Consider the following 144,179-nt stretch of genomic DNA (forward strand, 5'->3'; position numbering starts at 1 on the left):
CTTCGCCGCATCGTCTGATCCTTCGCCCCGATCGGCCGATCGGGCGTTGGCTTTCATCTTCTCTTCCCGCACATTGCTCATAAAATTCGTTAATCGTTAGCTTCCATTGCTGTTGCGGTCCCTGGCCTCCGCGACTCATAACCGTGTCCCAACAGTTCTCCCCTTGAGGGCTTGGTCTGATGCTGGCGGGCCTTGCCCTCAAAACATTGTCCTTAGGTTCTGAGGCGCTGAGGCTTTTGCGCACGTGGAGGCTTTTTCCTCTTTCCCCCCTGGGACGCCTGGATCAGACCGTTGCATTAGTGACGTGTCGTTATTTGATTCGCCGCGGTGGCTGCAGAACTGATGTGTTTTGAACGGATGTGACCGTTGGCCCCGGAAGTTGAAGCGACGCGGCGGGGGCTATATAAGGGTCGGTAGGTAAAGGCTCCCCCATCCCGATTTTAGCCATCGCTTTCGCTGCTGCTGCTGCTTCCTGTACTGTCCCTTTACGCCTAGCTTTCACTTAGTTGGTTTTTGCCTTCGCTCCCCTTTTGGGCTCTCGCTGAGTTTTAGAAGTGGCTACGCCTGTCAGTCATCCTCCGCACCGGGCTTCCTTCTTTGGGTCGTATCGTCGCCTTCTTGGTGTTAGGTCTAGTGGGTGGTCCACGCGGTTTGAGGAGTGCATGATTGCTAGTGCAGAGGCATTAGGGCTTGAAGAGGATTGTTCTGGAGTCAAGGCCTCCGTCGCAGACTTAATCACCGCTGAAGAGGCAGAAGACATGGCCGCCGCATCCAAGACGTTGGATTTCGGGCCTTCGCTCATGACTAAGGACATCATTGAGGAGTTGCGGCAGTTGGGCTGCTTTGGGGATGCTAAGGTGAAGCCTCCAGAGAAGGAGACAATTCCTAAGGCAAAGGCTGCTGATGCGTGGTTTTTAAGGATTTCTTTCTCTGCGGCCTTCGCTTTCCGGCGGCACAATTCCTTTGCCAGGTGCTGGAGGCATTTGAGGTACAACTTCACCATCTCACGCCCAATGGAATAGTTACCTTGAGTAAGTTTTGTTGGGCCTGCTTGTCTTATGGCGCGGAGCCCAACGTTGGTACTTTCTGTGAGTACTACGAGCTCCAACGGCAGCCTAAGCGAGTTGGTGAAGATCAGCTGGTGGCACGGTATGGGAGTTGCGCTTTTATGCCGTGGAGGGCCCAAAAGGGCGAGAAGTTGGAGATCTCCTTCGCCCAGAAGAATAAGTGGTCGAAGGATTGGATGCAGTATTGGTTCTACGTGAGGACTGGAGGCATAACATCTACCAGCTCAGACGGGAAGAAGAATACTTGCTATCCGCTAGCCTCGGTGATGACTCCAATGAGGCCTTTAACTTAGGGAACCCTAGGTCCGGGGACTGAGGAGGGTCGCAAAGCATGCGACAGGGCCTTCGCTTTGGCCTGCCGGTACTCCAGAGGTCGCGATTTGGTCGAGAGATGGTGTTGGCTAACTGCTGGCCCCTTGGTAGGAACATGCCTACCATGACCATTGAGATGGTTAGTCTGCCTGTGTGTGGCGAAGGTGTCGGGGTTTCTTTCCCGCGCTTTGGATTTGAGAAGAAGGAGGGTGTCATCTTTTATGGGTTGTTCGTGTTGATCTTAATCTCCCCCATGGTCATCTAACTCCAGCGACTAAAGTGACCACATAAAGAAGATTTGAAGGCATGTTGATCTCAAAACCACAAGCCATAGATCACGCTTCCCTTAAAGTGTGCATGAATTGATTGAGTCATTTGAATAGGATGCCAATTCAAACATTGATACCATTTGAAAATCATGCACCTTGATTGTAAGTTTGTAACATCATTTTGGGAGCAAGACCTATAACTTAGCCAAACCGTGTGTGTGTGTGTTCAAGGTACTAAGAGCATCTCCACCATATCCCCTTTCCTCGGCCCTTTTCCCTAAAATCTACTATAGGGGATTGAGAAAACACAATTGTGAGCTATAGGTGAGGATTGTTACAACAGATTAATAGAAATCTCATCCCTTTTATTAAATGGATCCACTTGTCAATTAGTAAGAGTCTCCTTTTTTCTCCCTTATCTTTCCCTCTCTCTCTCTCTCTCTCTATCTCGTGCTCGCTCTGGTTGCGTGGAGCGCCGTTGCTCACCCACGTGCTCCGTAGGCGCTTCTCTCTCCTCTCTTCGGTGAGACGGTAGTGTGGTAGGGCCCACCGATGCTTCTCTCTCCTCTCTCTCTCCCTAGCGCGAGCAGCAGCGTGGCCCCGTGCGGCACCCCGACGCGGCGGTGCCCGCCCATGGCCCTGTGCAGTGCCTGGTCCGTGCAGCCATCCGACCTCTACCAACGGAGGCATGCTGGCCGTGGATGGCAATAATCCAACAATGCTCATGAACGATGGAAGAAAGGGATTGAGAAAAATCTGAGCTTCTTCCCCATTCTTCGAGGGATTAAGGAATTGAGAAAATATTTAGGGAAAGGGGATTTGAAAAGAGGATCCGCTGGTCGTTGGAGCTAGTTTTTCTACCAAATCCTCTTTATCATTGGTTATAGGGAAAGGGGTTTGAGTTTTCTCAATCTGATGAAGATGCTCTAAGTCTAAGCTTTCTAAACAACATCATGCATGTGCTATGTCGAATAGATCAACGGTACTGCTAGCGCGCCTGGACGTCCGAATAGACGCCCGTGGCTGCAGTCCGTTTCCACGCCACATTTTGCGCGTCACACACGGGGCTTGCGCTGCCTGGACATCCCCCGCCCGCGCGGGCCGGGAGGACCGCTCGCGCCCCCTCTCACTCCCCACGTACATCCCATGTGCAACACGCGATCTATTTTTGAAACATCCAGATGCAACACTCGCTAAATACAAAAGAGGATAGATGAAACACTTAAAACATGTGTGTGAAACACTTACAAAGACGCCTAAAAACACTTAAAAACCATTGCAAAACATGTCCAACATGTAGATAAAACACTTGCAACATATGTATGAAACATATGCAACTTCCAGTTAAACACACTTGCAACTTACGTCTGAAAAAAGATAAAACATTAAGAACAGACTCTTGTAATATATGTGTACAACCATTATAACATACGTAACATTCCAACTCATTTTTGCAACGTCCCTACAAAACATTGCAACTACACCCATCGTCACCCAAAAGCGATCAAGTTTGTGGCTGATGCTCCCCGGTCACCCAAAGCACGAACAAAGCTGGGAAGGTGTAGAAAAGTATAGGTTGCTAGTACGCCCCACGGGCACCCGAAATTAGTGGCCCAACATCAGTTTCAGCTGATGTTTGAGCCCACCAAGCAGCAGCCCAATGCACGCTGGAACCCTAGGTATTTAAAAGCCAAGCCACTCAGCCCCCGCAGCTCAGTACTCCCGCAGCCACACGCCCTCAGACACCACGGGTGCGGCGGCGCACACTGCACAGCCAGCGCTCTTCCCCGTCCCCCCAACCGCACGACCCTCCCCGTCGGCGCGTCCCCGCTCGGCGCTCGCGGCACGCCCGCTGGGACGCACGCCGCACGGCCCCGGGCCCCATCCCTAGCGGGCGGCGACGAGCACCCTCAAGGTATGCCCACCCCTTCTTTTCCGTCTCTGTGATGTGCGAAACAGGCCTCCCAAACCCTGAACCTGGGCTATTCAGCCATTTGTAGTGTACATGCTTTTTTCCATCAACGGGTGCCCTTTTCTGGCAATGCTAGTTTAATTTGAGTCGTTGAATACCTGCAATTAGAATTTGTTGTGGGAAGCAAAACAACGATGAATAAGCTGCGAATAGTCTTTATTACTACTAGTCCACTAGGTCGCTTTGTAGCTGTTGCTGTTTTCCCAGTAATTTCAGCTATAATTCCAGGTGTCAACATTCGAGGCATCAAGGAACGCAAACCTCCACAGATTTCGTTGCCTCGAGGGGAAGATACATGAATAGAAGCGTTTGCCACCACCTCCTTGCCCAGTGCAAAAAGCTAAGAGAGCTCCAGAGGATCCACGCCCTGGCCGTTACCCATGGTCTCCACCCCAACCACCAGTCTGTTTCCTGCAAAATCTTCCGCTGCTACGCTGATTTCGGCCGCGTAGCTGATGCCCGCAAGCTGTTCGATGAGATCCCCCACCCTGACCTTATCTCCTTCACTAGCCTCATGTCCCTCCATCTCCAGTTGGACCACCAACGTGAAGCTATATCCTTGTTTGCTCGTGTTGTTGCCGCTGGCCACCGCCCTGATGGCTTTGCTGTTGTTGGTGCCCTGTCGGCCTCTAGTGGTGCTGGTGATCAAGTGGTTGGTAGGGCGGTGCATGGCCTCATTTTCCGGCTTGGATTGGATCATGAGGTGGTCATGGGCAATGCATTGATCGATATGTATAGCCAGTGTGGGAAGTTTGAGTCTGCGGTGAAGGTGTTCAATAGAATGTCTCTGAAAGATGAGGTCACCTGGGGTAGCATGCTGCATGGTTATATCAAGTGTGCTGGTGTGGATTCAGCATTGTCGTTCTTTGATCAGGTTCCTGTGAGGAGCGTAGTTGCTTGGACAGCACTGATCACTGGTCATGTACAGGGCAGGCAGCCTGTACGGGCTCTAGAGCTTTTTGGTAGGATGGTACTGGAGGGCCATCGCCCTACTAGTCATGTCACAATTGTAGGTGTACTCTCAGCTTGTGCTGACATTGGTGCTCTGGATCTAGGACGTGTCATTCATGGATATGGAAGCAAATGTAATGCCAACTCGAATATAATTGTTAGCAATGCTCTGATGGATATGTATGCAAAGAGTGGATGCATTGAGATGGCATTTTCTGTGTTCCAAGAAGTTCAATCAAAGGATTCTTTTACATGGACAACTATGATCTCATGTTGTACAGTCCAGGGCGATGGGAAGAAAGCTCTTGAGCTCTTTCGGAATATGCTTAGAGCTGGGGTAGTTCCAAACAGTGTAACCTTTGTTTCTGTTTTGTCAGCATGCAGCCATGCTGGCTTGATAGAAGAAGGCAGAGAGTTGTTCGACAGAATGCGTCAAGTATACAAAATTGATCCCCTGCTTGAGCACTATGGTTGCATGATTGATCTGTTAGGACGGGGAGGACTACTAGAGGAAGCAGAAGCTCTAATAGCTGATATGAATGTGGAGCCTGATATTGTTATATGGAGGTCACTTCTTAGTGCATGTCTAGTTCGTGGCAATTATAGACTAGCTGAGATTGCTGGAAAGGAAATTATAAAGAGAGAACCTGGGGATGATGGGGTTTATGTGCTTCTTTGGAACATGTATGCGTCATCAAATAAATGGAGAGAAGCTCGAGAGATGAGGCAGCAAATGTTGACTCATAAGATCTTCAAAAAACCAGGGTGTAGTTGGATAGAAATTGATGGTGTTGTCCATGAATTCTTGGTAGAGGACACGTCACATGATGCTCGAAGGGAAATTTATGAAACCTTGGAATACATGACTAGGCAGCTCAAGACACATCTCAGATCATCCTCATGGGAACAACATGGTTCACCAATCTTTGTTGATGAAGAAATCATAGAATCATATACTGCTGATTTGTTGCATGATTGATTCGCATTAGTCTTTCCAAGAAATAGCCTTTTAGTGCCTAAATCAAATTTGATGACCTCATTGTAATTTATGTCTTATTGGTCTTCTTTTATCTCCCAGTGTCTCTAGATCAAGATTATAGTGTAGAAATTCACTGCTGTAAGTTGGTGGCAAGAAATTATTAGATATATGTTGAGGTTGGTTTTACTTTCACCAGTCAGGAAGTTATAGAAACTTACTAAAGGTTTTAAAATCCAAATGCTGGATTACAGAGAAATTTCTTCTAAATAGCAAGATTTTTTATCATACTTTTTTATCTATTTTATTGCATTGTATTTTAATTTCTGGAAATGGTCCGTCCCTACAGTATGATACATGATTATCCATGAAAAAAATTAACTGTGATTTGCTCATTGTCAGATGTGTTCTGAAGTTGATGTTGACAGAGATGCAAGTGTTGGACAGAAGGGTTGTAAGGATATAAGGCGTTACAAATGTGAATTTTGCACTGTTGTCAGGTCAAAGAAATGCCTAATTGAAGCTCACATGGTTGCACATCATAAGGTATAAACATTCTGTGATGTATAGTTGCATTAGTCAATATATATCTTGTTTGATTACTTGGCTATGAGCTGTCTTTGTATTATTGTTGTTTTGGAGTAATACATAGCATCTCTAATGTTTTCCCAAAATTTATCTGCAGGATGAACTGGATAAATCAGAAATATACAACTCAAATGGGGAAAATATTGTTCACGAGGAGGAACATAGGTGCCAAGAGTGTGGCTCTTGTTTCCAGAAACCAGCTCATCTGAAGCAGCACATGCAAAGTCACTCACATGAGGTTGGGATTCATCATCTCGAATTTAGCATGAGCTGGCTCTTTTTATTTTATTGGCACTGGCCACCTAGATGTGTTACATTTCAGTTGTAAAGTATACAGACATGATTTTAACATATGGTTTGCATTCATGACTTATGAGGCTGGCTGTAATATTGATTTTCCCCCCTATATGATTTGCTAAATACAATTGTTTTGCAGGGCATAGATAGTTAACAGCGTGAAGCATTGGATCCCATTTAAAGAACTCCAAAATGCGACGAGGCATTTTTTTACTCTTGTCTGAACTAGTAACAGGTTGGGATGACCTCCTGTGAAGCTTCAACAAGATAGCCTCAGTCACGCTTACTGAGTAGGTTTGTCCTTGTTCAAAGTTCCCTATTTTATCATGATGTTCATAGTCTAAATTCTGCATTTCATGATATACATGATTGTTTTCAGTGCTAATTTGTATTTTACCTGGTCAATTCAGTTAATTTTGGAGTTTTCTGTTCTCTATTTATTTCTTTGGGTTTCTGACTTTGGGGCCTTTTGTGTCAATCTGGTGATCAAACATCAAAATATTTCAGAAAGCTTGGGCTTCAGTTTATAAGTTCCTTTAAGTGATGAAGCGAAGTGCTGAACTTGTTATAATGCTGTAAGGATTTTATGGGTTATGGATCTTTTGGAGATAAGGGTGGAAATATCCTCCCTCCATTCTGCCATGTCATCGCAGACTTCCTTATGTGAGGTTTCAGAAGATGCTTTAGGATCCAATATCAAAATGTCATCTCAGAAAGCCATGGCCATTCTTCATTGGTTTTTAGCTCGCTATGGTGACAATAGTCCTGTATCCTGTCATTGTGCAATAACAGATGTACTGAATAGAAGTGCTGAACTCGTTATAGTTTGTTGTAAAGCTTTGACATTTAGTTTTTCTTTCCTTTGTTATAGTTTCATAGTTCAAAAGTGTATGCTTTTCCCTTTTTATTTAAGCAGCTTTTCTTCAATTATGTGTCATAACATTTGTCCTAAAACTCACTTTTAACAAATGCCACATTTGATTAATTATTACACAAAAATGATCTCCTTTGTAGGTCCTTCTGAGCATGATCCAGTACAGTGTTTATAATTCTTAGTTCTGATAATCGATTGGTTATTTATTTGAAGCATCTAGCACAATGTTAAACAAACATCATTATAAATATTTTGGTCTTAACACTTTCTTGTTCGACTGTAGAGACTCTTTATTTGCCCACTTGAAGACTGCCCCTTCAGCTATAAAAGGAAAGATCATTTGAACCGGCACATGCTTAAGCATGAGGGCAAATTGTTTAGTTGCACTGTGGATGGTTGTGATAGGAGGTTCAGTATGAAGGCAAATATGCAACGGCATGTTAAGGAAATCCATGAGGATGAAAATGTTTGTAAGAGCAACCAGCAGTTTATTTGCAAGGAGGAGGGCTGCAACAAGGTTTTCAAGTATTCATCAAAGCTGAAGAAACATGAGGAATCCCATGGTAGGTCAGAGTTACCAGATAATTAGGAAATTAATAAATGCACTATTTATTGTTATTTGCATCATGTTCATGTAACGTGTTTTCCCTTCTCCAGCGTATGGGATCTCAAAATTTGAGTTTTTTTTCTTGCAGTTAAATTGGACAATGTGGAGGTATTGTGCGGTGAACCAGGCTGCATGAAGATGTTTACAAATGTTGAATATCTGAGGACTCAACCAATCTTGCCATCGGTATGTTCAGTGTGAGATATGTGGAGAAAAGTACCTGAAGAAGAACATCAAGCGGCACCTGCAATCCCATGACAAGGTGCCCTCTGGTGAAAGGATGAAATGCACTTTTGAGGGTTGTGAACACTCCTTTTCCAATGTAAGCAAGACTGATAGATTTCCAAATGCGCCTAGCGATATTTTCAAATGAGTTCTTTAACCAAGCATAGTCCTGTTTTCTGTTGCAGAAATCAAATTTGACCAAGCATGTCAAGGCATGCCATGACCAGCTTAAACCTTTCAAGTGCCAAATTGCCGGGTGTGGCAAGGCGTTCACCTACAAGCATGTCAGGGACAACCATGAGAAATCCGGTGCTCATGTATACATTGAAGTGAGTTCTGCTACCTGACCTATATTAATCCCAAGTTTGTGTTTTTGGCGTATTAGATCAAATTATCAGCTCCTGATTTGTGTGTATCTTTGATTGAAGCATATGTTCGCTTTTGTTTTGTGATCAAACCATGTGAACTTGTGAATAACAAGTTGCTTCATGCAGGGAGACTTTGAGGAGATGGATGAGCAGTTGCGTGCCCGGCCAAGAGGTGGACGAAAGAGGAAAGCGTTGACAGTGGAAACATTGACACGCAAGAGGGTGACTATCCCCGGCGAGGCTTCATCGTTGGATGATGGAGTGGAGTATCTACGCTGGTTGCTGTATAGTGGCGATAATTCAAGTGAAACTAGGTAGCTGGGGACTTTTTTTTTCCTGTTTTGGGAAGGTGTCATGCTGCTTTGTGCATGGGTTATTATGTTATGTAAGTTGTAGTTTGATAAGAATGGTGTAAGTAGCGCTGATGATGTAATGGCAGTATGGTAGTGCAGGGGTTTTTTATAGGTAGCTTGCCATCCTTGTACCTGTAACTCACGTGAGTCCGGATAATTGTGTTGAGGGAATTATTACCAAATGAGTTTATCCACATACTCCTTTTGATTCATGGCTTCTCCATCAGAGAAGCAATGGTTGCGAAGGCATACTCCGGATGTGGTTACATTTGGAGCATTTTCATGGCCTTTGTTGCTGGGCAGGTCAGTAAGGCCTTGAATTTCTGGGAGAAGATACGGGTGATGTCTGATGCTGGCGTAGAATTAGTGGTTAATTAATGTACAGACTAATAGAACTTCGATTGGAAAAAAAAGCATACAAGTGTTTAGTGTACTGGTTATAGGATTTGTCGATTGGAGAAAAGAAGAATTATAGTCAATCACTCATTTCATTGCATGTGTAAGCCATGTTGGTTTCATACAACGACCAATCCCTGTCGACTACTGGGTTAGGTGACCACGTGTCTACTCGGGGTGTTCCCTAACTGAGGCACCAGGACCTAGCATCCCCAGCTTAGAGTCAGCATGTTTCGTCCGAGTGCCCAGCTAGTCGGGAATGTGCCTGACTAGGTGCTGGGGCGCAGGCCCTGAGTCTAGAGTCTGTGGCGGCGTCCGTCTATCAATCTTGGATGCCCCCTCCTTTTTTTTTTTTGACTTAAGACTTGCCTTTCATTATCAGCCATTTGGTCGACTCGAGAGCACCATTGACTTTGACTTGACTTGACTTGCCTTTCATCAACGATCTCCATGAGTTGTCTGCCCGCGTTCTGAAGGATCCGATCCAGACGCACTCCAACACCAAACTGGCACTCGGAGGCTCCGAACTCCCGACGTGCCCCAACCCCAACCAAGTGCTCACGGGCTCCGACCCGGGCACCTTCATGGCAACGTCGCCCGCCGACGGCACCGTGATGGCGCTCGATCCGGTCGACTGGAGAGCACCATTGCTCACCTACCTCTTCGAGGAGGTTCTTCCACCGGAAAGGACTGAAGCGCGACGAATTGCTCGATGCGCCAAGACGTTCGTCGCCATTGGGGACGAACTTTTACAAATGGAGCCCGTCGGGAGTACTCATGAAGTGCATCCCGACCGATCAAGAGAAACAACTTCTCCTCGAAGTCCATGCCAAAATCTACGGACACCACGCGGCCCCGAGGTCGCTGGTCGGAAAAGCCTTTCGTCAAGGTTTTCTACTGGCCCACTGCACTTCAAGATGCAGAGGAGATTGTCCGCAGGTGTAAAGGATGCTAGATCTATGCTCGGCAAACTCATTTGCCGGCACAGGAGCTTCAGACCATCCCCATCACCTGGCCATTCGCGGTATGGGGCCTTGACATGGTCGGACCCCTCAAAAAAGCCCGGGCGGCTTCACTCACCTGCTCGTAGCAATGGACAAGTTCACCAAGTGGATAGAGGCGAAGCCTATCACCAATATCCGCTCGGAAGAGGCGGTCAAGTTCTTCCTCGACATCATCTATCGGTTTGGCATTCCAAACTGTATCATCACCGACCACGGAACAAACTTTACCGGGAAGAAGTTCATGGACTTCTATGATGGATACGGCATCAGGATCGATTGGGCCTCGGTCAGACACCTGCATACCAACGGTCAGGTCGAGCGGGCCAATGGCATGGTCCTCCAAGGACTCAAGCCCCGCATCTTCGACCGACTCAATAAGTATGCCGGACGATGGATTGCAGAAGTCCCAGCGATCCTCTGGAGTCCAAGAACGATCCTAAACCGATCCACAGGGTTCACACATTTCTTCCTGGCCTACGGAGCTGAAGCAGTGTCGCCCTCCGACCTCGATCACGACGCCCCAAGAGTGAAGGCCTTCGACCGATACCGAGCCACGGAGGCTCAGCAGGACGCGGTCGACCTACTCGAAGAGGCTCGTCAGACGACCGCCATCCGCTCCGCTCGTTACCAGCAAACTCTCTGCAGGTACCATGAAAGAAAAATTAGGAGGAGGATCCTCGAGGTCGGTGATCTCGTACTCAGGATGACCCAGTCCACCAAGGACAAACATAAGCTCTCTCCACCATGGGAAGGACCCTACACGGTGACCGAGGTGATCCGACCAGGCACCTACCGGCTGAATGACGACAACGACAACGTTCTCACCAACACTTGAACATCGAACAGTTACGTCGTTTCTTCCCCTAAAGCTCGGTTCTTTCCATTCAACGTTTGCTCCTACAACACCCCAGCCCGAGCACTTTCACCCTGGGTCACTCGGGGGCTCCACGGGGGTGCGATACCACCCTTCCTTTTTACTATCATATAGTAATACTTTTCGCCTAAATGAAAGAGCATCGCCCAAACGAAAGGGCATTCCGTTTCTTTTGATTACTCTATGTAACTTGTGTTTTAAACTCCCGACCGATCACACCCCGCCACGACCTACGGTTACGAGCAGCTGAGCCTAGCGGGCCACGCCCAGGTTCTTAAGGTTGTAGCCTATGTGTCAACGGGCAGGTGTGAAAAAGAAAGGACAAAAAACTAAGCTACGCTAGGATAAAAACAAGGACGGATGGGACAAGCTTCCCCTCACAAGTGATTTCATCACAAAATGAACTTAAAACATTCACGAATGTAAACTGTTCACACAGGGCTTCCCCACGAATTCATTTCTTACATGAACTAACTATTTCTATTCGAACCCTATTATGGCCCCCCAGCGGCATCGGCTGACGGGACGGTTGGGACGACGTTCGGCTCTATTGCGGGCGGGACGACGCTCGCCTCCAAACCGGGCTCCACTACCTCCGCAGGCTGGACGACATCTTCCCGGTGCACGTCTTCAGCCACGCTCGAACGGCGAGCTTCCATCACCCACTGCGTGGTGACCTGCTCGGTGACCATCTGTGCATACGGCACCAAACTCTCCCCCAGCGCATGGATTCCGTCTACGCTCCACCCGTCAGCGTACCCTCTGTAGATGGCCACGAAGTCTAGATCGGGGTGATGGGTCACCACTGAGGTCAGCACCCCCGACGTCCTATAGAACATGCCGTCGGAGATGAGTGCCCGAACTTCATTCGGGACCTCCGCCAGCTGGACGGCAAGCGTACTGGTGCTCGGTCCTGACCCGAACACTTTAGAGATGAACACCTACGCGATGTTGTGAATCTGGTCGAGCTCTCCCTCGAGAGCGTGTCGCTCCTCAAGGGACTGGGCTAGCGCCTTCGCGCCCTGACCGACCACCTCTTTGGCCGTCTCCAGCTCTTGCTCCAAAGAGCCAACTTTTCCACCCAGTTCTAGAAAAAGGCGACAAATTCAGAAGCAAAGGAAAGAAGAAATCAAGGCATCAATAGAGGTAACTCTACCAAAACCCGTCACTCGAGCCATCGAGGTAACTCTACCAAAACCACTTTTTTACTTTTCCGATACATAATCATTCATTCATTCATGCATGCATGCATTCATACATTCATCCATACATTCATCGCATACATCCAAGCATTGCATATGCAATTGCTGCATCACAACGCTTCGCGTTGCGTCACGAAGCAGTATTCGCCTCATTCGACATGAGCGACGACCGACCGGGGTTCGAAGGCTGGCTCACGAAGGGCTTGAGGCCGCCTCACGTCAAACAGAGCCAGGGGAGAAAACGCAGATGGGCCCCAGTGGCCCTCGCCCAATCCACTCCGAAGCGGACAGGGTCATGCCCACAGAATCTTGACCTTCTCGTTTGATCCTGACCTCGAGCCATGCCCACAGAATCTCCATCGAGGGGAGGCCAGCGGGCCACTTGAGTCGGTCTTTGGAATGGCTCAGGCATCTATCGGGAGGCGGGTTAAGGAGCAGTGGAATGCCATATGAGGGCTATGCCGACACCGTTACGAACGACGAACCTGGATTTCACTCGAACGTACTCGTTATTGAGCTCACCGAGCGCGTCACTCGAGCCATCGAGGCAAGCGACGTTAGCTCAACCCCTCTGATTATGAAAACCACGGATGGGGTAATGCATGAAACTAGCCTGATGCCTGGGTTGGTGCCCCGACATCTTGGAAAGGCGTCGCCTCGCCCGATCCCTCGGCCGCACCCGACGCCTAGGTTGGCGCACCGACACCTTAGGTTGGCGCTCCGCCACGCCCGACGCTTGGGTTGGCGACTCCGCCTCGCCCGACCCCTCAGCCACGCCCGATGCCTGGGTTGGCGCCCCGACACCTTGGGTTGGCGCTCCACCTCGCCCAGCCCCTCGGCGCGTGCCCGACGCTTGGGTTGGCGACTCCGCCTCACCCGACCCCTCGGCCATGCCCGATGCCTGGGTTGGCACCCAGACACCTCGGGTTGGCGCTCCGCCTCGCCCGACCCCTCGGCCGCGCCCGACGCTTGGGTTGGCGCTCCGCCGCGCCTGACCCCTCGGCCGTGCCCGACGCTTGGGTTGGCACTCCGCCTCGCCCGACCCCTTGGCCGTGCCCGACGCTTGGGTTGGCGCTCCGCCTCACCCCACCCCTCGGCCGCGCCCGACGCTTGGGTTGGCGACTCTGCCTCGCCCGACCCCTCAGCCGCGTGCCGATGCTTGGGTTCGCGCTCCGTCTCGTCCGACGGCGACCCACAATCTCACACCCACCGCGTGCGCTCGTAAAACGAGTATAAACAGCCCCTTTACGACTTCACAGAAGTCCCAAAAGGGCTCGGGGGATCTTGTCGGGTTCATAAACCTGGGGTCCCCAATGGACCCGCTTCCTGCAAAAAAAGCTTGGCCCAGCAGACGGCGTGGTGACAACGCGCACCTCTCGGGCCGGCCCAGATACATAATGATAGGCTGGGGCAACGATCCGGTCTCTGACCGGAAGGCCTGGCCAAGGTGGGGACACAGTCCGACTCCGACCTCATTTTCCGACCGGGGATACGCCAGACCTCTGCTCGTGATTCTTCCCCGACCGACACGGTCGTGACCGACTAGGAACGACCGACCGGGGACGCCCGCTCGGTGAGGGCCCGGGGATCAGGCAGAGCAGATAAGGTAAGGCGCTCAAGTCAAACACAATACCGAGGACCGTACCCTGCTATACCCTGCATACCTGCAGGACGGTGCCACCTGACCATGCTATACGGGCACTATGCAACCTTCCAGGCGTGTCAGAGCACAAACAATATTATAGGCGCCGACGTTTGCCGTACCAGGCGGACACGGTAGAGCCTGCCACATGCATCTGACATGAACAGTATTATGGGCGCCGACGACCGTCTCGTACCCGACAACGTGGGCAACAAGACTAGGTAGCACACGTATCAATTCTCTCTTTCTCTAACTTGTAAGGCCATCCCCTTCAAACTATAAAAAGGGATGCGCTCTCTCCTCTCCAGAGGATGTTTTCTCTCGGCTCCCGAAAGAAAAGAGGCAGGACGTTCTCTCGGACTCTATACAATCTGAGCACTCGAACAGCTCAACGGTTCTAGAACCCAACAGCTACACAAAGCATATGCTCCAATACTTAGCGCACGTCAAAGCACCCGTCACTCTTGCCGCTTCGGTTCAGAGTCCGACTGGCCCTTTAGCACCCCCTTTTCATTCCTACTCGTTTGTGACCCCACAATAAACTTTGAGCACCTGGGCTCAGGAATAAAGTCTCCAACCGACTGAAACTGGACGTAGGGCACGTTGTCTGAACCAGTATAAATCCTGTGTCATTGAGTGCTAGGCTATATCTGATCACAACGCGCGGCAAAACTATAAATATTTACTTGTTGGTCACTTTTCGCACCGACAGGGATGTTGTTGGCATGAACTTCTATGATACGAGAATAGGAACCCCTTATCTGGCATGGGCTGACATTTCGACAGTTCTAAGTTGGTTCGATACAAAAAGGTATTCAAGTGTACATCACATATGTTGTTTTTCTGTAACATTTAAAGAAACTTGCTGAAGCAGGTCGAGTGAAGCATAATCTTTTTATTGGTATGTTTATTTGACAGTAAACCTGGTGAAGTTGGCAATTATAGACATCCCTCTGGAGCACCTTTGTTAGAAGTAGTTGGAGATGAGAAAGTTGTGTTAAACAGGTAGGTATTCACATGCATGTTGAAAATATATTAAGATGGGGTTAAGTTCTGGACATATGAACTGTTTTATTCAATTGAACTACAGGTGGCCTGTGCCTATGCCACACTGGCGCCATCCTGACTTTGTGGACGAGGAAAAATCTGATGATGAATCTGATGATGAGTTCATCTCTGAACCCAAATCTCGCCGCAGGAGGGAATACACGTACACATTGGGAGTTAAAGAAATACTTTATTAGTCGTATCATTGCTAGTTTGAGATGGCTGAAGTAACCTGTACTACGCGGTTTGCCGAGGTCATGTGATATGTGCTGCGTTTGTAGCTTGAATTATCAGGTTCCATTTTGACTTGTTGAGTAGCAGCATGCACTGGTAGTTTAAGTTATTACACTACCGTACATACTCGTTAAGAACGACTAATTAGCTGCCTGGGGTGTTATCTTTTGAATACTGTTTTAGGCGCAGATCAATGTTCCGTGTTATATTTCTGCCTTGCTACATGGTTCCTGTCATGTTTTATGCCCTGTGATAATGATATGATTCAAAGTACTAGTGGACATTCCTCCTCGTCGGCGTCGGCATCGGACAATGGCATCAGCTCGGTCAATGATCTGTCGGAATCAGCCTGCCGTAAGAATTTTTGGGTCACATGCTCAGTATTCAGTCTATTTTCTCGAGCTAGCTTGTTAGGATTTCCTCTTCGTTCATCGCTTCGATCCATGGATTTTTATTTAGTTGTGATAACCACGCACAGGCCGAGACAGCTACACGCCTCTCATCATTGTCCTGGTTGAAAAGCAATCTGGATCTCATAACAGAGTGCTAGCAAGCAGCAGCTATGGTCCAAGTAAGCTCAGTTCCATGGCAGGAGCAGCACTTCCATAAACTAAATAACTAATCCGAACCGAATGTGAAGAGGTTCTTATAGCTACTCTTAAAGGACAGGATATACACGAAAGGAATGCTTCGACGAAGAAGCTTGCTCCTTGATTCTTACACGTGAAATGTGTGTGTGGCAGAGGGAAGAAACGGTTTGTCATTTGTGTATGCCATCTAGAGTTGAGGTTTTGCTCGCTTGCCATCTGGAAATTGCTAACTGTGTGTGTCCGTGCGTGCGCCTCTGGAATTTGTGTGTGTGCCAGTGCCACTAACCTCTATGTTTCAGTGGCGCATACACATAAATTCTAATGGCATACACACAAACTGCGAGTTTTGTCAAAACAAAAAACCAAAAAAAAAAAAAAAACTGCTGAGTTGGCACTCAAGCACAATTCACAACACCAAACTCTGATAGGCACACAGACAGAATTTTCCTTTCAGCACAATGAAATAAAACTTGCACGATTCGCAAAAAAAGAAGAAATAAAACTTATGCATAGCTTTTTCCAGTTCACTGTGCACGGCTGATAAAGACATTAAGCATATGACTTTCATTGCTGAATATACATACCAGGGATGTTGATTATTTGGAGAACGGGGGCAAATGACAATTCTAGCTGTTTAATGACACCCCTTTTGACAGCAGATCCTTCCAAAAGGTTGATCAATTGTCCTGACAAACGTGGAAACATTTTTTGCTTTGTTAACGGCATTAATAACCACACACAGTAAGTGTTTACTTTTCCATTGTATGTTCATTTACAACTGGAGTATTCTGCTGCGATGCATTGCACAATCTAGTTAATTAACGGAATATTTAATAGTTCCAGTAAGGTTCTGTTGCTATGGATACAATAAAGATGCTTTCAGCTACGCTGCATTTATCTATATGTCGGAGCAGTACCTTCTTCAGTAGAATATTTGGGCCTGTTTAGTTCCCTCCTAAAACATCAAATTTTTCAAGATTTCCCGTCACATCGAATACGAAAACGCATGCATGAAGCATTAAATATAAATAAAAAATAAAAGTAATTACACAGTTTAGACGAAATCCACGAGATGAATCTTTTAAGCCTAATTAGACTATGATTGGACACTAATTGCTAAATAACAACGAAAACGCTACAGTGTCATTTTGCCAAATTTTTCGCAATATAAACTGGGCCTTAATGTATTCTGAGTTCAAAACTGTTAGATTCTTGCAGGGATGGCAAGAAGAAGCAGAATGTTAAGTGTGTACGGTACAACATTGACGGGGAGGGCCATGTCTTGTTGGTGGCCTGCCATGATATACTTGTGAGGGTGTTGCAGACGCTTTCATTGGCAAGCAATACACCAGTAAGAAGAAGGGGGCAGCGTCCACTAGTGGCTAAGGCTGATTATCATTTTGTTGGGGGGGGGTTTGTTAGCATGTTGGTAGTAAGTCAGCATCTTATGAGTGAAGTTAGAGAGTTTGTTAGTACTTCTGCTAGCCATTAGGACATATAACTAATGGCCGGCTAAGAATTAGGGGATTAAGGAGTTAAGTTATTATGATCAGAACCTCCTAGGGAGGGCGATTAGGCTCATTTCCATGCCACCATTGCTAGTTTAGCCAGATCAACAAAGCCAACACCCCAGCCATATCATATTTGGTATCAGACTAGTGATCCTTCGACCGCCTGATCATGGGCAACTCCATCCCCCCCAACCGATCTCAGGGCCACCGTGGACACCATCCTCGGCGACCTCTCGTCCATCAAGAACGAGGTGACGATGTTGACAGGTGACCAAAGCCGCCTCTCTGTAGCTGTCAATTGGCTGCAATCCAAGAAGCTCGGGTCCGGCGGCTCCTACAACAGCAAAGACACAGAGAAGCCTGTGCCTAAGACGCTGTTTCCACCTCCCCACCAACAACCCACCTACAAGCTTCACTTCCCGCGCTACGACGGCGCCATCGATCCGGTGGTCTAGCTCCACAAGGCAAAGCAGTTCCTCCGCACCCTTCACACGCTGGAAAAGGAGAAGGTCTGGATTGCCTCCTTCTACTAGAGCCACTCTGTGTCGCTTCTAGCCCGCTGCAAGAACGTCACCGAGCAAAGCAGCAGATCGACATCTTCACGGTGGGCCTCCAGAATCCGCTCTAGATTGGCGTCGAACTGCAGGCCCCCAAGACGCTTGATGATTCCATGGGCCTGGCACAGGCCTTTGAGCGCCACCTCCAGTTGGATGATGACGAGCCGAACCTAGGCGTGGCTCGGGTGCCTCCGTGTGTGACCCTCGCAGTCCACATGGCGCCGATTGTGGCTTCTGCCACGTCGTGCACACCTGTTGTGGGGATCACCCCAAAACAGCCGCTCCTGATGCCGCGGACCCCGCTAAGGGCTCATTTGGATGAAGGGTGCCCAAAACCACGTGTGTTTAAGCCCCCAAGGGGTTTTCTCCACTGCACTTGCCACCCCTATCCTCCTAGGAATGGAGGTGGGATGGAGGTGGGTGCCGCTCCCACGGGCCTCGCGCTACCCGTGGATGAGGCGGGGATACCGACGGTATTGAGGCATCCAAAGGAGCCCTAAAGGTGCCCCGACACCGGGGACACGTTTCAAGAGGCTGACGCCCTAGGAGATGGCTCAGCGGTGTGCCCACAGGCTCCGCTTCAACTGTCCAAAGGAGGACCATCTCCAGAAGTGTATCATGAAGGGCCTGTACTTAATGGAATTGACTGACAAGTGACAACACCCCCATTAACAGCACACAGCCTATTCGGCAGCCTGTATTTGGCTTATAAGCCTTGGCTTATCAGCCAACGAACAGTATTTTTCTCTCACACCAAACCAGCTAGCAGTACTTTCAGCCATGGCTTATAAGCTAATCCAGCCGAAACGAATAGACTGACAGTTGAAGAGGATGTGGCCTCTGACAACGACATCAAGATCTCCCTCCACGCCTTTACCATGATTAAGACGACCGACACCATGCGCCTCGTCACCATCATCACCGACCCTTCACTCTGGGCCCTGGTGGATTCTGGATCCACCTACTCCTTCATCGCCGCGGGCACTGCCTGTCGCCTTAGCCTCAACCCGAAGCCACGACCAAGCATCATCGTGGGGGTTCCCTATGACGATCGAGTGCCCTCATTTGGGGGCTGCACCGACGTTCCAGTCTACATCGGCATTAAGGAGTTCTTCATCGACATGTTTGTGCTTCCCCTTGATGACTACAAGCTTGTATTGGAATGGCACTGGCTCTAGACCCTAGTTAGGTCCCATCCTATGGGATTTCGAGCACCAGTTAATGGCATTCTAAATTCTAGCGCCATGACCACCGCATCAAGTGGACTGGCGCCAATGCTCTACACTATCATCACCTTCACGCCATGAGCCACCCGGACCTGGTGCAGTTGCTTCTCGCTGAAAGGTCTTAAATGGCTAGAAGAGGTAAATAGCCTAATTAAAATTCTACAAAATACTAGAGCAAATGATTAGACAACAATAAGGCTATAATTGCAATTTTGCTCTAGCTCTACTAAGTGTGTTGGAAGCTACCTATCCAATTCTATTTGCTATGATCTTAATATCACACAAACTAGCTAGGTTGCAACTATTAAAACTAGTAAGTTAGCAAGAAATAGTTACAACTAAGAACAACTATGCTACTCAATTAGAAAAGCAAGCAACTACACAAGATATGTAACAAAGTAAATACAAGGGGATGTAGATATGTATACCGAACCGGGCAAGAGATAAATCAATCACAAGAATACTGATGAGAGACAATGATTTATCTCGTGGTTCGGTTGCTTGCGGGCAACTTAGTCCATGTTGTGACAACGCACTCACTTGGTGGCTCACGCGCTAATAGGCATCACATGCCTAGCCCAACACTTCGTCGTAGTAAGAACCAACACAAGGTGAGGGTACACAAGTCATGAGCAATCCACTAGAGTACCTTTTTATGATCTCCCACGGGGCTAAAGTCAAGAACCCCTCACAATCACCACGAACAGAGCCAGAGACAATCACCATCCTCCACTCAACGATCCCGCTGCTCCAAGCCATCTAGATGGCAGCAACCACCAAGAGTAACAAAAAATTCGTAGCTCACATGATCACTAGTGCCACTAGATACTTAAACTCTAAGCAAATGCAACTAGGATCGCTCCCAATCTCACTTGGATGATGAATCAATGAAGGACATGAGTGGGAGGTATTTGGCTTAGCTCACAAGGATGTATCACTGATGAAAATGTCTAAGAGAGTGAGCCCAAGCCTACCAACATCTATTTATAGACCCCCTCCAAAGCTCAACTAGTCATTACCCCTTCATTGGGCTAAAAACAGGGGCATCGGACGATGCACTATTCACACTAGACGATAACCTTCAGCATCTGGTGTATCACCCGTTAACACGTGTCCCGACTGTTTGATTTTGACTGTTGGCATCCAACGGCTCTCTCCCATGCGCATCATTTGATGTAGGGTCGAATCAACACCGAGAGCTCCCAGTGGCAAACTCAGCATCCGATGGTCGACATCGGACTCTAATTATCGTCCGATGCATCTTTGACTATTGAGCCAGCGAGTCAACCAAGTTCATCGGACCCTCTCCAGTCACATCGGATGATAAATTTTATCGTCTGATGCTTGCGTCAAGAATGCTGGAGGTGGTCCAGGTGATGAGGATCTGAGGCCTCCACCTCGCCTGTCTGCTGAGGTGAAAGGCAAGGCAAAGAAGCTTACGACAAAGAAGCGCAAGTATGCAGATGCTGATACTGAGAGAGCAGCAGCAGTTGCAGCCATCGTAGAGCGTGTAGAGAGAGGAGGGGCTCGAAGTGGTGTCTGCATAGTAGACCAGCTTTCACCAGCTCAGAGGGTCATCGTCGAGCAGGTTGAGCATCGTCATGGTAGTCCAGCTAGGACTGTCATGCTTGAAGGACGGTGGGTTTCTTTAGAGGAGAGTCAACCTTAGGGGGAGCCACAGCAGCAGACATAGCCAACAGAGCAGTCAGAGGGCACCCAGTAGACAGACAAACTTAGGAGGTAGAGCAGGCTAAGGAGACAGAGCAGCCACCTCAGCCATAGTTATGACGCTTTAGTCGTACTCATGCTCAGGTGACACCAAGGCCAGAGTCATAGAAGAGGGGTTCTCGTTCGCCTCCTAGACCATAGGGTCTACCTCCCGTGACTCACCTGGACTTGAGGGCAGCCATAGCCTAGTAGGTGCAGCAGCTCAGGTTTATACAATTCGAGGACTGGTTCCCGTCGAGGAGGGATGAGCGTGCTTCAGAGGGATTCTATACACCACTATAGGAGGACTTCTACAATGCATATCTTAACAGTGGGGTGGCCTTCAGATCTCAATGAGTTTGCTCCATTGAGTCAGTTATTGTAGTTATAGGAGAGCAGATCTGCCCTCATCTATCTTATCTACCAGGGCTGACAAACTTACTTGGATAGACTGGCAGATATGTTTCATCATGGGTCTGTGAGTTCTATGCTTCACTTTGGATTGACCCAGACCATAGATTCATTCACTTTGCATTCAGAGGCTGTGGCTACAAGCTAATGAGCTATAGGGTTAGAGAGATCCTTAGGATTCTAGAGGCACCCATTCACCTACATGAGGTGTGCTATGGTCAGACAGAGCCTCCCAGACGCCCTCACGGTGGTCTTGTGCCTCCCACAGACTTGGTCCGACCCTGCTTCACAAAGCCTTTTGGCGAGGGGTCAAGCAGGACACCGAGAGATCTTACTCCTATAGCGAGGCTACTTAATGCTATCATGAGGAGGACTTTGCTCCTGAGGATGGGTTATCATAAGGGATTGACTCGCATTCAGCTATGGTTGGTGAACTCTCTGATACAGTAGACAATGTTTGACATTTGGGATGTTATTCTATCAGAGATGGAGGACACTCTTGCAGAGGGGTTCAGAGGCCATCGTTAGCTACCTTATGCTCACTAGATTACATTCTTGATTCGCAAGGCAGTTACTCTAAAGTCCCCAGAGACTATGGCTGAGTACACATGAGCTACTATAGAGTTTCCACCACATAACCTGACTTAGATGCTCTACCACAGTGCAGCAAGGACACCTAGCCAGCTACGCCATCGCCTAGAGGTGCCAGAGACTGTAGCCTAGTAAGATAAGATCATCAGGGGCATTGCAGCGATAGAGAAGGAGCAGCTAGATGCTCAGCAGGAGGGTATGGTCGAGAGTGACCCCAGTGATAGTTCAGACGATGACTACCAGGCTATCCCTCAGATGCCTCCTTGATGACATAACAGTGAGGCCGGTGGCTCTAGCTTAGCTCCACCACAACCACCATAGACAAACCCTACTCTCCTTGCTATTCTTGAGCGGATAAGGCAGGATTAGGCTCGCTAGGCCTAGGAGACCACAACTGCCCTTGCACAGGTTTAGGCCAGATAGGACGAGTTCTAGCAATAGCAGTAGGCCATACAGCAGCAGCAGCAGCAGGCCATGCAGCAGCAGCAGCTCCTTATCCAACAGCAGTTACTCAAGTTCATGCAGCATGTCATTACTGCTATTGGGTCTACACCGCCATAGCTTACACCTCAGCTCGGCCAGCCTATCACCACTACAGTTACTCCATCTATACAGCCTAGTGGGCTTTAGAGTCAGGAATAGCCAGCTACATAGTTTGCTTCATCTACAGAGCAGGTGTCCTAGTGGTTTGCTTTGCCACTGATAGCCCCACACTTCACACCTATTGTTATGGGCTTCACACCGGCATAGAGCTCCTTAGTGCTTGTGACTGACACCCTAATTTCTAGGAGCCTTGGTGCTACTTTCAGTGAGTTGATATGGCAGCCTACACCACTAGAGCTACGTGTCCCTAGACCTTCCACAGTCGCTCTAGTTACTAGGACTATAGAGATGCTCCCTTCATCTGTTGCATCATTAGAGCCAGTTGATATAGTGATACTTGCAGAGTCATAGGCCACACTAGTCCCATAGCAAACCCAAACTGCTTTAGCTTCACTTCCAGCGATAGAGGGTCAAACAGCTCAAAGCTTAGGATCAGAGGATGATGCTACACAGTTTTAGATCGCTCACCGCACCTCAGCATCTGACTCGTCTGCTCCAGCCCCGCCGACTGACCCTTATGTTTTGGTGCTTGACGCCAAAGGGGGAGAGGGATCGAGTATGATTAGGGGGAGCGTTATATCTAGGGGCATATTTATTATATTTGGCTTTTTATATGTGTGATACATTACTATGCATTCATGTTTACTTTCATGCATTGAACTACATAAGTGTGATTGTGATATTTTATGTGATATGTGTGATATTTATGTGATATGTGACATGTGTGCTCTCTACTTTGATCTTTATATATGTCATGTCACTTCATTATGCTCATTTGGTTTGCTTTCGTATTTTACTCCGATTCAAATGAGCTTTATTTCTTGTACTCATGCTTATTTCATATCTATTGAGTACATCAAGTTGGCTTGGATCATATAAGCATGCCTAACTCTTTTATTCTTATTGCCAGAAGCTTATATGAACCAAGCATGTTGAAAACCTCATCTTTTTTATATACTCGAGGTTGTATTGTCATCAATCACCAAAAAAGGAGAGATTTAAAGCATCTAGGCCCCTAGTTGGGTTTCGGTGATTAATGACAATACATGATTACTATGACTAACGTGTCTTTTGTAGAGGCAATTAATTAAGTTAGGTCATGGTAATGGCAATTGATTGGGCAATCATGGTTGTCATGCCCCTATGATGGAAACCGTTTCAATTTTCAAACGATGGACGACAAGGTTAAGGATGGAGTAGTTCTAAGTGTCGTTTGGTGTTGAAGAGACACTTAGAGTAGTTTAGGACTTTATTTTTCCTTTGCCCATACTATTAAGAGGGGTATGAACTAGTAGCTTGACCTAGGTGAGTCTAGTGGGTTAGGTGTGGTGCACACTTATCAAATCTAGCACTAGGTAGCTCCGAAGTAGCCCTAAGATCAATTGGAGCAAACTTCATTCACATATGATTTCGAGTTGAAAGTGAATGGAGGGTTAAATGCTGACCGGACGCTGATCCGGTTGGGACCGGACGCTGGTAGTAGAGTCCAGTCAGTTCATTTGATCAAGAAGAAGTTGTCTGGTTGCGACCAGACACTGAGTGAAAAGTGACCGGACGCTAGGTGCCAGAGTCCGATCAACTCCAGTAAGGTTCCAGAGAGGGAGAATCCTAATCGGACGTGTTCGGTCAGTGCTGACCGGACACTGGTCAGGTTTCGGTTACTAACCGGATGCTGAATAGCAAAGTGATTGGACTCTAGGTGCCAGTGTCTAGTCAACATCAGTAAGGGTCCAGAGAGTAGTTTTCATGACCAGACGCATCCGGTCAGTGCTGATTGGACATAGGTTAGAGTTCGGTCACAACTTAACGGCTCTATGATGGGGATAATTGATCGTAGCGTCCGGTCACCCCATAGAACGCTGACGCAACCTTCTAACGGTTTATTTTGAATGAGGGGTATAAATACTTTCTCTATTCATCCAAGGGAGGCCTCTTGCCCATTTGATCAGCTGAGAAACACCCTTGAGAGTGCTTTGGAGAGCAAGAGCCTAGTGAGGTGATTGAGATTTGAGAATCCAAGATTAAGGCCTCATTAGTGCAAGGAGAGTAGCAAGTGTGCATCCACCCTTCTCATTAGGCTTGTTGTGGTCAAGTGAGAGTTTGTGCATCTTGATCCTTTCATAGTCATCACCACCAGGTTAATGCATGACCCAATGTTGATCAATTGCTCATTACTGATGGATTGCACCGCTGACCGGTGGTGACCAAATGTTCATCACCACCAGAATGTAACTCTGACTGTTCATCACCGTTTGTCACATCCAGTTTTGAAAACAAAGCCGAATGCACATCACATGTATGCTAGGATCTATTTATTAATACATGTGACGACAAAAATGATACAAAACCAGTGTTTATTAAAAAAGCGGTTACATATGACAAAATGACCAGAGGGTCTAAACAAAAATTACATCAGAGTTCCAGCAGAGCAGGGTCTCCATCCCTTCAGGCAGTTGACCGAGGGTACACCAGCCTAACAATGACATCGTCTTTGGGAAACACCATCTTCCAAAAACTATTTCTTCTAGTCCAAACAACTAGGTGGGGTAGCAAGGGGGACAAAGAGAAGGGTGAGTACATCAAAATGTACTCCACAAGTATAGGAAAGTATGACATGAGGGCCAACACAAGGAAAGGCTTACCAGGTTTGACACAAGCACTTAAGCGACAATCCTTTTTTCCTTAAATCCTTAGCACCTATTTACTAAGTGAGACCCCTGCCTCTCCTTATATACTCTGGAGGGTTAGGGTTACAAGGAAAGTATCCTATTTGGTACTATACAATATCTTACGGTGCACGTCAACCAGTGCCATGCACGCCTTGATCTTATGGGCTGGGCCACCTCTAATGGTGTGGCCCATGTCTTGTCTTATGGATGCCGGGGGTCATATCCCCCATAGCTAGTCCCCAAGCACCTTGTATTCTTTGAGCAACGCTGTCTTGAACAAATCCGAGCACTTTGACGTGAAGCCAATCAGTTTAACCGATGATCCGAGTAGTGGAAGTCGAAACTAACCAGTTTAACTGGTGACCTGGGCGATGAAATTCAATACCGACCAGTTTAACTGGTTAGGAGACCTCAGACTTAACCAAGTAAGGCTTGCTAGAAGGATGTAAGGGGCTCAAGATAAAATTTGAAAATTCTTCCATTTAGGAGAAGTGTAGCCACTTAGATTTCGTCAATAAGGAGGGTAAATCACGAAATAAGCACTACATTCACCGCTAGGTGAAGTGTAGCCACTTAGTCCCTGAGCCTACTAGAAGATGAAGAATGAATCTTGTAGTAGGGTCAAAGAAAAGAAGTCTGAAAGCTTACGGACGTCATCTAACATGCACGTATCAAGACCCCAGACGTGATGCCCAAGATCAGCACCCTGATCTGAACAGCATGGAGCAGCTTGATAGCACACTGATGAGACGTAGCAAGATCCGAGCACCAAGGAAGTCCTCAGCTTAGTTGGTGATGCTTGCACGAAGAATTCGAACATTGAGGAGTCCTCAGCGTAGCTGGCGATGCTTGCATGAAGAATCCGAACACTAAGGAGTCCCTGGTGTAGCTAGCGATGTCCGAGCACCGAGGAGTCCCCGGTGTAGCTGGCGATGTCCGAGTACCGAGGAGTCCCCGGCGTAGCTAGCGATGTCGGAGCGTCAAGGAGTCCCCAGCATTATCTGGTTGGCATTGATGAAATTTGCTCGGCCCTCGAGCTTTCTGAACTATCGTTATGGCGGCGGTCGCGGTCGTCATGGCGTAGTTCTATGCGGCGATCATCATTGCGACACGGCAGGTGGTTGGAGTAAGTAGTCCAAGCAGCTTGCTTAGAGGTTTGCTTGGCAGCCAACTGTAGTCAGACGAGGTTGATCTCATGTTTGAGTCGAAACAACGGCTCTTGGGAGAGCCAGAGTTGAACTTGGTCAGAGACGAGTTGGAGCCAAATTTGATCAAGGCGGACTATCGACCGATCTACTGGAATTCCAATCCATAATGCACGCATATATGCATAGAAGCCTGACTCTCGCATGTCTTGCAGATGCGTTTGTCCCTTGCTTGTTTACTCAATCAGTCTGGACGTCACGATTTGCGTGCACAGCAAATTGATTTTGAGAGGGCAACTGCAAACGAGTTGGAGATTGGAGCTGCACGATGATGATCTCAGCTCAACCTGTTGTACAGCCATGAGATGTTTTGGGACACTGAGCCCGAGATCATCGGTAATGGAAGGATATCTCGATTCAAGATGTCAAGAGACGCTAAGTCGCCACCGATGTTGTTGGTCTTGAGGTTGGCTATCTGGTTCACCAGGGATCAGCATGCACATGCCCCATGGTGGGCGCCAACTGTCGACAAAAGATGCTTGGTAGTCCTCCGAGGGGTATCCCATGAAGGTAGATTGATCGGTGGAGGTGCACGTGATAGGAACCAGATCGGTGGAGGTGCACAGCGATTTAGACAGGTTCGGGCCGTCTGATCGATGTAATACCCTACGTCCTGTGTCTTTGATGTATTGTATTGAATATGGGATGATGTAGATGTCAACTAGGGGACCCCTACCTCTCCTTATATACTCTAGAGGGGTAGGGTTATAAGGAAAGTATCCTATTTGGTACTATATAATATCTTGCGGTGCATGTCGATTAGTGTCGTGCACGCCTTGATCTTGTGGGTTGGGTCACCTCTGATGGTGCGGCCCATGTCTTGTCTTATGAATATAGGAGGTCATATCCCCCATAGCGCTTCTTCCTATTTGGGGTCGAGATGTGCCCTGATATGGGCTATCTTGCTCCTATCACCGATGACGAGCTCTACCTCCATTGTATCCTTAGACATAGTCAAGGACCGAGGTGGCTCCTGAGTCAAGATCTCCTGCTTCTCCACTAGCACCTTCTTGGAGTTGGTGAGGTAGTCCTACATTCGGGTAGAGAGGTCGAGCGCTTCGGCTATGGCAAGGCCTTCCTTCTCACAATCATAGGCGGTGGAGATGTTGGCACGTAGGGTGAGAACACCCTGCTCTGTTGGCATCTTCAACACTAGATAGACATAATGTGGCATAGCCATAAACTTGGTGAGGGCTGGTCGATCAAGTATGGCATGGTAGGCATTATCAAAGTCTGCCATGAAGAAACTGATGTACTCAGTATAGAAATGCTCAATGGTGCCGAAACAGGACTAGTAGTGTGATATGTCCCAATGGTTGGGATGCTTTGCCAGGTATAATCCCCCAGAAAGGAGAATCAATAGGAACAAGATTGTCCTTGGAGAGACCCAACTCAGTTAGGGCTCCAACGAAGAGGATATTGAGAGCACTACCGCTGTCGATGAGGACCTTCTTGAATCGCACATTATGTATGGGATATCTGCCCACTAGTCAGCCCTACTGAAGGTGATAGGGTACTTCGACCAGTCTAGATATTTGGGATCGGCAACGGTGTTGTAGTTGGTGATCAACATGATCTGTCGAGCGGTGAGCTTCTGCTGCCGTCTATTCTTGGAGGCGGCGTACCCTCCGAAGATTGTGGCGATGGTCTTGTTTGCATCTTAGAAGGTGGGTTTTTGCATCCTTAGGATGCTCTTCTCCCTTACCGTCATTTGACTCATCATCTTTGCGCGGCTACCTCTTCCAATCTTCATCGCGGAAAGCCTTGGCCATGCATAAGCACTGTCGCATGGTGTGCTTGCTGTTCTTATGTATCAGGCATGGGCCATCAAGGAGCTTCTTGTAGTCAGCGTTATAATTGTGCTTAGTGCATGGCTGTTCTACGTTGTTGACAAATTTGTCTAGTCAGCAACGCTGTAGCTATGGAGCCCTCGATCCCTCTGACCTATCATCATGACGATGTTCGCGATTGTTGTAGCGCTTGTCGCGGTCTCCATGGTGCTGTTCTTTGCAGCGATCATCGTTGCGACGTGGGTGGTGATCAGAGCGGGAAGCATGAGCAATGTCATCCTTGTATTGCCGATCAGCTTCTTTGGAGTTGGCATATGAGTTTGCTATCTTTAGCAGGTCACCGATGGTCTGGGGCCTCTTGCGATAGAGCTTGGAGCGTAACTCCTGGTGATGATGGAGTCCTCTAGTGAAAGCAGCGATGGCCTCATTATCGCTGATGTTGGGGATGCAATTCCTCATTTCTGAGAAATGCCAAATGTAGCTTTGCAGAGGTTCCTCAGATGTCTAGTGAAGTTTCTCCATATCATATTTTATGCCAGGCTATTGACATGTTGCCATATAGTTCTCAATGAAGACTTTCTTAAGATTATCCCAAGATTCGATGGAATCCGGCCTCAGGCTCATGAGCTAGTTGTTTACTGATTGGGTGATCATGATGGGCAAATAATTTGCCATCACATCGCTGCTTCCTCTGCGGCACGTATAGCTATCTAGTAGAGTTGTAGCCACTGCTCGGGATTGGCCTTACTGTCATAAGGATCGACCCTAAAAATCTTGAAGCTTGTAGGCCACTGTATGGCTCACAGCCTTGCCGTAAATGGGCGAGGTCCCATGGGCTTAATGGTAGGGAGAGCCAGGATGCTAGTGGGGGCGCCGCCGTGATTGTTGTCGTACTCTTGTCAGCGCTGGAGTTCTACCTGATGCTACTAGGCGTGACTGTTCTCAGTGTGGTCACAGGCGTTGAGATTGGCGTTGATGAGGCCGTGAACATAACCACGAAGGGGTTGATTAACCTCCTGATTGGCGTCGTGATTATTAGGGTGAACTGGTCGGCCATACCGGTCCCTAGGTGCTTGCAATCTAGGGTTGATGGCGATATTGCCTCTAGATCCCCTCTGGATGTACTAGCCATCTCCCTAGTTGCAGTAAAGTTTGGAGTTGTGGTAACGACTTCTCCCATCTTAGCGACAGCCATGGGGGTGGCGTCTGCATGCTGACATAGTCGAAAAAGAAGGAGCTAGGTTCTGAATGTCGTTAACTTGGACTTGGGCCGCTTTAAGCAGCACTTGGATCTTAGCTACCTCCGGTGTTTGTGGGAGCCTGCCCAACTCATTGGTGGCCATGGCTAAATTGACGCTCGACGTTTGCTCCACTAGTTGATTGTCCACCATGAGGAACTCGTGCTGGAGATTGTGGGCGAGAGGCGGAGGACTGCCTCCGGCGGGCTAGATAGCATTGGTGGCTTCCTCATCATGGCGCTGTTGGTGATCAATATTCCTGGCTTCACGCTCACAGCGCTAGACACTGGTGTCTCCATTGATAGCAACACTGTCATTGCTTACCATGAAGAGCTCTCCCCCAAAGCCTAGCGGGAAGGGGGGTAGCTATTGGTGGAACCCTCAGAGTACGGCTCGGGGCTCTCCTCTAGGATGGTGTTGAGTGATTCATCCAGGAGCTGGCGGATTTGCACCATGTTCACCGCTAGGGTAGGTTGATCGGCCTTAGGCAGATCAATCTAATAAAGGTCATTGCCATAGCCACGCTTGGCGTGGTCAGTGAAAAGATGGTGCATGGCAGCATGTTCTCCATCGAGGCCTCGTAATCGACGAAAAGTAGGCCTATGGCATGGAGTGGTTGGCGATGGACCATGCACCCTTCTAGAGTTGCCATGATCACTAGATTTGAATCTTGCCACCTCGGACGGTGCGCACGAGCAGGGCGCCCGGTGCTAGCAGCACGGTGACCTTAGAGTGCAGGAGTTTTGACACCCTCGGTAGACCGATCTAAGACCAACTTTGTGAGAGATAGGCATTCGACTAAGCCATTGGTGACCCGATCGATAGATACGATCAGATCATCTTGATCGATAGATCTCCTAGCCCGGCAAAGAGCCAAGATCAGAGTTGTAGGTGCTGGTGTTAGCATGGCTGATGCCAACATGTTCGGGGTAGGATTACCCTACACTGTCTCCATGATCTCCTCATTGCTATTAGTGTTGATGACCCATGTCATGGATCCAATCATGAACGACTGGTCTGGCTCAACAAAGTTCATGGAGCTCGAGAATTTGACCATCTAGTTGACCATGGAATCAGCACGCACACCCCCTACCTAGCGCACCACTGTCGATGAAATATGGTTGACAGTCTACCAAGAGATATGCCCATGGCAGTAGATTGATCGGTGGAGGTGCGCGAGATAGGAACTAGATGGTGACACAGCCACAGATACAACGATTTAGATAGGTTCAGACCGTCAGGTCGACATAAGACCCTACATCCTATGTTTTTGATGGATTGTATTGACTATGAGTTGAGTTCGAGGAGGGTCCCTACCCACCTTATATAGCATAGGGGTAGGGTTACAAGTCGGTTAGATCTATCTCTGGTCGGTTACATGATAAGTATTTACAAGGAATACAATATCTAGCATATCCGATTAGATCTTCCTTCATCACCAAGATGTCTTCTTGTTGCCTTACGGTGCACGCCGAGCAGAACCGAGCACCGTGGGCCTTGATCTTGTGGGCTAGACCACCCCTAGTGGCATGGCCCATGTGTCGCCCTGTGGGTATCTAGGGTTGTACCCCCCATAGCTAGGAGGGTGTGACCTGAGCATCCTCTATGTGAGGTACTTGTGGTGGGTACATGTGAGATGAGTAGATTTTGGTGAGGAGACTCTTCGTAGGGTGAATCCTTGGAAGGAAGGTGTCATCGAGTCACGGGGTGACAGTTATCCCCACTTGAGAAGATGTCTTGTCTGGACCTCCTAAGGACTGGTATGCCAAGAGAATTGGCTCATAGGACCCTTCGTACACACCACTCATCCCTAACTAGATGGGGGACGGCTTGCTGACTAGCTAGGGCGATGCCACTATTGCTAGGTAGTAAGTTGATAGTGTAGGGAGGTAAGGGAGTATGGCTCACATCCACCTAAGACAATGTGGTGACCTTGGTGGCCCGGTGCTGTGTCTCACAGTCTCAGCATGCCAGTGGACTCCGAGGTGACTCAAGGTTGAGTGGCAGGGTGATATCGTACCAATGAGAAGGCAACCCGGTATTAGCCTAGACAGGGCCTCCGTCGATGATCGTGATCTTGTGGTTCCAGGTGTATATGCTCTGCAGAGTTGATCGATCTATATGTATAGCCATGTCCATAGTCATGGACATTTCTATGTTCTATACTTCCCTTGATTAGTGAGAGGTGTTCTTTTTTCTCTCCCCCGGGGTTGGTACAGGTTCTGGCCTTTGGCCATTGAGGCAAGGCATGAGAGAGAGTTGTCCTTGCCACCTAGAGAGTGAGAGTGTGGTGAGATGTGTGGTTGTGTGTGGATGGGATGGATGGTTGAAAATGAGTTAAAACTTTAGAACAATTATAAAATATTGATGAACTTGTATTGGAAAATTACAGCCATAAATAGGTCTTTTGCTCTACCCTTACATACCACTTTCCACAAAGCAAAAGCAAAACATAGGGTGGGAGCCAATGGCCAGTACAAATCGTACTGAAAATTGTTTAGCGGGTTTGGAGCCACCTACGCCAACAACAATGACGATTGGAGGATTAGATGGTCTTGTTCTACGCTCAACATGCCTGAGGATTATGGAGTCTTCAACCCGCTGTCGTGCTACGCTCTACTCTGATGCTGTTCTGTGTGTGTTTCCACCAACAGGGTGTTGATCTAAGAGTATTAGTAAGCATTGTAATACCTCGTAAACCTGTAATCGAGTTGTATGGACTGTGGTACCAACTGAATAATGTTAATGTGATAGCTTGGTCTTCCTAGGACTATCACATTATGTTGTAATCTGTGGATTTCCCTTCGTGGAAATCGTGGATCGTTTCAAGTGCAAACTATTATAGGGTGAGTTTGTCAGAGGCCAATGCATAAGAAGCAGTTATGGGTCAACTGGACCCACCTTGAGAAATTCCCAAAGGTGTTACCGCTGATCGAGATGTTCAACGCCATGGGATGGAGGAAAGCTATTGTTGATGCAAAAGTGGATCTGCAAACACAAAGGGCTAATACCCGAATCGATATCCAAAGCATGCCAGTCGATTTGACCTGTTAATCGACAAGGATGAAGATACGAGCACTTTGGTCCTGACAACAGCGATACGCCCGAAAGTCACGGCCAAGAGGTACTCACGCGGAACTCGAGAATCGCCGAAGGTTGCACTGCGATGCAACTCGCCGAATCAATGAGAACTCGTAAAAAGAAAAATGTGCAAATTGACGAAGTCGCCGAAAAGTAAGTAGATGCAAATAGGAGTAAAAATTGGTTTTGATATTGATTGATATATCTTTTACATTGCCCTTCAATCTATATTTATACCCTGATCTAAAGAGACATAACCAAACATAACTAGGACACCAAATCCATACCTAAGGAAATATGTGACTCTTACATGAATCATATTCTAATAAATACAGAAAAGGAAATCAACTCCTATCTATTTCCCTGTCCGCCTCAATTACGATGGAAATCTCACCGACCTCCTTTCCATCGGCATACTTCCTGTTTCATCGGCAGTAGTCTTCAAGCCTTCCTTCATCGGCATCGACAATAACACCTCCAACCTCATCGGCAACGCCCGAGTCTAAATCAACCTTTCCATCGACCACCACCAGTCATCGGCAACCATCTTTATAAGCTGACTTTCATCGGCTGTCAGCGTATACAGTAACTTTCCTCCTGCCGATTAACCCACTCCGATCATTTTGACACGTGCAAAAAACGGTGTCAACACATGCCCCCCAATTTCGGAGTATAAAACCATTAATGCTCTGAAATTTACTCCATATAACGTTTGCCTTCGCCCGATTACCGTAACTCATCCTCCAAGCCAAAACCTGATCTGTTATCAAATCTAATCCTAATTCACGTACCTCAGTAAATATCGCACAATCACCAACCACTCTTGCCTTGATTATGGTTAAGATACCAAAACAATAATCCATCGGCAAGATCCTAACATAATAATGCGGCCATTTTCAGAATTAAAATATCCTGTACCGATATCTCTTCCAAGTTATGATTACTTGCCATCAACTCATATGTACAATCCCTTAATTATCGTGCGAACAGTTACCATATCCATCTGAACCACCTCGACCTACATGCGCGCGGTATAGAGATAAGTCCAAAATACCCCTACTCCAAGCGGCTTATAAATAGATTCCTCTAGAACGCTCGTCTTCTACCCTCAGACTCCAATCTTTGACATTTTCTCTTTCCGGTGGCGACTCCGATGAACAACTGTGCGACCTCAACCAACAAGAACTCTTCTCTAGCGTTAACCTCAAGTCTCCGGCTCGTGCCCCCATCTTCCTCAAGATAATGGCAATCAACTTCGACGTCCCTGCGGTTCGTTCCACTTCCATTACCTTTTACCTCGATTCCCCTAGTTTTTGCAAATTCATATAGTTGGTGATTTTTCTTTTCTTTTGTTCTCCGGATCCTTTAAACTTAGGAACTGCGCAATAAATTAGTTATTCCAACCGATCAGCCGCATGTCCAATGCCTAGGACCAATGGGCAACCTAGATCCAACTGATCTGATTAATGCAGAGGTTAACAGAATCCCCTTTAGAGCCTAAAATTTCTCTCTGAATTTATGGAAAGACACATTCTGATCTTGGCCCAAAACCATCAAAGGGTGGGAAGATTGGTACTTGAGGGTTAATAGATCGATGCAAGTATACTGGGCAGAACGGAAGCTAGACCAATGCATTAGGCTATCTATTGCCGATATGCAGAAGAATGAATCAATGATGATTGTAGCTGCTTACTTCTGGTCAGACACAACAAACACTTTTATGTTTGGACATGGCCCAGCTACTCCCACACTTGCCGATGTATACATGCTCACTGGTTTGGATATTTCAACTGCCGATGAAGGCTCTATTTATGGTAGAAAATCTAAATATAGGGTGAATACCTGCAACATCAGCGGTTGGACAGGATACATCTAAGAATGCCAGAAGACTGGGACAGTTAATCAGAGGGAACATGCCACATTCTTGAATATGTGGTTAGAAAAATTTATCTTCTGTGGTTGATCAGTAGGACCAACTAATGCTTTCCTCCCCGCTGCTGAACTCCTGGCCAATGGTGTAAGATTCCCTCTTGGCCGATACCTTCTGAGCTCCACTTATCATCTTCTTCATCAAGTGTCTCAGAAACTTCTGCTTGGCGAACCCATCGGCAACTTAGGAGGCCCGTGGTGGTTCATCAACATGTGGCTGAATACCCATATGCACAAACGGTTGCAATGGGACTTCTTTGCCCAACAATTCCCACAAGAAATTGCTGAAGACCATGTGCTTGGGGACGAGGAATCGGCAACACGCTCACCTCTCAATTTTGGTGAAGCCATAATTGTCCTCCCTGGAACAGAAGCCAATGAAGACCAGATCGGCAGATTCTTTCAAAGCTTCTACAATGGTCTTTCTCGTGATCATAGGGCCTGGGTGCCTTATATTGACGAAGAAAACAGATTTCCCCTTCTTTTCAACTTTGCCGATGACACTCTGAATCAAGATAACGAGCTCATGATGGCTATCATTACTCCCAGGGCAATTCCAGTAAACACATTCAGTAGCGGGAAAAACACCAATATCACATATGAGTTTTACAACCCATCGGCAGTATCCCGTCAATTGGCTTTTGGGCAACTGCCAATCAAACTTTGTTTTACCAATGTGATCAAACCCAGAGAAACAATCACCTACGAAATAGATTGGAACAGGGTAGTGCAACTCTCCCCCGATGCCGATACTACAAATGTCGATATATCCGTCTAGACGCCAGTATCTTTCATCATCGAATCATATAAGCAATGGTGGCGAGAGTGGAGGGAACAACTATTTGCAACATCTGTTCACACATATCGGCACATGATCGACCCTAAATACGCCATTCCCGATGACGCAGTAAGTTCCTTTTAGCTCCCTTCCGCTTTTTCCTTTCATATATCGGTAACTAACTTTCTCGTGATAGGTTAACAACCCAGCACCAACTATGAGCAAAAGTGGGAAACCCTTCAATCTTCGGCCTGTTTCCCCGATATCACCGATCGGCTACAACGCCCCCACCTTAGCCGCTTTGACTCACCAGAAGATCCGTACCAAGACCATCACCTCCAAGTCCAAATTGGCTATAGCTAGGGCCACTCCATCGGCTGCTGCTACAACCTTAGTCAAGGCATTCAAGGTAACAACCTTGTTTATTTCTACTTATGCCGATCACAAACTATATTAACATTAATCATCAGGGGGTAAGAGCCGCTGCTGGATCATCATCAGCAATTCCCTCGATATCAAGCACCACTTCTTCTGATAAACCTTCAGAGGTATCCCCTTGATTTCACATTTTATCTGTTAAATATCATACCTTACACTTGTTTTACAACAACAAATGGGTACATCGACAAGCGTACCAGATGTCCAAGCTTCACAACCAACAAGTGCCGATGCCCCCTAGCCAACCATTGCCGATGCCCAAGCAAAGCGCAAAGCCTTGATAGATGTCGAGGCACAGCCAAAACGACAGAAGTCCATGCCGACCCCCATATCTGCCCCAATGTCATCAGTCATCATACCCCAAGAGCCAACCACCGATGAGGTTGCAGAGGATATCCCATCGGCAAGCTCAGCCGATCCCCCACACGGCATACTCCAGGTTGCTTCCTCCAGTCAAGCACAGGAAATTGCCTTGAAACAGGTAAATCGATTAACCTAGCTGATTTACAATACTCATACTTATCCTTAACTGACCTCCTTTTCTTTTCCTCAGGAACAAGACTCCCCAAACAGCCTATTCTCCTTTGCTATTGACGTCTCTGATGATGATGGAGAGGAAACAAGTTCTTCCCTTGCACTGGGAATAATATCGGTAGAAACTAAGTCCAAGTTGGAAGCTCTCCTGAGCTTGTTACAGCAGGATACCACCCAACTGGTAGATGACTCGGACCCTGCAAAGGCAATTTTCAAAACAATCCGTGGCCAGGTCCCTGCCGACGTTGAAGAAGTACTCTTCCCAGCAGCCCATTTAGAAAGCCGCCAACTGCAATATCAACGGGCTGCTCAACGTATTGCCGATAGAGCAGCTCAGGTTCAACTCAAAGAGGAGATGCTACAACTAAAACAAATTGCCGATGAGAAGCACAAGGGCATCGGCAACTTGCAGACTTCGGGCGCTGAACATAAGCAGAAAATCTTAGATTTATTGGCAAAGAAGATGGCTCTATTGGCTGAATTGAAAGAAGTCGAGGCAGCCTTAACTCATGCTCAACAAGAAGAAAGCCAGCTACCCAATGCTATCAAGGCCCTTCAGCAAGAAAGAGACACCCAGGCTCGCAAAGCCTTGGCCATGAAGAAAAAACTCAAGCCTGTGGAAGGTGCTGCCGATGAAGACATCAAAGAAATGAAGGAAGCTGACCAAATTCGCCTGCGTGCGATATTAGCTATCCAATCCTTGTTAAATTTGTAAATCTTGTCTATTGCATCGGCACTTTACGAGACATTGACATCCTTGTATAATTCTAGCCGATAGGACTGTTATCGGCACTTATACTTTTATGTATCCATCCAGATACTAGGATAATATTTCTTTAAATATTTTCCATTTAATGCTCTGGGAAACACGACCCCTTCGAGGGTTTCTAGAATATATGCGTTACCAGAAACAGACCGATTTATCCGATATGGACCTTCCCAATTAGGAGACCACTTTCCAAACTTTGAACTTTTAGTCCCAATCGGTAAAATTAATTTCCAGACCAGATCTCCATCGGCAAACTCTTTTACCTTTACCTTCTTGTCATACCATCTGGCTACTCTTTTCTTATTTTCTTCAATGCTAACTAAAGCCCTTAACCGATGACCCGCCACATCTTCCATCTCATCCTTCATAAGAGTATCATAATCATCGGCTGTCAGCTGATTTTGAGAACGTATTCGTCTAGAGCCAATTTTAATTTCCCAAGGCAATACTGTGTCATGTCCATATACTAACTGATAAGGCGTTACTTTGGTTGCACCATGACATGACATCCGATATGACCACAAAGCTTCATTTAATATTGTATGCCACCTCCTAGGATTTTCTTCAATTTTACGCTTAATGAGTTTGATGATCCCTTTGTTAGAAGCCTCAGCCTGACCATTAGCTTGAGCATAATATGGAGAAGAATTTAAAACTTTAATTCCCATACCCACAGCAAACTTATCAAATTCTCCCGATGTAAACATAGTACCCTGATCGGTAGTGATAGTTTGAGGAATACCAAATCGGTAAACAATATGCTCTTTCACAAAATCGATTATATTAGCCGATGTCACCTTTTTTAAAGGAATTGCCTCAACCCATTTTGTGAAATAATCGGTAGCAACCAGAATAAATTTATGTCCTTTACTTGATGACGGATAAATCTGGCCGATGAGATCAATAGCCCACCCCCGGAACGGCCAAGGTTTAATTATAGGGTTCATAGCCGATGCAGGCGCTCTTTGAATATTACCAAACTTTTGACACCCCTGACATCCTTTAAAATATTTAAAACAATCTTCAAGAATAGTTGGCCAATAGTATCCATTCCTTCTGTTCATCCACTTCATCTTGAAAGCCGATTGATGCGCTCCACACACTCCTTCATGAATTTCACCCATCAAACTTTTCGATTCATCACTGCTAACACATCTGAGTAAAACTCCATCTATAGTTCGATAATATAATTCATCATCGAGGAGCACATACTTGGTAGCTTGGAACCTTATACGTCTTTCAACCTTTTTATATGGACCCTTTAAATAATCGACAATCTCCTTCCTCCAGTCATCGGTATCAACTGCCGATGTTAGCACTTCCTGAATAGGCTGATACCCTAAAGCATGATGAGCTAGTCGATTAGCCTCCTCATTATGCAGTCGAGGAATGTGTTCAAGACGAAAATCTCTAAACCCTTTCAACAATTGCAAACATCTTTCATAATACAAAATTAAAACTTCACTTTGGCATTTATAAATCCCAGCCAATTGATTTATAACTAGCATAGAATCACCAAAGATTTCAACAGCATCGGCACGTATTTCCTTTAGCAATTCTAACCCTTTTATCAAGGCTTGGTATTCAGCCTGATTGTTTGTCGATGTAGCAACAATCGGCGATGAAAACTCATACTTCCTTCCTTGAGGTGAAATCAACACAATGCCGATACCTGCTCCTTCACCACATGTGGACCCATCGAAGAAAAGTGTCCAAGGAGCAACCTCCAGAGAGTCCACTACATTACAATGCTGAGTGACAAAATCAGCCATAACCTACCCTTTAACTGCCTTAGTTGATTCGTAACGTAGTTCAAATTCTGATAATGCTAAAATCCACTTGCCGATTCTACCACTTAATATCGGCAGATAACAAATAATGTCTTAATTTGACACAAGAAAAGTATAAGCACAGACATAATTTTTCGATGGCCGAATACCTTGTTTCAGCATCCACTAATCTTCTGCTCAAATAATAAATAACACGTTCTTTCCCTTCAAATTCTTGAATAAGAGCTGAACCGATAACGGTATCATCAGTTGACAAATACAACCTGAAAGGTTTCCCGTGTTGAGGTGGAACTAGCACCGGAGGATTTGTTAAATATTTCTTAATTTCATCCAGGGCTAACTGCTGCTCAGCTTCCCATACAAATTCCTGATTGGCTTTCAATTTAAGTAATGGACTGAAAGCCTTGATCTTACCCGACAAATTAGATATGAATCTTCTAATAAAATTAATCTTACCAATCAAAGATTGCAATTCAGTTTTATTGGTAGGAGCAACCACCTTGTTAATTACATCAATAGACCTCCTACTGATTTCGATGCCCCGCTGATGCATCATAAAACCCAAGAATTGTCCTGCCGATACACCAAATGCACATTTATTAGGATTCATCTTCAATCCATGCTTCCTTGTGCACTCCAATATCTTTCGTAGATCGGCTAGATGTTTTGTGATATCTCCAGACTTAATCACTATGTCATCAATGTAGATCTCCACTAATGTGTCGATGTATTCATGAAAAATAAAGTTCATAGCTCTTTGATAAGTAGCACCGGCATTTTTCAAACCAAACGTCATGACTATCCACTCAAATAGCCCTACATGACCTGGACATCTAAAAGCAGTCTTAGCAATATCTTCTTCAGCCATGAATATTTGATTGTAACCTACATTACCATCCATGAAGCTGATAATTTGATGTCCGGCTGCAGCATCAATCAACAAATCAGCAATCGGCATTGGATAGTCATCCATTGGTGTGGCTTTGTTAAGATTCCTGAAATCAATACAAACACGAAGTTTTCCATTTTTCTTATAAACAGAAACCACATTAGAGATCCACTCCGCATATCGACACTACCGAATAAACTTCGCCTCAATTAATTTAGTTATTTCGGCCTTAATGTCAGGAAGTATATTAGGGTTGCATCGGCGTGCTGGCTGCTGATGTGGCCGAAATCTAGATTTGATAGGTAACCGATGTTCAACTATCGATCGATCTAATCCAGGCATCTCAGTATAATCCCAAGCAAAATAATCTTTATACTCTTTTAACAAATCAGTCATTTGCTGCTTACACTTGGAATCTAACTTAGCACTAATAAAAGTAGGTCTTGGCCTATCGCCATCACCAATATCTACTTCTACTAAATCATTTGCTGATGTGAACCCTTGACCTAATTTTCCATCATCGGCAAACCTATCCATTAAAATCCTTCTTCAGAACCGACTGCTTGGATCGGTGGAATTTCATAGTCAGTAACTCTAAGGAACTCTCTTTCCCAAATTTCTTCTGATATGCATCTGGTTCGCTCATAAGTATCTGATTCTATCGATGCGATGATATAAGAAGAATCACTAGGAACAACCTCAATCTTATCTCCAATCCACTGTACGAGGCATTGATGCATTGTAGAAGGAACATAACAATTAGCATGAATCCAATCCCTCCCAAGAAGCAGATTATATGCACCTTTGTCATTAATAACAAAGACCGTCGTCGGCAAGGTTTTGCTGCCAATGGTCAATTCAACGCATACTGCCCCTTTAGCCGGTGACATATTGCCTTCAAAATCCTTCAGCATCATATCGGTTTTGGTCAAGTCTTGATCTCCCTTGCCAAGTTTCCGATACATCACATAAGACATAATATTAATCGCAGTCCCTCCATCAATAAGTATCTTAGATACAGGCTGCCCATCAACTCTGCCTTTCACAAACAAAGCTTTAAGATATTGTCTCTCGTCATTGGTAGGTTTCTCAAAAACAATCATCATTGGATCTAGTGTCAACTGAGCTATTTGATCGGAGAGAACAACTTCTTCCTCATTATCAGATAGTGCCAAAAACTCTATCGGCAACATGAATACCATATTAACATCTACCGATGGACCCTTATTTTTGTGTTTTACCTGCCACTGCTGATGACCAGACCTCTCATTGGAGGAATTTTCCTCTTGGTATAAATCCTCCTGATGCTCACGTTGCATCCTCCTTCTCTGTGTCTTTGTCAGACCCTCCGGGCACCATCGAGGAAACTTGGTTTTCCAAACCGGCTGATAACATGTCCTAGTTGATTCTACACGGCGTATATTAGGGTCCCTGTAGAATATTTCCTCATTGGGAACTCTTGCATTTGCCATCTTCTCAAGCTCCTCTTGATTCCTTGGAAAATATCCAGCGCGTTTACCAAGCCTCTCATGTACACTTAGTCTGCCCTCCAGCCGATCATGCACTGATGTTCTGCCTCTGATCGGCTCATTGATAGATAAACCTTGATTACCAGGTTGAAACCTCCTTTCTGACCGATTGACCCCATAATAACCATTGCACTCAGGGCAATTTTCAACAGTTGGCAATTTAATACCTTCTTCCCAGCAATGGATGAAAAATGGGCACCTCCAATGATCTTTATGCCGATGCCATTCTTCCCGACGTCTCTCTTCTTGCTGTTGTCGATATCAATCATTTCGCTGGCGCCAATTCTCCTGCTGCCTTCGATGAGTAATCACAATGCCAGGTCGAGGAGGATTTTTGGAATTACTGCTTTCTCCCAGCAAACCCTTACTTTTTGCATCATCGGTAGTTATCCGATGTTGGGGATCCACTGATGCGTTTTTCTCAGCAGCCTCTGACGTCAATACCTTGGTCTTCCCTTTGGCCTCCAACATATTTACTGGAAACGGGTGTTGATCAATTTTCATCGGCTTCTAGGCCTTGGAAATACCAAACTTAATTCTCCCAGATTCAATAGCCGATTGTAACTGTTGCCTGAACACCTTGCACTCATTTGTACTGTGTGAAGTTGCATTGTGCCATTTGCAGTATAAGATCTTCTTCAACTCTTCTGCCGATGGGATCACATGATTAGGTGACAGCTTAATTTGGCCCTCTTGAAGCAGAAGATCAAATATTTTGTCGGCTTTGGTGATATCAAAGGTAAACTTTTCTGGCTCTTTTTGACCAAAGGGACAAGATATCGACTTTTTATTCTTAACCCACTCAGCTAAGCCGATAACTGGTTCTTCATTAGAATCAGAATCTCCTACTTCTTCAACAAATGATACCTTTTTACTCCAATTCTTTTTAGGTTCAAAAACCCTAGTATCTTGATCAGAGATCTTTTGCACGAGATGACTGAGGCTTTTAAATTCCTGAGAAGCATACCTGTCTTTGAGATGTGGCAATAACCCTTGGAAAGCCAAATCGGCAAGCTGCCGATCATCCAGCACCAGGCTGTAGCACTTATTTTTTACATCTCGTAGCCTTTGCACAAAACTTTCTACCAATTCATCATTACGCTGTCTCAATTTTATTAAATCGGTGAGCTTCTTTTCATGGATTCCAGCAAAGAAATACTTATGAAATTATTTTTCTAGATCAACCCAAGTAATAATAGAATTCGGTAGTAATGAAATGAACCATGTAAATGCCGATCCAGACAAAGATAATGAAAATAATCGAACTCTTAATTCATCTCTGCTAGCTGCCTCTCCACATTGAATAATAAAGTGATTGACGTGTTCCATTGTTGATGTATCATCTTGCCCGGAGAATTTAGTGAAATCTGGTACCTTGTATCAATTTGGGAGAGAAATTAAATCATATGCAGGAGGATATGGAGTCCGATAAGAATAAGTATTGACCTTGGGCTTTATCCCAAACTGATCCTTCATAATTTCTGCTATCCTATCGGCCCAAAAAGCATCAGCCTCCTGATGACGAACTGGCTGAATTTCTACAGGAGGTGCCTACTGATATTCCTCCACATATCTTTGTGGCCCACGATCTCCAGCCATCGACATATTTGCCGTTACTTGTGGTCCATTAACCTGTTGGAAAGGATTTATCGGTTGTGCTGCCGATGCTTGATTCTGGATACCAGCTTGCATATGACCTTGTTGAATCCCTGCAACCTGTTGATTTTGCTGAACTGTATGTTGAACAGGTAACTGTCCTGACCAACCATTACTAGAACTCATCGGTATAAAACTTACCGATGGCTGGTAATTTGCTGACATTGTTGGATAATTATAACCAGCTTGAGGCATGAACTGAACCCCAGTTTGACTCATAACATGGGCTTTCTGTTGCATCGGCAGTAAGCTTGCCGATGGATTTGAACTGGGTGTTTGAACCAAAGGCATCTGGAAACCTCCTGGAGTTGGTTGCACAGTAGTTGCTGTGGCATATTGAGGCACTTGGGCCATCGGCGAAACAGCCGATGGTATAGGAGCTTTTCCTACTGCGTCAAATACTTAAGGTAACCCAGGATTGAAAGCAGATGACTCCGGAGGCATACCATATCCCCACCAATTAGCAGGAATCTGGCTATTCTGAGACACAGGGCCTGACATAGCTGATGCCGCTAGATCTGTATTAAGCTGAACTCGTCCTACCGGATCTGATCGTATCGGTGTAGATTGAATATTAGGTAAGCCTGTCGATACTGGAGGAGAAGTAACTTCTGTACCCACAATGGCCGAGAGAGCCGATGGAGTATTAACAGATACCGACTCTGGTTGGTGATAGGCAGGGCCAACGTAATGCGGTGACGCTTGTCCTTCTTTGAGAGTTCGAACCACAGCATTATGAACAGTATTGGACAGTACATTGGAATGATTAATCAAAGCATGATTTACTACAGAATTAACCATCTCTTGAAGTTTACCAGGATTGGAGTCAAAGGTAACCTGCCGAGGCAATGGCAAATCTTGCTTCTGGATGACTTGTCCACTCTTATTCAGGCTAAACGATTTCAGACAAAGCTGTCTGTATTCTTCTACAGCTTTTTCCATAGCTTGCCTCTACTCTTCCTTAAGATCTTCTTCTGATACCGCGATAATGTTCTCTGAATTGATCTCGGAATTGAACATATTGATCGGATTGATTGGTCCCACCGGACGTGCCAAAAGATGTGTTGATGCAAAAATGGATCTGCAAACACAAAGGGCTAATACCCGAATCGATATCCAAAGCGTGCCAGTCGATTTGACCTGTTAATCGACAAGGATGAAGATACGAGCACTTTGGTCCTGACAACAGCGATACGCCCGGAAGTCACGGCCAAGAGGTACTCATGCGGAACTCGAGAATCGCCGAAGGTTGCACTGCGATGCAACTCGCCGAATCAATGAGAACTAGTAAAAAGAAAAATGTGCAAATTGACGAAGTCGCCGAAAAGTAAGTAGATGCAAATAGGAGTAAAAATTGGTTTTGATATTGATTGATATATCTTTTACATTGCCCTTCAATCTATATTTATACCCTGATCTAAAGAGACATAACCAAACATAACTAGGACACCAAATCCATACCTAAGGAAATACGTGACTCTTACATGAATCATATTCTAATAAATATAGAAAAGGAAATCAACTCCTATCTATTTCCCTGTCTGCCTCAATTACGATGAAAATCTCACCGACCTCCTTTCCATCGGCATACTTCCTGTTTCATCGGCAGTAGTCTTCAAGCCTTCCTTCATCGGCATCGACAATAACACCTCCAACCTCATCGGCAATGCCCGAGTCTAAATCAACCTTTCCATCGACCACCACCAGTCATCGGCAACCATCTTTATAAGCTGACTTTCATCGGCTGTCAGCGTATACAGTAACTTTCCTCCTACCGATTAGCCCACTCCGATCATTTTGACACATGCAAAAAACGGTGTCAACAGCTATGGCCTTTAGACATAACTTGAACGAGTCGATGATCTGGCAGTACTATGCCACCTTGCAGGTTAACATGGATAGGGAGATGTTTGTTTGGATGACTGGCAAAAGGTGACTCAGGGCGTCTTTCAAGGAGCTTGCAGTTGCTAGCGGGCTCAACTACAATGGGATGAAGACGGGGAAGATTGTGATATAGACCCTAGCTATGCAGTCGGAGGGGACTCATATTTACTATTCGATGAATGAGCATCACCATGGGGCTAGCAGTGGGCTAAGGAGGTTCCCAGCGGTCATGAATGAGATGATCAGGCGCATGCTTATGCCAAAGGCGGGGAACTCGGATAAGGTTTGCCACCCCTATTATGAGATCATAAGAGCGGTGATGACTGGTGTCACAAGTTCGTAACCACGACAAGCATCGTGGTTGTTCATCGAAAGTCGATTTGTGGGTCTCCAGTGGCTCGGGCACTAAAAACACAAGGAGGACACGACGATCTATCCTGGTTCGGGCTTCTGAACCCTACGTCCAGCAGTGTAGTGTTCTTCATGTTCAGGTGCACCCAAATCGGTGGTTCCAACGATGGAGACCGAGAGTTTGACAGGAGATCGCTCGGTGCTATCCTACGGCTCGTCAGAGGTGTGTTCTTCTACAGTGAGTAAGGAACCGACCTTCTCTAGCTAGGTTGTCGAGTTCATCTTATTTCTTGGGATCGACTACTATTTGATCCTCCCCCTTTATGGGAGCCGACCCTCCCCTTATATTCCGAGGAGGGGTCGAGGATAGGTTGGTTTGGGTTCAAGTCTTTGGTCCATGTGCACCGGGGTGCACGAGTACCTTGCCACGCGTGGATGGACCTCACCTTATCACATAGGGAGGAGTCAATGGAGCTGCAGCAACCGCCTGACGCTGCTGCCATCGCCTGGCTCTTGACCGTCAGGGGCTGTCTACTGCGGCGCAGCCTCCCCGGGTGAACCTTTTCGAAGCTTCCTTGACCGTGAAGGAGCCCCGTTTGGAGGGGCTGACTAGTGGGCCCTAGAGCCCCCCGCCCCTAGAGTTGGTGAAGTCATTTGTCCTGTTGTGTCATGCTAGTTGTGTGACCCTGCTGAAGGAGTGGCTGACAGAGCCTCGCGCTCGTTGAATGGGCAGACGACGTGGAACCTCCGTACTCGTCAGGCCTCAAATGCCTGGCAGGTTGCCCACGACTCAGGGCGTCGATTCATCATCCGAGCGCTAGCTCGGGCCTACACTGGGTTGGAGTCAGGCTCGGGCTACCGTCGCTCGGTAGCCCGGGGCCTTGGCAAGCCCCCGAACCTTGAGCAGTGGTCGCAGGCGTGCTCGAGCTCCCCCTAACTCCTTCCAGAGGGTACGCGCGAGCGTACCCAATGGGTATAGCCTCCGAGCCCCCCGGGTGATCTGTGAGATTGGTCGGGGGTTCGCCTGTCAGTACCTTCTTACCCGGGGACTCAGCGTACCCCTATGTTTAAAGCATCCAACACAAAATAGGGACTTAGCAGAAGGCCTTAGGAGCTGAGGCATCCAAGTAGCACAGAGTGTAGTCTGCCCAGGCGTCCACCCTTCTCAACATCGATCACAAGACAAAGTAGTAATAAAATCAAAGATTCTCTTAACTCTTTCAATTTTCATTAATCTAAGCATCCAATTTGGTTTCAGTTTTTTGGTTCTTGGTTGTTTGTCCTTGCCCAGATTCTAGGGTTAGGTCGTTGATAGTTTAATTATTATTATTTATAAGATATTTCATAATTTGAAATAATTTGAAAAGGACGTAGATTTGATCAATAAGGAGTAAGCATCTATTTTTCCTTTTTCATCAATGAATTATTATATAGAATTTTTAAAATAAAAATAAATGGTTTATTCTTTTTTAGGTCGGTGAGGACCTTGTGGTTGAGGATTACATTTTGCCAATGATAACAATCTTTTGTTTCTATTGTGGCATTCTCTAACCGTATTTTGGTAAATGGTAGCATAATTACTGCTAGTTCATTGTTGATGTACATCAATGCTTGTTTTCAACTTTTAATGCTAAATCCGCCCTAGGGTCGCTTTCATCGTGTCTGATCTCACCTCCCGATCAGTTAGCACTTCGCCACCGACTTGGGATCCTTCACCACCCCTTTTGATCCGATGTTGTTGCCAATTCGGATCCCCTTCTTCTCAACCTCCGTCGACTTCAGGCTTTCCATCAATCCAGCCACATGATCCATGATCACCCAGCAAGGATGGCGACTGAACTGTATCGTGTGATCCCGACCGGAGAAATGGCTAGCACAATTAGGGTTCGGCTCCAACCCGGAGAATATGATTTGGACACAAACGCAAGACTAGGATGTGGACAGGGATCCCTTTGCAAGCAGCGAAGAAGGGTCGGGCGAGAGGAAGAAAGATGTGAGACCAGAAGAAATGGGATTGTCGCCGCGAGACCTAACTCGAGTCGCCTAGGGAGCCTTAGGCGCCGAGACCGGTGTTCCCATAATTGGGGTTTATTCAATTTGAGACTTAGAACCAGCACAGGAATGAACTAAAAAAAATTGAGACAGGGCTTCGACGAAAAACAAAGGCCCCATGGTTGAACACAAGATTTAGTATTAGATAAAGAATAGTAGAGAATACAAACATTACAGATTCTGGTGCGTAGGAAAGACGGACACCACATTTAGGATTGGAAAAGTGTAGACAAAAACCTTATATTTGGACTAGAAAAAGCATAAAATTCACAAATGGTTAGTTAGGTAAGTGGAGGCCAGACAAAAAATAGAAAATAAATTTTAGCTCTTTAATATTAGATATATATTTTCTAATACTAGACTCAGCATCACAAGACACATGCCAAACAAGATAATGGGATACAAACTTATATCCCTAGTCGTACCCACTCTTATTTAAATTCATTCATCTTTTTGTTTGTTTGTTTGTTTTTCCCTAAAAATTCATTTTCATATCCAAACTCATCACATGTCCAAACGCCAAAAATCGGTATCTGGAAAAGAAAGAAAAGAAAATATAAATAAATTGGAGAAAAGAGAACAATTGAGCAAGTCCTTCAAACCGAAACAATTCGTGCGAGTGAGGCACACGTGGAGGTCAAATCCTAACTCTCTCGTGTTTGCGTGGAACTAGCACAGAACACTTCGCTAATCGCTGGTTCGCTTCCTAAACCCTAGCAATGGCGTCGGCGAACCTGCTCTCGCGCTCCCTTCTCCCCACCCCAAACCCTACCCAAACGAGCCACCCGAACCGCCGGAGCCCCGCCGTCGTCTCATTCCCCCGCCGCCATGGCCGCCTGTCCGTGCGCGCCTCCGTCTCCACGGCCTCCCCGTCCCCACCGCCACAGCCCGCGGCGACGGCTGCCGGCGTGCCGAAGCACTGCTTCCGGCGCGGCGCCGACGGCTACCTGTACTGCGAGGGAGTGCGGGTGGAGGACGCGATGGCGGCTGCCGAGCGCAGCCCCTTCTATCTCTACAGCAAGCCTCAGATCCTGCGCAACTTCACCGCCTACCGCGACGCTCTCCAGGGGCTCCGCTCCATCGTCGGGTATGCCGTCAAGGCCAACAACAACCTCCCCGTGCTACGCGTCCTGCGTGAGCTTGGCTGCGGCGCCGTCCTCGTCAGCGGCAACGAGCTCCGACTCGCTCTCCAGGCGGGATTCGACCCTGCCAGGTGCGGCTCTTGTTCCTAGATTTTTACATCCTGGGATGGACTGGTGTCATTGAGCAAATGTCTTCACTTTCTGCAGCTGTTGTTTATTATTTTAATTTTGGATGGATTAGAATAGATTATGTTGCTTTGCTGCTGATAATGATGAAGGGCGTTTCTGTATATTTGGCATGGATAGCAGTAATGTTAGATTATTTTAGCGAGTGCACAAACTGCATTAGCCACGGTAATACATTATCAAAGTCTATGGACCAAAACCTCTATGCATTAGCCAAAACATCTATGCATGAGCAAACTGCATTAGCCAAAACGTCTTATAATTTGGAATGGAGTGAGTACATTGTTCTCAATGTCTATGCAGCACAGATAAGCATCTTGTTATCAGGCTGATATGGACACACTATTAGGGCATTTACCCCAAAAAGCCCCATATGCAGATACATTTTAGTATTTTTTTAATAAACAAATAATAGTGCAGGTTAAAATTCAGTAAACATTGAAATTACCCTGCAAATATTGTAATTTTACTTTTTTTCCCAATAAGGCAACAGCAAGCCAAGTCCACCCATTTCGGATTTCTCCAACTTCAAGACTCCAAGTCCAAAGTTGCAGACAAAAACCAAATATGAATGTATCACAGTATCAGTCTAAATGTCTTATTCTTGTTGTATAAATGGTGGTCAGAATGGAGTATTGAAGTATATATCACCTTTGACCAAAGGCAGCTCCGGACCTGCTTTATAGAAAGCAAGTTTCTGGGAATACCAGATTAGAAAGTAAGAACAGTGATCACACATAATGGCCACACAAACATGCAGACCAACACGTCACCAAAACTCTTGTACGATGAAGGCCAGCTCTAATGCCAAGTTCGGTTATTAGCATTCTATTTAGTCTGCATGCATAAGTCAGGGTTCTAACTGTGGGACAGAAGATTGTTGACTGTTATTCTCCATTGGCTCAGCAGCCTGCTGGTTGACCTGCGCACCCTCTTACAGCCTCCTGAAGATCTCTTCCCTGGTAGCCGCAACCTTCCTTCTTGTTCCTCCCTTGCACAACGGTTCCCATTTCTGTAAAAACAAGAGTAGCTTGTATATTAGTTCTGTTGTATATATCACCTTTCACTTTAAGGCAGCCTTTTCAGGAGGTATAGTCCAGTAGATAGCAGCAGAACAATGCAATGTAGCTACCAGCAGAAGCAACTTGGCCAGTTCCAGCTTCTATGACAGAACAGAAGTACACGATTAACAATATACACAACAAGACATGTAGACAAGTCTCACATCTCAAATAACAAATCACTGAATAAGAAGTTCACAGCTAGACGTGCATAAGTTCAACATAGGAAGATAGCAGTACTTAAGTTTTATTACATAAACATAGCCTCAAATTTATTAAATTATAAAGGGCAGTGCATGTTGCAGTTCAAGCTGCTGCTTAATCCTCATGTTGGAGAGATAGTCACAGGTTGGGGCTAGATCTGAGATTTATTAGCCTTGCCACAAACCATGGCAGGTTGGGGATAGATATAGGGTAGCATACTTGGTCCTTAAGAAAGGATTACAACATATTCCAGAAAGATGCCAAAGTAGATACCTATCTAGATAAGATAGAAAATAAAGGTGCTGACAGTGCACCAAAGGATAACTACAAGACTTATTGCTATCATTCTCCCCCTAAGTCTTGTGTGGCGCCTTCTGGGGAATTTGAGCCATCCCAATCTTGGCGCGAAGCTCCTAGAACTTCACTCTCCCAAGTGACTTGGTGAGGAAGTCGACGAGTTGGTCCTAGGTGCTGATGTAGTTGGCTCTGACGCTCCCCTTGTCCAAGCAGCTCCTGATGAAGTGGTACTTGACCCGGATGTGCTTGCTGCGCTCGTTGAAGACGGGGTTCTTCGCCAAGGCCAAGGCGGACTTGCTGTACACCCTGAGCTTCACTGCTTCTGCGTCTCTGCCAAGGAGATCGCTTAGCAGCCGAGCCAGCCAAAGAGCCTGAGTCGAAGCAGAAGTGGCAGCGATGTACTCTGCCTCGCAACTGGACAGAGCCACCATCTGTTGCTTGACCGACTGCCAACTGATCAGACACCCGTCGAGGAAGAACAGCATCCCGCCGGTGCTCGTGCTGGTGTCGATGTCGCCGGCGTGGTTGTTGTCACTGTACCCGATGAAGTGCGCCGCGCCGGGGCACCTCGGGTAGTGCAAACCGTAGTCGGAGGTAACCGCAATGTAGCGGAGGATCCTCTTCACGGCCTGCTGATGCTCCGTCGTTGGTCGCTGCATGAACTGATTGATGTAGCCGACGCCGAACGCCAAGTTCGGCCGCGTGTGGACAAGGTAGCGAAGGCTGCCGACAATGCGCCGATACTGCGTCGCGTCAACCTCCTCCGCCGTGTTGTCGCGGCTCAGCTTCAGCCTCTCCTCCATGGGAGTGTGGGCTGGGTTGTAGTCGGTGAGCCCGCCCAGCTCGACGATGTGCTTGGCATAGGCGGTCTGGCGAAGAGAGATGCCGGAGCTGTCCTGGTGGACCTCGATCCCTAGGTAGAAGAAGAGGAGCCCCAAGTCGCTCATCTGGAAGACGACCTTCATCTCCGCCTTGAATGCCTCCACCTCGTCCTCCTTGGTGCCGGTGATCACCAAGTTGTCGACGTAGACTCCTACCAGTAGAGCATTGTCTCCCTTGCCCCATCGGTAGACAACAGCCTCGTGAGCGCTCTGTTGGAACCCCATCTGCTTGAGAGTGGAGTCCAGCTTAGCGTTTCAAGCTCGTGGTGCCTGCCGCAAGCCGTAGAGGGCCTTGCGCAGGCGGAGAACCTTGTTCTCCTTGCTGGGGATGACGAATCCCGGCGGCTGGCGGACGTAGACCTCCTCCTTCAAGTCGCCGTTGAGGAAGGCGGACTTCACGTCCATGTGGTGCACACGCCAGCCCTCCTGGGCCGCCAGCGCGAGGACACGCACGGACTCCATCCGCGCGACGGGCGTGAAGGCGTCGTCGAAGTCGACTCCCTCCTGCTGAACGAACCCGCACGCCACCAGACGCGCCTTGTGCTTGATCACCGCCCCGGCCTCATCCTTCTTGAGCTTAAACACCCACTTAAGGGTGATGGCGCGGTGACCGGCAGGAAGATCCGCCAGCTCTCACGTCTGGTTCCGCTCGACGGCGTCCATCTCCTGCTGTATCGCGGCGCGTCATGCCGCGTCTCCCTCCGTCTCAGCGAAGGAGTGGGGCTCGCCGTCGTTGTACGCCAGGTGCAGCTCCGCCTTGAAGTCGTGCGTCGCCAGTCCAGGGACGGGCTGCTCGACGAGGATGTTGTCCACAGTGCGGTAGCGCAGAGGCTCGTCGTCGTGGTAGGCGTCGACGCGGTCCTCGTCGTTGGACAACGGAGTGGCGAACTCCACCGTGCGCTGCTTGTCGTGGACCGAAGCTGCTGGAGCCGATCCTTGCGGTGTGGGCGCCGGTGCAGGAGAGTGGGGAACCGGTGTAGGAGAGCGGGGTGTGGCCGGCGGTATTGGCGGTGAAGAACTCTCCGGAGCCGGTGGTGTAGGCGATGGAGTACCCGCTGGAGCCGGTGGAGGACTCGCCGGAGCTGATGGCAAGCCGGGTGCTGAGGTGGGTGAGCTCGGTGAGGACGAGCTGCTAGCTCCCCTTGCTCCCTCGATGTGGACGCAGTCGACGACGAAGTCTCTCAGAGTCGAAGTCGAGCCGTCGTCCACCGCCTTGTCCCACGTCCAGCCTCGCCCTTCGTCGAACACGGCGCCACGCGAGATGCGGACGTGCTGTGTCGTAGGGTCGAGGATGCGGTAGGCCTTGATGCCCTCCGCGTAGCCGATGAAGACCCCTGGCGTGCTCCGGTCGTCGAGCTTGCCGACGTGGCTGAGCTCCTTGGCGAACGCGAGGCAACCGAAGACGCAGAGGTGGCCGACCGTTGGCTTGCGCCCGTGCCAGGCCTCGTACGGCGTCTTGCTGTCAATGGCCTTGGTGGGCGAGCAGTTGAGGAGATGGACGGCGGTCATCACCGCCTCTCCCCAGTAGATCGCCGGCATCCGTCTCTGCTTGAGGAGGTCGCGGGCGGTGGCCACCACCATCTGGTTGCGGCGCTCGATGACGCCGTTCTGCTGCGGGGTGTACGGGGCGGAGAAGTGGCGCTGGATCCCCTCGTCGGCGCAGTACGCCGTGAACTCAGCCACCGTTGTCCGTGCGCCGCACCCGAAGCTTGCGGCCGCACTCCTCCGCAGCAGCTTGGTGACGCTTGATGGTGTCCGCAGCTGCCGCCTTGGTGTTGAGCAGGATCGCCCACATGTAGCGGGACACGTCGTCGACGAGGAGGAAGTAGCGCCGTCCTCCAGGTGTAGCCGGTGTCACGGGGCCGCAGAGGTCGCCATGTACGAGCTCCAACTTCTCCTTGGCGTGGAAGCGCTCGTGCCACCGCCAGGTGTCGTCGTCGCGTTGGGCTACAAGACACGGGCTGCGCCACCTGGACACGTAGAGGCGGTTAGTCCCCCTGTTCACCTTGGCGAGAAGGCGGCGACGACGGTCCCAGATGCGCAGGACCCCGTGCTCGATCTCCACGCGTGAGCCGTTCTCATCCAGCTGTCCCAAGCTGATGATGGAGTTCCTCAACGCGGGGATGTAGTAGACGTCGATGAGCAGCCGGTGCTCACCGGTCTTGGCGGTGAAGAGGACGGAGCCGATGCCCTTGATCTCCGCGGCGGAGGCGTCCCTGAACTTGACGGAGCCTCGAACGCCGGAGTCGAGCTCGGAGAAGAACTCCCGCCGCCCGGTCATGTGGTGGGTGGTGCCGGTGTTGAGGTACCAGCCGTCGATCTTGTCGTCGCTGGACCCGTTGCCGAGGAAGACGTGGGCCCGCGGCTCGTCGAGGTGGAGGAGCGAGGCGGCGGCCGGCGCGGGAGAGGAGTGTAGCTCGATGCTCCTGTGTACGAGGAACAGAGCCGGCTCGTCACCCTCCTGCGCCTGCGCGACGTGTGCCTGACAGCCGCGCCTCGCTTGCCGACAGTCCTTGGCCCAGTGGCCGGTCCTGCCGCAGTTCTTGCAGGTGTCGTCCCGGGTTGCCTTGCGCTCGCCGTCAGCGCCGTCAGGAGCGCCACCACGCGCCTGGGGAGCCTTGTCCCGCTTGCGCGGCCGGCGCTTGTGGCCACTCGACGAACCCGAAGCCTCCCCCTTCTTCCGCTCCCGCTGGCGGGCGAGCCATTGCTCCTCGGTGAAGAGAAGCCTGCCACCCATGGTGGCTGGCTCCGAGGGGGAGATGTGCTCGCGGTTGTCGATGGTCTTGAGGCGACCCGTGACGTCCTCGATTGTCAGCTCGGAGAAGTCCAGCAGCATCTCGATCGCGATGGCGACCTGCGAGTACTTCTTGGGGACGACACGGAGGAACTTCTCGACGGCTTTCTCCTCGTCGATGTCGTCGTCACGGTACCGCGCCAGCTGCTGCATCAGGGTGTTGAGGCGGAGAGTGAAGTCGTCGACGTCCTCACCCGGCTTGAAAGCTAGGTTTTCCCACTCCCTGCGCAGCTTCTGCAACGTAGCTCTGCAAGCGCGGGCGCTGCCGATGCGTGCCGAGGCGATAGCGTCCCAGGCGTCCTTCGCGGTCTCCTTGTCCACGAGGGTGGGCGCCAGCTCCGGCGGAACAGCGGCAAGGAGGGCCTCCAGCGCCCGCCGATCCTCATCGAAGTCGGCATCACCGTACCGCACCGCATCCCACATGCGCCGTGCCTGCAGCTTCACTTTCATCACCATAGACCACTCGCTGTAGTTGGTCTTGGTGAGCATGGGCCATCTGCCGCCGGCGCCAAAGTCCTTGATGACGGTCTGGACGACGGGAGGGGAGCCGCGCTAGCCATGGCGGCCGCGGCGCCGGTTCGGGGAAGGGGAGGCGTGGCGCCTGTGACGGCTGTGCGCGCCAGCGTCCCGTTCGCCCGGCTCGCGGTAGTCGAAGCCACGCTCGCCGTACTCCCGCGCCGCCAGGTCCTGTGCGATGCGCTCCTACTCGTGCTGGGCCTCCAGGGCGCAGTCGACCTGCGGGTCCCGTGCGCTCATGCCGCACCGCTGCTCCTCACGCTTGAGCCAAGTGTCGGCATCGCGGGCCGCGCGCGCATCCTGAGCTCGCACGTCGTCGCTACGCCCGCCCTGGTAGTCGCCGAAGCCGCGCCCGCGCATGGCGTTGAAGTCCCGACCGCGTCTGCCTAGGTGCGCAACCGCCCGGTCGCCCCCTGCTACGCGACCCCAGGCTCATCCCGCGCTCGCTCGGCCACTGCAGCTTGCTGCGCGTCCGCCCGCGCCCGCTCGGCATCCGATCCGCGCTGGAGCTAGCCATCCTCATCTCCTCCACTGCGTCCTCCAGGGGCCCGCGCGCCCGCTGCGCGCTGTTAAGTGTGAAGATCCTATCTAATAGGCCTATATGCCTATATATAGCCATGAGGCTATCTATATATAGTCACTCCTTCACCTGTGGAGATTATCTTCTGAAATCCCAAGGTTAGTATCATGGTATCAGAGACATGGATTAGGGTTAGGATTAGGCTACTCTAATTCACCCACGATCCAATTTTTCTTTACCTTGGGATCCATCCTGTCTCTTCGCGGCGTCGTCCGTCTCGTCTATTCGGCTCATCGCCGCACATCCGCGCCGTTCGCGCGGCCCGTCGTCGATCCTCCGCGCCGTTCGCGCGGCCCCCGTCCGTCGCCGATTCTCCGCGCCGTCCGTGCGGTCCTCCTCCGCGCGTCAATTCGCGCGACTCGTCGATCCGCGCGAGTCGGTCTTCCGCGCGTTGATCCGCGCGATTCGTCGCCAGATCGTCTTCGTCGTGCCTTGTCCGCTCGGTCTTCCGTGCGAGCAGAGGTGGTCAGGCCGTCCTTGTCGTGCCGCACGAGTGGCTCCGTCTGGACTTCGTGCCCTGCTCGTCCATCAGAGGTTTCTCTGCTCTGCTCTGTTTTTCCTCTGCTGCTGCTGTTGCTGGTCTCCTCTGTTGGCGGTGGTCTGCTCTGTTTTTCTATTCAGTGGTGCTTGTCATCTGCTACTGCTTATCTTGCACAATGTCGCAGTCGCAATTACTGTCAAATGCCATTGTTTTTCCTCTGAAACTTGATGGTCCATCTAATTATCGAGAGTGGGCTTTCTCTGTCAAAACTGTACTGCGTGGACATGGCCTTGCATCTCATCTGACAGATGATCCTCCAACTGACAAGTCGAAGGATGGTTCTGGTGCTGCTGCCGTCACGACTTGGACTAAGGATGATGGCCGAATCATGAGTGCCATAGTCACCAGCATGAAACCCTCACTAATGATGAGCCTTGAGCACCATCAATCTGCTAAGGAGATGTGGGACTACTTGCAGGGGAGATATGTTCAGAACAGCGGTGCACTTTTGCTTACTCTAATGCAAGGACTTCATGATCTTCAGCAGAATGAGATGTCTATCGAGGAGTATTATACTGCTTTTGATCGTCTGATGGGACCTTTTCTTTCCATGGTTCCTAAGTGTGAGGCAGGGTGCTCAGGCTGCTGTGATAAGAAGAATAAGTTCATTGAAAAATTCCTTATATATCAGTTTTTTCATGGTTTGCGGCCTGATTTTGAGTCCAGTCGTAAACAGTTGTTAAATGCTTCCACCACTCCGTCTATTTCTGATGTGTTGTCCGCCTTGATTGCTGAGGAGACACGACTTAATTCTCAGTCTCCTGTATCAGTACCTCACAGTGTTCTGGCAGCCTCTCACAAGACCAATACAGTGAAGGGCAACTCTTTTTCGCCTTGTGTTCATTGCAAGAAGACTACTCACCGTTCAGAAAATTGCTTTGTTCGGTATCCTGAGAAGTTAACTGCTTATCGCTCACGCCATCCCAAGCAGAGTGGTCGTGGCGCCGGTTCCACCCCTACAGGCTCTGTGCCTGCAGGTTCCACCCCTACAGGATCTGTGTCTGTTGCTGCTGCATCACCTGTTACTGCTCCTTCTTGGGTGCTTGATTCAGGAGCCTCTTTTCATGTGTCATCAGATCAGTCACAGCTTGTTGCCTGCAAGCCAATTGCAGATGATGCCTCTATTCAGACAGCAGACGGTACATCCTGCCACATTACTCATCAGGGTTCTCTTTGCACCTCTAATTTTTCTGTACCTAATGTCTCGTTTGTACCTCAGTTGTCCATGAATCTTCTTTCAGTTGGTCAATTAACGGATCACAATTGTTTTGTTGGATTCGATGACTCATCTTGTTTTATTCAGGATCGTCGCACCGGGGCTGTACTTGGGACTGGCCATCGCCGTAGAGGTTCTCATAGCCTCTATGTTCTCGACACTTTACGTCTTCCTCACTCTACTGCCTATGTGTCATCCGCCGCCGCTGCTGCATCTTCACCAAGTACATCGCCATCGACTTCATCTTTCGCCAAGTGGCATCATCGCCTTGGTCATTTATGCGGGTCTCGTTTATCCACCTTAATAAACAAGGGTTGTTTAGGTCCTACATCCATTGAGTCTAGTTTTCAGTGTAAGGGTTGCAAGCTTGGAAAACAGCTGCAGCTCCCATATTCTACTAGTACTTCTCATTCAGCTAGACCTTTTGATATTATTCATTCTGATGTATGGGGTCCTGCACCTTTCGCTTCCAAAGGTGGTCATAAATACTATGTTATTTTTGTTGATGATCATTCTCGATATACTTGGATTTACTTTATGAAACATCGCTCTCAGTTGTGCTCTACTTATCAAAACTTTGCTCGCATGGTGCACACACAATTTTCCACCCCCATTCGAGTTTTTCGTTCAGATTCTGGTGGAGAGTATTTATCTCACACCTTTCGCCAATTTTTGACCTCTGAAGGCACTCTTGCTCAGCTTTCTTGTCCTGGCGCGCATGCTCAAAATGGGGTTGCTGAACGGAAACACCGCCATATCATAGAGACTGCCCGCACACTTCTTATTGCATCTTTTGTTCCTTCTCATTTTTGGGGAGAAGCTGTGTCCACTTCTATTTATCTCATCAACAGACAACCATCATCAAAATTGTCTGGTCAGTGTCCTGGTGATGTTCTTTTTGGTACTCCTCCTGACTATGACCACCTTCGGGTTTTTGGCTGCACTTGCTATGTCCTACTTGCACCTCGTGAGCGGACTAAGTTGACTGCTCAGTCAGTTGAGTGTGTTTTTCTGGGGTACAGTCCTGAGCATAAGGGTTATCGTTGTTATGACGCCTCCTCTCGCCGCATTCGTATATCTCGTGATGTCACTTTTGTTGAGGATCGTCCTTTCTTTTATAACCCTTCTACTCAACCATCCCGTAGTTGTACAGAGTCAACATCCTTTCTGTGTCTTCCTCCTATACTTAGTGATGTTGACCCTCCTATACAACCCGTGTCTTCCAGCCCACCTAACACTTCTGTATCTTCTCCTGACACTTTTGAAACTCCTCCACTTATGTCGACCCTCCACTTACCAATGTCGATCCTCCCCCACTTTCTGAACCTTTGTCTTGTCAACCTCCGGTCCAGCAGCTCCCATCCTTTGACAAACCACCTGTCCACAAATACTACACTCGTCGTCCCCAAATCCCCACAGCCACTTCTTCGGCCAGTCCTGCTACTCCCGATGTTGATAGTTCTGTTAATTCTGATGAGTCATGTGCTTTTTCTGATGAATCACAGGGTGGTCTGAGATATAATCTACGAGACCGTGCTACTATTGGGCCTCCTGACAAATATGGTTTTCCTCGTGTCACTGCTGTTGTGGAAGAGCCAACCACTTATCGAGAGGCCTCTAGCATTCCAGAATGGCAACTTGCTATGTGTGAGGAACTTGCTGCACTTGATCGTACAGGGACCTGGGATATTGTTCCATTACCATCGCATGCTGTGCCTATTACATCCAAGTGGGTCTTCAAGATTAAAACCAAGTCGGATGGTTCTATTGAGCGATATAAGGCCCGTCTAGTTGCTAGAGGTTTTCAGCAAACTCAGGGCCGAGATTATGATGAGACATTTGCACCTGTTGCTCATATGACTACTGTTCGTACTTTAATTGCAGTGGCTGCTGCTTCTTCTTGGACAATCTCTCAGATGGATGTTAAAAATGCCTTTCTTCATGGTGATTTAAATGAAGAAGTTTACATGCAACCACCTCCAGGTGTTAGTGCCCCTCCAGGTTATGTTTGTCGTCTTCGTCGCGCTTTATATGGTCTTAAACAGGCACCTCGTGCTTGGTTTGAGCGCTTTGTCTCTGTCATTCGGGCTGATGGTTTTTCACCTAGTGATCATGACCCTGCCTTATTTATCCACCTCTCCTCACGTGGACGTACTTTGCTTCTTTTATATGTTGATGATATATTGATTACGGGTGACGATGCAGACCACATTTCTTATGTCAAGCAGCAACTTGGTGCACAATTTCAAATGTCGGATTTAGGTCCTCTCAGTTATTTCCTAGGCATTGAGGTCAAACAGTCTGCAAAGGGTTGCTATCTTTCTTAGTCCAAGTACATACAAGACCTTATTACTCGTTCAGGCATCACTGACCATCGGACAGCTGCGACACCTATGGATCTTCATTTGCAGCTTCGTCCCACTGATGGTACTCTTAAGGATCCATCTTGATATCGGCATATTGTGGGCAGCCTTGTTTATCTCACTGTTACTCGACCTGATATTGCCCATGCCGTCCATATTTTGAGTCAGTTTGTGAGTGCTCCTACGACCGTTCATTTTGGCCATTTACTTCGTGTCTTGCGGTACTTGAGGGGGACATCATCTCGCAGCTTATTCTATGCCCGTGACAGTCCGCTTCAGCTTCATGCTTACTCGGACTCCACTTGGGCGAGTGACCCAACAGATCGTTGCTCTATCACAGGGTACTGTATTCTTCTTGGATCCTCTCCTATTGCATGGAAGTCCAAGAAACAAGCTGCTGTATCTCGTTCTAGTGCAGAGGCAGAACTTCGAGCACTTGCCACCACTACTGCAGAAATCATATGGCTTCGATGGTTGTTGACTGATTTCGGAATTTCTTGTGATGCTGCCACACCTCTTCTATGCGATAATACAGGAGCTATACAGATTGCCAATGATCCTGTGAAGCATGAACTTACCAAGCATATTGGCGTCGATGCTTTCTTCACTCGCTCTCATTGTAATCAGCATACCATTGCTCTTCAATATGTGCCATCCGAGCTGCAATTAGCTGACTTCTTCACTAAAGCGCAAACTAGAGAGCAACATCGGCTTCATTTGCTCAAACTCAATGCTTCAGATCCTCCATTTCCACCTTGAGTTTGAAGGGGGGTGTTAAGTGTGAAGATCCTATCTAATAGGCCTATATGCCTATATATAGCCATGAGGCTATCTATATATAGTCACTCCTTCACCTGTGGAGATTATCTTCTGAAATCCCAAGGTTAGTATCACGCGCAAGGCAGCAGCTTCTGCTGCCACTGCCTCAGCAGCCGCCGCCGCTTCCGCGGCTACCTCGGCAGCGCGCGCCGCTGCAAGCTCCGCCGCTGCCAGCCACGCCGCCCGAGCAGCCACCTGGGCCCGCACCGCCGCCTCCTCTCGCCTGTCTGCCTCCGTGATACGCGCGTTGCGCGCGTCCGCCTCCCGAGCGGCCTCCAGGTCCCGCGTCGCACGCGCTGCTGCGCGCTCGCGCTCTGCACGCGCTGCTGCCTGCCAGCGCCGTCCTGTAGAGGTCACGGACGCAACAGAGGATTGGGAGGAGTGGGAGTGGCTGTGATTGGACATGGTGACGGGATTGGGATGGGGAAATAGAACCAGGGAAGAAACCTAGGCTCTAGATACCATTTGTTGGAGAGATAGTCACAGGTTGGGGCTAGATCTGAGATTTATTAGCCTTGCCACAAACCATGGCGGGTTGGGGATAGATATAAGGTAGCATACTTGGTCCTTAAGAAAGGATTACAGCATATTCCAGAAAGATGCCAAAGTAGATACCTATCTAGATAAGATAGAAAATAAAGGTGCTGACAGTGCACCAAAGGATAACTACAAGACTTATAGCTATCACCTCAACTGCTTCATTCTTTTCCACAATAGCAGCGTCATCAAGAGAGGGAACACCAACACCAAAAGATACAGATTGTAACTCAGGTTCATCAAGGAACAGACTGGCCACTTCAAGAAGACCTACACCACCGAGAGAATCAAAGGAATCTCCTGAAACAGCCCAGATCAAAGGGTTGAGAGATGCCTTAGATTTGAGTGCACAAAGACCATATCCTCATCACGTTCTGGAGTTAAGGCATTTCATTTAGAGGAAGCTGTAAGTACTCTAGTTTCTTTCACAGCAAGAAGATGAGGCTGGTTGGCTAATCAATTTGATAGCCGAACCTATCAATAAAGTCACAGACTGTCCATGGTTTGTCCACCAAGTCTGGAGCTGAGTTAAAGAACTTTTAACTTAATTCAACTAACAACTCAAATACAAGAGCTTTGGGCTTGAAATTGTCACTTTCACATGCATGGGCAAAGGGTTGAAGAATTTTCTTTTGATCTAACCCCCCACATATGTCCTCAACAAAACATGAATCTGGAAAGAGCTGGGAGATTCCAAAGTGCTAGTTAAGCTATCTGACAGGCGTTCAGTTTTTTTAGCAGAACTTGTGTGTACAAGTAATATATGGTTTTGTTTGTGCAGATCTGTCCTTGATAGATCCATTTTTGTTTGTGCAAAAAGGAGAGACCTGATTATTTTTTTTGTATGAAAGAATAAATAATGTTTTTTTTTCTCGAACAACGCAGGAGAACTGCGCGTCATTTCATTAAGGTAGAAAAAATGTTACACGGGTCAAAGAGACCCTTACAAGAGTGTTACATGGACTATAAGCCCAAAACAAAAAAAAATCACATAATGATATTATTGGCTATTGCACAGCGATGTTTTTATCTACTCAAGGATTTTTGCTTGCCATTGGTTTTGCAAACCCCTTCAGCTGTAGAGCTCATTGTTTCTCCAGTTGATGTCATTGTTTCTGAATAGGAAGTAACTATACTCAGTTTCAATTTTGAAGATCAGGTGTATATTTAACGGAAATGGGAAGACATTCGAAGATCTTAAATTAGCTGCTGAGAGTGGAGTATTTGTAAATGTGGATAGCGAATTTGATTTGGAAAATATTGTCAGAGCTGCAAGGGCTACCGGAAAGAAAGTGCCTGTTTTGCTTAGAATAAATCCAGATGTGGATCCGCAGGTATGGTTACCCTCTAGTACTCCCCAAAACACACATACATGTGTACACATGCGGCCAATGAAGAGTATTTAGTTTCTTTTATTGCCCTTTGTCTTATCCCTTGTTGGAATTTGGCTAGCTCTTGCTTATTTTGGTCATGCCTGATACTAACCTTAGGATTTCAGAAGATAATCTCCACAGGTGAAGGAGTGACTATATATAGATAGCCTCATGGCTATATATATAGGCATATAGGCCTATTAGATAGGATCTTCACACTTAACACCCCCCTTCAAACTCAAGGTGGAAATGGAGGATCTGAAGCATTGAGTTTGAGCAAATGAAGCCGATGTTGCTCTCTAGTTTGCGCTTTAGTGAAGAAGTCAGCTAATTGCAGCTCGGATGGCACATATTGAAGAGCAATGGTATGCTGATTACAATGAGAGCGAGTGAAGAAAGCATCGACGCCAATATGCTTGGTAAGTTCATGCTTCACAGGATCATTGGCAATCTGTATAGCTCCTGTATTATCGCATAGAAGAGGTGTGGCAGCATCACAAGAAATTCCGAAATCAGTCAACAACCATCGAAGCCATACGATTTCTGCAGTAGTGGTGGCAAGTGCTCGAAGTTCTGCCTCTGCACTAGAACGAGATACAGCAGCTTGTTTCTTGGACTTCCATGCAATAGGAGAGGATCCAAGAAGAATACAGTACCCTGTGATAGAGCAACGATCTGTTGGGTCACTCGCCCAAGTGGAGTCCGAGTAAGCATGAAGCTGAAGCGGACTGTCACGGGCATAGAATAAGCTGCGAGATGATGTCCCCCTCAAGTACCGCAAGACACGAAGTAAATGGCCAAAATGAACGGTCGTAGGAGCACTCACAAACTGACTCAAAATATGGACGGCATGGGCAATATCAGGTCGAGTAACAGTGAGATAAACAAGGCTGCCCACAATATGCCGATATCGAGATGGATCCTTAAGAGGAGTACCATCAGTGGGACGAAGCTGCAAATGAAGATCCATAGGTGTCGCAGCTGTCCGATGGTCAGTGATGCCTGAACGAGTAATAAGGTCTTGTATGTACTTGGACTGAGAAAGATAGCAACCCTTTGCAGACTGTTTGACCTCAATGCCTAGGAAATAACTGAGAGGACCTAAATCCGACATTTGAAATTGTGCACCAAGTTGCTGCTTGACATAAGAAATGTGGTCTGCATCGTCACCCGTAATCAATATATCATCAACATATAAAAGAAGCAAAGTACGTCCACGTGAGGAGAGGTGGATAAATAAGGCAGGGTCATGATCACTAGGTGAAAAACCAGCAGCCCGAATGACAGAGACAAAGCGCTCAAACCAAGCACGAGGAGCCTGTTTAAGACCATATAAAGCGCGACGAAGACGACAAACATAACCTGGAGGGGCACTAACACCTGGAGGTGGTTGCATGTAAACTTCTTCATTTAAATCACCATGAAGAAAGGCATTTTTAACATCCATCTGAGAGATTGTCCAAGAAGAAGCAGCAGCCACTGCAATTAAAGTACGAACAGTAGTCATATGAGCAACAGGTGCAAATGTCTCATCATAATCTCGGCCCTGAGTTTGCTGAAAACCTCTAGCAACTAGACGGGCCTTATATCGCTCAATAGAACCATCCGACTTGGTTTTAATCTTGAAGACCCACTTGGATGTAATAGGCACAGCATGCGATGGTAATGGAACAATATCCCAGGTCCCTGTACGATCAAGTGCAGCAAGTTCCTCACACATAGCAAGTTGCCATTCTGGAATGCTAGAGGCCTCTCGATAAGTGGTTGGCTCTTCCACAACAGCAGTGACACGAGGAAAACCATATTTGTCAGGAGGCCCAATAGTAGCACGGTCTCGTAGATTATATCTCAGACCACCCTGTGATTCATCAGAAAAAGCACATGACTCATCAGAATTAACAGAACTATCAACATCGGGAGTAGCAGGACTGGCCGAAGAAGTGGCTGTGGGGATTTGGGGACGACGAGTGTAGTATTTGTGGACAGGTGGTTTGTCAAAGGATGGGAGCTGCTGGACCGGAGGTTGACAAGACAAAGGTTCAGAAAGTGGGGGAGGATCGACATTGGTAAGTGGAGGGTCGACATAAGTAAGTGGAGGAGTTTCAAAAGTGTCAGGAGAAGATACAGAAGTGTTAGGTGGGCTGGAAGACACGGGTTGTATAGGAGGGTCAACATCACTAAGTATAGGAGGAAGACACAGAAAGGATGTTGACTCTGTACAACTACGGGATGGTTGAGTAGAAGGGTTATAAAAGAAAGGACGATCCTCAACGAAAGTGACATCACGAGATATACGAATGCGGCGAGAGGAGGCGTCATAACAACGATAACCCTTATGCTCAGGACTGTACCCCAGAAAAACACACTCAACTGACTGAGCAGTCAACTTAGTCCGCTCACGAGGTGCAAGTAGGACATAGCAAGTGCAGCCAAAAACCCGAAGGTGGTCATAGTCAGGAGGAGTACCAAAAAGAACCTCACCAGGACACTGACCAGACAATTTTGATGATGGTTGTCTGTTGATGAGATAAATAGAAGTGGACACAGCTTCTCCCCAAAAATGAGAAGGAACAAAAGATGCAATAAGAAGTGTGCGGGCAGTCTCTATGATATGGCGGTGTTTCCGTTCAGCAACCCCATTTTGAGCATGCGCGCCAGGACAAGAAAGCTGAGCAAGAGTGCCTTCAGAGGTCAAAAATTGGCGAAAGGTGTGAGATAAATACTCTCCACCAGAATCTGAACGAAAAACTCGAATGGGGGTGGAAAATTGTGTGTGCACCATGCGAGCAAAGTTTTGATAAGTAGAGCACAACTGAGAGCGATGTTTCATAAAGTAAATCCAAGTATATCGAGAATGATCATCAACAAAAATAACATAGTATTTATGACCACCTTTGGAAGCGAAAGGTGCAGGACCCCATACATCAGAATGAATAATATCAAAAGGTCTAGCTGAATGAGAAGTACTAGTAGAATATGGGAGCTGCAGCTGTTTTCCAAGCTTGCAACCCTTACACTGAAAACTAGACTCAATGGATGTAGGACCTAAACAACCCTTGTTTATTAAGGTGGATAAACGAGACCCGCATAAATGACCAAGGCGATGATGCCACTTGGCGAAAGATGAAGTCGATGGCGATGTACTTGGTGAAGATGCAGCAGCGGCGGCGGATGACACATAGGCAGTAGAGTGAGGAAGACGTAAAGTGTCGAGAACATAGAGGCTATGAGAACCTCTACGGCGATGGCCAGTCCCAAGTACAGCCCCGGTGCGACGATCCTGAATAAAACAAGATGAGTCATTGAATCCAACAAAACAATTGTGATCCGTTAATTGACCAACTGAAAGAAGATTCATGGACAACTGAGGTACAAACGAGACATTAGGTACAGAAAAATTAGAGGTGCAAAGAGAACCCTGATGAGTAATGTGGCAGGATGTACCGTCTGCTGTCTGAATAGAGGCATCATCTGCAATTGGCTTGCAGGCAACAAGCTGTGACTGATCTGATGACACATGAAAAGAGGCTCCTGAATCAAGCACCCAAGAAGGAGCAGTAACAGGTGATGCAGCAGCAACAGACACAGATCCTGTAGGGGTGGAACCTGCAGGCACAGAGCCTGTAGGGGTGGAACCGGCGCCATGACCACTCTGCTTGGGATGGCGTGAGCGATAAGCAGTTAACTTCTCAGGATACTGAACAAAGCAATTTTCTGTGTTAGTCGCTGAATTCTCACTCTTGGTAGTAGGAGAATTCTTACTCTCATCGAGAGAGGATGACACTAGGAGTTGGGGCAATTTTCTTGTCTATTTCTCACACAAGCTCACACAAATGCCATACCAACCTGAGGGGTTGGGGTTACATATTTATAGGCTGCTAGCCAGCCAAGCATATGCCAAGATGCTAGTCTAAGATGCTAGTCTAAGATGCTAATATGCTGTCCTAGCTAAGATGCTGTCCTCTAGTCTAAGATGCTGTCCTCTAAGATGCTGTCCTCTAGTCTAAGATGCTGTCCTAAAAACAGAAAAACAGCCACAAGGACCATGACCATGTGAGCATCATAGCCCCACAAAGACCAGCCACACATGAGACTTATCCATCATTCTCCCCCTAAGTCTTGTGCGTCGTCTTGTGGGAGAGTTGAACCATCCCGGTCCTGGAGCAGAGCTCAAGGAACTTGATCCTCCCAAGGGGCTTGGTGAGCAGGTCCGCAAGCTGGTCCTTGGTGTTGATGTAGCTCGCCTTGATGCTCCCTTCCTCCAAACAGCCTCGGATGAAGTGGTACCTCACCCGGATGTGCTTGCTGCGTTCGTGGAACACGGGGTTCTTTGCCAGGGCCAGAGCGGACTTGCTGTCCACCCTGAGCTCCACCGCTCTAGTGTCTCTGCCGAGGAGATCACCAAGCAGTCGAGCGAGCCAGAGCGCCTGAGTCGAAGCGGTGGAGGCCGCTATGTACTCGGCCTCGCAGCTGGACAGGGCCACCACCTGCTGCTTGACCGACTGCCAGCTAACGAGGCACTTGCCGAGGAAGAAGAGGATCCCGCTCGTGCTCTTGCTGGTGTCGATGTCGCCGGCGTGGTCGCTGTCGCTGTACCCGACGAAGTGTGCCGCCCCAGGGCACCTCGGGTAGTAGAGGCCGTGGTCGAGAGTCCCCGCAACGTAGCGGATGATCCTCTTCACAGCCTGCTGGTGCTCCGTCGTCGGTCGCTGCATGAACCGACTAACGTAGCCGACGGAGAATGCCAAGTCCGGCCGTGTGTGGGCGAGGTAGCGAAGGCTCCCCACAAGACGCCGGTACTGCGTAGCGTCCACCTCCTCCGTCGTGCTGTCGCGGCTCAGCTTCAGCCTCTCCTCCATCGGAGTGAGAGCTGGGTTGCAGTCGGTGAGCCCAGCTAGCTCAACGACGCGCTTGGCGTAGGCGGTCTGTCGAAGCGTGATCCCAGAGTCATCCTGGTGTACCTCGATTCCCAGGTAGAAGGAGAGAGGCCCCAGGTCACTCATCTGGAAGGTGGCCTTCATCTCTTCCTTGAATGCCGCCACCTCCGCATCCTTCGTGCCGGTGATCACCAAGTCGTCGACGTAGACACCCACCAACAGGGCATTACCTCCATTGCCCCGTCGGTAGATGGCCGCCTCGTGCGGGCTTTGCTCGAAGCCCATCCCCTTTAGCGTGGAATCCAGCTTGGCATTCCACGCCCTCGGTGCCTGCCGCAAGCCATAGAGGGCCTTGCGCAGGCGGAGCACCTTGCCCTCCTTGCCGGGGATCGCAAATCCCGGCGGCTGGTGCACGTAGACCTCCTCCTTCAAGTCGCCGTTAAGGAACGCCGACTTGACGTCCATGTGATGAACACGCCAGCCCTCCTGGGCAGCTAGCGCAAGGAGGAGTCGCACGGACTCCATCCGTGCCACGGGAGCAAAGGCGTCGTCGAAGTCGACCCCCTCCTGCTGCACGAAACCTCGTGCCACCAAGCGAGCCTTGTGCTTGACGATGGCACCGGCTTCATCCCTCTTCAGCTTGTACACCCACTTAAGGGTGATCGCGCGATGACCACGAGGAAGGTCAGCAAGCTCCCAGGTGCGGTTCTTCTCAACCGCATCCATCTCCAACTGCATCACGGCGCGCCATGCCGCGTGTCTCTCGGCCTCTGCGAACGACCGAGGCTCGCTGTCGTCACACGCAAGGTGCAACTGCGCCTCCAGGTCCTCCAGGTCATGAGGCACCAGTCCCGGCACCAACTGGTCGCCGAGAAGGTTCTCCATCGTACGGTACCGCAACGGCTCGCCGTCGTGGTACGTGTCGATGCGCTCCTCGTCGTGAGAGAGCGGAGTAGCGAGCTCAACCGGGCTATGCTCGACACGAGCTGGTGTTGGAGTAGACGTGCCCGGAGAGGTGCCTGTCGGTGCTGGAGTGCGTGGCGTTGCCGGCTGTGGTGAAGCCGGCGAAGAACTCATCGCAGCCGAGGTCCTGGCTGGAGAGCGTGGAGCTGTCGGAGTAGCAGGCGCCGGGGTCGGTGGAGGCTCGGGGACTGGGGTAGACGCGCTCGCCGAAGAAGAGCTGCCTACTCCCCCAGCTCCCTCGAAGTGGACGTACTCGACAGTGAAGCCGTCGTAAGTCGGAGCCGAGCCATCGTCCACCGCCTTGTCCCACGCCCATCCTCGCCCTTCGTCGAACACAACGTCGCGCGCCGTGCGCACACGCTGTGTCTTCGGGTCGAGGATGCGGTAGGCCTTCGAGCCCTCCGCGTAGCCGATGAACACTCCCGGAGTGCTCCTGTCGTCGAGCTTGCTGATGTGGCCAAGCTCCTTGGCGAACGCGAGGCAGCCGAAGACCCGCAAGTGGGAGACCGCCGGCTTGCGCCCATGCCAAGCCTCGTACGGCGTTCTGCCGTCGAGCGCCTTGGTAGGCGAGCGGTTGAGGATGTAGACGGCCGTCACCACCGCCTCTCCCCAGAAGACAGCCGGCATCCCCCTCTGCTTGAGGAGGGCCCGAGCCATCCCCACAACCGTCTGGTTGCGCCGCTCGACGACGCCGTTCTGCTGCGGGCTGTACGGCGCGGAGTAGTGGCGCTGAATGCCCTCGTCAGCGCAGTACGACGCGAATTCAGCCGCCGTGAATTCGCCGCCGTTGTCGGTGCGTAGCACGCGCAGCTTGCGGCCGCACTCCGCCTCCGCAGAAGCCTGCGCACGTCTGATGGCGTCCGCAGCCTCTCCCTTGCTGCCGAGGACCATCACCCACATGTAGCGGGAGAGGTCGTCGACGAGCAGCAGGAAGTAGCGTCGTCCTCCCGGTGTGGCCGGTGTCACCGGGCCACACAAGTCCCCGTGCACGAGCTCGAGCCTCTCCTTGGCTCGAAAGCTCGCCTGCTGGGGAAAGGGGAGTCGCCTCTGCTTCGTCAACACGCAGACGTCGCAGAGCTGCTCCACATGGTCGAGGCACGGCAGGCCTCGCACCATCTCCGTGGCACTGAGCCGCTTCAGGGCCTCAAAGTGAAGGTGCCCGAAACGCTCGTGCCACTGCCACGCCTCGTCGTCCCGACGAGCAGCGAGACAGAGGGGTTGTGCCACCTGCACGTTAAGGACGTAGAGTCGATTTGCGCTTCTGGATACCTTGGCAAGAAGGCGACGACGACGATCCCAAATCCTCATGACTCCGTCCTCAACCACCACGCGCGAACCATTCTCATCCAGCTGTCCCAAGCTGATGATGGAGTTCCTCAACGCGGGGATGTAGTAGACTCCGGTGAGCAGCCTGTGCTCACCAGACACGGCGGTGAAGATGATGGAGCCGACGCCCTTGATCTCCACGCCGGAGGCATCCCCAAACTTGACGGAGCCTCGGACGCTAGAGTCAAGCTCGGTGAAGAACTCCCGTCGACCGGTCATGTGATGGGTGGCGCCGGTGTCGAGGCACCACCCGTCAGTCTTGTCGTTGCCGGAGCTGTCGCCGAGGAGGGCGTGTGCTTTTGGCTCGTCAAGGTGGAGGAGAGCCGCTGCGGCCGGTGCCGCTGGAGGTAGCTCGATGCTGGCATGTGCCATGAACAGAGCCGGCTCCTCCTCCGCCTGTGCGACGTGGGCCTGGCCGCGTCGTGGTTGTCGACAGTCCTTGGCCCAATGGCCAAGCTGGCCGCAGTTGCGGCAGGCGTCGTCTCGTGCCGGCTTGTGCCTGCCGGCGGCGCCGCCCTGGGCGCCTCCGCGGGCATCACCCTCGGCACGTCCTCGCGCCCCGGCCTGGGCGTCTCTACGCGCCTTGCGTGGCTTGCCACGCTTGCGGCCGCCTGTCGCGGAAGAAGGCTCCCCCTTCCTCCGGTCACCCTGGCTGGCAAGCCACTGCTCCCGAGTAAGAAGGAGCTTCCCGCCAGTGGTGATGGGCCCTGAGAGGGGCTGTGGCTCATCACTATCGACGACCTTGAGGCGACCTATCGCCTCCTCGATCGACATCGTGGAGAGATCCAGCAGCGACTCGATCGAGCGAGCCATCTGCTTGTACTTCTCGGGGACGCAGCGGAAGAGCTTTTCGACAGCTCTCTCCTCGCCGTAGGTGTCGTCGCCGAACTGCACCATCTTCTGCAACAGAGTGTTGAGACGGAGAGCAAAGTCATCAACGTCCTCACCTGGCTTGAAAGCCAGGTTCTCCCACTCCTTGCGAAGTGCCTGCAGTGTGGACTTGCGGGCGCGGTCGCTGCCGATGCGTGCCGCAGCGATGGCGTCCCAAGCCTCCTTGGCAGTCCGCTTGCTGGTAAGCGAGAACTGCATCTCGGGCGGGACTGCAGCGATGAGAGCATCCAGCGCCCGTCGATCTAGGTCGTAGTCGACGTCGCCGTACCAGACTGCCTCCCACATGTGCCGCACCTGGAGCTTTACCCTCATCACCGCAGCCCACTCGACGTAGTTGGTCTTGGTGAGGGTAGGCCACCCACCGCCGGGACCGACGTCCCTGACAACAGCCTGGAGCCCGTGGTAACCACGGTACCGATCCGGGGAGAGAGAGCCACGCTGCCTGTGAAGGCCGCGCTCTCCATCGACCCGTCGGTACCGATCCGGGGAGAGAGAGCCACGCTGCCTGTGAAGGCCGCGCTCTCCATCGACCCGTCCGCCACCGTTGCCGTGCGCGCCTCCTCCAGGAGCGCCGCCGCCGTGCGCGCCTCCTCCAGGAGCGCCACCGGCGCGTCCGCGCCTGTCTGGGCTGCCGCCGCGCTCGTGGGCGTGCGCGGCTTGCCCCAGGAGCGCCACCGCCGTGCGCGCCTCCTCCAGGAGCGCCGCCAGCGCGTCCGCGCCTGTCTGGGCTGCCGCCACGCTCGTGGACGTGCGCGGCTGTCCACTGCGCCGCCCGCGCTCGCGCTGCCTCCCTCTCTAGCAGCTCGAGGTCCGCGTCGGCGGTTGTCGTCAGCGGAAATGGAGCTGCCGATGCTGCCGCGCAGAGCCTCGACCTCCGCCGCCGCCGCACGCGCTGCATTCGCCGCCGCCGCTGCTTCCGCCTCCGCTCTGGCTGCTGCCAGCTCCGCCGCTGCTAGCCTCGACGCCCTTGCCGCCGCCGCAGCGGTCTCTGCCGCCGCTCGCTCGCGTTCCTCTGCCGCGGCAAGTTCGGCCTCCTGCCGACGCCGCGTGCTCGAGGCGACCGAGCGCTGAGACTGCCCTGCGGACATGACGCGCTACCGGGGGGCTGCTGCGTGGGGAGAGGGCTGCTTCAGACGAGCTGGGAGAGGAGTGAACAGGAGCGGCCGGAGGAGCTGCTGCTGCCAACAGCTGGGGCTGTTGTGGGGCTGGGAGAGAAGATGAGCAAGAGATGCTCAGGCTACAGGATAATACGGCTCTGATACCACTTGTTAGTCGCTGAATTCTCACTCTTGGTAGTAGGAGAATTCTTACTCTCATCGAGAGAGGATGACACTAGGAGTTGGGGCAATTTTCTTGTCTATTTCTCACACAAGCTCACACAAATGCCATACCAACCTGAGGGGTTGGGGTTACATATTTATAGGCTGCTAGCCAGCCAAGCATATGCCAAGATGCTAGTCTAAGATGCTAAGATGCTGTCCTCTAGTCTAAGATGCTGTCCTCTAAGATGCTGTCCTCTAGTCTAAGATGCTGTCCTAAAAACAGAAAAACAGCCACAAGGACCATGACCATGTGAGCATCATAGCCCCACAAAGACCAGCCACACATGAGACTTATCCATCATTCTGAACGGTGAGTAGTCTTCTTGCAATGAACACAAGGCGAAAAAGAGTTGCCCTTCACTGTATTGGTCTTGTGAGAGGCTGCCAGAACACTGTGAGGTACTGATACAGGAGACTGAGAATTAAGTCGTGTCTCCTCAGCAATCAAGGCGGACAACACATCAGAAATAAACGGAGTGGTGGAAGCATTTAACAACTGTTTACGACTGGACTCAAAATCAGGCCGCAAACCATGAAAAAACTGATATATAAGGAATTTTTCAATGAACTTATTCTTCTTATCACAGCAGCCTGAGCACCCTGCCTCACACTTAGGAACCATGGAAAGAAAAGGTCCCATCAGACGATCAAAAGCAGTATAATACTCCTCGATAGACATCTCATTCTGCTGAAGATCATGAAGTCCTTGCATTAGAGTAAGCAAAAGTGCACCGCTGTTCTGAACATATCTCCCCTGCAAGTAGTCCCACATCTCCTTAGCAGATTGATGGTGCTCAAGGCTCATCATTAGTGAGGGTTTCATGCTGGTGACTATGGCACTCATGATTCGGCCATCATCCTTAGTCCAAGTCGTGACGGCAGCAGCACCAGAACCATCCTTCGACTTGTCAGTTGGAGGATCATCTGTCAGATGAGATGCAAGGCCATGTCCACGCAGTACAGTTTTGACAGAGAAAGCCCACTCTCGATAATTAGATGGACCATCAAGTTTCAGAGGAAAAACAATGGCATTTGACAGTAATTGCGACTGCGACATTGTGCAAGATAAGCAGTAGCAGATGACAAGCACCACTGAATAGAAAAACAGAGCAGACCATCGCCAACAGAGGAGACCAGCAACAGCAGCAGCAGAGGAAAAACAGAGCAGAGCAGAGAAACCTCTGATGGACGAGCAGGGCACGAAGTCCAGACGGAGCCACTCGTGCGGCACGACAAGGACGGCCTGACCTCCTCTGCTCGCACGGAAGACCGAGCGGACAAGGCACGACGAAGACGATCTGGCGACGAATCGCGCGGATCAACGCGCGGAAGACCGACTCGTGCAGATCGACGAGTCGCGCGAATTGACGCGCGGAGGAGGACCGCACGGACGGCGCGGAGAATCGGCGACGGACGGGGGCCGCGCGAACGGCGCGGAGGATCGACGACCGCACGGACGGCGCGGAGAATCGGCGACGGACGGGGGCCGCGCGAACGGCGCGGAGGATCGACGACGGGCCGCGCGAACGGCGCGGATGTGCGGCGATGAGCCGAACAGACGAGACGGACGACGCCGCGAAGAGACAGGATGGATCCCAAGGTAAAGAAAAATTGGATCGTGGGTGAATTAGAGTAGCCTAATCCTAACCGTAATCCATGGCTCTGATACCATGATACTAACCTTGGGATTTCAGAAGATAATCTCCACAGGTGAAGGAGTGACTATATATAGATAGCCTCATGGCTATATATAGGCATATAGGCCTATTAGATAGGATCTTCACACTTAACAATGCCATCCTATCCACAGGACATGGCATGCTGCTGATATTAGGCCAAGTATGGCTTTGTTCTAGTAGTTGGTAGTTGGTAGAATGGCCGGTATGGCCTTGTACTGGGTGTACATCACCTTGTACTACTATAGAACATGCATGGCCTGGTAGTGGGTGTACATCACCTTGTACTACTACAGGACATCCTCAGTTCAGTCAGCAGCAGCACTGTGTTTGTGCTCTCTTTCTGTTCTCTCTTCTCGACTATCTAGTTCCAATTGTGTGTGTGTGAGGACTGTGGCAAGCACCTGGCTGCCGGCTAACATCCCTTTGTATTGTTTTGAGTAGGGTACCTTTTATTGATTTAATTTAATTGTGCTTGTTAGCAATGGATTTTTGCTTTCTGTTTCCTTAATTACTTGAATGTCTCGTGGACAACTGCCACCTCTGTTGTGATCACTCTTTCCTTCCTATCTGAATTTTTTCCTTTAACAGACTAAATAACTCCTTGTGTCTTTCGCTTTTGAGCAACCACTGCCACAAAGCCTTTTAATCCCAAGCAAGTTAGGGCAGGCTAGAGATAAAACCCAATAAGAGATACCAAAAGATAAAAGAGTAAACAGGATATTAGTAATGGTAGTGATAATAAAAGAAGAGTTAAACTCTCCTGCGTGTTCGAGAAAAAAAGAGAGTTAAATGTTAGAAAAGTTTTGGAGTTCACACCTATATAAGATACCTTGATATGCCAAGTAGCAGTGCTTGGACATTTTTTGTAAGAAAGAAACTTTTTCAACAGGTACATCCGTATGTTGCCACGGGAAATAAAACATCCAAATTCGGGATCCGCAATGAGAAATTGCAATGGTTTTTGGATTCTATCAAGTCATACCCAGATGAAATCAAACTCGTCGGTGTTCATTGTCATCTGGGATCTACTATTACAAAGGTAATGTCTTGTTCGTTTTGTAGTATTATTTTAATATCACTATAGTTTTTTGTCTAGAATTTGTTCAACTGAGCCTGCCCGCAGTTGTTCTTTTTCTTCTTAATGCAATGATACACAGCTCCCTTGCATATTCGTCTATTTGAGGAAATAAAAAGCTTGCCTGCAGTGGTAAATTGTACTTTTTTCTCCACCTAATGGGCAGCATCTTGTGTCGGGTTAACAGTCACTTTGTTGCAGTCAGTTAAATGTTTGCTGTCCTAGTAAACAATGACCATGTTTCACTATGTCACCTGTAGTCAGTAAATGCACCCTGTTTTAGGATGATTGCCTGACAGCCTTTACCACAGGTAAAGATTAGAAATTATTGTTATTATTAAGATTATACCTGAAGTCCCTTATAGAACCTGTCTTCTAAGATCTAACTAGTGGCCCACACCATCAACAAGGATAGATGTCTGGTCATTTCTAAATAGGTGATTATACTGCCATGCCCTAATTAATTGATACTTTATCTCAGAACAATTATTGTTTACTTGTTCGCTCAAAAACTGGGAAGTACTAGTGTTTTACTCCCTCCAGGTCACATTTCCACCTTGCTCTCTTACTGTTCCATGTTGAAATGCCAATTTTGTCAAATCCAGATTATTGAAGTTGCTATTGTCTTATATTGAAGTCCAATATTTTTGGACAATACAAAGTTCTTCCATAGGCCTACCCCAACTTGCTTGGGACTGAAAGGCTATGTTGTTGTTGTTGTTGTAGTATATCAATATAAAAATGAGCCTGCTTTTTGTTAGTAAGCTGATGAGGATGACCATACCATTTCAATTATTTTGCTTAAAGGGATCTGATACTGGTTAGGGCTTTTATCTTTCTGCCATAAAGACCCAAAAAATACTCATGCAGAACATTTATGTTCAGTAGTCCTCTTTGCTTAGATGGTTGTATTCTTTGCAGAATACCTGTTTCTTAGTAGATGTAATCTAAAGTGTTCTTCCGTTTTTTAGGTTGATATATTCAGAGATGCTGCAGTTCTTATGGTGAATTATGTTGATGAAATTCGATCACAAGGTTTTAAGTTGGAGTACCTGAATATTGGAGGTGGTTTGGGAATAGATTACCATCATACCGATGCAGTCTTACCTACACCTATGGATCTCATCAACACTGTAAGCTCAGCATCCTTACCATGTTTCTGATTCATATCTTTGCAGGCACGCATGCATCTTTAAGATATCAGTTTTCCTTATTGTGGTACGAAAAGTTTGCTTATGCAGTTATGGCTTGATTCATCATGCTTATTCTATTTATTTTGTTGCAGGTGCGTGAGTTAGTTCTCTCTCAAGATCTTACTCTTATTATTGAACCTGGAAGATCCTTGATTGCTAATACTTGCTGCTTCGTTAATAGAGTAACTGGTGTTAAATCTAATGGTACAAAGAATTTCATTGTTGTTGATGGCAGCATGGCAGAACTCATCAGACCTAGTCTGTATGGAGCATACCAGGTTTGTTTAGAGATTTATTTAATCAATGATGATGAGTGTTACTACTATGTTCTCGAGGTAGTTTCTTTTCCATCTATAGAACCATAATGATTCCGAGCGGTAGCTTTGGTTGTGTATCCAAGATGGTAACCACTTTGACATTGTGATAGTCGTGAGAAAGTAGAATACTTTAATGCATGGAAATTTTGAATATTGCCTTGTATCTGACAGTTTTAAATGCTAATATTTACAACCATATATGGGTAATTTACTGGTGAAGGCTCCAAAGTTCAACTACACACCTATGTTCTCAGCATCACCTAGACACCACACAGTAGATTAAATATTTAGGTAATGTGCTGAGAGTAAAGGATGTAGCCTTAGTTTTGGAATGATATGATACTGCTACATCTCATTCTTGCCATAGATTTATTTTATGATTGTTGTTTCCACTGCTGATTCTCTTTTAGGCGGGCACTTAGTCAACTATGCATCACTCAGGGATTGCAGCAACTTAATGAAGCACTATGATTGCAGCAACTTGATGAAGCATTTATGTTTAGGTTTCATTTTTCATTGAACAAAAATGTCATGTGAAGAAAGTTATTTCAGCTCTTGAATCTTGTTACTCATGTGGCAGCATATCGAACTGGTCTCTCCCCCCACTCCTGGTGCTGAAGTAGCGACCTTCGATATTGTTGGACCAGTTTGTGAGTCCGCAGATTTCCTTGGAAAAGATAGGGAACTTCCAACGCCTGATGAGGTCTTTTTCAAAGCCATTATATTTTATTTGATGATTAGTGTCTCCTTTGTTTCCTTCTGACATATTGTCCTTGTAGGGAGCTGGACTGGTTGTTCATGACGCAGGTGCCTACTGCATGAGCATGGCTTCCACCTACAACCTGAAGTTGAGGCCGCCGGAGTACTGGGTACAAACTACAACGCATATTTAGTGCCCAGGGGGGCTGGAGCCCTCGATACCTAAAATATCATGTTGCAATGTTTCAAAAAATCATCACAAAAATCACGTATGTAGAACACATAAAGTTAAAGTATAGTTGCAACAGTTAGTTTGATATTAATCCTAGATGTCAAGAAACAAAATAAACAAGCAGTGAACCTGGCATTGTTAATCATGTGCTGACGGTGACACTTGTGTTTTTTGAATCTCAACATCAGAGATGAATTTCAAACTGAATTGTTTCAGCTACACTACTTTAGGTACTACATACATGATTTTTGTGATGATTTTTTTTTTGAAACAGTGCAACATGATATTTTAGCTAAAGAGGGCGCCAGCCTCCCTGGGGGGCATACTACCACCTATATTCCTTTTTTCTCATGATTATTTTGTAGAAAAAATGGAAAAACCCACTGCGAGCTAGGGAATTTCAATTACTTGCCTGGGTCTTCCTCCCTTATAGCAACTATAGCAGTTTTGGGGGTTGATTCTAAGAAACGAGGTCTAGCAGGGTTGCAACCCCCACTGCTCCTGACCCTCCACTGCCACCGCGCCTCCTTGCATAGCTTGCTGGCCCCACGGGAAATGGTGCTAAGGGCAAATGCTGGTGCCTCTCAAGTTTTGAGTGCTTGAGCGGGGCCTGTTGAAGCTACCTTTTTTTTTTTGCCTAAGGCCTCAAATGTAGAGAGTTGGGGTTGTTAAGAGTGGAGAGGCTCAAACTTGGCTTGAAATTCCCTGCACGCCATCTCCCCTTGATTCCACACCAAGCCGCACAGCCTGCACCCTGTCGCTCCTGGTCCTTACCTACCAGCCTACTTGCACGGCGTCCCCTTTGCCTTTCCCACAATGTCGCAGATGGGTGGATGGGAGCTTGGTTCTTTTCTGGATTGTTGATTGTTGTTGAGAAGGTTGGCTGAGCAGACCAATTAGGAGAGAGTGGGGCCTAGTGCTGGCAGCTTAGAGGAGCTTAAGGGAACAAAGCCTGGGAAGGCCTGAGGTGCTGTAGAACATGGAGGGTGAAGGGAATCATGTAGAGGAGCTTGACAACCGGTCATTGGGGATCTAAAATAAGGGCTATTGCCAAAGTTGCTCTTATTGTCTTAAAACCTGCAAATTATATGTGTTTCCAAATACCCCCTGTGCCTATTGGCCAACCAATGTTTTCTTAAGAGTTCTGCATGTTAACCATCGAGACCAACTTGAATACGAACACACATAAAGCTTGCAGGTGTAGACCGTAACTGTAAGGAATTGAAACTTTGGGGATGTGCATTCATAACATTCCCCATTTGTTGCCGCTTTTGTCTATCATTTCTTCATAGGTCATTTAACCAATACGGTTTATTGTTTGCTTTGCAGGTGGAAGAGGATGGTTCGATCGTTAAGATCAGGCATGAGGAGAAGCTTGATGACTACATGAAGTTCTTTGATGGTCTTTCTGCTTAGACGTTTATCTGCAACTGCTACAGGCAATGTTTTCTTGGGAATAATTGGAGTTTTTGTCAAGCTCATTTTGCTTTCTTGTGGTTGTGGAATGTGACTGGAGAGTTAGTTCGGTCTGTTGGTGTATCCTCCTGAACTTTCCTGTCATTGCTGTTAGTTTTGGCACCAAGTTTATTCTCAATTGCTATTTAAGGAAGTTATTGCAAAAGGGGCTGTTTGGTTGTAACCCTGCAGTAGGATGCCTCGTTAGGAGTTGGGACCCATGCCTGCAACCTGCCTGAGCGTCATTTAGTTGGGACTGAATATTTTACCTGCTGAGACCTGCCTGCCTGCGAACCAAATCTGTCACCTGGGCTACCATATGATACCAAAATCTGTTGTAGGTTTGCAGTGTTATGATTATAATCTACCAGAAATCTTGGTTTTGACCAAGGTGACAGGCTCTATCGTCGATGTTAGTACATGTTCTTTGGCTTTCCTGCTGTCTTTTAGTTAGTTTTATGTTGTTTCAATGGAGCAAACAGTTAAAAGACATTTATGGCCTCCCTGGGCGCTTTTAGACCAAAGGTATTCACCCCACTTTATTAAAAAGCGTAACGAGCACCAATGGTCTGAGGTTGGGGACACCAGCGTTACAGGAACGAACTAAGGCAAAAGCTCATAACTTCTACCAACAAACTCCAACTAAGAACTCAACAGATAGCTCAAAGACAACTAGGGAGAAAATAAAGACTACGCAAACAACATCCCCCAAACTGGATTACATAGACGCAACTCTCGAGGAGATATTATTCAGCATTCCGTCCGCCATCGGCATCATCTTCGGCTTGAGCAGGGGGCGCCACGACTTGGCCAGCAGCAGAGCCTTGTAGATCAGGGTCGACGGGGACGACACCACCTTCTTGTCGAAGACCAACTCATTGTGAGTTTTCCAAATAGACCATAAGGCTCCTGCTCCCTGATCTGTGTAGCTCTCTAAGCCCAGTTGTATGAATCATCTCATTGAAAGCATCTATCAACAGGAAGTTAACATTCCCAGAAGATTTTTCCTCAATTCTTCTAATTAAGTTAAAGTCTCCTAAGCAGAACAGGGATTTCAGAGCTCTCAACAGCTGATTGAATTTCATCAATAAAATCCAGTTTCCTGTCATCATGAGCTGGGCCATAGATGTTAAAAAGTTTCCACACAAATCTATCAGATTTCATAGTTAGAGTACAGCTTTGGAAAAAAAATGCCCATAGTTTCCTCGGAGACCTCTGCTAAATCCTTATCGACCCCCATAAGCAAACCTCCAGAATGGCCAGAGCAGGGCACCCAAGACCAGAGCATGTCTTTCTGCCCAGCAAATCTATCTAGCTCTCTCTTTTTAAAAGAACTCTTGATGGTTTCTTGCAAACAAAAACCATCAAAAGAATGTTTGTTTAATAACTCTAAGAGTAGCTTCCTTCTACCTGCATTACCCAATCCTCAGACATTCCAAAAGAGAATCTTCATTTTGATCACTTTTTAATAGATCAATGTCCATACGAGGTTCAGTTGGCAATATCTCTATTTTGGAACTTTGATCAGCAGTAGACCTCTCACCCCCAGAATCTATCTGCGGCTTATTTGGGACAGAACTCACTTGCTGATGATTCACAGAACTCTCAATCTTGTCTTTGATTTTCTGAATGGCCAGCAAGGCTTCTTCCTTGGCTTGTATCAGAGAGATGTTTGCAATTCTGGAAGTCTCATCAGGTCCCAAGGAGAAGCCACACACACTAGCTAAAGTATCCAGAGGATTAAGGAGAGGAGGAGGGGGGAGTGGTTTAGAAGTTGATATACCTTTAGTTTTAGCTTTTCCATCCATAGCTTTCTTCAGGGCCATCTCTCCTTTGTCTTGAATCCTTGAGCTTTGTCTGGTCTTAGCTGGTAGGTAAACAGCAGCAGTCTTCTTGCTTGGATTTTGCACACCATTTTTATCACTGTCTTCAACCTCCCTTACATTGGGAGGGAAGAAGCTCACATATCCAGGATCCAGCATACTCTTTGCATCCACCTATTCAGGTGAATTAGGGCTCAATAACTCTACAACTGTATCTTCATTTTGGACAAGATTGAGGTTAGCTGCCATATCATTCATCTCTGGGAGGATATCTGAGAAATTCATCAACTTTTCACAGTCATGAGTGGGATCTGGTTGTTTGAGCAAAGTTGAGCTTTTTGTTGGATTTGGGATAAGATCAGACAACTTCTGAACAGGTTCTTGCTGTTGAAGAGTATTTGGGCTATTTGTTGGCTCTGGGACCAGATCAGGCACACTTTGAGCTCCACCCATTGGTGATTGGAAAGCCACAGAATCAACTTTCACCTCCTTATCATAGTTACCTCCACTGTTCTTTTTCCCTTGAGAGGCAGAGGGACCAGCTTCATTTGGTTTGGGATTGCCTTGATGGGTGAAACCAGTTTCAAGCCAACCATGACTCTCTTGTGACTCTGGATCTTCCTCATCAGTCACTTGGTCATCTTCTGGCCCTCAATCATCATCCGGTTGAGTAGGTGGTTGCTGCTTGAGTTTTTCTGAGTAATACCAAGATATTTTCCTGCCTTGTTTATTGATGAAGACCTCAGATGTCCCACCAATTTTGTCTGGATTTTTGCAGGACACTTTCACCCAAATAGATTTCCAATTCAGAGATGGATTGTGTACTTCCTCAGGATCCCCCACCAGTCGAGCTAGCTCTAACACAACAAATTCTGACCTGGCTATACTTGGGATGTCAACAGCTCTGACCCACACTGATTGAAGCACCTGGAAAGCGCCAGGTTCCATGTTGGATTCCTCCACCACAGCCATGATATCAGCAGTGACAAATTTGATTTTCCCCATCTTAGTGAGCAGATTCAGGGCAATTCTTGAGGGGAGGGTTGCTAAAAACTCACTCTCTGAGATTCTCTCAACATCCCAGTTCCATTTTGAATCCATAAGGTACTGCAATTCTGTTGTGATTCTAAGCTTAGTACCTCTACCTTCAAGTACAGAGATAATAGCTCTAATAGGGGCCCCTTCTTTCTGCTTAGTATCAGCTTTAGGATCTGGTAGATTCAGAGCATAGAAAAGCTGGCCAGGCATACCAATAGCGCATAGTTGTAAACCTTTGTTTGATTTGTACGAGCACTGATTAGATTTGTGACCAGTAGTTCGACAACTATAGCAGAAAGGGTCATTCTTACAGTTTGACCAGTGATGCCCATCTTGAGTGCAATTGAAACATTTCATTGGAGCACCAGAATACTGACCTTGGCTTTGGTATCCTCCCTGTTGTGGATTGTAATTTCTACGCCTATCCTCAATCTTCTGCCTCAAGTCACCTTCAGTCATCTGCCGGACGTCTCTGTCCTCATAGAAGTTACCTCCACGTTTGCGCCCTTGGAAATCAGCTTGGTCCATATCTCTAGAAGTCTGGCGAGGATACCTCAACTCTTTATCATTGAAATTGGGCGAACGGCCTTCATGGTGGCCAGCCTCACGACCTTCCCTGGCATCGCGAGGGTATGAATCACGCCCATCCCGCGCATCGCGGCCATCTCTAGCATCTCGGTGAGGGCCATCCCAGCGCTGGAAATCACGAGCCCGATCACCTTCTCTCCCATCCCGGAATGGCATACCTCTCTTATCCATCTTCTTTTTGGCGACCTCAAGGAAAGACCTGCCGTCAGTGGTGGCTGGGTGGACACGACGCAGATGCTTAGCTTGGCTACCAAATCTTCTAACCTCAGCCGCACTCGCCGGAAAATGCTGCGCCTCCGGATCCCAAACCCTAGCGGCGGCGACCCAAACCCATCTGGAGGACGGATTCGACGAGAAGACCGGAGGAGGGGAATACGAGTGGGAGAAAAGGTCTTCTATAGATGGGCCTTGACAGGCCAGCCCAACAAGCTGTTTACCTTTCTCCTCCTTCGTCAACTTTCTTCCGCGCCCTTCGATGGAGCTCTTCTCTGTCAATGGCGGATTCAAGCTTCGACCGCTGCCCTGCTCCACAATACCTCGATTCATCCCATGGATCTCACTGAGACGAGTCTCCGGAGGCTGTAACTCCATCATAATCTGATCAATATCTCGAACATATCTCTCATCATCCCGCGCAGAGTTCTAAGTGAAATTGAGCGGAAGATTGCCAACCACGATCGAGCTGGGATCAGGCGAAGCAATAGGAGGGAGGTGTTGACATTGCAGACGTTTCTCCATGACCTCATCTCTGGGCTGCGAGTGTTTAGGCAAGCCGAACGCAACCTTTGTGATATTGCGACGCGAACTCAAAGGGGGAAAGTGCTCCGCGTTCATCCAATCCTCCAAATTCATCTCCAAATCCAGGGGAGACGATCGTACCTGGCTGGAGGCAAGGGATGGCGTACGCCGCACGTACTCCCGTCGTGGATTGCCCCCCTCCCTGGGCGCTTTTTCCATTGCTTTTGTCGATTGTCAAATGGATTCATTCTCGACGTTCTGTATTCTCTGGTTAAATATTGACTGATAATAGAAGCATCAAAACTGTGGTTTGATTTAGTTTCCCTGGCGTGAATCAAATTTACTATCCAGCGATACGTAACAGGGAAAACTCGGGCTATGTTCGGTTGGAGTGGAATATTTAGGGATCGATTCGATAGCCAGAACCGATCCGTTTCTCAAGAGAATTGTGGGTCCGTTTGGATGTGAGAATAGGTTTGGATTCTCTCCAGAAGAGAATAGGTTCGGATTCTCTTCAGAGTCATTAATCACTTTCAAACGGTTAAAGACGACACTGATTCTGGGTAGAAATGTTTCTAGTGATCTTTCTTTTTGTATTGAGATCAGAATCACCTTCAGAGTAGTTTCTCTAGATTCTGTTTCTTGCATTCCTACCTCCCATCTAATCTAAAATAATTCTAGTGATCGTCTTCAAGTGAAACGAATTAAAATCAGATGCTTTTGATTTGTTCTTCGTCCTTAAAAAAATAGCATTTTTTGTAAAAATTATATATTTTTATATTTTTTCATGTAAACCAATGATTTTAGCCACCAAGAATCAGAATTGGACCAACTAGCCAAATGATTTGAGAACATGATTCGGATTCACTAGAAGAAATGTTTCTAAGAAGGAACTGATGAATCTGAAACGTTTGTGAGATAACGCACCCTTAAGAATCAGTGCCAAACAGAAATTTTACGGAGGGATTTCGAGCTAGAAAATAGAATCACAAGAATCAGCGCCAGGTGTGATTCATTTTCCTTTTTTGGATCTATTTTTTCGTTGTCCATCCGTGATTTGTTTTCTTTTTTTCATTCCATCTATTTTATTGTCTGTGCATGATTCGTTTTCTTTTGTCGTTCTATTTTTTATTGTCCACGTTTTCTTGTCTTCCTCACGCTTTGTTTTTTTTCTTTGTCCGTGCATGATTTGTTGATAAGAAAAAAATGGAAAACATGAATTGGAGCCTTGGAGGACATGGACTGAAACGGAGAAAAAAATAGAAACCAGAGTGGACAAAAAAAAAGAACGCTATTTGATTTATGATGCCTATTAAGAATCGGAGGGGTCTAATTAAAGTGTGTTTGGTTTGCCTCTTAAACTTTAGTCCCTTCTAAATAGTTTAGTTCCTTTTAGAAACTTCAAAGTGACTAGAGATGATTAAATGCCATTTGGTTCCATCTAGTCATAGTGTTCGGCTCTAAAGTGACTAAAAAAGACTAAATTTAGGTGACTAAAGTTTAGGAGGCCCAAACCAAACACGGCCTAAATTAAGATTCCTACCAATTTATGGCCCTATTTGAGTCCACCAACTAAAATTTAGCTAGCTAATTGCTATAGCTAAAATTTAGCTAGCTAAACTTTAGCTGAGAGTGTTTGGATTCTCTAGCTAATTAAAAATCTTGACCATGTTACCCCTCATTAATTCCATTGTTTAGCTAGCTAAATTTTAGTCAGGGGTGTTTGATCCTCTAGCTAAACTTTAGGGGTAGTTTGGTCATTGAAGCCATTTAACTAGTTTTAGGGTTCGTTTGGATCCACCCAACTAAAAGTTTATATAGCTAGCTAAAATTTTAAAGTAAAACTTTAAGTCAGCTAAAAATTCTCCCAGCTAAACTTTAGCTGTGGTATTTGAATCCTCCAGCTAATAGACTCAGCTAAATTTTAGCTGGTTTTAGCTGGGTTGAAACAGCTAAACTCAGCTAAACTTTAGATGGTCTTTTACCTAGGCTGTTTGGATCCCTGTTAGCTAAATTTAGCCAACTAAAGTTTAGCCGGTGGATCCAAACATGCCCTTAGCTGGGTTGAAACAGCTAAGGAAATTGTATACATTTTGGCCTTTAGCTTAAATTTAGCTAGGTTTAGCTGTGGACTATTTGGATTCACCATGGCTAAAGTTTAGATGGTGCATTTAAACATGGCCTATATTACTTAAAAACCTCGTATATTACAAGAGAAGGGTTATGTTAGTTAGGAGAGGCCATAACTAGGAGAAACTTTGCTCCTACCCGTGGGAAGGAGGAGACGATGCTGATCGGGGATGGGATCGGCTAACAGTTTTTTTTTTTTTTTATTCGGATTGTATGGGCTGGTACCCGTTACCGCCACGATCACGGGCCGCTCGAACCAAACAAAGTCCAATGGCACCGGATTACACTGTAAACAGGTACCGGCCAAAATAGACCAACCAAACAGTACCTTAGTTCAACGGCGAAACGGCACCGTGGCAATGGCAAGCAAGCAGAGCGGCTGAGAAAGTTTTGTTCAAAAATAAAAAGGGGCCCAATTCGCTTCTGCGTCGTCGATTCCGCTGCCGGGATGGCCAGTCCGCGCCCTCCCCTCGGCCGGATCCTCCGCCGACGTCGCTGTCGCGGCCTGCGCCTGCTTCCCTACCCCCGTCTCCGGTATCCGGTGAGATCCGCACTCTCCTTCCTACCGTTGCCAGGGCCCCGAATCCTTTGCCCGTGCTCGTCGCACGCACTCGATGTTCAGCAGTTGAAAGTTCCTGGTAGATAAAGGCGAGTAGTTGCACCAGTCAGGATTCACTTGGTCACAGGCTGGGACCCCATGCTTGATTCTAGTATTGATGTATACTGTGAGGTGGGGGGAAGGTGAATGCCAAGCTAATTTTGACGATTCAAATTCGTTTCAGTACATTGTGCCACTGTTTGGGAAAAAGCTGATACATTGTGAAATATTATTGGCATTTACCTTCTTTGATTATCATGAAAATATCCCCATAACCTTTGACAATGTTCAGCTTTGTCCTTTATTGTTGGTCTGTTTGATTTGAGTTCAATGTCACAAATCGCTAGCAGAAGGAATGTAGGATTAGACGAGGGAAGGACGAGGAAGCTTATGTGGGATGGAATTGTGGAAGGAAGGAGCGTGGATTAGGCAAGTAAAGAAGAAAGAGAGGTAGATGAAAGGGAAGGGACAAAGACAAATGTTTCAGTGTAAAGGTGGAGAGCAGCTAGCTAGCTACAAGCTACAAGTGGACAATTTTTTCATGGCATAAGGCAGCATGCGTATCAGTGAATTGCTTCAGTCTAGTATTGGGATATTCTTGTCATTCTGAATATGAGAGAAATTTTACAGTTTATATTTCAGTAAAGCTAAGGAAAGAACTTCAAATATTGTACAGGAAGGACATTGGCTTTATTTAACCAGTTGTGTGCAGAAGCACTGTTCAGGGGCGCCATCTGATCTCTGATGATAATGGCAGTACTCCTGCACCTTTGTCTTGCATGCTTAGATATTTTTTCCTATAAATGCTGCACAATCTGACAGCCATCTCTCTGATAAAACACTTCCCTTTGCAGGTTATGTATGTTCTGCACTTTCATTCAATCCATGGTCTCACTGCTGCCCAACAACAGGGGACCGCTTTTCCTGCCAGTGAGTTTTCTATTTTCATTTTACCATATTATATTTATATGTAACACTCCATCAAAACTGGTTACCCTGCAAAGTCTGACATAAGTCTTCATGACATAATCCAGGGGCTGCAAAGTTGATTTACAGTGCTGCAATTCATATGAATATTGTGTTTCTTGATGTTTGAATCCTTCTAAGGTAAATCCTAATAAGTAGTACCAGGTCTGGAAAACAAAAATGAATTGTTTCATAAATATTTTACTCAACCTTTTTGACAGATCAAGAAAGAAGATGTGCCGAAGCTGAAGGTAGCTAAGCCAGTTACTGCTGGTAAGATGCTTGAAGTTATCAATTGCTAATTGGTGAATTTGGAATATGGCAAATGAAGTTTACCGTTAATTTTCTCCAGGAACATACACAAATGTTTTCGATTTGTGCATGGGAAGATGCCGCCATAGCTCTGCAAGTGTGGTACTGCCTCCCCACTCCCCCCTAAGTGCCCAGTACAATAATTCTTTTACTTTACGGCATATTTTTTTGTTTAAACTAAAACAAGTAGTTTTTTCAGTTTCGTGTCTTTTAATGTTTGTTACAACAATTGCTTGTCCAAAGAAGTTCAAACTAAGTTGTTCTTTCGATTTACCAGGTTCATGAAAATGCCTATGCCAGTGACTTCCATCACTGTTTTTCAGTGCAGCAAAATTCATCAGGTATGACAAACTATGAACTATATTTCTTGGCTATATTACAACTTATCATTTGTAACATGTTCTCAGGTCATTACTTGTAGACTGGAATTACCATGTTCTCAAATATTCACTGCTAGCAGCATTAGAATTACTAGAAATATGTAACATATGCTATGGTCTGGAATCATGGCTGGGACACCCGATGTAATTTCATCTATTGACTTATTGTCTTTATAAACGAATGCTTGAGAATTTTGATAGCCAAAGTATATTGGCCTATTATCTTAGACTTAAATCTGGACAGAAAGTCTGTGGCAGGAGCTCTACCTTCTGTCTATTCCTAGTGCTTATGATGCATTTTTTTTTAATTATATGGTTGGAAATGATCATGGAATGTAAACATTCTCCAGGATCAACTGAATCTAGTTCTGTATCAAAGTTGTTGGGCATTAATGTTGTAGTTGGAAGGTAAGGCTTTCCACTTTAAGCACCTTATTTCTCTAAAGTGAATGTGGACCTGGGAACTGCTTTATGAAATCTCAAATGGAATTTAGGCCCGGGGAATCCTGCAGCTTGGTTTGCAAAGTAAGAGGACAGTCATGTGTTCCCAGCAGGATCTCTGTGCTGAACAAATGCGAGATGTAAGAGTCCAATTGTGTATCTTCAAATTACATCCATCGTTGCAGGTCAATCAATTATCCTCAAATTACAAATGACATGCCACACTATAGCAATTCTGTTTAGCCGACTAGCCATGTAGCAAGTTCCATTTTGATTGCATAACTTATCAATTGAATAGTCAAGTAGACTGTATCTGGACGGGACCATCAGTATTATAGTGAAGTCTGAAACATTCCAGGCTGTTACATACAAACTTGATAAACGTCTTTTGCTATTTACATGTATTTCTTCAATTTTCAACTTGATAAAGGCTTTGTTGTTGTTGTTGTTGTTGTTGTTGTACCAATCTGTCAGCACCAACACAATTTACATTGACATCCTAAATTTTTTATGTCCTTGTGCATGGAAGTTCTGCTGAGGGTGCATATGTTACTTGTCCTAGGTTTGGGTTATGCTATTGGGTGAGAGTATGACAGATGTCTAGGTCTCTGGAAAAGGAACATCCCATATAGACTGAATTGGGAATCTGGAGCAAAATGGGGAGGTGAGGGTGTGCTGAGTCTAGCTCTGCCCTGACAACAGTTAGGCTGGGTGTATATTTATTATTGAATGAATATGAATTTTGACTAGGGTCCACGTAAGCTTTATACCTGAAAGGATAGGGGAAGACGGGAGAATTACACAAGATACTGTCCCAGAGGTGATGCCATCTGAATTTGACCTTGGCATAAGCACATTAGGATCCAATTCGGATCTTGGCACATCAGTTGTGAGGTTTTGCTATCCTAGAGAAACAACAACTAACTTCCATTTCCAGTTGTCCTCCAATTTGAATGTGATGTCATAACCAGCCCTATTGGAAATGTATACATAAGCAGTGCCAGCCAAGTTTGATATCATCAAGTCATTAACTATTATCAGTTACTTGTTTAAATGAAGAATAGGTGAGGAAAATTTTATCCCCCCCTCAAAAAATTGCTGGGAAGAGATGGGCCTCTTGTGCCTGTAGCTCACAAAGTGATGAATGCTAAGAAATCACCGTTGTGTTGGTATGGTTAGCCTGTTTTTTGTACAATCTGTGTGAATTATTCCATAGTTGCTATAGCATTATAATTTATAAGACCCACATTGAAAATTGAAGGGTACACCTTGCTCTAATGCAAAGCAGATATAACTTCTATTAAGCCTGCATGACATCATTAGCACTGTCAGTAATATTGTTGCTATAAATTGTTGGGAAAATATGTTGTGGACGTGGACCTCATCTGGATCCTATGTACCCTTGATCATTTTGTTAGTAGGTCTTTCATGATAGGAAGTATTTGTTCTTGTTTAGTAGTGTTCTTGTTAGCTTGGGAGCTTGTTAGTTCTAGATTTTGTTCTTGATGTGAAAATACATCCATCATCACATTCTCAGTTGATGGCCAATAAATTCGTCGATGTTAGATCATCATCCCGATTCCCAAGGAAACTTTCTTGAGATTGGATAATATAAACTGGAGCAATGTTTGTGTTTCTCTGTATGTGTTTTTCTGTTCATCCATACGTGCAGGATAACACTCACTTGAGCTGAATTATTCAAACCAGTTTGCAGAAATATATGAGATGCAAGAGTGGCTGCTTTCCCAGCCTTGGACCAGACCAACCCGCCGAAGTTGTTGATGAAGCTCCAATCAGCTTGGTATGAATGGTATTTTTCTTTTTTTAAAAAAAAAAATCAATCTTGGACTATTGTCTATCTCATTTTCATATTTAACTGTTTCACGACAAGCAGACTGTTATAGGTTTTATATCTAGAAAGGCTTGTTTTGATACTTGTGTATTCACTTCAAATCTTCAATCCGCATGTGTTGAGGTGGATTGGAGTGTAAGTTTAAATTACACTCCAATCCATCTCAACCCATGTGGATTGAGGTAGATACGAGGGTATCCAAACAAGGCTGAAAATGGATGCTTTCATTTTCTCGAAAACGCATGAGAACTGCGCTTCATTATATTAAGAAGAAAGAAATGGATGTTTTCATACTCAGGTCATATTGGATAGGATATCTTGTGTACTCTTCTGATTATGCTGTTTATCACCTACTTCAAACTGACATTCACTGTGCTGTGCTTGCTCCAATTTCTGAAAATAGTCAGCCATTTAACAAACAAAGTGTTATGGGCTTATGGCTAGGAATGTACGAGGCAGCACAGGGGATCTGGAGAGCTGAGAGCTGAAGGGGCTAGCCCTTCGCTTCTCCTTAATGAACTTGAGCCATGATATACCCCCTTCATTTTATATATATAGAGATAACTTGGCCCTTAGGTCAACTATTGATGGGATCTTTTAGATATGATCCTACCTTCCTAACTTGCAACAGACATATTCTTAATTAAAGAGATAACTTGGCTTCCAATCTATTTATCTTCACAAGGTGATCATTCTGACCTAGCCATCTGAAGAGTACCATTACATATACTTTTTGGGGGCTGACAAAATTCGTTGTTTGCCCAGCTATCCAAGCCACAATAGCTACTTTAGGTGTGTTTGTTTCCACTCTCCTGAGAATCGAGCTGCGTTTACACAGCCGTGGTTGCCGAGCTCCTGTTTGCCCACTGCAGAAAATGAACTGTGCTCTGTGCACCCACCGCGTGATTTTGCCCACCGTCCGCCAAATACCCTGCAGCAGGCCAACCGAGAATCAGATTTTAATCCGAAACAAACACGGGCTTTGTCTGGTCATACCAATGATCCCATCAAACCGATGTTTTTCTCTGCCTCAATTGGATACATCTACTCAACTTCAGCTTTGATTTTAACATACTTAAATGATCAAGCTTATTATCTCAGATATTATCATGTCTCTGCTTTGGCACTAACAAAGTTGAGACAGCACCACAAACATCTAGTTGGTGTCATACCAAATGGGATTTGGATGCAAAATCTAGAACTTCACGCACATGACAGTGGGTGGTGATAAATGAGAGGATTTGGTGGATTGAGGAGAAATTTATCAGGCTACTTTTGGAAGAAAAAAAATTATAGCAGCAACACCAGTCCTTAAAGCCACCTAAACTGTGTTCTTTATCTTTTTGTTAGATACCTTCCAAAAGGAATCTTACGTTTTGTTGTCATTTATTGGTTTTTCCTGCAATCAAAGACTCAGAATATGTGCAAAATTAGATTCATGAATTTAACTTTTATGCCTCTATTTTAATTTAAATAATGAAAAGTGTATTTGTTGCTTATGGTATCGATGCATGCCTGATTTAGCAATATTAGGAATTGTCGAAGTTAAGCTCTCAATGCTACACGAGGGATGCTGGTAGTGCCTATTGACTAGATTTTTTCAGTTATATGTTTGTGCTTTCTACTTTGATGTTTTGCTAATAAACATAAAATGGTCAGTTAAAATGTGGAAGTGGAACTGACTGACTTTCTTCTGGTTTCTATTTCAGAATCCAGGAGCATGCTTATACATGCAGATGGATGAGCGGCTCACATGTGATGGTTCGCATCAGCATACTCGAAGGCTCTGTGCATGCGCTTGAGAAGGGAAAAGGAATGCGACACTCATAAGACAGTAGAGGGGTAGTTTTCTCTGAAAAACTTTCTATCATGCTTTAGGCTCATTTAATTGCCAAGTGCCAAGATGTGGACAAAGTAGGTTTGCTCATGTCAGTCGTGTTCACTTGACAGGAAACAAGTGGAGGTGATAAGCTGAAAACCGATGGTTCTCCATCACTCCCATGATGAACAACCTTTTTATGTACTGGTTGCGGGTTGCCTCAAAAAGAACATCCTACTCTGCTCCTATTTTTGGGAAGGATCATAGATGCAAAATGAAATGGAGTACCTGCAAAGATCTGCTCCTATTTTTGAGAAGCATCATGGATACAGAAGGAAATGGAGTACCTGCAAATCTTTGCATGGTATTTAGTAGGATGTTGCATGCTGAATGAAAATGCATGCAGACGATTCGGCAGTGTGTTGGTCTATATAGATACCAGTAGAGTGTGATAGAGATGCATTGCATCCATGGTTCCTCATAATTAATATTTGTGGCTATCCTGAGCAGCCTATTTCTCCTTGTCTCAAGTATCATGTGCAGACCAAACACCTGAACCAATTATATCAGTAATATATATTGCACAATCTTTCATGCATGTTTTATAAGACAAAGTAACCTAAACAGAACTACAGATACATGATCTTTCAAATCAATTACACCATGCCAGCATCTCTGCATCACAAACTCCCATGCCCTTTTTTGCCAGCCTCAATCAAAAGGAATAATCAGGCTTGAAATCTCTCATGAACTTTGGTCTCTCCCTCCCTTTGTTATCATCTTTGGTTTGACCAGTGGTGGCACTCTCTGCTGCAGCTGCAGCTTCGTCTTCCTGGTTCTCCTCCTGGAAGGCCGGGTGGGTGAGGATGTTCCCCAGGAGCTGTGTGCCCCTGAGGGCATTGGTGAGCGGCAGGTGACCCTCAGGTGTGTCATCCTTCATCTCCCACATGAACTCGTCAGGGAAGGCCCTGTAGTTGTACTGTTCTACCTCTGTGTCCAGCTTCTTCATCCAGCCGACCCTGATGAAGAAGCGGGTGAAGTCGCGCTGCGATTTCTCCCAGAGCCGCCGCTGCACGCTGTACCCGAACTTGCCATTGCTATGCTCTTTCCAGAGCTCGTCAATGGCGTGAAGGTCCTCGGCGGAGATGAACTGGACCTCGGAGAAGAAGACGTACCCTCGGCGCCTCGCGGACTCGCCAGCGAGGTCGATGATGAGTGCCCGGGTGGTCTCGTCGGCCTGGCGGTAGTCCCCCGCCGCGAGCTGGCGGCCGAGGAGGTCGAGGGAGGGGGCCGGTGACAAGTCTTCTTCTGCTGCTGATGTTGCCGGGGCCACTGGAGTTGGAGCTGACGAGTTGGTGGTCGAGGTTGTGGTCACCGAGCGGGAGGTGTTGGGGTGGAGCCTGAAGGAAATGCTGCCGCTGGTGTTGGTGGAGAGCTTGAGCAGGGTACAAGGGGAGCCGTCATGGCTGCCGCCGGTGCTGGCGAAAGAATGGTGCTGGGGGAGAAGAAAGGATTGCAGAGAAGCATTTGCCATGGATGGCGGGAGGACGCAGCTGAGCTGAGAATGGAGAGGGAGGGAGGCAGACGATGATAAAGGAGTGGATGGGGTTTAGTGAGAGCTGAGCTGGTGGTCGTGTGGTGTGGAGAATGGAGACTGTTGCCTTTGCCTTGTGTGTGTGTGTTCTTGTGACGGCCCACCTTTGTGCGTGTCATGTGTCAAGGCCTCAAGGGTTGTGGGAGATTTTGGTGGTGGTTTTGTAGGGGGTACATCTGGGAGAGAATACAAAGGTGGGCTGTGATTGGTGGGTTCTGGGTGAGATGAGGATACTGGCTATGATGACAAACAACCCAACAGAGATAATATGCCAAGTGAGAGTGAGGTGGGTACTCTGGGTCCATAGGACAGTTCCAGGTATATGGCGCTTCCATTTTTTCCCCCCTCTCTCTCCTGGAGAAGAAAACATGGAATTGAATCCTTGCTTAACCAGTTCTTTTAGCCATGATTTTGGTTTAACCCTTTTTTATTAAGATAATGAATATAAGGTTCGATATGTACATGGATTTTGCATGTAAAAGGTGGCTAGTTTGCTAGTAGAAACTGAAGTTTACCTATAGGTCATTTGCAACATGTAAAAGCTCTTTCTGGAATCTCGACATTCAAAATGACATGATCAGCGCCAGGAATAAGATAGTAAAGTTTGCCATAAAATTTCCACCTCCTGTTCTATTTCTTCTATGTAGTTCTTCCTATATTATTTGGAGAGCGCTGAACCAGGTGTAAGCTTCCTATATGACATGGGTGTGACGTTCAACTTGAATAATCGGTTGCCGTTTTCATCTTTTCCAAGAAATCAACAGCCACAAAATGGAAGCCTTTTTTTTTGCGAGGACAAAATGGAACCCTTTTAAAAAAAAAATCATCTAAACTTTCGAAATAGTGGCACCCATTGCGGGGAGTTGGGCAAGTTTCTGGGTCTACGGACCTGGTCCATGTAAATCTACTGCGCCTATCAAGGACATCAGACGCTCTCGGGTCTGGACGGCAGAGCTTTGCTTGTCTGTTTATTTCGTAGGCCACGTATGCTATCTCGTTTAATCAGGCAAGGCGTGGGAATGCACTTGCTTTTAAATGGTAAATACAATAAGAAAAGTCCAAATTTCTCCATAAATAAGGCTCTAAATTACTGTTTATTTTATGAATAAAGACACTCAAAACAATGCACCATATCAGATATTTATCATGGAAAATGATAGTCAGTATTAAAGAAAAACAATCTGGCCAAAACCACATCTGAAAAATGTGTTCATTGAAGATCAAACTGATCATTTTCTCTTACGAGTGTTCGCCACCCACCAGAGCTCACCTACAGATACCCTCACCATACAAGGTTTTAAAGACTGAAAAAGCTACTTACCGGCTTACCGCTAGTAATGAGATCTATTACCCACATAATGCATTGTGTTGTAAGAACCAGACCTTGCACAGAACAAATTGAAAGAAGAGGTCAAAATCACCACATCGAAAGCCAACCAACCCTTTCCCTTGATTAACATACGAACTGCCAAGATTGTACAAAACCAACAGATCGGACAAAACATACTCTCGCTGACTTGCATCGCCATCAGAGTGATCTTATTTCAATGCCTCGTCGATGCCACCAACAAGATCCTACAAGAAACTGTAACTATGAAGGAGTGGGTCCCCACTATGTCCGCTAGCAAGGTCGCCAAGAGGGGGGGGGCAAGGTGGCAATGGGGAGGAGGCCCTAGGAAGGGTTGTAGCTTTTAGGGGAAAAACTTTGGTGTGTGCAGCACAATGGCTCTAAACTAATTTTAGTTCAACTTACTCCCTCCAACAATATCATTTGGTCAAATATCCCTTAATAAGATTGCTTGTTTTTTTGGGAAAATTTTAAATTACTCCTCAAATTTGCCATGTGTACGGATAACCCAAAACCATTTTTTGTTCAATTTTTACTCCTTAAATTGTTTTAGTTGATCCAATCCACCACTTAATAAGATTTTTTCTCCACATTGAGTTTTTCGTCAAGGACAAATTGATGTCAAGTTAGACTACCTAGTAAGTAGTAACCATGTACTCTATACCAAAACATAAGGCGTGCAAGTATTTCAAAATTCAAACTAGGCATACGACAAAAATGGGTTACATTGGATTTGTATTTAGAAATAGTAGTGATTAATAATGATCATTTTTCCCATAAAAGATATAATACATGAGAAACGTAACAGTCAAAGTCGTCCTTGAAGCACCTTGCATGTGCTTAAATAAACATATATCTATCATCACTTCTATATAGAGCTTGGTTGAGCTGATATGAACCAGGCACCCTAGGAGTCTTGTACCGGCATAGCCACACCAATAACTGGGCCAAGAACTGGGATGAGTACTGAGGAGCGTAACTTTGCGCCGAGTCTCCGTCGCGCGGATACGGCGTTCCCGCGCCTTCTTTTGCCGCCGCTCCCTCCTTCCCGCGAAGCCACCGGCAGGGATCAGCAGCGCGCAGCCATGGACATGGGCCGGCTCCAGCAGCACGCGACCTCCTCATCCTCCACCTCCACCTCGGCGTCGTCGTCCTCGTCCTCCCCGCCACAGCCTCCGCCCAAGAAGCGCCTCGCGGGGCGCACCAAGTTCCGGTGTTCCGCGGCGTGCGCCGCGGGCCGGTGGGTGTGCGAGGTGCGTGTCCCGGGGAAGCGCGGCTCGCGGCTGTGGCTTGGCACCTACCTCGCCTCGGAGGCGGCGGCGCGCACACATGACGTCGCGATGCTCGCCCTGGGCTCCGTGTGTCTGCTCGCCGTGCCGCCGCCGTCCGCGCTCTCGGGCTTGGACGACGCCCGCCAAGCGGCGCTCGAGGCCGCGCCAGAGCTTGAGCAGGTGCTTGTGAAGAAGGCCGGTGAGACGGCCGAATTTTTTACATTTTAGCCCTTTTTTGAAAGTTTCTCACAAATAGACCCCTGACGGAAAGAATTCAGAAAATGGACCCTTAGCTCGGCGCCATTGGTGCTAGCGCCGAGCTAACACGTCTCGGCGCCAGCGTCTCTGGCGCCGAGCTCCTGTGCACGGTAGATGACATGGCAGTGAGCTCGGCGCCAGAGTGACTGGCGCCGAGCTCCCTGCCATTTAACCCCGGCCAACCTTCCTGCCCGAGCGTTCTTCCTCTTCTTTCTCCTCCCTCTCGGGTTTTTTCTCTCCCCACTTCACCCTACCTCACGAATCGGCATATTGGACCTTAGAAACTTTGATTTGATCCGTAGATCTTTGAGAGCAAGGTATCCTCGCTCCCCTCCTAGTTTTTTTCGCATCGATTCGGTATGTATTAGTCGGATTTTTAATGTAATAATCGTCATCACTTATGGTTTCATTGTATCCATCAATATATGTATTATAGAACCGTAGGATGATGCCAAGGTGTGGAAAAGCTAGTAAACCTAGGCGCATGTAGTTATGTTATGGGTTCATTGTTGTGCATCAAATGGGAAACCCTAGGTTTATGGTTTAATTTTAACTGCTTTGGGTTCTTAGAACGAAATTGGTTGCATTGTAGTTATGGTTCTCATTGACATTTATTTGTGATGTTTTGATTTATGTTTGTTAAATAACATCCGTTTTGTTAGATGCAAGAAATGTTTCGGGAGGAGTTTTGGCGAAAACAGGGTCGTCCTCGAGAATTATACCCCGACGCATCTAGCAAAGATGCCCTCGTCCCTCCTGACCTCCCTGTCCCTAACTGTGACTGTAGTTTTTTGCCCCATGTGTTTCAATCAAAACATCCGGACACAGCGGCGCGTTGCTTCTACACATGCAGTCATTTTAATGTAAGAAATTATTTCCACTATCCTTTTTCTTTATTTGTGTAAGTATGCTACTAATATTTTATTGGAATCTCATTGTGTAGGACCATGAGAGGTGCTTTTTCTTTTAGTGGATCGACGGTGCAGACAAGTTTGATCCTAGGTACCTCCTTTTCGACGATTGGTTTAGAGGGAGACATCCACGTGAGCACTTCAAGCGGTGGGTTCCACCCCCTAACCCTCCGCCAATGATGGCTAAGGAGAAGCACCTAGCCGCAGTTAGACGACTCGAGAAACCTCCTTTGTGCGATTGTGGAGATCGAGCTATGATAAACCCTGAGAATACGTTGAAGTTTGTGTGTCCAAACAAGCATGAAGTAAGTGCAAAGTGTATATGTTTAAATGTTGAGCTATATGTGTTCATGTACTAATGTCCTTTTATTTAGGTGTTTTTAATGGCGAAGTGTCGTTTCAAGGAGTGGTTGTATGGTCCTAAGAACCAATGGCCGGAAGAACCACGAAAGGTTAAGGAAAAGAAGAAAGAAAGGGTGATTTACAAAGCACCTCCTGTCATGTGCGAATGTGGTGTTAAATCCAACTATGGCCTAGTCCCTTCGGAGCTTGGAATAGGCCATTATTGTGGCCATATGGTTGAGTATGATGAGGTTGGTTATTTTTGTGGTAAACATGAAATCGTATTTTGTTTCTTTTGCTAAGACATATATGATAGAATTTGCTGTTTGAACAGAGCACTAGGAAATGCAGGTGGGAATGTTATGATGGTCAAGCTAAGTTCTTGGATGAACTGAAGAAGAGGCAAGTAATTGCACGGAAGAGGGGATATGCACCTGACTACGTCAACCTATTCGTTAAACATCACAAAGAAAAAGATACGTGAGTGTGGGGGTATGGCCCCCGGTATCCTCAAGACAAGACATGGGCCACACCATCAGAGGTGGCCTAGCCCATAAGATCAAGGTATGCACGGCGCTGCTCGGCGTGCACCGCAAGCTATTGTATAGTACCAAATAGGATACTTGTAACCCTACCCCTCTAGAGTATATAAGGAGAGACAGTGGTCCCCTAGCGGACAAGATCTATCTACTACATCTCAATACAATACACCAAAGACACAGGACGTAGGGTATTACGTCGATTAGACAGCCCGAACTTGTCTAAATCGCTGTCTCTACGCCTTGTGTCACCATCTGGTTCTTGATTATGCGCACCCCTACCGACAAATCTACCATCGCGGGATACCCCTCGGTGGACTATCGATGATATTCTGTCGATAGTTGGCGCGCCAGGTAGGGGAGTGCGCCTAATCCTCCGGTGAGCCAGATGGCGTACCACAAGATCAACATTAAGTTCTCGGGGATCGACCTTTGATTCTGTATGGGCATTTCCTCATCATCATCGTCTGCGACGATTCAGCTTCTCGCATGCTTCAGTACGCAGAGTGCTAGGGCCCGGTGCGATCGCCTCGTCCTATTCGTGAAGCACTCGGTCAAATCATCAACAACGTCATCGGCAAGCACCATGACCAGGCAGAGAGCCCAGCTCCGACTAGTATGCAAGATCAAACTCAGTCCTGGGTCCTCACGTTGCCGTAGCGTGCAGCTAAGGAAGGGGCCATGCTACGGATCGGAAAAGGCCTTGACGACGAAGTTTCTGCATACACGCAAGAGGCTCCAAGCAATCACCAAAGAAGGCAATATGCATCAGCCATGCAAACAAGGATTTGCATGTGCTCATGTACGTGCATATACATGCACATAGTTGCTCCTACCAACTATGATTCGGATCTGATCTACACCGCCATGCAACAAGTCGTCCGACTGCATCGAGCCGCCAAGCGAGCCATCCGAGCAGTCAAGCGAGCCGCTAAGCGAGTTGCCTGCATCGCCGACCAGACGCTTCGTCCAAAGCTAAGTCACGCTTTAATATTTTTCTAAATATTCTCCAATCTCCGTATATCGCCATAATGTTTCTCCGAGTTGTTTTCTCCATAGTTGCTCTCCAAACGATTTTTTGAACCCTCGAACAGTCATGTTGATGCTCGGATGCCTCAAGAGATGGCCCTGTCTCCGGCTTCTCCCTACACGTGCTTCGGGCTATGCGCTCTGCGTTATAGGTGGTCGGCAGTGGCTCCTTGGTCACGCCTATTTCTCTTACACGTGCACGAGCTCCGCGCTCCATGTTATGGTTAACGGGCTAGCTAGGGCTGGAGACTCAGCTACACACTAACTGTTCGGGCGGTTTATATTAAATATAAATATATCTTCACGCCAACTGATCGCCGAACTGCATACGCCATTTCATCACCATTACTGACTTTTCTCCAGAGTTCATTTATTTTTACATCATGTACTACCCGTTCTACATGTTTGTATTGCAGGATCATCGTCCAGGTGATCGGACCACCTGGTGCTCGAACTTCTCCACCGATCAACTGGTCGAACCGCTTGGTTCATGGACTCCGTCGCCAACCAGTTGATCAGACTGTTCGCCGGTCGCTTCTACTCAATGCTCACTTCACCGCCGACCAGTTGACCAGACTGTTCGTCGCTCATGCTTCATCGCCAGCTATGCCGGTTACTCCTCGGCGCACGGATACTTCGTGCTCGAGGACTAAGTGGGCACACTTCACCGCACGGACATCGTCAGCTATGTCGGTGCTCGGACCTCACCGCCTACGCCAGGGACTCCTCGGTGCTCAGACCTCGCTGCCTACGCCGAGGACTCCTCGGTGCTTGGACATCGCCGCCTACGCCGAGGACTCCTCGGTGCTCGGTCATCGCCGGCGATGCCGGGGACTCCTCGCTCCTCGGTGCTCGGACATCACCAGCTTCGCCGAGGACTCCTCGGTGCTCGGACATCGCCGCCTACGCCGGGGACTCCTCGGTGCTCTGTCATCGCTGGCGATGCCGGGGACTCCTCGCTCCTCGGTGCTCGGACATCACCAGCGACGCTGGGGACTCCTCGCTCCTCAGTGCTCGGTCATCACCAGCGATGTCGGGGACTCCTCACTCCTCAGTGCTCGGTCATCGCCAGCGACGTCGGGGACTCCTCACTCCTCGGTGCTCGGACATTGCCGCCTACGCTGGGGACTCCTCGGTGCTCGGTCATCGCTGGTGACGCCAGGGACTCCTCGCTCCTCGGTGCTCGAACATCGCCGCCTTCGCTGGGGACTCCTCGGTGCTCGGACATCGCCGCCTACACTGGGGACTCCTCGGTGCTCAGTCATTGCCGGCGACACCGGGGACTCCCTTGCTGCTCGAATCTTGCTATGTCTCGTCGGTGTGCTATCAAGCTGCTCCATGCTATTCGGATCACGGTGCTGATCTTGGGCAGCACGTCTGGGGTCTTGATACGTGCATGTTAGACGACGTCGGCAAGCTTTCAGACCTCTTTTTCTTTGACCCTACTACAAGATTCATTCTTCATCTTCTAGTAGGCTCGGGGACTAAGTGGGCACACTTCACCTTGTGGTGAATGTGCTTGTTCTCATCTCGAGGCTATGCTCGAGGACTGGCTGCCTGCTCGGCTGGTCTTCTACTTTCTAACCCTGGCACCACGTGACTACATCATCTACTATCAGGCTCGGGGACTAGCTGTGGGGGTATGGCCCCTAGTATCCTCAAGACAAGACATGGGCCGCACCATCAGAGGTGGCCCGACCCACAAGATCAAGGCGTGCATGGCGCTGCTCGGCGTGCACCGCAAGCTATTGTATAGTACCAAATAGGATACTTTCCTTATAACCCTACCCCTCCAGAGTGTATAAGGAGAGGCAGGGGTCCCCTAGCAGACAAGATCTATCTACTACATCTCAATATAATACACCAAAGACACAAGACGTAGGGTATTACGTCGATCAGACGGCCCGAACCTATCTAAATCGTTGTCTCTGCGCCTTGTGTCACCATTCGGTTCCTGATTATGCGCACCCCCACCGACAAATCTACCATCGTGGGATACCCTCGGGGGACTGTCGATGATATTTTGTCGACAGTGAGTTTGCTAGACAACGTGGTATATGTGACCCGATCGATGTTGGGCTTAACAAATGGGAATTGGAGAGGCGGATGACATTTGAGGAGGAGAGGGCAAGGAATGAGGCAAGGGAGGAGACAAGAGTATAGATGCAGGTCTTGAACGAGCATGTTGTTGCATTATGTGGCAGTGAGTGCTTGAAAGCATTTTTTCGTTGCATGATTTTAAACGAAATATAATCGCGTTGCTAACTGATTGTATTTTATACATGAAGGGATTGGTTGCAGCGAGGAACATGCCACAGAGCTGGCTCGTGCAAGGTATGAGGAGAAGAAGTTAGATGAGTATAGGTCTCGAGTTGGTCGCACCGTTCAATCACCGATTGTGTTGTCTGATGAGGGGGACGAGGATGAGGACGACACTGGCAGACTGAGTGAGCTCATTGCTCTAGCAGAGGCAGGCTTGCAGGCACAGGAGGCTAAGGATGATACTGGCAGCTGAGCGAGCTCATCGCTCTAGTAGAGGCGGGGTTGCAGGTGGAGCAGACAGAGGAAGACACTAGCAGACTGAGCGAGCAATCGTGCTGCAAATAAAACCTCATGACGTACGACATTATATAATTCAACACATGAAACAAATGAAATGGCATGTGAGAACATATACTAAACCTGGGTACAAAGTTTTCTTCGACTAAACCTAACATGCCTTAGGTAATTAAACCATACAACAAACACATAGATGTGGCATGTGAATAACATAAAGTCGTCCTAGTAGTGTGGCCACATAGCAAATTGTGTTGCACCTTCTCCATAGTAGCCTCCTATTGTTGTTGGTGGTGGTGGCAGGGGTGACGGGGGAGGCCCCTTGTTCTTGTGGTTAGGGTAGGTGCAATATGGATCATTGCAGAGTGCCTCCTGTGAATCGGCACCATTGTTGTTGTCGTCCTGTCCATCGTCCTTGTAACTGCTGCTAACTTCCCTTTCTAGATCGAAAATACGGTCCTGTAGGTAGTAGATGTACTCCGCATGCGGATAAATAGGTCAAGGATCGACCCACCTACTGAACCCACAATTGTCTTTGGCCAAGGAAGACTACAATAAGTATGTCGTGTAAGTTATATACAAGAGGAACATATTGAAGAAACAAATAGTAATAGCAATTACCCAAGCTCACGGGCATTTGAAGAAACGACGACCTCCATCTATTCCCTCGGTGAACATCTGCACTAGGTAGTCCTCACCATGCATGCATTTTGGCCACTCTTCTTTCCTTTCATCGTATCCTCTTAGTGGTACCTCTTTGGTGAAATCACTTTTGCTCTCAACTGGGAACCTCTCATAAAGAGCTTCCTCAAAGAAATCGGGACCAAGAGGACCCTCCCACCTAATGGTAGTTCCCTTCCCCTTTCCTCTTCCTCTGGACGACCCTCTAGACATTGGTATTGCAACGAAAGAAAATGCGGAGGAGTGTTCTTCTTCCTTGTTGTGTGTGTGAATAAGAGAGAGTGAGTGGTTATTTATAGGTTGAGATGAGGAATGGAGGCCTCTCAATGTGCCATGTCAGCGATCTGTGTGCCTCTTCACCTCGGCCCTTGGATCAAGCAGTCATAAGATGGATGGTGGAGATAGAGTGGAGTTGTGCTTCCTTGCATGCCAGTACTATGTCAGTGATGTGATAAATTGATGTTGTCCTTGTATCTGAAAAGTCTATTTTTATTGTCTAAAAAGCATAGATTCGTTCACTGTTGCTTGGTAACCCTAGATTCATCTACAAAGCGTATGTACGGTATGTTTGGATTATACACGTTCTAATAAATTTATAGTTAATCTGTGTACTACATTTGTGTCTTTGTAGCAATGTAGTATGATTAATGTTTCACAGAAAAAATTCACAAGAGTTTCCCTTGTTTTAGGAGCATCCACAGTTACAAATAGAGACATCATTATATATTCCAAACATTTAATCATCTAAGGAGCAAAATGCAACCACAACGAACATCACAACCAACATAATATGTCCTGCACAGTTCATAATGTCCATACAGTCCCAAATAGTTACAGAAAAGTAAATACAAAATCCATAATAGTGCATACTAACAGCTACCAAATCCCTCACTGCCTCCTACTCTTGCCCTTACCCTTGTGACCTAGAGCGCTCGTACCTAGAGTGTAAGGGTCACGCGGACGGCGTCGCCTAGTGCCTAGAGGCGGTGTAGGATGAGTCGAGGGAGCGTCATGGAGCTAAGGGGCCAAGCTCCTTGTGCCTCTTGTCCACATCATTGTCGTCGTCGTCTTCCTCATCCTCGTCCCCGTCCCCTGTAGCTCCTTGGCTAGAGGAACCCAAGCCTCCTCTGGCTGCGGAAGGAATGTACACATCTTGCGTCGTGTCTGTCCTACAACCACAACGACCAGCCGCACGGCGTAGATGACGTGACAGCCTCTGTTGTACAAAACTATGTTAACTAAAAGAATCTAACATATTAATGATATGTTTGAAAGAATATTTTTAATCTTACGTCTAGGAAGCCAAGTATGTAGTCGTCACTGACTCTCAGTCGAATGCGCTCAATCTCTTCAACTGAGCATTTGAGTGTATTGCCCTGCAACAAAGTTCTCAGTAATAATACTTCTGAACAGACAGCAATAGGTTTGGTTTTCTTTTGTACAAGAATCTAACGTATTATAAGGGTGATACGGCTCGAAGGTGGCACTAACTAAAATAGATAACTCCTAATGTCGGTCCAAGAATGCCTAATGTACTGTTGTGCAACTTAACGTAGAAAAATAAGGCAATTGGCTTACCACTCTGTCCATGATCGGTCCTGCCTCCACCTGCCTTCCTACACGAGTCGATTGGTCGTACGCTATGTCTTCATCGTTGGAGGACTCAATGTCGGCATAGTCATCTTCTGTCCACTGTACCCTCAGCCTACAACGTGTCGCACGCTGGTACCAAGCTTGGTATCGCCTGAACTCACGGTTCGTGTGCGGCTCGTTGTTGCCATCCATGTTGTCGTGCATCTCCTCCCATTGCTCAATGAAGGACTGGTGGTGTCTCTCCCAGTCAAAAATCTTCTTGTTCTTCTGACGATCCAACCTGTACGTATGTCATCGTTACTTGAATTTATGTACATGTCACCATATTAATAGAAATGGACCATCATGAGACATTTAAAATATCAAAACACTTACTTGTGTAAGTCAATGCCAGTCGAGAACAGAGTCGTAGGCCAAAGCTATCTCACTCCAAATTGGCATGCAACCCTATCTAGCAGGTGAAACTCGACAGCATAGAAGCAGATTAGAGGGCACCTCATCCTATAGAAGTCGTCGTCGAACCCACAAACGTTGCTCAACTGAAAAGAAAGTGCGCCCTCTCCACCGTACGGCTCCCACTCCACCTGCAACATGTCCAAACAAGATGTTAGATGGTATACTAATTCTTTTCAAAGCAGCATGGAAAATAAAATTTACTTACACTAGACGCCGTCAGCGTGTCTAGCTTGTTCGTGAACTCAATGTACGCCCAGTCTAACCTCATGTACGGAACACTAACTTGGTTCCAAAGGTACGCCCACGTTGGCTGCCGACTTAGAGGCTGACCTTGGAACCACTCACGATGAGCCAGAACCTCTGGACGGCCAACTGGAAGACAAGCCCACATCCACAGCTGTAACAGGTACACGCATCAACCAAGTGATGGGTTGGACGAAGACCGACGACACCCCTCGCATAGCTACCGGTATAGAAAACACAGGACTGTAGAGCCCCAGCTGTAGTGACCCGCCTGGTCCCAGTCACTGAGGCAGTGGATCCACATCCAGGATGCACTGTCACCCATGGCATCTGGGAAGAGAACGCAGGCAAACAAGTGTAGAATCCACGCCCTATAGTAGTACCCAACTATCTCCTCATCTGCCTCCTCGGGGCACTGTGCGAACTCTTCCCGTAGCCAGGAGATGGGAACTCCAGAAGTGCGAGCCCCTTGCGCGCCAAGCTCACGCCCAAGGAAGGCCTCCACTCGTGCTCTCCAGCCCTCTGACCTACACTACCCGGTGACTGGGTTGCCATGAATCCTTAGGCCTAGCATCTTCTAACAGTCCTGGAGCATGACTGTCATCTCCCCAAATGGTAGGTGGAAGATGTGAGTCTCCGACCGCCACCTATATTAAAGACAAAGCAAGATTACTTATCAAAAAGTCAATCGCATGAACAAATGACCATGAATGGAGGCAATGATTCAATTTAATACCTGTCAACCAACGCAGTTATGGCCGCTGAGTTGAACTTGGGCAACCCACGATGGACCTAAAAAGAGATGACATCCAGGCCAGCTCTTTGCAGGAAAGGAGTGTACCTGTCATCGTACCGTATGTCCAAGAACCCATTGTGGGTTCTAGGACGAAGGAGCGGAAGGTCCTGCATCGAATAAAACATAGTCTCATGTTACTTCACGAACACATGTACGCTCACCAAATTTTGAAAAACTTATAGATAATTACCTGCCCCAACGCTATGAGACGTCCTTGGTGGGTCGCCTCGTACGTCGGGTCGAGCAGGTGGAATTGCTCCATCCTACAAAAAAGTGAATGAATTAGAATTTCAATATACAATGAAGCATGAACTTAGAAATGTATAAGTAATTGACACAAATACAAGCATAAATTGAGACTTGCATAATTAATTAAATGAATACGACAAATATAAAATAATAAAATCAACCAATAGTCCCACCTCACTAATCTGCCAATGGCAACTTCGTGAATTGTGGCCAAGTCTACCGCACTTGCCGCACTCGTACTGCTTGGGGTCAGTAACAAATGGAGTTCCTCTCCCATGCCTCGTTCTTCTGGGTATCTAATCCATAACCATCCTATGCCTTGTCCTCTACCTTGATCCACGCTTGTTCCAATGGTAAGCTAGATCCACAATGTACTTCGGCCCATCATATGGAGGCCACTCTCTAGGGTCCTGGAAAGGCACGAAGCGGGGGCTCCATGTGTGCACAAGCGTGTTGACACTGAACTCATGAGGTATCCTCCTCTTGATATTATAGTTGCGATGCCTAGCTGCTGCCACCAAATGAAACATAGAAAGTGGTACTGCCTTGGTTTACCACAAGTGCACTTGAAATCTTGGAGGACAACCACATGTATCCTCGACCATCGGACCTCACCGTCGGACGTTGTACCGCCCCTATGCTCGACCTGATAAGTCCATGTGGCATCATCAAAGCATGTAACCTCATGTGTGCCAGCCCTTTCTCTTGCCTTCTCTAAGTGTGCCTTTGGTTTCAGAGCCCGTATCTCTCCATCACTCTGCAACTGCAATGCATGAGCATGTCTATCGTTGAACCAGACAACAAGCTTATAGAAGGTGAATTGAACGATTGCATTCATGGGCATACCATGTATCCCCAATAGCAACTTATTGAATGACTCCACCATGTTGCTGCACTGAAACTCGTACCTCCATCCACCGACGTCGTGAGCTCTCGTCCATTTCTCTAAATCCCTCATCAAACATATGATCCATTGTCTACCTTCTGCATTTGATGCGGTTCTAACCTGCTCCAATTTTTCATGAAAGTACTTGTCCTCAAGCTGTCGAGCAGCCTCTTGGAACAAATCAAAGTTACCCTTCACACCATCCTTCCGGAGTTCGCCAGTCACTCCTTCTCAACCAAAGCAAATGCCAAAGGAACCAACTTGTTGTTCATGTCACAGGATATGGCTATAAGAAGTATGCCCTAGTATTTGCCAATCAAGAATGTACCATCAATGGAGAAGATGGGACGACAGTGCTTAAAGGCCTCGACACACTGAGGAAAGCACCAGAAGGCACGGAAGAATATCTGCCTCCTATCCTTCCATGCATTAGGTTTTGGGATGTACTCATAATGCATGCCTAGATTCACCGCTTTGATTGCATTGAAAAGAACTGGCAGTTGCTCATACCCATCCTCCCAGTCCCCATATATCATCTTCCACGCTCGCTGTTTAGCCCTCCATGCTTTACCATAAGTTATCACATATCCTCCATACAACGCCTCAACGGTCCTGATAATTGTCCTCACCTTCATGTTGGGTTCTCCCTGCAAAATTCTGATCAGCCGCTTGGCAATGAGGGTAGACGTTAACGGCCGATGCCTCAGTGTCAGCTCATGGTCAGCATAATTGTGTGGCCCGACAACTTTTGTGATCTTCTATTTTCCGGTTACCTGTTGCTTCCTTGCACAAACCCTCCATGGGCAGTGTTCCTTGTCACACACAACTATGTAACGGCGCTCCGCATATGAATGCAATATCATGTAAGGCCTCTTTTGTATCACTGCAAAAGCCTGCAACCACCTCTTCAAAGCAGGGAGGTCATTGAATACCCTCCCATTCTCAATTACCATGTTAGGACCGGCCTCAGGAGCTTCTAGGAGCTCATCATCACGTCCTTCTGCAAACGCCTGATTGGAATGAGCAAGATCACTAAACTCATGAACTCTAAGATCACGGTGGCCGGGAAAGATACGCCTCATCATCTCAACATCACACTCCGTCAGCTCTCCAATAGGACGATCATCATCAGAATCAAGAGCCCTAGCCATCTTATATGGCTCCGAATCATGCATAATTTCAACACTATTGGAGCCATGGAATCCATCTCCAAAGTGCACTTGTGCAGCAACAGGGGGCACATCCACATTCTCAGGAATGTCTCCTGCAACATCAGTAGAGAAATAAGGAAAGAATGAAAGAAATAGATGTAAGGAACAAGGTAAGCTCCCAAAAACCATGCAGTTAAGACACTTACTCAGATGATTCTGTGCCAAAGGGATCTCATAAGGAGGATCTACCATGAAAATATGAGTCTGACAACCATCTCCAACTACCGCATTGGGGGTAGATTGAGCATCGGGAATCGTAGGTGCAATCTACACATGCAGATAAGGTTTTGGAACGGGAGGGTCGATGTGTGCCTAATGATCCATTGCTGGGGTAAACCCATGAGGGATGGAATCAACTAACACCCGACGCACAACCACGTCCAAACATTGTAGCTGGCTCTTCATAGCCGATCTCACATAGTTCTCCCACTAATCTGCACAACCAATTGCGATCATTCACCTGAATATGTTGAGAGGAGAACCTAGGTGCAGTACACCATCAACTGCAATGCCATCATCTCCAAGGCAATGCAGCTCCTCCCGAGCCCTTGCAACCATCTCACTAAATGAAGGCCTATCATTGAATAGCACAGGCACGCTTTGCATGTCAACAAACTCAACATATCCATAGCGATCGCTTTCAATGGTGCCTCCATGATATATGGTGACTAGGTTGTCCATCTAGTTCAAATACGTAACGAAACACAAGTCATTTAGTCCAAATTAGACGATAGATGGTACCTAACAGGTACTTTCTAACTACAAACTAAGTAAATAAGATAATAACTACGTATATATATACAGTATACTCACTAAATAGCTAGATCATATGTAGTTAGTTAAATATGTAACTACATATCTAAGTAGCTATCTAACTATATCTATGTACCTATGTATCTATGTTTTTATCTATCGACATATATATCTCACTAGATCACTAACTAAATCAACTACCTGAGTCATCACATTAACTAGTAAATAACAAATGCCAACTAAGTAGGTACCTTTCCAACGACTGATCCACGGACGTCGACGGAGTCGCAGCGGATGATGGGCGTGGATCAGGCCGATGATCCGGGCCGGCGGTGGCACGGCCGGCCGCTACAGGTGGCGGGGTCAGCGGTGGCACGGCCGACGACAATGGTGGCATGCGGCGGGCTCGAGAGGCACGGCGGTCGAGGCTGAGGGCGGCAAGGCGGGCCCCGACCGAGGCTGGCGATGGAGGCCAAGGCGAGGCTAAGGCGAGGATAGCGGTGGAGGACGGAGGAGGGCCACTGGCCGCGACGTGGGTGGCTAGCCGCGGGCAACGGCGCGGGGTGGGGGGGGGCGCGGCCATGGGACATGGGCCGTCTGCTAGGCGCGGTGTGGGAGCAGGCATGATGGCACGGCGCGGGCGTGACGTGGGAGCAGGCGAGGGCGTGGCGCAACGGCACGGGCGAGGGCGGCCGGTGGAGGCAAGGGCGCGGGTGGCGGCGGTGGCGGAGCTCGCTCTACTAGAGCGAAAGAGGGAGAGGAAGATAGAAAGAGAGGCATGGGGCCCATAGGTATTAAAGGCTCAGCGCCGAGCTCGGCGCCAAGATCTACGGTGCCAAGCTCAGCGCCAGAGTTACTGGCGCTGAGCTCACTACCATGTCATCTACCGTGCCCAGGAGCTCGGCACAAGAGGCGCTAGCGCTGAGACATGTTATCTCGGCGCCAGCATCAATGGCGTCGAGCTAAGGATCCATTTTCTAAATTCTTTCCGCCAGGGGTCTATTTGTGAGAAACTTTTAAAAAAAGGGATAAAATGTAAAAATTTTGGCACAGTAGATGACATGGTAGTGAGCTCGGCGTCAGTCACTCTGTCGCCGAGCTCGGCGTCGTATATCTTGGCACCGAAGTGACTGGCGCCGAGCCTTTAATACCTATGGGCCCCACGCCTCTCTTCCTCTCCCTCTCTCGCCCTAGTAGAGCGAGCTCCGCCGCCGCCCGCGCCCTTGCCTCCACTGGCCGCCCTCGGCCGCGCCGCTGCGCCACGCCCGTGCCCGCACCGCGCCACGCCCCAGCGGATGGCCCGCGCCGCCCCCCCCCCCCCCGTGCCGCATCATTGCCCGTGGCTGGCCGCCCGCGCCGTGGCCAGCGGCCCTCCTCCGCCCTCCACCACCGTCCTCGCCTTAGCCTCGCCTTGGCCTCCACCGCTAGCCTCGGCCGGGGCCTACCCTGCCGGCCTTGCCCCGCCTTGCCGCCCTCCACCGCCGCCCTCGGCCATGGCCGCCGTGCCTCCCATGCCCATCGAGCCAGACTCACCGCGCGGAGCCCCAGGCATCCCACGCCTGCCGCACGCCACCGCTGTCGTCGGCCGTGCCACCGTCGGCCTGGATCATCGGCCTGACCCACGCCCATCGTCTGTTGTGACTCCATCGACGTCCGTGGCTCAGTCGTTGGAAAGGTACCTACTTAGTTGCCATTTGTTATTTACTAGTTAATGTGATGACTCAGGTAGTTGATTTAGTTAGTGATCTAGTGATATATATATGTCGATAGATAGAAACATAGATACATAGGTACATAGATATAGTTAGATAGCTACTTAGATATGTAGTTACATATTTAGTTAACTACATATGATCTAGCTATTTAGTGAGTACACTGTATATATATACGTAGTTATTATCTTATTTACTTAGTTTGTAGTTAGAAAGTACTTGTTAGGTACAATCTATCATCTAATTTGGACTAAATGACATATGTTTCATTACGTGTTTGAACTAGATGGACACCCTAGTCACCATATATCATGGAGGCACCATTGAAAGCGATCGCTATGGATATGTTGAGTTTGTTGACATGCAAAGCGTGCCTGTGCTATTCAATGATAGGCCTTCATTTAGTGAGATGGTTGCAAGGGCTCGGGAGAAGCTGTATTGCCTTGGAGATGATGGCATTGTAGTTGATGGTGTACTGCACATAGGTTCTCCTCCCAACATATTAAGGTGAATGATCACAATTGGTTGTACGGATCAGTGGGAGAACTATATGAGATTGGCTATGAAGAGTCAGCTGCAATGTTTGGACGTGGTTGTGCATCGGGTGTTAGTTGATCCCATCCCTCATGGGTTTACCCCAGTAATGGATCATCAGGAACACATCAACTGTCCTGTTCCGGAACCTTATGTGCATGTGCAGATTGCACCTACGATTCCCGATGCTTAATCTGCCCCCAATGCGGTAGTTGGAGATGGTTGTCAGACTCATGTTTCTGTGGCAGATCCTCCTTATGAGATCCCTTTGACACAGAATCATCCGAGTAAGTGTCTTAACCGCATGGTTTTTGGGAGCTTACCCTGTTCCTTACATCTATTTCTTTCATTCTTTCCTCATTTCTCTACTGATGTTGCAGGAGACATTCCTGAGAATGTGGATGTGCCCCCTGTTGCTGCGCAAATGCACTTTGGAGATGGATTCCGTGGCTCCAATAGTGTTGAAATTATGCATGATTCGGAGCCATATGAGATGGCTAGGGCTCTTGATTCTAATGATGATCGCCCTGTTGGAGAGCTGATGGAGAGTGATGTTGAGAGGATGAGGCGTATCTTTCCCAGCCGTTGTGATCCTAGAGTTCACGAGTTTAGCGATCTTGCTCATTTTGATCAAGCGTTTGCAGAAGGACGTGATGATGAGCTCCTAGAAGCTCCTGAGGCTGGTCCTAACATGGTAATTGAGAATGGGAGGGTGTTCAATGACCTCCCTTCTTTGAAGAGGTGGTTGCAGGCTTTTGCAGCGATACGAAAGAGGCCTTACAGGGTATTGCATTCATATGTGGAGCGCCGTTACATAGTTGTGTGTGACAAGGAACACTGCCCATGGAGGGTTTGTGCAAGGAAGCAACAGATAACCAGAAAATGGAAGATCACAAAAGTTGTCAGGCCACACAATTATGCTGACTATGAGCTGACACTAAGGCATCGACAGTTGACATCTACCCTCATTGCCAAGCGATTGATGGAAATTTTGCAGGGAGAACCCAACATGAAGGTGAGGACAATTATCAGGACCGTTGAGGTGTTATATGGAGGATATGTGATAACTTATGATAAAGCATGGAGGGCTAAGCAGTGAGTGTGGAAGATGATATATGGGGACTGGGAGGATGGGTATGAGCAACTACCAGTTCTTTTCAATGCAATCAAAGCGGTGAATCCAGGCATGCATTATGAGTACATCCCAAAACCTAATGCATGGAAGGATGGGAGGCAGATATTCTTCTGTGCCTTCTGGTGCTTCCCTTAGTATGTCGAGGCCTTTAGGCACTGTCGTCCCGTCTTCTCTATTGATGGTACGTTCTTGATTGGCAAATACCAGGGCACACTTCTTATAGCCATATCCTGTGACGTGAACAACAAGTTGATTTCTTTGGCATTTGCTTTGGTTGAGAAGGAGAACAATGACAGTTGGGGATGGTTCTTGAGGCTAGTATGGATACACGTGGTTGGGCCTGGCAGGGAGGTTGGCGTCATATCTGATAGGCACCTGGGCATACTTAATGTCATGCGAGAGCAGATAGAGGGGTATGCACCTTTGCACCATCGTTGGTGTACTCAGCACCTTGCCGAGAATCTACTCTGGAAGGATGGTGTGAAGGGTAACTTTGATTTGTTCTAGGAGGCTGCTCGACAGCTTGAGGACAAGTACTTTCACAAAAAATTGGAGCAGGTCAGAACCGCATCAAATGCAGATGGTAGATAATGGATCATAGGTTTGATGAGGGATTTGGAGAAATGGACGAGAGCTCACGACGCTGGTGGATGGAGGTACGAGTTTCAGTGCAGCAATATGACAGAGTCATTCAATAAGTTGCTATTGGGGATATGTGGTATGCCCATGAATGCAATCGTTCAATTCACCTTCTATAAGCTTGTTGCCTGGTTCAACGATAGACACGCTCATGCATTGCAGTTGCGGAGTGATGAAGAGATATGGGCTTTGAAACCAAAGGCACACCTAGAGAAGGCATGAGAAAGGGATGGCACACATGATGTTACATGCTTTGTCCACGCCACATGGACTTATCAGGTCAAGCATAGGGGCGGTACAATGTTTGACGGTGAGGTCTGAGAGTCGAGGATACATGTGGTTGTCCTCCAAGATTTCAAGTGCACTTGTGGTAAACCAAGGCAGTACCACTTTCTATGTTCTCATTTGGTGGCAGCTGCTAGGCATCGCAACTATAATATCGAGAGGAGGATACCTCATGAGTTCAGTGTCGACACGCTTGTGCACACATGGAGCCCTTGCTTCGTGCCTTTTCGAGACCCTGGAGAGTGACCTCCATATGGTGGGCCAAAGTACATTGCGGATCTAGCTTACCATTGGAACAAGCGTGGATCAAGGCAGAGGATGAGGCACAAGATGGTTATGGATCAGATACCCGGAAGAACGAGGCGTGGGAGAGGAACTCCATTTGTTAGTGACCCCGAGCAGTACGAGTGCGGCAAGTGCGGTAGACTTGGCCACAATTCATGAAGTTGCCATTGGCAGATTAGTGATGTGGGACTATTGGTTGATTTTATTATTTTAAATTTGTCGTATTCATTTAATTAATTATGCATGTCTCAATTTATGCTTGTATTTGTGTAAATTACTTATACATTTCTAAGTTCATGCTTCATTGTATATTGAAATTCTAATTCATTCACTTTTTTTGTAGGATGGAGCAATTCCACCTGCTCGACCTGACGTACGAGGCGACCCACCGAGGACATCTCATAGCATTGGGGCAGGTAATAATCTATAAGTTTTTCAAAATTTGGTGAGCGTACATGTGTTTGTAAAGTAATAGGAGACTATGTTTTATTCGATGCAGGACCTTTCGCTCCTTCGTCCTAGAACCCACAATGGGTTCTTGGACATGCGGTACGATGACAGGTACACTCCTTTCCTGCAAAGAGCTGGCCTGGATGTCATCTCTTTTTAGGTCCGTCATGGGTTGCCCAAGTTCAACTCAGCAGCCATAACTGCGTTGGTTGACAGGTATTAAATTGAATCATTGCCTCCATTCATGGCCATTTGTTCATGCGATTGAATTTTTGACAAGTAATCTTGCTTTGTCTTTAATATAGGTGGCGGCCAGAGACTCACAGCTTCCACCTACCTTTCGGGGAGATGACAGTCACGCTCTAGGTCTGTCGGAAGATGCTAGGCCTAAGGATTCACGACAACCCAGTCATCGGGTAGTGCAGGTCAGGGGGCTAGAGAGCACGAGTGGAGGCCTTCCTTGGGCATGAGCTTGGTGAGCAAGGGGCTCGCACTTCTGGAGTTCCCATCTCCTGGCTACGGGAAGAGTTCGCATAGTGCCCCGAGGAGGTAGATGAGGAGACAGTTGGGTACTACTACAGGGCGTGGATCCTACACCTATTTGACTGCGTTCTCTTCCCCGATGCCACGGGTGACAGTGCGTCCTGGATGTGGATCCACTGCCTCAGTGACTAGGACCAGGCGGGTCACTATAGCTGGGGCTCTATAGTCTTGTGTTTTCTATATCGGCAGCTGTGCGAGGGGTGTCGTCGATCTTCGTCCAACCCGTCACTTGGTGGATGCGTGTACCTGTTACAGCTATGGATGTGGGCTTGTCTTCTAGTTGGTCATCCAGAGGTTCTGGCTCATCGTGAGTGGTTCCAAGGTCAGCCTCCAAGTCGGCAGTCGACGTGGGCATACCTTTGGGACCAGGTTAGTGTTTCGTACGCGAGGTTAGACCAGGCGTACATTGAGTTCACGAACGAGCTAGACACGCTAACGGCGTCTAGTGTAAGTAAATTTTATTTTCCATGCTGCTTTGAAAAGGATTAGTATACCATCTAACATCTTGTTTGGACATGTTGCGGGTAGAGTGCGAGTCGTACAGTGGAGAGGGCGCACTTCCTTTTCAGTTGAGCAACGTTTGTGGGTTCAATGACGACTTCTATAGGATGAGGTGCCCTCTAATCTGCTTCTATGCTGTTGAGTTTCACCTACCAGATAGGGTTGCATGCCAATTTGGAGTGAGACAGCTTTGGCCTACGGCTCTGTTCTCAACTGGCGTTGACTTACATAAGTAAGTGTTTTGATATTTCAAATGTCTCATGATGGTCCATTTCTATTAATATGGTGACATGTACATGAATTCAAGTAACGATGACATACGTGCAGGTTGGATCGTTAGAAGAATAAGAAGATTTTTAACTGGGAGAGGCACCACCAGTCCTTCATTGAGCAATGGGACGAGATGCACGTCAACGTGGACGGCAATAATGAGCCGCACACGAACCGTGAGTTCTGGCGGTACCAAGCTTGGTACCAGTTTGCGACACGTTGTAGGCTAAGGGTATAGTGGACAGAAGATGACTATGCCGACATCGAGTCCTCCGATGATGAAGACACGGCGTATGACCAATCGACTCGTGCAGGAAGGTAGATGGAGGCAGGACCGATCTTGGACAGAGTGGTAAGCCAATTGTCTTATTTTTCTATGTTAAGTTGCACAACAGTACATTAGGCGTTCTTGGACCGACATTAGGAGTTATCTATTTTAGTTAGTGCCACCTTTGAGCCGTATCACCCTTATAATATGTTAGATTCTTGTACAAAAGAAAACCAAACCTATTGCTATCTGTTCAGAAGTATTATTACTGAGAACTTTGTTGCAGGGCAATACACTCAAATGCTTAGTTGAAGAGATTGAGCGCATTCGACCGAGAGTCAGTGACGACTACATACTTGGCTTCCTGGACATAAGATTAAAAATATTCTTTCAAACATATCATTAATACATTAGATTCTTTTAGTTAACATAGTTTTGTACAACAGAGGCTGTCACGTCGTCTATGCCGTGTGGCTGGTCGTTGTGGTTGTAGGACAGACACGACGCATGACATGTACATTCCTTCCATAGCCAAGCAGCTACAGGGGACGGGGACGAGGACGAGGAAGACGACGACGACGACGTGGACAAGAGGCACAAGGAGCTTGGCCCCTCTTAGGTCCATGACGCTCCCTCGACTCATCCTACACCACCTCTAGGCACTAGGCGACGCCATCCGCGTGACCCTTAAACTCCAGGTACGAGCGCTCTAGGTCACAAGGGTAAGGACAAGAGTAGGAGGCAGTGAGGGATTTGGTAGCTGTTAGTATGCACTATTATGGATTTTGTATTTACTTTTTCTGTAACTATTTGGGACTGTATGGACATTGTGGACTATTTGGACTGTGCAGGACATATTATGTTGGTTGTGATGTTCGTTGTGGTTGCATTTTGCTCCTTGGATGATTAAATGTTTGGAATATATAATGATGTCTCTGTTTGTAACTGTGGATGCTCCTAAAACAAGGGAAACTCTTGTGAATTTTTCTGTGAAACATTAATCATACTGCACTGCTACAAAGGCACAAATGTAGTACATAGATTAACTATAAATTTATTAGAACGTGTATAATCCAAACGTACCGTACATACGCTTTGTAGATGAATCTAGGGTTACCAAGCAACAGTGAATGAATCTATGCTTTTCAGACAATAAAAATAGACTTTTCAGATACAAGGACAACATCAATTTATCACATCACTGACATAGTACTGGCATGCAAGGAAGCACAACTCCACTCTATCTCCACCATCCATCTTATGACTGTTTGATCCAAGGGCCGAGGTGAAGAGGCACACAGATCGTTGACATGGCACATTGAGAGGCCTCCATTCCTCGTCTCAACCTATAAATAACCACTCACTCCCTCTTATTCACACACACAACAAGGAAGAAGAACACTCCTCAGCATTTTCTTTCGTTGCAATACCAATGTCTAGAGGGTCGTCCAGAGGAAGAGGAAAGGGAAAGGGAACTACCATTAGGTGAGAGGGTCCTCTTGGTCCCGATTTCTTTGAGGAAGCTCTTTATGAGAGGTTCCCAGTTGAGAGCAAAAGTGATTTCACCAAAGAGGCACCACTGAGAGCATACGATGAAAGGAAAGAAGAGTGGCCAAAATGCATGCATGGTGAGGACTGCCTAGTGCAGATGTTCACCGAGGGAATAGATGGAGGTCGTCGTTTCTTCAAATGCCTGCGAGCATGGGTAATTGCTATTACTCTTTGTTTCTTCAATATGTTCCTCTTGTATATAACTTACACAACATACTTATTGTAGTCTTCCTTGGCCGAAGACAACTATGGGTTCAGTAGGTGGGTCGATCCTCGACCTATTTATCTGCATGCGGAGTACATCTACTACCTGCAGAACCGTATCTTCGATCTAGAAAGGGAAGTTAGCAGCGGTTACAAGGACGATGGACAGGACGACAACAACAATGGTGCCGATTCATAGGAGGCACTCTGCAATGATCCATATTGCACCTACCCTAACCACAAGAACAAGGGGCCTCCCCCATCACCCCCGCCACCACCAACAACAACAACAGGAGGCTACTATGGAGAAGGTGCAACACAATTTGCTATGTGGCCACACTACTAGGATGACTTTATGTTATTCACATGCCACATCTATGTGTTTGTTGTTTGGTTTAATTACCTAAGGCATGTTAGGTTTAGTCAAAGGAAACTCTATACCCAGGTTCGGTACATGTTCTCACATGCCATTTCATTTGTTTCGTGTGTTGAATTATATAATGTCGTACGTCGTTAGGTTTTATTTGCAACACGATTGCTCGCTCAATCTGCCAGTGTCTTTCTCTGCCTGCTCTGTCTGCAACCTCGCCTCTGCTAGAGCGATGAGCTCACTTGGTCTGCCAGTATCATCCTCAGCCTCCTATGCCTGCAAGCTCATCTCTGCTAGAGCAATGAGCTCACTCAGTCTGCCATTGTCGTCCTCATCCTCGTCCCCCTCATCAGACAACACAATCGGTGATTGAACGATGCGACCAACTCGAGATCTATGCTCATCTAACTTCTTCTCCTCATACCTTGCATGAGCCAGCTCAGCGGCATGTTCCTCGCTGCAACCAATCCCTTCATGTATAAAATGCAATCAGTTAGCAATGTGATTATATTTCATTTAAAATCATGCAACGAAAAAAATGCTTTCAAGCACTCACTACCACATAATGCAACAACATACTCGTTCAAGACCTACATCTGTACTCTTGTCTCCTCCCTTGCCTTATTCCTTGCCCTTTCCTCCTCTAACGTCATCCGCCTCTCCAATCCGCATTTGTTAAGCCCAACATCGATCGGGTTGCATATACCGCATTGTCTAGCAAACTCACGCATCTTTTCTTTGTGATGTTTAATGAATAGGTTGACGTAGTCAGGTGCATATCCCCTCTTCCGTGCAATTACTTGTCTCTTCTTTAGTTCATCCAAGAACTTAGCTTGACCATCATAACATTCGCACCTACATTTCCTAGTGCTCTGTTCAAACGGCAAATTCTATCATATATGTCTTAGCAAAACAAACAAAATATGATTTCATGTTTACCACAAAAATAACCAACCTCATCATACTCAACCATATGGCCGCAATAATGGCCTATTCCAAGCTCCAAACGGACTAGGCCATAGTTGGATTTAACACCACATTCGCACATGACAGGAGGTGCTTTGTAAATCACCCTTTCTTTCTTCTTTTCCTTAACCTTTCGCGGTTCTTTCGGCCATTGGTTCTTAGGACCATACAACCACTCCTTGAAACAACACTTCGCCATTGAAAACACCTAAATAAAAGGACATTAGTACATGAACACATATAGCTCAACATTTCAACACATACACTTTGCACTTACTTCATGCTTGTTTGGACACACAAACTCCAACGTATTCTCAGGGTTTATCACAGCTCGATCTCCACAATCGCACAGAGGAGGTTCCTCATGTCGTCTAACTATGGCTAGGTGCTTCTCCTTAGCCGTCATTGGCGGAGGGTTAGGGGGGTGGAACCCACCGCTTGAAGTGATGTCTCCCTCTAAACCAATCGTTGAAAAGGAGGTACCTAGGATCAAACTTGTCTGCACCGTCGATCCACTGAAAGAAAAGGCACCTCTCATGGTCCTACACAATGAGATTCCAACAAAATATTAGTAGCATACTTACACAAATAAAGAAAAAGGATAGTGGAAACAATTTCTTACATTAAAACGACTGCATGTGTAGAAGCAACGCGCCGCTGTGTTCGGATGTTTTGATTGAAAAACATGGGGTGGAAAACAACAGTCATAGTTAGGGACAGGGAGGTCAGGAGGGACGGGGGCATCTTTGCTAGACGCGTCGGGGTATAATTCTCGAGGACGACCCCGTTTTCGCCAAAACTCCTCCCAAAACATTTCTTGCATCTAACAAAATGGATGTTATTTAACAAACATAAATCAAAACAACATAAATAAATGTCAATGAGAACCATAACTATAATACAACTAATTTCGTTCTAAGAACCCAAAGCAGTTAACATTAAACCATAAACCTAGGGTTTCCCATTTGATGCACAACAATGAACCCATAACATAACTACATGCGCCTAGGTTTGCTAGCTTTTCCATGCCTTGGCATCATCCTACGGATGTATAATACATATATTGATGGATACAATGAAACCCTAAGTGATGACGATTATTACATTCAAAAATCCGACTAATACATACCAAATCGATGTGAAAAAAACTAGGAGGGGAGCGAGGATACCTTGCTCTCAAAGATCTACGGATCAAATCAAAGTTTCCAAGGTCCAATATGCCAATTTGTGAGGTAGGGTGAAGTGGGGAGAGAAAAAAACCTAAGAGGGAGGAGAAAGAAGAGGAAGAACGCTCGGGCAGGAAGGTTGGCCGGGGTTAAATGGCAGGCGCCAGAGTGACTGGCATCAAGCTCACTGCCATGTCATCTACCGTGCCTAGGAGCTCGGTGCCAGAGACGCTAGCACCGAGACGTGTTAGCTTGGCGCCAACACCAATGGCGCCGAGTTAAGGGTCCATTTTCTGAATTCTTTCCGCCAGGGGTCTATTTGTGAGAAACTTTCAAAAAAGGGCTAAAATATAAAAAATTCGGTCTACCGTGCCCAGGAGCTCGGCGCTAGAGACGCTGGCGCCGAGACGTGTTCTCGGCGCTAGTATCAATGGCGCCGAGCTAAGGGTCCATTTTCTGAATTCTTTCCGTCAGGGGTATATTTGTGAGAAACTTTCAAAAAAAAGGGCTAAAATGTAAAAAATTCGAGTGAGACGGTGGCGTTGGACCACGACGTGTTCGAGCCCGACGTGTTCGACCTTCGAGCGGGAAAAAACCACAAAAAAAGGCTTAAGTGGGATCAATTTTTAATTTTTTAAGTGAAATATTAGGTACTATTGAAGATGACTTTTTTCCAATAACTTCTTAGGAGTTGAAAAACATGGAGTTTTAAGGAGAAAAAATTAGAAAACTCTCGGAGACGTGTCATGTGCTTTAGGATCTGTTTAGATCTGTTAGCTCTAATAATTTGTTACTAAAACTATATCTAATGGACTCAAATAGGACATCTAATAGCCCAACTAACTATTAGCCAACTACGGTACCCAGCTGACGGTTGTCTCATTAGATGTCAAATCTAGATAATTTTAGCTAATAGAAGGGCAAAAGACATTATGGACAATCCACCAATCCAATCACCTATTAACTATTTGGATCCGAACATCCCTTAGCTAACAGTTAGCCAGCTCTCTTTTTTAGTATGAAAGCATTTAGGCCCCTAGTTAGGTTTCGGTGATTAATGACGACACGAGATTACTATGACTAACGTGTGTTTTGCATAGACAATTTGAGTTAGGTCATGATAATGATAATTGATTGGGCAATCATGGTTGTCATGCCCCCGTCGATGGAAATCGTTTTGGTTTTCAAAGGATGGACGACAAGGTTGAGGATGAACTAGTTTTAAGTGTCGTTTGGTGTTGAAGAGACACTTAGAGTAGTTTAGGACTTTGTTTTTCCTTTGGCCGTACTATTAAGGGGGTATGGACTAGTAGCTTGACCTAGGTGAGTCTAGTGGGTTAGGTGTGGTGCACACTTGTCAAACCTAGCACTAGGTAGCTCAGGAGTAGTCGTAAGATCAATTGGAGCAAACTTCATTCATATAGAATTTCGAGTTGAAAGTGAATAGAGGGTCAAATGATTGACCGAACGCTGGTCTGGTTGTGACCGGACGCTGGAAGGAGAGTCCAGTCAGTTTATTTGATCAACTACAGTCGTCTGGTACTGACCGGACGCTGAGTGAAGATGGACCGGATGCTGGGTGCCAGCATCCGGTCAACTCCAGAGAGGTTCCAGAGAAGGATTTTCTTGACCGGGTGCGTCCGGTCAGTGCTGATCGGACTCTGGGTGCCAGCGTCCGATCAACATCAGTAAGGTTTCAGAGAGCGTTTTTCTTGACCGGACGCTGGTCAAAGTCCGGTCAGAACTTAACGACTCTTTCTGACACAGTGGCGGGGATAACTAACCGGAGCGTCCGGTCACCCCGCAGAGCGCTGACTCAACCTCCAAACGTTATGTTTTGAATGAGGGGGTATAAATACTTACTCCACTCGTCCATAGGAGGTCTCTTGCCCATTTGTTCAGCTAAGAAGCACCCTTGAGAGTGCAAAGGAGAGCAAGAGCCTAGTGAGATGATTGAGATTTGAGAATCCAATATTAAGGTCCTCATTAGTGCAAGGAGAGTAGCAAGTGTGCATCCACCCTTCTCATTAGGCTTGTCGTGGTCAAATGAGAGTTTGAGTTTTGTTACTCTTGGTGATCGCCATCACCTAGACGGCTCGATAGTGATTGGGAGTTTGGTGATCATCCAGCGGAGCTTGTGGATGACTCAACTTAAGTTGTTAGTGGTTGTGGGCGATTCACCACAATGGAGTGTCGAAGAATCAGCCCGAAGAGAGCACTTGATCCTTGCATGGATCAAGAGAGAGCTACACCCTTACGCGGGTGCTCCAACGAGGACTAGTGGGGAGTGGCGACTCTCCAATACCTCGAGAAAACATCGCCGCGTTTCTTTTCCTCTCTTTACTTTGAGCATTTACATTTGAGCAATTCATTTCTTGTCTTTACATTAATAGAATTGTCATGCTAGAGTAGAATTGGAACCTAGGGTGCAAAACTTTTGTGCGATAGAACAATAGAAACACATTCTAGACACAAGGGGTGAAGTGGACTAAGTGTAGGGTTTAATTATTGCAAAGAATTTTAGAATTAGCTCAATTCACCTCTACTCTTAGGCATCTTGATCCTTTCACAGTAGTGTGTGTGTGTGTGTGTGTGTGTGTATATATATATATATATATATATATATATATATATATATATATATATATATATATATATATACTCCCTCCATGTATGAAAAGGAAGTCGTTTTGGACAGCGATACGGTCTCCAAAACACAACTTTGACTTCTTGTTTACGTAAAAATATTTATCGAAAAGTGATATATGTATACTTTTATGAAAGTATTTTTCAAGACAAATCTATTCATATAATTTTTACATTTTCAAACTTAACAACTTGAGAGTTATTCATGATTTATATTCCTAAGGTTTGACTCAAACCTTGTCCAAAACGACTTCCTTTTCCTATATGGAGTGAGTATATATATATCCAAACTCGCCTATGTTCAACAATAAAAGGCAGCTGCTAGTTCTTAATTTCTTATACATCATCTTGTGGGTTGTCCACGTGTAACCTGTATCATATAGAGTTTTTGAAGGGGAAACAACTTTTTTGATACAAAAGAAAAATGCCACATACAGTCACAAAATAGTGCTACTGGTACAAGATGCGTGTACAAAATACAACGGAGTTGGTATAATGTAAAATTACTGTTCAAGGCAAACTTAACATTGGTGATTGATGGTTGAAGTTAAATTTTCCACCGTGTGCTAATTATATTGATGAAGACTGTCGACATAGGCCAACAAGCTAATTATATCGAAGGCTGTATTGAAAATGTTGAAATTTTGCATACGAGGCAAGTCCCTACTCGTCATCCCAATTTTGTTTTTTTTTTTCCTTTCTTCAGATTCTCTATAAAGAGTAGAGCTAAAAGCATTATGATATTTGCAACACCGCTCTTGTCCCAGGCGAAAGCCAACATTGATCGCAAGGGATTAAAGATGAAAGCAAGAGACATTATTGATGGTATCTTTTCTGTCCCAGAAGCAATAAAATTCATTCAGTACGTACGGCCTTACAAAGATGACTTCTGAAAGAAGCATTGGCATCAGACATCAGACATAATGGCAGGTTTGTTATGTCCAAGCAACATTAATTGGTCAGCAACAACCTGTCTTTCATTGTGTTGAAAACAGCATCCTAAACAGATCATGGAACATGACAGTAGCCATTGCTGAGGTAGACCCGAGGCCCCGTTTAGATTTTTTTTTTTTTTTTTATTTTGATTACGGTAGCACTTTCGTTTGTATTTGGCAATTAGTGTCTAATTATGGACTAATTAGGTTCAAAAGTTTCGTCTCACGATTTCTCACCCAACTGTGCAATTAGTTTTTTTTTTCGTCTACATTTAGTACTCCATGCATGTGCCGCAAGATTCGATGTAACGGTACTGCACAAAAAATTTTGGAATCTAAACAAGCCCTGAGAATCACAAACCTAGTCACCTGTCTCTGAAGAGAAGAATGGGCAGCCAACCTGTTACTGCGAATCACAAATCAAGCAACTGAAGGAACCTTCCACAAGAACACAAGTTGAAACTGTGAAAGAATGTTGAACATGGTGACCCAGACATGCAGTTGGTTCCCAAAGCTACTGCCGTTTAGCATGCAGAAACAGCATCGCGAACCAAAGAGATGATCTGAAGGATTAAGGAAACTACACAGTTTTGCATGCTAAGGATACAAGACAGTCCATCAACTGCAGCCATCAGAAGATAGACTGTACCAGGAAAAGAAAGGGACCATATGAATCTACAATGGAATGCTTCTGGATGCTAAAAAAATTTCTTCGAGTACTAGTTAGCTCTCTCTGTTTTTAGACAGCCTCCTACTATATAGGACTTATAAACACCGTAATGCATTTGGATTTAGCAACAGGGCATGAAGTCCGAACTTAAAATGTTGCTCAGCAATGGCAGAAAGTCACTGCTCTGGTTTCTGCAGCTCCTGAAATTTCTTCAGAAGTTGTGCTGCAAGTACAGGTTCTCTTGTGGTGAAGCCGGAGCGATTTCTTCCTCCAGTGACCGCAGTCCATCACCTATGCTGCTCCCGACATTCCTACCATCTGTGGTCCTTCGGCCAACGATGTCAGCTTCAGATGCAGATGATTTCCTCCTCTGTGATGAGGTCACGCTAGGAAATGTTATCCAGGAAGGTGCCCTGTACTCGATCCGCTGGTCCTCCCCGTCAGCAAGCTCGTTCTCTGAGCAAGAGTGGTTAGAGGACATCTGTGATACCTTGTGCATGCGGCTGCTTCCAAGAACAACCTCAGTCGGCAGAATTGGCTGCTCAATGCAGGGACTGCCCATCAGCAGTGCAAGGGCATGCTCTAGAGCTGTTGTCACCCTATCCATGGAAGGACGATCTCTCCCCCGCATTCTGACACACTTACATGCCACAGAAGCAATCTTCTTGAGGGCCTCAAGGTCTGAGGGAGGTGATAAGGCTGGATCAAGGATGGCGAAAATGTCCCCTGCTTTGATCAGTGGTACTGCCCATTCCACAATGTTCCCTTCCTCGAACTGCATGTCAATCGCTTTCCTGCCACTCAGTATCTCCAGGAGAACAACCCCGAAGCTGTAGACATCAGATTTTGTAGTCAAGTAGTGGAGACGGTAGTACTCAGGATCAAGGTAGCCAAGAGTCCCTGCTGGCAGCTCGGACAGTGGGGTACCGCTATCTGCAGGACCCAATATAGATAGACCAAAGTCAGCAACACGCGCATTGTGATCCTCATCAATCAATATGTTTGAAGACTTGATGTCCCGGTGAATTACAGGAGGGCAAGCATAGCCATGCAAGTACTCAATTCCCCTAGCAGCCTGGACAGCAATGGTGACCCGCCTTGCCCAGTTCAGTCGCTTTTTCAAGTTTGGATCCTTGCCATGCAGATGCTGGTACAGGGATCCATGAGCCATGAACTCATAAACCAAGAGCCTCTCACTGCCATCCTCGCAGTAACCAAGCAGGTTCAGCAAATGTGCATGGTTGAGCCTGGATAGGAGGTCAAGTTCATTGTGAAACTCCTTTGAGCTCTTCTTCACATCTGATGCTTTTATTGCACGCTTCACAGCAACCACTGTCCCATCTCTCAGTATGCCCTTGAATACACATGAAAAGCTGCCTTTGCCAACTTGTGAATCCTCTGAGAAGCCACCGGTTGCCTGCTCTAACTCTTCATAGGAGAATTCTTGAGCTCTCCTGATCTTCAAATCCTCCACATCAGGCTGGATCCTCATGTTATCCTTCCGGAAAGAGTACGCTGTGCTCTTAGCCAGTCTCAGCTCCCTATTTGAACATTGGCAATGTCGAAGCTTGTGCCGGACATACAGGCAAGAGATTACTGACACGCTGAGTACCAAGATGACGGCAAACACAATCTCTGCTACAAAGATGCGCATCTGAAAAGCCATCAACTTGCGGCTCTTGGTCCGCTTCTGTGATAAGCAGAATGACAGGCAATCATCTGTGGCACACCTCGAGCAGTCAAACTGGCAAACACGGTCAGCTGTTGCATTGCAAGGGGATGACTCGTACGAGTCTTCTGGGCAACCTGTACTACAGGGCAAGCAGAGTCTAGAGTTTGCAGGCTTACACACCTTGATGCTGCCAACTTCACCATGGTTCACATACTCATAGTACCCATGGCTGCATGCAGTAGGAACACAAATCCCAGGAGGTACGGCCATCGGTAAAGCCAATGGCCCACTGTTGCCCCAGCACCTTGGCATCAGCGAAGTCTCAGCAGGCACTCCACAAGTAAAGTAGTCCCCAGCCACAAGCGCATACATCTTCAGCCCTTTCGGTGGTGATGTACTGTTATGAAGAGTGAAGCCCCAGCAAGCCACCTGGTGGTCAAGGCTCCTGATGCCACAAGCATGGAAGCGCCCACCGACCACAGCAACCATCGCATCCATCGGCACTATGTTCACATCACCATTGCCGATAGCATTGGACGGTGCCACCTGCTGCATTTCCAAGCTCCTGCCCCAGCAGAACACCTGTGCATTCTCCAACACCCCACAGACATGGTAACCACCTGCGCCGATAGACTGGAAGCGCACATCCCTCGGCGCCAGCCCAACGACACCACTCACCGTCTCGTCGCCCCAGCAGAACACCGTCCTGTTCCGAGCAAACAAGCCGCAATTGAACACGGAACCGGCTGAAACGGTTGACACGGCTTCATCAACGACATGCGTGGCGGTCATATTGTATCCCCAGCAGTCGATCAACGACGTAGCACTAGCAGCGCTCGAACCACGGCCCCCATCTTCAGCCGCTCGCAACGCGCAGAGGTGGTTGTCCCCTGCGCTGAGCTCAGAGTACCTCGCGCCCTCGACCATCGGCTGCGGCACCCCGCTCTTGACATAAGAGTTGCTCCCCCAGCAATACGGCTGCCTGGTGTCGAGCAGGAGGCCGCACACGAACCCGTCCCCCGCCGTGAGGCCTAGGAAAGGGATGTTGGGCGGGGCGCCATACAGGACGGAGGCATCCGCACCGAAGCAGGCGACGAGGTGGGAGCCGTCGGAGTTGAGGCCACAGAACACCGGACCGTCCTCCCCATAGGACACCGCGATGGACGACATGGAACCAAGGCCACAGGCCCAGCCAGGCAGCAAGGCCAGGAGGCACACGGCAAGAACTAGAGCCGGCACATGGTCCATGTCTTGAAACTTGGGGCGGCCACGGCCACGGGGGCTAATGCCGAGAAGATTCCTGCATGTTTTTTAGCTTTTCTTAGCACCAACAGGCATCAGATGCGTCGTATATATTATACTAAACTAAAAAAAAACTGTCTCCGAAGTCCGAACCAACAGGAATCAGGCGAGTCTTATTATAGGTAAAAAACAAGAGTCAAAAAGGGTGAACCTTTATGCTGACAGCATCCCAGTAAGCACGAAACGGGGGTTGGCGGGAGGGGGAGGCCAGTCAGTCAGTCACCCTCGCTGCGCAGCATTTTACCAGGGCCCCTGATCTGTTCATTTCCTCCCCAGCATTTGAACAGCAGCGCACCGATTTGCTGATCCCCTTCCTTTCTCTTTGGCACCTACAAGGGGTAATTTTTTAAAACAAAAAAGAAATAAACGAAGTTAGCAGGCGCAATACATGTGTACAGGGGGCGGATCCAGTAAAGGGACATGGGTGTGCACATGTACACCCAATAATTTTTGCAAAAACTTCGAAGTTAGGAAGCTTGTCAAATAGCTAAATAGCTTTAGGTTAGGGTTTCGGTGCTCAGCTTCGCACAGCATAAGGGAAGGGAAGAGAAGGGGTGGGAGTACCTGGTGGGTGCTCCTCGCCGGCGAAGAGACCAACGAGCACCTGGCTTAGGGCGGCGGCGGCATCTGAGAGCGAGAGGGGAGCGAGAGCGAGAGAGGGAGAGACAGAACGAGGAGGAAGAGGGATGAAGCGAGGAGGAAGAGGGATGAAGCGGACGGAAGGGGAATGGCGACGGCGCAAAAAAAAAAAAAAACGCACGGGCTTCATGTGGGCCGTTTTTTTTCCAGTTTCTTTGAAAAATTCTGTCTTTTTTATTTTTCTTTCTCTCCCTTTTATTTTTTATTCTTGTTGATTTCATATCTATTCTCTTCATTGGACACTATCAATGGCTAGTACAACATTTATTTTAAATAACAGAAATTTTATATCTATTCTCTTTATTGGACGCTATCAGTGGCTAGTAAATATATAGTACATTGTAAATAAGTAAATGGAACTTTTTTATATTTTATTAAGGTTGAATATTTTTCTATTGAAGCTAGAAGCCATTTTTACGATAACATGTACCAATTTCACAACCCAAGAAGCTATAACAACACTTTTCTGAAACAAAATTAATTTTCTCTTTGTGACAATTTTCCAAGTGAATATTAAATATTTTTGTGCTAAACATGGAACAATAGTTCCCATGAACTAGGAACATTGCTATCATCAATATAAAAATGGTATGAACTCATTAAAAAAATTCATGCTCCAACAAGAACTAATAAATAGTACTGACACTTCAATATCTCGTGAAAAATTTGAGTCTTTCTAGCACTCTCTTTTCATTCTATAATTTACTAAGGATTTTTATGGGGTTAAAGATTAGGTTGCAAAATACTTTTGTGTGCTAGAATAGTCACACTTTATCAACCTTAAACAAATCTGGCTAAGCGAGTGTTTATTATCCGTAAGGCACAAGGACAGTAGAGGCACATAGTGGTGTTAAGTACATGGAAAACTCCAACCGAAAATAAAGGTATATACAAGTTGAAAAGATAGACATCGTTACGAGGCAAGAGCAAAAGAAGGCTTGACATGACAGAATAGGAATAGAAATAGTTTGACCATAAAAACAATTATGCATTCGAAAAAAGTATTGTACAAATAACAATACTGCATAATTAATAAATTAGGAATGTTGCCACTCTTACATGACACTAGTTGTCCTTTATGGAACAAATTGTTTTTTTCTATAGGTAGAACATTTTTTACTTACCCCTTTGTAGTAAAATATATTTTTGGGTTAGAAACAACTTCTAGAGGAAATAAATATTATCATAGTAGAAAAAATGTTAGGAGGTGTGACCCATTTGCCTTCCTAATATCTTATGGAATAGGAAACTTCTACGTGAGAAACTTTCCAAATAAATGGGTGTATGCATGAGAAATATCTAGGCAATAGATAAACGCAAGCAAGATTCTACATGGAATACTCTAGATCTAGATATTTTGTGTAATAAGAAATATATGGGAAATAGATAAACATGAGAGATATTCTAAAATATAGAAAACTGTAGAAGGTTGCCACCATAAAGCTATAAATACATATATAGCCTTGTGTTCATTCCATATGTACCAAGTCACCAAGTGATTTATCAGAAGTTATGAAAGTAGTCATCGCATATTTAGCTTGAAAATACTTCATAGTTATTTTGAAGTTTATAAGTGTGTATGTTAAAAGTTTGTTTATAATGAATTAGACATGATTATGAATAAAATAAAAGGGAAAAAATTGCACACCCAATATTATAATACTGCGTCCGCCACTGCATGTGTACACTCGCAGTTAGATCAGATCCGATTACAAATTGCCGAATACCTTAAGATTAGGGTTAGGGTGCTCGGATTCGTGTAGCAGGAAGAGAAGAGAAGTGGCGGGCGTACCTTGTGGCGGGTGCCCATCTCCGGCGAACGGCCCGACAAAGACCTCGACACGCACGCTCCTGGCATGGGGCAGCGGCGGAGATGGCGGTCGCCCAGTCGTCAACACGAGCTAGCGAGATGGAGAGGGAGAGAGGGAGAGAGAGTGAGACTGAGAGCTTACGCGGGGCGAAGGGGAGAAGACAGAGCGAGCAGGGGTGGGGCTACCTGTCTGGGGGCTATTGGGCGATAAGAGCATCTCCAATGGTAGAGGCTGGGGTGGCAGTGACACAGATAAGAGGAGAGGAACTGGCACCAGCCGAGCCGATACAGCGCTAAGCGCTAGCGCGTGAAGTCGTGGCACCGACGCCATGTCTTTCCCAAATCCCATGCGAAATGAGCGGCGTCCGTTATGGCTCCAAGAGGGAATATAGAAAAATATATCATCATTCTTAGTGAAGAAATCGAAAGCAGAGAAGTAGAATAAAAGCATAGGAATTTTCTAGGAGAGAATATATATAGAAAATAATATCATGGATCTCTATCTCTTCTGTCACGTGGCTCTCCTCTCCACACACAATCTATTAGTCTGAAGCTAGCAGGTTTAATGGTGATGACAGCTAAAGCTCCTGTTTGGAACGAAGGAGAGAATATATATAGAAAATAATATCATGGATCTCTCTCTTCTGTCACATGGCTCTCCTCTCCACACGCAAGCAAGCATGCTCTATTAGTCTGAAGTTAGCAGGTTTAATGGTGATTGTAGCTAAAGCTATGCAAAATAGAAGAAAAATAAAGAAAACACAGAAATACAAAATGAATGCACGTATAAAACAGAGGATTGAAAAACACAGAAAATTTGTAGAAATAAATGTTTGGAACACAGAAACATAAGAACATGTTTATTTCTCCATTCTAGTGAATAAGGACTTACTCATCCCTCCATTCACATGTACGAAAAATTTCCAAGAGCTTGAAGTGGATGTTTTATTTTCTCCATTTCGTGAAGGAAAACAAGCCATTCCATATGAAAGGAAAACTACATACCTTCACTCCATACACCATGTGATGTAACCAAAACATAGGAATTGAATTTATTTCAAAATCCTCCAATCCAAACAAGCACTTATTACAGGGCATTGTGAGGGCTCAATGCCCGTGTGGTATAACAAAAACCGGCCTTAAGTCTCGTGGGGAGCAGTAAATTGTTAATGGCAGTACTCTGTTAAGAGGAAATCAAAGAAATGTGATAGACATTGGGTTTAAAAAGTGAGAACGGAGGCGCTCCCTTTCGCTTTTTCGCTTTTTTTTTTTTTTTTGCTTTTCTTTATCCTATTTTTTCTTTGTTTTTGATTTCTTGCCTCCCCCCTCTCTCTCTCCCTGTGCCGAATTTTACTATTGACCAACCTTGTTCTCAGCCATTGCAAATGCTCCGCTAGCTAGCGAGATGGCATGCCCCGACGAATGGTAAAACTCTCTTCTAGTTCCAAACGAGATGTAGCAGGCTATGATAGTGCATTTTAGACAAAGGAGGTATTCGTGCCTCCCTAATAATTATAACAAGGCCATGATAACAGGCACAGATGAGGTTTAAGGAGACAACACGGGTATGATGTTCCGAAGTACTTATGTGATTAGTCCAGTCAAGATACTATCGGATTATGCAAATTAAGTCCAATATTAGGTAATCAATGGATGGACCCTTTTTATGCCTCTGTTAATGCATATACAGCCCTAATTGTGCTCAGATGGTGATGTTTTCCCCCTAATTGGACAAGATTAATTTTACTAATGCCAAGTTAAGCGTATGTATTCATTAGCTACAATCGGACATCCATGTTAAGCCTTAGAATCTGTAGGCTCAGATTAGCCTCGGAAAGCAAGGAGAGGAATTGTGCAAAACTAACAAACCTTGAGGAACTATTTGGAACAGAGGATTGCAAAATAGAGGAATACGGTAAGGATGGGAAGGAGTGAAAACCGAAAAAACTACGTTATTCCAAATATAGGAATAGGAATTAAGTCAGTTGGATCGCAACAAACAAGTTGCATCATCACATATCCACCAAAGATTAAAACACTTTATGTTTTTATTTAGGAATAAATTATTTTTTTTGTCAATTTTAGTTTTACTAGGTGTGATTTGTATACTTGTTAATTGGTCATGCACAATATGCTACAATAATTCATAATTTTCTCATGTACACATCTTACCTTATAGAGTGGAGCTAGGTGTTGGCATCAATTATATGAACCTACTTATACTACAAACACAGTAACGTGGTAGCACATTTTCCCTAGGAGTATTCCAAGTGGTATTGAACTCAAGGGATAAAGGAGAAGAATGAGTTGTGCATTAGATCAAGTATGAGGTGGTTACATGGTATTAATAAAATTTGTGCTGTCATTGAAGCCATCACTTGGCCTTCAACATAACTTAGTTCGAGTCTTTAATATTGACTAATTATAATAGATGATGAGAGTATATACTAGCAAATAATCACAAAAACAAACCATTAGAAGATTCAAATACCTCCAAGCTATGCATTATAAGATCGGCCATGGTTTTAGAAAAACTAAAACTAGTTTCATATTTTTTTAGCTAAAACAAAATTTCTACAAATTTTCTAATATTAGACCAAATTTTATTATTTTTATTTGAGTCAATTTTCCAAAACTATATTTGGATTATTTTTTTTGAGCATAGTTTATTTGTAGCCCGATTTACCTCTGAACTATCAATGTAGTCTCTAGTCTTATGTACCCACCGTGGCTGATGACAAGTCGTTACATAGGCAATAAACTGCTGCTAAAACATTCATTGTATGAAAACATAGGTGCTGTTTGGTTCATTCATTTTTCGATGTGACCGGATCACAGTGCTATTAGGTTAGGTTAGTTTCTGTTTGTTAGACGTACGATGCAAACACGGCCATCCGTTCACACCCGACCCGACGGTCGGCGTTACCCGGTCACGCGCTCGCTTCGAGGAAAACATGCGATGGCCAACCAAACAGAAAAAAGGCCCTGTGGGATTCATTCCATTCGCGTTACCGTTCCGATGATGGAACCAAACGTCAGCTATGTTCGCTTAGAGGAATCTGGATAAATTTGAAGGATTTGTGAAAGAAAAACACTGTTTCAGATAGAAAAAGAAACAAATAAACCGAATTTAAGGGTACGCGAACAGGGCCATATAGTTTTGAAAATTAAAAGACGACTAAAATCTGGTTTTATACGTGAGAAAGAAAATCGACCTTTTGTGGGCCTCGCTCGAGCCCTCCGGGTTGGCCTTACCGTATATGGCTTGTGATCGCAAAATGCGTTTCCTCGACCCGATATATTATTTATTATGCCTAAAATTAGTGGGTGTCCAGGCCCACCCGACGACGCGCTACTGGACGTGAACTTTTGGTCCAAAACAAATTAGATTTTTTTTTATCGTGTTGGCCCGCAACATGTTCGGGTAAAGCACCCCAACGTAGTATATGCCAATGTAGCAGGCCGCCTGGGCATGGCAGCCTTTGGAAAATGCCAGCCTAGGCCCAGGTTTTCTGGCCCTTAGCCCATGCAGGGGAGGGGAGTAATGAGGTAGCCCAAATACGGCCTGGCATTTGATGCTGTCTCAACCCAGGGGAAAAACAAAGTTTTTTTTTCTTCCCTTTTGTTAATAACGGGCCAAATTAAGTTTATGATTTGGGCATCTTTTATTCAAATGCATTTTCCTTATGCTGATGCCCAGGACCAAGAGAATTGAGCCTTCCTCTTCGTTTGATTCAATATCGTCAGCTTTTACTAACGACAGTATTGAATTGTGATACAGTGGCCTACCAATTACCATGCTTCGTCTCCAACACATGCACCACGTTCACTTGGACTTGTTTGGCTTATAAGCCGTATTTTTTTTTAGCCAAACGAATAATATTTTTCTCTCACATTAAATCAGTCAACAATACTTTCAGCCATAATTTATCAGTCAAACAAGTCCAAGCGAACAGGACGATGAGCGGAGATGACGAATGCCGATCCAAAGTGGTGCTAGTATAACATGTGTGCTTTGGTTTTTTTTTTTTGAGCAAAATATGTGCTTTGGTGCGGCATTAATTGACACGCAAACACTGAAACACGTAACACGGGCCGCTAAGCCTGGTAGCCTACCTTCCCACATTTCCTTCCTCCCTCCCTACTCTCTTCGTCTCACTCACGTTCTCTTCGACGAGACCCTCACAAATTGAAAGTTGCACGTAGGCACAGTTCATTGTTTCTTAGGCTCCGTTTAGATTATTAGTTAGAAAAACCAATAGAAAGCTACTATAAAGGTTCTAGCCAATCTAAAAAAAACTAAGTAACAATTTCACCCCTACAACAAAATATCTTATATTTAAGGAGTGTTTGCTTCAACTAAAATGTATTACCGCCCTGTTCGCTTGAACTTATCAGCCCGACTTATCAGTCATGATACAGTGTTTTTCTCTCACAATAAAACAACATCAACTGGCTTATCAGCCACAGAAACCATCAGCCAAACAGACGACAGAGGGTTGTTGCTATATGCACACCACCACGTGAGGAGATTACAGCCATCTCTTGCAACTGCAGCGGGCTACAAGAGTGCAGTAGCAAAAAGATTTAACATGAAAATGTACTTAACAATAAAACTGATTTATAAATATCAGTATTTTTTATTATAAGCTTAGTTAATTAATTTTAAGATTGTTTGACAGACACCCTTTGCGAGACGGTGTAGTATTAGCATTTTAGTACGTTCCAGACTTCCAGCTGCGCAACACCGGGCGGGGTCTAGTCTTGAGAAAAAAAAAAGATAACGGCATCGATCAGGGCAATTTTTAGTTGTTGTCTCCCACATCAGCTATACCGTTTCAGTGAAATAATAATGTTTTTCTCTCACAACAAATCAGCATCAGCATTAGCTGTTTTTTTCAGCCAGCCAAACATGGCCTAATCAAAATATTATTAGTTCTTCTAGAAGTATTCGTCTTTCACTGAATCTCTGACTTTACGTGTTCTGAGAGGAAACGCATGTTGACAAACTAACCGCACAAATACCCGACGACTGCAGGAGAAATCTGACACGCAGGATCGTCGACTCCGATTTCTTATATGCTTTTGTGATGAGCAGATGGACAAACCTGAGCGGCCATACACGCTTCTATCTATACATATACGTTATCAACCCTTTCATTGTTAGTTTATTGTGTGCCGATCTTTTATTTTAAGTCATCTCGCATCTCAAGTTTTTTTTTTTCGTTTTGGAATGGAATACTCATGATGCACTTCGGTTCCTCAAGTTAAACCACACACCTCACATTAACCATATCTTTAAAACTTCTACTCCACCTGTTCCAACAGTTTTTTTTATATCATAAGACGAACGAACCTCTTGTGAGAGTGTATTTGTTGGTTCTGTAGATTTTAATATATTTTTCACAAAAAAAATGATCAATGTTACTGAAATTTAACTAATAAAGCCTACTAATATATTTGGTAATAACTGAGAGAGCACTGAAAAGAACGTGGACGGAATATAGCGTGCGTAGTAGGCACTGCACTTGGCTAGGCAGCACCGTTATATCTTTTGGATAGAGCCGCAATCGCTAACAGATTAATTACATGGCTCTTTCAGTTGCATGCTAACAGATTACACCATTTACTCATTGCATTACCGTTGCTGTTCCCATTGCCGAAACAAACAGCTGCACCTTGGTTCCTACCGAACGTGTGCGATCCGACCGGACATTACTGTGCACGGAGGCAGCAGTACGTGACTTTGTAACCATTCGATTTTCTTTGAAATTCTCTGAAATCAGCGTCGCCGAATGTTCAAATCATGAGAGTATCCGGCACGCGGAGCGGAGAGGTGAGTGAGGGGCTGGATGTGACGCAGAAAGTGACAAGTCAAGTCAAAAAGCTACCTTTGGATGTCATGCATGCATCGTCGTCAAAATAAATAACCGTGGGTGAGTCAGTCATCGCTGCCGGTCGGCGGCGTGTGAGCATTGACTCATTGAGTCTAGGCATGGCCAATAATTCCGATCCCATTGACAACATGCAAGATCTTACGCTATGGTTTTCCAAGACACCAATATAATCCTAATGAATACTAGTGTAGTAAGTACTCCTACCTTTCTAGATACATTGTTTTTGCTATATGTATAGCAAAAGTTACGTGCGTAGAATAGAAAAGTAAAAAAAAAAATCTTATAATTAGGAAAGAAGTAAATAAAGCTCTAAAAGGTGGTGTTCAAAATCTTCAAATGGGGCGTAAGGTACTCGCTGCCGTGCCCAAGTAGGTAATTAGAGTAGAGTAGGAGCCTTAAGTTAGAGGATAACCTAGCTTATGCATCACGCGTGCTGTGTGTGTGCCAAGCAAACAAGTACACTGTCATACGAAAAAATAGAGGAAATTCAGACGCAAATAAAGCCACATGCTTCCTCCTATAGGCTAACAGCACTGTACCTGGCCGCAGGCACGATCCAAACACGCCCCCACTGCCTTGCCTTTGCTTGCCGTTGCCGCGGTGGAGTCCATGTACCATGTCCATGCACCGACGGATCTAGGAAATATTTTAGGGGGACTGAACAACACTGCTGCTCGATCTTAAGTCTCAATCTCCCTACACTATAGAACTTTGTCTAAAAATTCACAGGAGCTCTACAGTAATTTGCACTGTTTCGATTTGGGTAGGGGAGGCTTGAGCCCGCCCCTGTGTCCATGCCAGCCTCCAAGGTCAAAACAGAATCCGCGGGAATTCAGGGCACAGCGCTAGGCCAGACAGCAGCAGCTTCTTCCTTCTTTTTCTTAAACTAACCTGTCGTTAATCTCAAGGTTGTTCAGCGCTAATATAATACCAACTCGCATTGCACTGCACTGCCCGTCTGAATACGGTGCACAGTCCCTGTCGTCGTCTTCAGCGGCGACCTCGATCCTCCCCACTCATGTTTGCCTAGGCTTAGTCCATGGACCACTGGTGCAGCGCTAGCGTGTGTTTTCTCTTCACACGTTTTGCTCTTCGATCTCCTACTACTCCTAGGGACTAGGGTCTCTAGTAGTCTACTAGTCTCTACTCTCTAGCCAACCATTCAATGTTCACTCATTTTCCTTAGAGCAAGTATAATAGCAGGCTGTAAGCTGACTAAATGCTGAGGTGGAGGAGAGAGGGGAGGAGAGAGAGGAGAAGCGAGCTGTAAGCTTACAGCTGGCTTGGGCATAAGAACCAAGAAAGTATGTGAGAGAGACACGTGGATCATGTATTAACTGTAAAGAGCTAACTACTGTATAAGTGGGCTGAGAGAAGGCTGTAAGGAACCTTACAGCCAGCAAGCCAGCTGTATTATTAGCCTTGCTCTTAGCCGAGAAAATTTATCTACGTAGTATAGTATGTGCTCGCAAAATTTTGGAGGTTGGACCACGTGCTATTCTTGGCGGTTCACAGAGATTTGTTACGCCAATCCTTAGCATGCTCAACATTGAAAGCTAAGCTAAACTAGTGGAATAAAATCAGCTAAAAACTAAAGTTAACCTCAGATGTTAAGCTATTGGCTTAATTGATACCACTACCTCTAGTCTAGTTTCTTTAAAGAACATGTAGCGTAGTGTAAGATTTACCAAAATCTTAAAAATCACCAAACATCCTAACCTTTCGAATGAATGTAAAATTCACGAGCTGTTTCTAAACCTGCACGGTGGTGTTAGCTGGATTCATAGCACTGCGTTTTGTTTTGCTATTTGAGTCCATGAACTTGTGTTGTTGAGGACCCGAGTGACATCACAATACAAGTTCAGGGACTGAAATATAGGAAAATTGAGGATTAGGAACCTAAATGACACCATCGTGCAGGTTTAAGACCGCCAATGATGTTACTTGTTTTAAATTATTTTGTTTAAAAAATTATAACTTATATGTGTGAAATTGTGTAAAAAAAAACTATTCAATATCATATACACGAAGGGTCCTGAGATATATAATTTAGAAGTTAGGAGTAGTTGTCAAATGTATGCAATGATTGAAAAAAAATACGAAGTCAAATGAGGCAATAATTACTCACCTGAGGGTGATTTCAAGATCCCACATCACAAAAAATATCAACTGTAAATCGTCCCACGAGAATCATGTACACTGGACTCAACCATTGTCATGACGAAATCAAAAGCACTTCGTTACGTGCTCACAAAGGTAGATGCCGATCAGGCTTGTCATCGCACCAAGTCCAACAATAACAATGGTTGATATATTAGTTTTACCAGTGACTGTAACTTTAACAGAATCCACATGGTCTTGGCAATTCACTTTTTTTTCAAACTTTGCAAACACATTCACTTTCCTCAATTTTGCATCAAAAGAAAAAAAAATGTCTCTTCGTGTCAGCAGACAATCAGAAGGCTTGCGCAGAACCGGGAAGCTGCACGCAAAAGTCGGCTGCGAAAGAAGGTGAATATTGAGCACCATTTACTTAGAAACTGAATCATTTAACAGTGAGTTTACCAAGTTCTTGGCAGTTAATTTTGTCAATGTGCTATAGCCTTACATTCAGCAGCTTGAGAGCAGCAAACTGAAGCTTGCTCAGATAGAATAGGACATGCAGAGAGCACGTTCCCAGGTACACTGTAGTTTCTAGGCCTGTGAGTTGCCTTCTGACTATACTAACTGAACATCTGAGTTATTTATCAAAAAAAAAAAAAAAAAAAAAAAACTGAACATCTGAGTCGATGAAATCTGAACTCGTGTGTTGTTGTAGCTCCAGGTGCAAACACCAGCTCAGGTGCCTAATCTGATCCTCATTTCTCAACGTTCTTGTGCGTTGTTGTAGCTATAACTATTATCTCCAACATTTTTATAGTCCACTTGTCTCACCATCCATGTCCAGGCGCCGCAATGTTCGACGTGGAGTACTCCCGGTGGCTGGACGACCACGGCCGGCGCATGGCCGAGCTGCACGGAGCTCTGCACGCGCACTTGCCAGATGCTGACCTCAGAGCCATCGTGGATGACACCCTGACCCACCACGATGAGCTGTTCCAGCTGAAGGCGTCAGCAGCCAAGTCCGACGTGTTCCACCTCATCACCGGGGTGTGGACGACCCCTGCCGAGCGGTGCGGATCTGGTCAAGGTATGAATTCGTCTGATAATCTGAATAGAAGTATAGAACATCTGATGTCAAGCTGCCTGCACTATACATACTGTACATAACTGCATTCACATAGATTGATAAACTAAATCTAGGTTACTGTGGTAGAAACCTCACTTGACAGTTTTTACCTTTTCAATACTTGAATTAACAAGAATTTTTCAACCAACAGTAGGAAAACATGAACAAAGTCGAAATTATCTGACGTCATTTTAGTACAAGATTTTCAATTTCAGTACATATAATTTTTCATGTTGCTGCAGACGCTGCTGCCCCAGCTAGATCCCCTGACTGAGAAGCAACTGGTAGGCATATGCAACCTTCAACAGTCATCACAGCAGGCGGAGGAAGCTCTCTCCCAGGGCCTGGACCAGCTGCATCAGTCACTAGCTGACACCATGGCTGGTGGATCTCTGATTGATGACACCAACATGAGCTTCATGGGTCAAATGGCCCTTGCCCTTGGCAAGCTGTCCAACCTTGAAGGTTTTGTGATACAGGTTATGGTTTCACATGAAATTTTCACTCTTGATCATTATGTCAGTGTTATATAGTCCTCCACTCAACTTTGTAGATGAGCAAGTAACCACTTGATAGGACTTCTAAGAGTTAATTAATAAAAAAATGTCGCAGAGATAATGTATTCAGGAGTCAGGACATATTTATTTGTCTGGCCACACTCGCAAAAAAATAAGCAGCTGATCTTTTTAGACAACGTCAAGTTTAATTATTCAATACTATGTAGCTCACTGATATCTAATAGGCTTTATGATGCCATCAGAATGTATAAATGTGGAAGTTTCATGTCTGCGTTGTAGAGAAGATATGACTTGTCAACTATGCAACATGTGCTAAAGCTAGATGTGTAATTTCCAGGCTGATAACTTGAGGCAGCAGACTCTTCATCAGATGCACCGGATTCTGACAGTTCGTCAGGCGGCGCGATGTTTCTTGGCCATTGGGGAGTACCACAACCGCCTCCGTGCCTTAAGCTCCCCCTGGGTTTCTCGGCCTCGAGAGTAAGCACCATGCCGTTCCTTAGTCAGTCTCCTATCTTTAGTTGGTTTAAGAAGTATCCAACCTCTAGGATTTATTTTTTGAAAGATCCAACCTATAGTTGTTGAAGGTAGTATTGACTAACGAGTGAACAAATTCAAGTACACAATAATTAATTTATATAGAGTGAGCCAGGGCTTCTGTATAGGTATACTAAATTAGTACCATGGTGTTCCCTAATAAATCAGCAGGGAATGGACCGCTCTCCTACCAGCAATCAAAATCCAGCAAGCAACAAATAACAAAAAATAAGTCCATACTAGCCTAAAAGAAGGGCCATGCTATGGCAATATTAGATGTTTGGCCAACTAACTGAACTCTATAAAACCCTAAAATAACTAGCTGAAGAGCTATAGCATATCTTTTCAAGATGCTTCCCTGATCAATTTATTATTTCTGGTGCCTGTATGGCGTGCAGGATACTGGTTGCAGATGAAGGCAGTTGTGGGGAGATAAGGATTGCGGCACAAGCATCCCAAATTCAATTTTCATCCTTCTGATTCACGCATGATTTGGAACTAACCTTCGTCTTAGGAGCAAGAGAGAAACGACTGGGAAGTGGAAAGAGAAGTTTTGGATGCCATCAGATTTATCTGAGAGGCACAGAAGAGAGCTGGGAAATTCTTCACCTCTATATTCTTCATCAAAATTGGAAGAAGGGAAACTCAGGCTTTTGAGATCAGGCCTCACAAACTTATGCATATACAAGTTAAGCCACAGTTGTATTAGCCACCAGGGGCCACTGACAGTATGCACTGGTTCATTCTTCAGTAATTGAGCAGCCACCTGGTACATTAGATGATAAGCATCTCCTAGCAGATATTTTTCAAGAGGGATATCCTTACCTAATGCTAGGTGCTCCGCCATAAGTTTGTGATTATAGGTTGGACCACGAGATGACCCACAGAAAATAAATTTTTCCAACCACATGTTCAGAAAAGCCACATATTCCCTTTCGCTGACGGCTGATCCATCTTCAACTTGGTTCAGAATGTAACCGGCCCATCCTGTGCAGTCAGCTATTTTGGCTAATTTCTTGGAGCCAGCACTCAAGTACTCGTAAGGCTACATTGATCCAGTTATTCTGAGGCCGGTCAACATGTAAACATCGACCAGGGTGATGGTCATTGGACCGTGGCCAAAGATGAAAGCATTCAGAGCATTGGACCAGAAATAAGATGCAGCAATCAGAAGTGAGTCGTTCCTCTCTATCCCAGACAATGAAAGAGTCAAGCATTGATTCAGATCATAAAGTTCCCAATCTCCACCCTTTTTCTCAGACATCCTGCGAAACCAATTTCTCCATCCCTTAGGCATCTTTGGCCAATTTCTGAAAAGAGTTTTGGTATTCCAAGTGGACAAATCCACCGCAGAATGTTTGAAGGGGATTTGGTTGGTTTCTTGGCGAATGAAATCGGATGGATCGGGATCACCCATAGGCCCAAGAAAATAGATATTGGGGGAAACGGCTGATGGAATCAAGATTTCGTTCCTTATTTCCTAAGAAATCAAACAAAATAAGTTTGAGAAGAAAAGAAATACAAGGTAGCGGCCGATAATTGGAGAATGGAAACTTGGAGATATACCTTAGGGACGTGGTCGATGGTTGCCATCACGATCGAAAATTGGTTTAGATCTGACGAGGATCGCTTGGTTGATGGCTTGTTAGAACAGATGGTTTGCTAGGGTTTGGGGCCTTGACGATGACGACATCGGCTGTTAAAGTTGGCTTGAGGATGAAGGAGAAAGTGAACAGGCCGGGTAGGTTGCAAAAGATACTGTTGGGATGTTATATAAAACTCAGACCGGAAAGTCAGGAATCATACGTATATCTCGGGATAGTACAGTTATGGCATGGTAAACCAATAAACTAGAATTTTGGGATAAAATCATTTTATCCTAAAATTGGAGGGCATATGTTTACACCAAAATTTGGGAGAAGAGCGCGGGAACTCATAGGCTTCCAAGATTATACCAATCAAGGAGTCGATTGAGTAAGGATTGATATCTGCCGGGTCGAATGCGACGCTGGGATCGGTTCTCTCCGAATGACGTCAGCAGATAACAATGACGAGATATGATTAGCATCGAGAAGATACATATTAGACTCTACAAATGGGGAAAGATTAGAGTCCAAGTTACCTTAAAATAGGAATGTTTTCTTTGTACCAAAGATTGTACTGAGTCGTACTCGAGTAGGATTTGTTTTTAAGCTCTGGATATAAATACCAAACCCCGGCTACTGTAAAAATACACACAATCAATCAAATACAAGTTATTTACTTTTTTGGCTCCGGCCACCCCTTAGGAGTAGGAGTAGAATAGATCTCGGTGAGTTCTTTGGTAAGTACGGCCGCATCGATTCGGTCAACCTCCACTGCTTGTCTGTAAGTACCGTCATGGCTTATACCTCTGTTCTTATGGCTGCATCGATCCTGTCGACCTCCATTGCGACTCTAGTATGAGTTAGTTATCGACTCTTGTCTAGTTCAAGTACGGTTGCATCGATTTGGTCGACCTCCACTGCTCGAACTAGATTAAGGTCAAGTTATTGGCTCTATCTAAGGGTGGTATTCCTTCGGATAGATTCATTAAGTTACCGATATTGCTTATTGTTTTCATTATTTATTTAATTACAGCAATATCACTTCGCCTGATTGGGATTGATCTAGATCAGCCTTACATCTTTGTTAACCCATCGTTTGTTAGTCTAAACTGATTTAATCTGCACTTTAAACGATGAGTTATGTTTTATCGGCTGTTTTATGTCAAATTTGATCGTGAATAGCGTGCGGTTAAGGCGTGTTTGATCTTGAGTAGATTTATTGGCTAGTGAAACTGTTCCATGGCCCATTATCACGACCTGAGTGATTCTGCCTCACACCCCACTGTTAGCTTCGTGGAGTGGAGACTGTTATTTGGTAGATCTGTTCCTGAGAGGGCACGACCTTAACTGTGCGTTATGCCTAAATCGGCTGTTTTAGCCGATATCGAGCGCTTTCACGAATGGTTCGCATCACGAGATCATTGAAGTAGCGATAGGTTGAAAGATGTGTTAGCCCCATGATCTTATTATTGTATTACGGCCTGCATAATTCTACCTCATGCCCCACTGATATTAGTAATAAGTTAGGGTCGTCGAGTCTATTGTTGTTTCTATGGCCTGCATGATTCTGCCTCATGCCCCACTAGTCATAGCGATAGATGAGATCTATTATGTTATTAGATTTATCTCTATTAAATGGTTGAATGATGATGAATTGTTTCTTTCATAAAAAGGGGTTCAGTTACTTGCAGTCATTGGCTTAGCATGAATTAATTACTGTTGATATCTTTTTGCCAGTGACCAATATTTGTTTAAACAATGATATTCATGATGATAACCCATTCTTCTTACACAACCCCATGAGCTTTAACCGATTTATTCTTACAAATATGCTAGAATCGGCTATTTAGTCGATCTGCTTTTATATCGGCTCTTAGGGCCGCACATTCGGGACTGTCTGGCAATACCGGCATGTTCCGCCCTTAATTACTGATAAGCTTTCTCTCCTTGTCAATTGTAGGGTCAAATTAACTGGCACATCTCGAGAAGAGTGCGCAGGATCGACCACCCTTGTGCTAAAGCTAGGCGGATCTCTAGCTCCATCGAGCGGACCCTTTCGGCTTGCTACGTGTGTCCTCGACACGGGACGAAATTTCGTGTCGACAGTTCTTTTGTTTCCATGACAAAACCTTTGGGTTATGCCATATAAACGTTTTTCATACAAATCCCCATTGAGGAACGTCGTCTTTACATCCATCTGATGTAACTCTAAATTGTAATGTGCCACTAACGCCATTATGATTCTAAAAGAATTCTTGCATGAGACTGGAGAAAACTCTCTCATTGTAATCTATTCATTCTCTTTGCGTAAAGCCTTTTGCTACAAGTCATGCTTTATATTTTTCAACATTCCCTTTGGAGTCATATTTTGTCTTGTAGACTCATTCACAGTCTATTGTTTTGGCTCCATTTGGAATTTCTTCTAAGTCCTAAACATCGTTGGTATTCATTGAATTCATTTCAGCTTCCATAGCTTCTTACCATTTAAATGAGTAAACGCTTCTCATGACTTCTTCAAATGAGTTGGGATCACCCTCCATTTGAATTTCTTCACTAACATAGACTTCATAGTCATAAGAAAAAGCTGGTTTACTAGAGACCTTCTGGGGCCTCAGCTACTGGCACTTTCATATGGGGCTATTGTTGCTCTTCATTGCCAAGAGACAATTGAGAACTTTGTTGCTCTTGAATCACTAGAGTGGACACGCGATCCCTCTTCTCTTCAAGTCTTAGGTCTCTACATACCTCCTAAAAGCTCTAGTTTGGTTTTGGTGAATTGATAAAACCCTAAGTGCTAACTTAGTTTATCAAAGTGATTATGAGATAGGCGGCACTTTCCAAGTGGTGGAGCAAATGAAGATCATGACATGATGATGGTGATGCCATAGTGATGATCAAGTGCTTGGACTTGAAAAGAAGAAAGAGAAAAACAAAAGGCCAAGGCAAAGGTATAAGTGGTAGGAGCCATTTCGTTTCGGTGATCAAGACACTTAGTGAGTGTGATGATATTTAGGTTCGATAGCCGTACTATTAAGAGGGGTGAAACTCGTATCGAAATATGATTATCAAAGTGCCACTAGATGCTCTAACTCATTGCATATGCATTTAGGATCTAGTGGGGTGCTAACACCCTTAAAAATGTTTGTGAAAATATGCTAACACATATGCACAAAGGTGACACACATTGTGTTAGCACTTGGGAGCAAGGGTTCAAAACTTCACGTGCGGACAGTAGGACAGTGCCACCGATGCCTTGTACAGAAAAGACAGGGTTTCACAGAGTGCACCAAACACTGGTCACGTGGTGATCGAACTCTAGGGAGCAGTGTTCGGTCAGTTATAAAAGAAGGTGGTACTCTCGGCCTGAGACCAGATGCAGGCGACTGGACTCTAGCTGAACACTGTTTAGGGTCCGGTCCTACTGATGTGGCAGCGCACAGAGAAGACGGTGAGTGACTGGACGTTGGGCGAGTCCGGTCGGTCGTGACCAGACATGTCCGGTCGCGAATGGAACCTTACTGAAAGTGACCGGACGCTAGGTGACTATGCGTCTGGTCCTACGCTGTAGCACGTCTGGTGACAACTTATGTGCACTGATGACCGTTGAGATCGGACGATAAGCATTTGAAACAAGGGCCACGTGGCATGCATCGCGCGACCGGACACTAGGGTCCTATGTCCGATCAAACCGACCGGTGCGTCCGATCGCCCTGATTTTTTAGTGAACAGAGGAGACAACGAGGACTAGCTTACCGGCAAGCAAGTGAACCTCGGTACAAAATTATTGTGTCATCATTTGATTCCGAGGTGATCGGTCTTCATTGGTATTCATTCTTGTGATTGATTGGTTCATTCCTCGACTCGGCGGTATAACCATCTTGCTCTCTTTCTTTATATTACCACAAACTAGTTGTTAAGCTCTTTAGTGTAGCTAGTCGTGAGAGCTTGTTAGTTTGGTTAGTGTGACTCTTTAGTTAGCCTTTGAGAGCACACTAACTTAGTGTAGTGACATAGTCATTGTGTGGATAGAGACTATATAAACTAGAATTGTGGTAGGTGGCTTGTATTTTTATTAGGCTAGCGCAACACTCGCTTCGCCTCATATTTGTCTAACTAGCTTGCTAAGTGTTGTTGTAGAAATTTTTATAGGCTATTCACTCCCCTCTAGCCATTAGGACCTTTCACCTCCACATATCATGCTCCCCCAAATTATCCCATCTTCTATAAAGATAGTGTATCTTTAAATTTTTTATTTGGGTTTAATCTGTTAAAACCTTACATGGCGCTTTAAGCACCGCCTTAATATCTTTGAGGCTCGTCCAGTATGAATTCTGGCTAACTATGCCACCTTCCTATCGGAACTATAAAAATTCTAGGAATTTAGCTATTTTTCTACTTATGGGTATCATTGTTAGGGGTATCATTGTTGTTACCGTTGTACTCCTCCGATTGTCACATTCATCTTAATTAATATTTATCTCACTCTTAATGAAGAGTATCTTTCTTAATTGATGTTTATCTCACTCTTAATAAAGAATATCCTTCTTAATTGATCATTATCTCACTCTTAATGAAGAATATCTTTCTTAATTGATCTTTATCTCACTCTTAATTGCTCTCACAATCCTCCCCCTCGAAATATGGCATAAACTTTACTGCCATAATTTTGAGAACTATTCGAAAAACCTGTGAACGAGGAGACACTTATTACTTACTTCATTCACATGATTATGTCATGCAAACAAAGTTATTTTTTTGATTCACAAGACAAGACATGGGCCACACCACCAAAGATGGCCTAGCCCACAAGATCAACGCGTGCACCGCAAGACTACATGAAGATGTGATTTATTGTATAATACCAAATATGATATTTTTTTGTAACCCTACCCCTCTAGAGTATATAAGGATAGGTAGGGGTCCCATAGATGGCATATATTGAA

General features: G+C 46.6%; 5 protein-coding genes and 4 pseudogenes across 6 annotated transcripts; 5 read left to right on the forward strand and 4 right to left on the reverse strand.

Moving 5' to 3' along the window:
- Window positions 1–3,372: 3,372 nt before the first annotated feature.
- On the forward strand, window positions 3,373–9,039 carry LOC136505423 (pentatricopeptide repeat-containing protein At5g56310-like; annotated as a pseudogene).
- Window positions 9,040–47,675: 38,636 nt separating this feature from the next.
- LOC136505022 (probable diaminopimelate decarboxylase, chloroplastic) lies at window positions 47,676–77,921 on the forward strand. 2 transcript variants are annotated; one of them, XM_066500087.1, is made up of 8 exons: window positions 47,677–48,249; window positions 61,273–61,447; window positions 73,434–73,583; window positions 74,591–74,752; window positions 74,905–75,090; window positions 75,710–75,832; window positions 75,909–75,998; window positions 77,390–77,921. In XM_066500087.1, the coding sequence occupies exons 1-8, from the start codon at window positions 47,756–47,758 to the stop codon at window positions 77,474–77,476; spliced, it is 1,467 nt and encodes a 488-aa protein (XP_066356184.1). In that variant the 5' UTR covers window positions 47,677–47,755; the 3' UTR covers window positions 77,477–77,921. The 2 variants fall into 2 exon arrangements, with proteins under 2 accessions (XP_066356185.1, XP_066356184.1); XM_066500088.1 differs by lacking the exons at window positions 75,710–75,832; window positions 75,909–75,998; window positions 77,390–77,921 and adding an exon at window positions 75,540–75,703 and having other exon boundaries at window positions 47,676–48,249.
- On the reverse strand, window positions 70,382–72,420 carry LOC136505594 (uncharacterized). The gene has a single exon (XM_066500753.1). The coding sequence runs from the start codon at window positions 71,920–71,922 to the stop codon at window positions 71,164–71,166; it is 759 nt and encodes a 252-aa protein (XP_066356850.1). The 5' UTR covers window positions 71,923–72,420; the 3' UTR covers window positions 70,382–71,163.
- A 1,591-nt stretch (window positions 77,922–79,512) lies between the features above and the next one.
- Window positions 79,513–81,555, reverse strand: LOC136503007 (uncharacterized; annotated as a pseudogene).
- A 2,618-nt stretch (window positions 81,556–84,173) lies between these two features.
- LOC136505727 (uncharacterized) lies at window positions 84,174–90,798 on the forward strand (annotated as a pseudogene).
- Window positions 90,778–91,944, reverse strand: LOC136505729 (tetrapyrrole-binding protein, chloroplastic-like). The gene has a single exon (XM_066500872.1). It carries the CDS (start codon window positions 91,732–91,734, stop codon window positions 90,916–90,918), a length of 819 nt encoding a protein of 272 aa, XP_066356969.1. The 5' UTR covers window positions 91,735–91,944; the 3' UTR covers window positions 90,778–90,915.
- A 2,157-nt stretch (window positions 91,945–94,101) lies between these two features.
- LOC136503008 (dehydration-responsive element-binding protein 1A-like) lies at window positions 94,102–100,007 on the forward strand. Its single transcript, XM_066498227.1, has 2 exons — window positions 94,102–94,612; window positions 99,781–100,007. Exons 1-2 carry the CDS (start codon window positions 94,102–94,104, stop codon window positions 100,005–100,007), a joined length of 738 nt encoding a protein of 245 aa, XP_066354324.1.
- A 21,787-nt stretch (window positions 100,008–121,794) lies between these two features.
- LOC136504113 (putative receptor protein kinase CRINKLY4) lies at window positions 121,795–125,747 on the reverse strand. The gene is made up of 3 exons (XM_066498978.1): window positions 125,585–125,747; window positions 125,172–125,349; window positions 121,795–125,018 (listed from the first exon to the last, which is right to left on the reverse strand). Exon 3 carries the CDS (start codon window positions 124,964–124,966, stop codon window positions 122,258–122,260), a length of 2,709 nt encoding a protein of 902 aa, XP_066355075.1. The 5' UTR covers window positions 124,967–125,018; window positions 125,172–125,349; window positions 125,585–125,747; the 3' UTR covers window positions 121,795–122,257.
- Window positions 125,748–135,626: 9,879 nt separating this feature from the next.
- LOC136503009 (transcription factor TGAL4-like) lies at window positions 135,627–138,130 on the forward strand (annotated as a pseudogene).
- The last annotated feature ends 6,049 nt before the right edge of the window (window positions 138,131–144,179 follow it).

Source organism: Miscanthus floridulus, chromosome 14, assembly GCF_019320115.1.
Source record: "Miscanthus floridulus cultivar M001 chromosome 14, ASM1932011v1, whole genome shotgun sequence".
Classification (NCBI taxonomy): domain Eukaryota; kingdom Viridiplantae; phylum Streptophyta; class Magnoliopsida; order Poales; family Poaceae; genus Miscanthus; species Miscanthus floridulus.

Bases quoted from the DNA above. Each gene is read 5' to 3' on its own strand.
- LOC136505022 (XM_066500087.1), top strand. From the start codon at position 47,756: ATGGCGTCGGCGAACCTGCTCTCGCGCTCCCTTCTCCCCACCCCAAAC. The intron at 48,250-61,272 runs GTGCGGCTCTTG...TTTGAAGATCAG, and splicing joins GCGGGATTCGACCCTGCCAG to GTGTATATTTAACGGAAATG. The intron at 73,584-74,590 runs GTAATGTCTTGT...TCCGTTTTTTAG, and splicing joins TGGGATCTACTATTACAAAG to GTTGATATATTCAGAGATGC.
- LOC136505594 (XM_066500753.1), bottom strand. From the start codon at position 71,922: ATGTCGCAGTCGCAATTACTGTCAAATGCCATTGTTTTTCCTCTGAAA.
- LOC136505729 (XM_066500872.1), bottom strand. From the start codon at position 91,734: ATGGCAAATGCTTCTCTGCAATCCTTTCTTCTCCCCCAGCACCATTCT.
- LOC136503008 (XM_066498227.1), top strand. From the start codon at position 94,102: ATGAGTACTGAGGAGCGTAACTTTGCGCCGAGTCTCCGTCGCGCGGAT. The intron at 94,613-99,780 runs GTGAGACGGCCG...TTATACATGAAG, and splicing joins GGTGCTTGTGAAGAAGGCCG to GGATTGGTTGCAGCGAGGAA.
- LOC136504113 (XM_066498978.1), bottom strand. From the start codon at position 124,966: ATGGACCATGTGCCGGCTCTAGTTCTTGCCGTGTGCCTCCTGGCCTTG.